This window comes from Melanaphis sacchari, unplaced genomic scaffold, assembly GCF_002803265.2.
Source record: "Melanaphis sacchari strain LSU unplaced genomic scaffold, SCAv2.0 Contig12_pilon_pilon, whole genome shotgun sequence".
NCBI classification, from domain to species: Eukaryota; Metazoa; Arthropoda; class Insecta; order Hemiptera; family Aphididae; genus Melanaphis; species Melanaphis sacchari.
Window position 1 is genome coordinate 2,822,866 of NW_020270527.1, and position 141,223 is coordinate 2,964,088.

Here is a 141,223-nt window from a genome sequence, read left to right on the forward strand (position 1 = left end):
CAAATTTCAGTTTTTCATTTTTTCAAATGGAAACCCTCTTTTTTCACTGTAAATTATTTAATTGGTAATTTATTTTGAAAATCGTTGATGTAAGTACCTAATTCAAAATTCAAACGAGTTATTTCGAAGTAGAGACCGATCGAAAAGAAACACTACTGCCATAGTTATAGTATTTTCAATAATATACTGTATGAAAGTCTAAGTTATACTATCCCTATTATCCCGGTACAACAGAAATGGACAATCGGCGGCCTGCATACCTTTTTTAACTGACTCGTGCTACGCTTTCAAATTATCAAATTATCAATTAGGTATAAGTATAAATAATAAAATAGTGTAAGTACAAAAGTTTTAAATCATATTGACCTTTGCTTTCTATGCTATCCGAGCCTCTCCGTCAATGTGTAAGATAACTCGAAAACTATTTGTTCAAATTCTGATGAATCAAAATGTTCAAAAATATATGTCCGCTAAATAATTTACAGTAGAAAAAAATGGTCATCATTTGAAAAACAAAAGTTTATTTTCTCCACAGAATACTCCTTAGTAGTAGGTATTTGATAATACAAGTATATCTTAAAAGTAACAAATTTAGATTTTGAATAAATCCATTATCCAAGAGAAGAAAAAAAAGGTGTAAGAATGCTTGAATGAATCACGCTGTATAAATACACGAACGATTATGACTACTCCTGAGGAAAACATGATGCTTGCGTGTAAAACACTTTCGTTCACACCTTAATAATTCACACAGACTATAGCAATTCCGTATATATATATATATATATGCAATATGAGTACCTACTGATGTCGTTATTGCGATTTCATAACATTATCATGCTCATTACATTATTGGTTTGATGCGAAAAATTATATGGCTTTATCTGTACAACACATTTCCCCGTTGCGCCGTAATCATTCTTACTATATATTGTATCGTATAATAAATTAATAAATATATATATATCACTTTTTAAACGTCACTATTTTATTACGAATTTTATGAGTAAATGATTTTATGACACATTGTGGTCTTACAACTCTGTGTATTTACCACATTTATTATGTGTACTTTGCTTTTACAATATTAGTTGTACGATTCTATTATTCGTTTACACGGGCAAACGTTAAAACAATATTAACTTACGAAAAAATAATCCACGCCCTCAACTAACCTGAAATATCGATATTTGACAGAGTGTCGAGTGTCTGTTGTTGATAATAAACGTTTTGTAATTGTAGTCCATTTATGAAAGAACCTTTTTATTTAAAGAGTATAATGTCCTTACGGATTACGTCAGAGTTTGGTTTTAATAGGTTAAAACAAGAAATAATTATATCCAAGATTAAAATTTTAAACTGTTTATATACCTACCTACATGATTAATAGATAATGATCGTCCACGTGGATACAAAATATAAACTTAAATTTCTATTATTTTGATAAAATAATAAATATTAAAACTGTCTGCCATTTACATTTTATTACTATTTGAAATAATACAAAGTGTTCGATTTTTCATTTTTTCGATATGACTTTACAAAATTTCCTAAAAGTTACAACTAATTTATTGTATTGTAATTTATTTACAAAATAATCAAGTTACAGTTTAATATTTATTAAAATTTATAGCGTCAATTAATTTATATCATAAAAAAAAACAATAAAACAATAAAAATGTACACTATTACGGTAAAGCAATTTCTAATGCAGAATGGACTCAAAATATCTAAATTTTTTATATCTATTTTTGAGTCTATTTTATATAATTTTTTTGAAAATTTCAAATGCAAATATAATCAGTTTGAACAAAAAAAAATAAAAAATCTGGAACACAGTCATCTAGAACAACTTCTCAAGTTTATTTTGGTAAAAAAATCATGTTTCTATGTCTCTCGAGAGTTGAGGAAAATGGGAAGTATAAAAGTATGTTTTTACAGTCAAATTTTGTTATCAGAACGGCCTCTTAATACTCTTAATACAATAAGAATACTTAAATATTCTAAAATAATAAACATAAAATTCGGTAATATACCTAGGATAATAAAATACTTAAAAAACTAAAAAAAGTTCGTTGAGCGATCAATTATCTTGGCGACCAATAATTGTATTCGCGATCAATTCGCCCGCGATTAATTCACCGGATACCCGTACCAACACTATAAAAAGTATAGAATAATTATAATATTTAAAATCTTTAATAAATCTAATCAATTTTAAAAAGTATAAATAACATATTTATTTTAATAAACTATATATAATGTATACAGGTATAAACATATGCAATAATAAGAATAATAAGAATAATAGTAATAATTTATTCGAAATTTTAATAATTTATACTATTTTATAATGACCATGTGAACAAATGTGTGCCACAGTTAGGTAGAACGTGTCACTTGTCGTCCGATCTATTTAAGGTTAATTTCATCGTTTTGACTGTGATAACTTGATGCTTAAACGATCAAATTGACATTTTCTCTCTAACGAGGTATATGGGTCGTAAGGCTGTAGTTGTGGTGGTGGTGGTAATTGTTACAAAATTGTTGTCGACTTGGCGTTCCGATGCATGCGCATGATTTGTTGTGCACAATCCACCGCTATCAGTTTACCCATGTGTGAGTAAACTCCTCATCACGATAGTCTGAATCTGAGCCCCTCTTGCTGCCCTGGTCGTTTTCGTCGTTGTGAGCAAACACCGTTTGTAGTCGAATGTCAGGTGATTCCTGATCACGTGGCCTCTAATCTCTTTGGCGCGGATGGTGACGGCGCGTCGACAACCACTTCGCAACGACCACCACCACTTTAACAGCCTTATGACCCATATACCCGTAAGTACTACAAATTTGTACATGGTACTACCATCGGTTTCGTCCTTAATCTTTTCGGGATTCTATATAACGCGCCAACGTGTAACATCCATGATCCTCGTTGGTAGATTAGATGTATCCGTACAACTTATCAAATTTGAACTGTCCTGCAGGCTGTAAGTCACGGTAAAAGTCATCCATAGACACGTGATACAGCAACGAATATGTTTAAATAATTTTGTACAGTTTTATATATTAATTATATTTTATATATAATATATAAAATAATAATGTGTGAGGACACATACCTAGATGTATCGATATACAACAGTTTTATTCGAGTTCCGTCATAGTATAACATGACGTTATAATAATAAATTAAAATCATACATCAGTGTCTTGCTTCGTTTGAGAACTGCAAGCCGTATGTAAATGGGCTTGCAGAAATCGATCACTTTATTGTGCAACGACACCGCCGCAAGATTAAACAGTAAATTGTTTGGAGTTAAAATACATTAGTCGTTTAGAAAATTGGACGTTTGGAAAATTAGTCGTTTTCAAATATTATGTAAAAATAATATTTTATCGTAATTTTTCTTAAAATATGATGTGTACAGAATTATCTTTGCAAGCTCCTTTAAATTTCCCATTGTTCTTTTAGCTTCGATTTTTATAATATCGGGCAAATGAACATGTAACATTTTATATTAAATTAATTAAAATTGAATATTCATCTGAATGTATTCTGATTTTTTTATATATATATTTTTTTAATTTTCAACACATTTTCCTATAGCTTTTCCATTATTTTTACTTTCAAAACGTTATAAATAGCCATCATGCACGAGCATATTTTTTCCTCTTTCACATTTTATAAAATCTAAAGGTATATTATTTATTTTTTTTGTATTTTTTTATTAAGTGTACGATTAGCACTAGACTACATCATCAATTACAGTCATCTGAAATGTGTGCACACAGTTCAGACATAGACTATAGAGGGAACAATTTATTAGGATCCCAGACAAATTACATCCAACAATATTTATTATCGTAATGCTCGTATAATATAATCGTATTTGTGTAATAATGTTGGTTGTACATTTTTACATGCTGTTATTCAACTTTTAATTGTAAAATGTGTACCTATAGATACTTATATATAAATATATAATGTATTATAATAATTAATAATGATTATTTTCCATTTATACGTGTACCTATACATAATGTTATTAAAACTGTATTCACGTCTCGCAAGGAAAACATATCACGACCAATTTTCCAAATGACCTATTGCAGACGACCAATCTTACTACAACCAATTACTGTATTCGCCGAGAGTCTGACAACCAAAGCGATCCATACACGAATGTCATGTTCGAGATCCACATCGCTTACATAGTTACTCGGTCAACGTGCTATAATAGAACTTATCTACGAATTCGGAGCCGCGAAATATGATCAGAATCCGCGTATGTCAAACCGTTAGAGCAACTCTACCAGCACACCGTCCGCGGCAACTACTCTAATATTAGGAAAAGAAGTTCCAGGAAAAAGAGTATCAAATAAATTAATATAAACTATTATAAGCATAATTTCTCATATTATATTATGTATATCTACGTAAAATAATATGTATAAAAATTAATGTTACTATTATTCTTATATACCTACTTTTATAAAAAAAAATTGTTAAAACTTATTTTAAATTATTCAAATGATTAAAAATAATAAAAATTATAAATAAAATATAAAAATTAATTTTGCTATAATATTGTTTTAAACTAAGTACTATTAAAAAATTAAAATTAATTAAATGATATTTTTCTAATATAATGTCCTACATTTATAATAGAATCTCGTGCGATGTAATTTCTTTTTAATTTAATCATTCCCATGTTTTCAATCAACGTTGCATTTTTCAATAAATTTTTGAATTTTTTATGATTTTCATGATTTTTGAAAAAATTATACTATTTAGTGTAATAAACTAAATAGACTTCAATATTATCACACGTACATACTACGCAAACTACACATATACCAAGGCATAAACTACAAGTCTACAAATTATATAACTATATGAATAAGATAAGACAGATAAGCTCGATAATAATCACGAACAATAATCGTAAATAATAATACTAACCTACCTCCTCCCATACTTTGCACGATACGCTCCAAACCTATGTTAATATTTGCAACTTATTTATCACTATTAATTGTAACATGCTTTTTGAAATTTGCATTTTCAACACAAAAAGGTTCATAGTTGTTAAAGTATGGAGTTGCGAATTTCAAAAAGCATGTTGCAAATAGTCGCAAATTAGTTGCAAAATATTGGCATAGATTTAAAGTGTATTGGGCAAAATCGGAAGGCTAACGGTAGTGCGATTAAGCAATGAATCGATCTCAATAAAGCTGAGCGTATTCACCGATTGCATACCAGTCTTTTTCCACCTAATATTTTTACCGCTGTACTCTGTAAATGCACGCGTTGTTGTGGTTATGGAAGTGGCGAGCTCGTGTTATCGTGAAAAGATGTTTGATTAGATCCGCCCGAGATAGCTGTGATAACCGGCGTATCGTTGACAAGTCGGGTCACGGAGACGTGATATGGGCCAGTGCCCAGTTGCATGCACGCTCTGATTTGTGATAGCATTGGTCGCTGAAGACGATACAACTGGTCGAGAGTGAAATTCATTAGTATGTCGAGCGATTAAAGTGAATATTCTATGTACATATTGTGCAAATTCTTTGAATGTTTGGTTAGATTGTTATTTTGAGTGAAAACCTTCGTACATAAATCGTTACGAAATCGTTGATTCATCATGGATTTTTACATTCCTGTTCAGATCACGCTTCTGAATGTAAATTTTTCCGCAGGCAATGCAGGTAATGCAGCTGAACATTTTTACGAGATTTAACAAGCACAGAGTTTAAAAAATAAACGTTAGAAAAAATAACGGGAACGTTGAACACTCTTTGACAACTGTTTGATCCGTGAAACATTGACAGATTCAGTGGATAACCGATTTCTGAATATATCATATTTAATATAATCTCTAGCGCTGTTTAATGCTATGTTATACGACATGCGGACATATTCCTGCTAGTTGTGTGGGATAAAGAGGAATTTGAGATTATTCACACATTCCAATGATATAATTATATAGCCATATAATAGGTATATGTTATATAGTATTATATACTATATAAATAAATATATACATGTGGATCCCGTGTAAAAATGCCATGCGACGACTATTCATTAAGAATGTTCGGGTTATATATTTATTAATTTTTTCATTATTATTGAACTTTGTAAACGAATTGTTCAGTAAAAGGATCGCCAATAAAAATGAATCAATTGTAATTAACGTTTTAAATGAAACGTGTGAACCCGGCTTTATATGTACCAAACTAATACATTGAATATTGATATTGAATTTTGTATATTTGAATTTTGAACTACTGAAAACAATCTTTAACTTAACATTAAACTCGTATGGGTAATTGAGAACAAAAATTGACGTTGTACAGTAGTTAGTAATACATTTAAAAAACGAATACATAATACATATTGTTATATTGTAGATTTGTAGCGTGTTACTTTATATTTATAAAGTAATAAGGGGATTGCAAACGTACAGTTTCTAAGGAGTTTAATATAGGCGATAATATAAAGGCGTGCGTGCAAGCTTACAAGTGTGTGCGTAGTAAATGATTATTAGTTTAGTGACACCGTCTCACAGGTATGGAACGGTGAGGGCGGAGATTCTGAGAACACATTATTTTATTATGTGGGTTATTAGCAAGAATAACATACCCGTTGTTGTATACAATGTTGCTATATTTTTTTTTTTTTTAAATAAAAAATCTATCTATAATTCATAGATATTATATTATATTGTCAAACATTCATACTTAAAAATGTAATAAAAAATAAAGTCCATTTAAATTTTAACTATATTTAATTGAGGGTCAATTAATTCTGGTAACAAATAATTTAGGTAAAACTCCGACCACATAACTTCTATTTTGTTTTTCCAAAATTCATCGTCACGTTCTATTTTATCAACACATATCCTTATAATAGTAGAAATCCATAATATTATATAATATAATAATATACATTATAAATAATAATATATGAAAATAAAATATATATATTTATTTTACCTTTTGGTGTTCACACAATAAAGTAACAGAATTGTCTATTAGTTATCTGAAGTTGGCCTTGTACTTGGAAGTAGTATATATGTGTTTTTTTTTAAATTAAATTATTTAATTGTATTTCTATAAACTTTATTTTTTTTTCATTATATGCTTCCATAGGTGTGAAATCATTAATAGAAAAAGGACATTTGATTTCTGTAATTGAATCGTCTCCAACTAGTCCATCTGGGGAAGCTGCTAAGTATGATAGACCGAAGTCAACAAATAATCCTGCCAGTTTCACACTGCATGCATAAAGCTTCTTAAATTCTTGTCTGGCTATAAGTTCGAATTGTATTCCGTAACTAAATTCAAATTATTAAATTAATTTACGAAAAATATTTTCAAAATTAAAAAAAAAATAGTTTAAATTTACTTGGTTGCAGAAGTACCATGAAAATAATCCGATTGATATAAAATTGAAATTATACTGTTTTCTTTAGGAGTTGTTTTGCGCATTTTGCAGATTTTACCAAAATTTGAAGCAGCCAATCTTTTATTTCTTTCGTTTTTTCATTCTTCACAATTCGATTGTTCAACTGTTCGACTTTGTAATTTTTCAATCTCGTGTTTGCTTAATTTTAAACTGGCTAATAAATTCAATTTTTTTTCTTCGAACTCTTCACAGGATATGGGTAATGGATGACAATCTAGTTCTTCATTTACTGCTCCATAATCGACATCAGGTCCATAAATAATTATTTTTCTTGATTTTGGTCTTAAACAAATTAAAAAATAAATAATATTCAAAATAAAATTGTTAGGTAAATAAATACTATTATATAAACAGGTGTATTACTTAGTTTGAACTAACGCATTGTTTGCAATTCGACATTTTGATTTAGTTTTTTTAACGATATATTTCTTTTTTTATTTAACAGGACTAAAATTAGTTACTTTTTTATGAAATTTTCTAAAATACTGAGGTCCGTAATTATACGCTATAACTGCATTAAGACAACGAACATTATAAGAACCTGAATAATATTTAGAAGAAAATTATAATACAAAATAGTAATTTCAAACCGAAACTTATAATTATTATAGGTACATAACATGTAAGTATATTAAATAAAATATTTACCTTTAAACAAATAGTTGATGCATTTACCCCCGACATATTTTGCAACTATACTATTGTAGTCTTCGACATAATTGTTATTTACATGATGTATCAAACTGTTAGCATGATATGTCACTAAATTTACAGCTGATATCAAATTATTCCATACACCACAATTTTGTAATTAGGAAACTAAATTAATCTCGTTAGATTTACTACCCGTACAAAAATACCTAGATACAAATTAAAGTTGCAATATATGATACAAAATATCTATTAATTGTTATACCCGTCGCATTTGTCATGAAATTCAAATACATGAAAAGGTCCATTCAATATATCAGTCTTCAATTGTTTGACTTTTTCATCGTGTGGTATATTCATCTGTTTTCTATAAATTATCGCCTTTGAAACAGCAAAACTATGCAAAATACATATAAGGTACAATATAATATAGGTATATCATAAATATTATTGTCTATTTTACAAATTAGTAAAGCATATATATTTCGTGTTATAATGTTATAAATTATAATGTATATTCAAATATAAAATAGGTATCAAAATTATTTACTTACCGTAATCTCAATAAGTTTTCTTTTAGTTTCGTTCTGATAAAGCCGGGTACAATATTTCCAGATAAATTTTTCCTTTTAGTAAAAAAATCCCAAAGACGAGTCGAGTAATTTTGCAAAATGTGGTTCGTGCATTCAATTTTTTTTACTAAAAGATCAGTTCCGTATGGTTTTATCATTCTTAATTTTTTAATAACGCTGCAGTTATTGTCTCCTATCAAATGTCTATCAATTAAATTGTGCGTCTTTATACTCTGGCTGAATCCTTCTACAATTATGTCCGACTTCATAGCTGTAGAAGTCCCTGTCCAATTTTTATAGCATAAATGGAAAGTGGTTGGTTTATTCTGTGATTCTGCTTTTTGACATATTGAACAATATTTGTTTCGAATTCCAATGAATAAAACCTTTTTAGTTCTATAACCAATTATGCATACCTATTTAAAATAATTTGATAAATAATTAATTCATTATACATTTCTTTACATATAAAATAAAATAAAACTATGAAAAAAAAAAAAAAATTGAAAAAGTATAAAAACATTTTTTTATTTACTATCAAAGTTCAAATAAAATATTCCACTATTATTAATTACACTATTATTATGATGTAGATACTTACTACTCTATTTAAAGCATTATAGTTAGATTTATACGATCTTTTAGACCAAGCTCCATCGACTACAACGCTTATCATAGGAATCCCATCATTACTTATATCTCCGTTATCGTATGTAAGTTGTGCTTCTTCTTTGGCAACTTCTTCGGTGGCTTCCCAAGAAATACCTTTTATCTGATTTCCTACTTCTTCGTGAAGTTTTTGGTATGTAGGATTAGATATACAGGGCATATTTAATGTTGCAGCAAACAGTTCTAAACTTGAGAACCCCTAACCAGTATTTATAGTAGATGTCACTATAGCAAAATTTATTGGTAGAGGGTTATTTGAGCATTCAGATGATATAATTTCTTGTTTATTACATACTTTATATTTAAAAATAAATCTACTATAAAAAAGCCTGATCGACATTCTTTTATGAAATGTAAGTTCGAAAAATTACATCCAAATGGTTCATATTTTATGTTAGAAATTGTTTCAAAAATATATTTTATATCTACTATTCGTCTGTCATAAATGCCGTCCACTCTATAAATAATGGTAAAATATATCCCTCTTATTTTATTTTTATTATTTATTAATAATGAATAAATTAAAAATTGATAATTACTCAGAATCTAAAGATAATGTGTCATAAGCTATTATTGTAAACTGTTTATTATGTTTGTTGGAGAAAGACTCTCATTAACTACATTAGTATTTTCAATATTACTGTTTAAAATAGGTCTGCAATATAGAAATTAAATTAAGTTTTTGGAAGTAAAATATAATGATAACATTTTAAAATGTTAATTGTAGATCATAAAATATATTTACGAACAATTCAATAACTTTCTGATGCTGTATGTTATTGTTGTTTTGATGTATACCCAAAGATGACAAAGAATTAGTATTTTCCTATGAAATAAAATTACAATACTAGGATAATATATACCTAATAAATTCAAAACTATGTAAATATCGATTTTTGAAGTGAACACATTTTAAAATTATATATTTTGACTTACCGTGTTTTTATTCGATTTTTTGCTATTTTTGTATTAATAAAACATTTCCTTTATGTGTATGGTTTTTTATTCGAGATAATCTTGTTTTTTTCTTCTTCATTTTACAAATATTATTATCCATTTTTTTAAATAAAAAATACACTAGGTATTTAAAAATGTTGTTGGATAAGAAAAAAATAAACTGAACCAGATTAACAAAAGAGAGCAAAAATTATGCATAAAATAGCGTTGCAAAGCTCAATGAACAATTTTATTTTATGACTAAATGCATACGGCAGTAAATTGCTAGTTGTACACATAATATTATATTTTAGTATTTAAAATTATTATCAATAATATAATTTATATTATAAATTCAATATAATTATCGTGTATACACTAGACATCATAATATATAATATTATTCATACAAATGACTATTATAAACCGACGTTGTAGACAAATTATATATTATAGTATAGGGCAGTGGTTTTCAACCTTTTTAACAATGTAGCACACTTTTTCTTCTACAAAATTTTTGCGGCACACCAATTCATATAATACGTGAAGCATAATATATTTTTATATATAATACATATACATATATACAAAATTAATTCCATTAATAGATTTATCGCGGCACATTTCAAAGGCGCTCGTGGTACACCAGTGTGCTGCGACACATCGGTTGAAAATCACTGATATATGGGTTCATTATCCATAGAGATTCCTAGAACCAAGTTAGGAGGTGTAGTGGAAAAACGCTTTCGCACGCATAGCGCGCGTACAAGTCGTCTGAACGACGTCCCGCGTCTGACCAGAAAATGATGTATGCTAATTTGTATGTACTTTTTGTCAATCCTAGCGACAAACCTAAAAAAGCGATTAAACTTCTGAAAATTGATTTGAATTAGTTAATTTATATATACTTGAGATCGATCAGTCCACATTTTAAGTTTTTAAATCTCAATACGAAATAATCATCATTTAAAATTTTGTATATTTTTAAATATTTAAGCCAAATTTATAGGAGTTGGGGAACGAAATTTGAAAAAGTGGACTGATCGATCTCAAATAGACATAACACAAAATTCAAATCAGTTTTCAAAAGTATAATCGTATTTCTAGGTCCATCGGTATGATTGACAATAGATTGGTATATTTTCATTGAAATCACGGACATTTGCAATCCCCATAAGATTGAATTCCCTCACTGGATGTGTATTATGTTGCTTCGACAATGTCAACCTATGATTGTTGTGGTCTGGAGATATGTGAGCAGTTGCTCGGCATTGTCCCTCTAGTTTTTTTTTATAACCTGTCAAGTAGCTAAAAATTATGTATTTAATTTATAAAACTTTTTTAATAAGCTATTTTACGGTTAATACTAACATTTTATTCTCTGTTTCTTTGTTCTTGTAGTACATAAATCACAGATTATTTCTTATTATTTCTGTGCTTCTTTAAACACCTAGCACCGTGTATAATTCTGAAACAACTGGAAGCAGAGGATCTAGTATTAACAATTAAAAATTAAATATTATCTTAAAAGCATACTAAATAGCCATCTAGATTGTGAACCGATTTTAAAACATCTCTATCTGCAATATAAACTAATTAAGTGAAACACAATTATAGGTAATGATAATCAAAATTAATACATAAACTAATACCTACATCTAGACTTTCAAATTAAGTAGGATGTAAATTTACAGTTAAACATATCATTATGTTCGAAATTAGATTCATTTTGCATACCATAATTATAATCATGATTGATTACGTCTAAATAGTGGGCGAGACCGTTTTCGACCAAAAGCGTGCCCTTTCCTTTTCGGCCAATTCACTTTTCGACCAAATTTAAAAAAACACCGATTTCCTTTTTGACCAAAATCGTACTCTACCCTTTTCGGCCAAAACAAAATTGTATGTGAAAGTAGAGCAATTGTATAATTATATAATTTTGAAAATGATTAAAAGTATAAGTTGCATAAAATGTTGTGAAATAAAATGTGGACAATCATTTAAAATATAAGAATATATAATTCTTATATTTTAAATAATTTTCTACATTTTATTTTACAAAATTTTATGCATTTTAAACTTTTCATCATTTTCAAAATTATATAATTATTTAATTGCCTTAATTTTACAAAAAATATAAGCCAATTATTTTATTTTTTATATATATTGTATAAGATTTTGTTTTGGTCAAAAAGCGAATCGGCCTAAAAGAGGAGGGTACGTTTTTGGTCGAAAACGGCCATGCCCTGAATAGTTAAAAGATATAATTTTATAATTATAATTTATAATATTTTGCTATAAAACTATTTTGAAGACATATTGAACTCTTGGAAGCTAAGCTTCTATTTTTATGGTTTGGTATCCAATAATTAATAAATAATTGTCAACCATTTATCTAAATCAAATAGTAGATTGTAGTTAATAATAATTAACAAGGAGATTTTAGGAAAACCATCAAATAACTATTGGTAAAATTGTATTTGGTTATTGTTAAAACTGTTGAATATTATATTTTTATTTTATAGCGTAAAACTATTTAGAAAAGTGGTGGTTTAGTTGACAAACACATTATTTTTATGTTTTTAATCTTAGAACTGTAATGTAATAAAATAAATTATAAATACTTACCATGTTCCGGATTGATAACATAATAATTATGATCATGCAAAATATCAAAAATATCATAATCTAAACAAATATGTAAGTAATTTATTAGATTTAAAACAACAAATTATACTTTGAACTTGTATATGATAAAGGTAATACTGCCTATTTATATAATTTGTTAATTTTTGGTGTTTTTAAATTTCTTAGTACAATTTTAAAACTTGCTATTTAAGAAGATTTGAGAAGAAAATCACAACTTACCACAACTACATCTATCTTAATATATTAGATAATTATTTATTTATTTAGTATTCAAATAAAACTAAATCGGTAGATTTGTGTCAGTGATCAAAAAATAAATGTTATTTATTATGTGAAAAAAAAAATGTTCTTTTAATTCTTTTATTGAATCAAAAAATTAATAAGAAATACATTTTCTGTGGTGGTTAGTTCAATTTAAAAAATGGTTTTAAAAAGAATTTAAGTTAAAAATGTTAAACTATGTCCACTATAATATAATATTTTTTAGACAATAAAAAAATGATATTTTTATTAATAATTATTGTATTTGTACATATAGTTGTGATAATTTATAATTTACAACAATGTGTATAAAAATAAAAACAATAATTTGGGGAAATAGTATTCAAAAAGCATTAAGAATACTTAAATACTGTATTCGAGTACAGTAGAAATCACTATAACAAACATCACTTGGGACGAGATACTGCATACAACGAGCAAAACATCAAGTCCTAACACGAACCTATATGATTGTATGTTAAAATATACGTTTATAACGATAATATATTATAATATAATAGTAGACACTAGACAACTTTAGCGACAAGTATGATGAATGATGATACTACTGATAATAAGATACGATAATTAGTATTACAGCATACTAAACACAACCTGGTTGACAGCCACTGTTTCCCACGAGAACCACTAACATACTCCGTCTATGAGTATAAGGTCTATGCTAAAACTATACTGTAAGTTATATATATGTATAAAGGTGGTCTGTTCTGATAACGTGTGATGACGGACTGATAACGCGCGCATCCCGTATAGATAGAGGAGAGGTGGGAATATAAATACTTAGTGACTTAGTGACGTAGGGAGTCGAAGAGAACCGCAGTATAGGTGTGGGGATTCATGCTTAATTACTACTTTACTGTAGGGATCTGTAGAAGGCTAAATCGCTGGGGAGGGGATCAAGAACCAGCTATTTCGTACTTATACGAAATTGTATTATACATAATGCAATTTTAAATGTAGAAATGATAACAACAATCGCGCCACTGAATACTAATGTACGTGTGTGTGACTATGGACGATAAATAAAATTTTCATCGTCATAGTTTTATCAATACATGTTACTCGAACGACAGCCCGATGCCCACTCCGTAGTTGTCCACCGAGTGATTGAGGAACGAGCTCAGCGACACGGTCAGCCGATCCTCCCGCAGCCGCTTTTCCCATAAGCTGCTGACAATGCCTTTCGTGTCGATAGCGGCCCTGAACACGGACGTATCCGAAATGATGCGAAAGGCTAATCGAGAAATGACCTCTGAACAGGCCGGGTCCAGGTTGATTGTGGTGCCCGTTTGCAGCCAATCAGTGCAATGACGATAGTACGCCAGTTTGGTTGCCCCACTTGCCATATTTAACCTACCACTGACCAGGTAAGAGGGCCCTGCGTACTTGGCTACCAGTTTTGGCTGTAAATGAGATTTGTCTAAATCGCACGGAGTGTTCCTTTTGAACGCCAAAATCAAACCCAACGAAAGCTCATTTGTCACGGACTGTTGACATACACAGACGAGATAGGTAGGTAAGTGCAATACATGATAACCGTAAAAATATAAAAGAATACAATTTATTATTAGCTAGGAATTGGTCAGTTTCTATTTTTAACTTGCAATTCACTAAAGCTCATCCAAATATATTTTTGTTTTCACATGTATTTAATTTAAAAATATACACTGTTTCTTGTATCATAATAAAGGAAATGTGCATTGAACACAAATACAGTCAGTAAAAAAAAAAATTTTAAAACGAAAAAGAAATATATAACAAAATTTATTAACAGTTATGTAAATAAAAATATCCAGATATAGTTGGTATACTTCTAAATATTATTTATTTTATTATTATTTAAAAAAAGAAAGTAATAATATGTATGAAATAAGTAAAAAATAATAACTAATTATAATATAGTATAGGCATATAATTTCACAAAATATAATTATTAATACAAATTATACTGTACAATAGGTACATCTTTTACATATTTATATTATTTACGTTAAGTGTTTTAATTTTTATTCCATTTTTCCAATAAATGCTGATTACTATTATATTATACTAAAATTAAATAAATTTAATAGTAAAAACCAAATAATTATTATATAATATACTATAATAATATTCTGATTTATGACATTAAATTGTATGCATTGTTTCTTGCTCATGTTGGCACTAATAAATTAAAATCATGGATGTGGTGGATTTATCATATTATATATTATTATTAATGTATGAAATATAAATGATATAAAATTTAAAAAATAAATACTTTTACTTGTATTCAAATACTTTGTGGGTATTCATAAAATACATTTTTAAAGTATTTTTAATACTTTTTTATCCGAATAGTAGTAATAACTCAATATTTTTTCAAAAATATTTTTTACAAGCCTGATAATATTATAGAGTAACTTGAAGTTTAATGGCGCACTTTTTATTTAACAATAGTTATGTGGTAATATATACAAGTGTTTGTCATATTGTGATGTTATTATTCTATAATACATATACCGTAAATTACAATTTTCGAGTCAAAAGTTGATTTTACCAAAACAAATACCAAAAATTCTAAACAATTAGAAATTTTAATTAATGAGTCTTTTTAACTCGTGGATGGGGTAAAAGTGCCCACCTAGTGTGGTGCAAAGGCGCATGCTAAATTAATTCATAAAAATCTATTTTATTTATCTAAAATTGATTATGATTTTATTTGTTATTATCAAATTAAATAAATGTAGGTAGAACAAATAAAATTAAAACAACTTTTTAATTTAGGTATAGCATAATATCACTTCAAAAAAATAAAATTAATACAATAACAACTTTATATATATATATATAATATATATTATATATCAAGCAGAAAATAAACAACTGTCAACTAGTAAATATAATAAACATCTTGTAATGAAAAATATAATTAAACAATGTAGATATTCATTTTGAAGCTATAAAAATAAAATGTTTATAAAATTATACTTTTATTATTACCTATAGGTATCGGATAAGAAATACTGCAAACTTTTACCATATTCAATAAGCCATTTAACTCCAATATGATTTTTTGCATAAATAAAAATGTAGTAAATTAAGTTGTTATTATATCAATATTTTACAAGTATTGACGTATAGTCTCCTAATTTTACTATACGAAAATAAATAAAAGCAATACCTAACGTGTCGTTAATTAGTAGATATTTATTACTACTTCTATTCTATTAAAATTTAACATCAATACTCTAACCTCATATTGACGTCAAAACTTCACTAACTGTTGAAGAAAATGTTTTATCATGTTTATCTATGATAGTTAAATCATAATAACAAAATAGCTTAACCAGATGGCAAATATTAAATTATTTATACGTAATAGTTCATTTTGCCTCATGCGCCATTATACTCCAGGTTACTCTACTTGTCTATTGAGTTTTCCTTCCGTGAACTAAAGTACTAGACAAATCACATTCATTTAAATAGAAATGTTTAAAAAATGATAGGTTCCTGTCTTAAAGTTTTAAGTTCTCTTGCTTTTGCTAATAAAGCCAATCAAAATAAAAAAATTGTATTTTTATTTATTTTTATTATTCACTACTCGTGCAGACAAGTCATGTAACAAACTAAGTCTATATGCATTCAAGTCCTTAAAAATACGATATGTTTATCCACGGACTTAAATTTAATGTCGGAGTATAAATAGATTTGTACAGTAAACATTTACCAAAACATATAATATTACAATATGTTAACTTTACTTGTAAAATTTGAAAGGAACAGTCTTTCAATACTGGATCGATTGACAAGGACAGAGTACGGTCCGGAAACCAGTAGTCTAAATTGATTGCACATTTGATCGGACTACACCATCTGCACACCTGTCCGGCCAAGGACACGTCCAACCAGTTTTTATAAATTTCCATTCGACTGATCGCTTCAAAACTCCATTTACCCGACTTGGGGTTGAAGTCAGTCATGACGGACGCGTCCAGACCCTGCCATTCCGTTACTTTGTAAAAACTCGAAATCCACATGCCACTTGGCTTGGGGCCGCCGGTGTTTACTTTAAACATCGACGTGATTGGTAACCCCAGTCCAATCGTCTTAGCCAGCAGGTGAATCCTACATCCAATAAATGGGGTAGGCATTAAGCAGTTCACCGACCGGAATATGTCTCTTATCAATCCAGTCGGTGGTGAAAAAATGGACTGGCAATCGTCATTATTATCCATCATATTCGCTGTGGTATGTTATTATGAATGTCGCTGAACTACGGGAACACGTCACGAGATGCTGCGGTATGGTATTTAAGTACGTATTAATAAATAATAATAAGTTAAATAAAACTTATGTAACTGTGTCTTGAAAATTTTGATTGGTTTGTGCTGTAGGCTCTACTCTATTTCTGTTCCGACATCTATTGATGAACTGAAAGAAAATCTAACTGTAATTATTACAATTTTGTCTTATTAAACTAAAATATGTAACCATGACAATGTATATTGGCTAACAAGTTTGTTAATTTCACAAAACATACACACATAGAAAAATGTAGTCGTTAAAACCATAGATTAAATATATTTAATATACTTAATATTAAGAATATTAAGAATATTTTATCCTTTATAGATGCTATTAGAAAAATATTTACATTTCAAAATGTCCCAGAACAAGAAATAATCAACTCAATAAAATTACATTTGGCACAAGCAAAGGCCCGTTCTTGAAAAAAAAAAAAATAATTATAAAAAAAAGAGATTAAATTTAATCTCATTATTATAATAGTTATATTAATATTATATATCTTATGATATAATATTGTAATTATTTATTATCAATTATATTCAAATATTTTATAATATATTAGTATAATATTACCTATAATATACATATATTATTTTTCTCTTTCTATTAAATAAAACACTAATTTTAGGTACGTATTATTATACGTAGTTATTGTGTACATATTTTGTAAATTTTAGTATTTTACCTAATACTTATTGATAATATAATGTTATTTACCTATGTACTTCTTTATTATTAAAATTTAAATGTTAATTGATATTCAGAATCTTTTATATTTGATATTTTTTTTTATACCTATATAATTTACTTAGAACTCGATAGAACTCTCAAATTTAGAATTCCAATATTTTACATAGGAAAAATATCTAAGGTACTTTTAAAAATTAATTTTTTTCCCAAAACTTTAATAAATCGAATAAATTAAATTAAACATAGCTTGTTTGTCATTGAAGTATTTGTAAATTTCCATACTGCACTATGATAATATTAAAACACCTAATCTTAGTGCTTGGTAACTGCTTCATGCACTGATCAGTAAATATTAAATACGGCAACTACCAGTTGGCATTGAATTATTTAACATTAATAGCTAACATGACAAATTAATGAGCTTTAATAGTTTATTAAAAAACATTGAAACATTCATATTATGAACCTCCCTATTGGCTATTACATGTATAAACATATAATAAATTAGCTGGTAGGTATAATATATGTTGTACAGTAAGTTATAGTATACTGCATATATGATACCTTGTAAGTTGTAACCTATAATTAATATAAGCAATATTTATAAAATTTATCCTAGTAATAAATTTATAATATTTTAGAAAAATGTATTATACCAGCATCATTTAAAAGAAAAATGTTTTTTAAATATATTTAAAAAAAAATATTGTTAAAAACATTATTTTGCTGGCCAAAAAATGTTTTAAAAATGTTTTGTAAGACATTTAAAGACGTCTTGACAACGTAATAAAAACCATTTATAAATATTTTCGTTTCTTAAAAAACGTTTTGAAAATATATTAAAAATAATAATTTGCTGTATAGGCCAACGCTCCATCCTATATCTCTAATTAATTTTTTAAGCAAGTGAACGACACTAATGTCACCCGATAAAAGTGTTTTGTTAGCTAGTCGGCTGTATTTTTAAAGACTGGGGGACACAAAATTTATAAAAGAATTTTTATTCTATGTAAAAAAAAAAAAAATTAGGTATAATAAATATGTATAATAAAATGTTCATATTGTCGTCTATCGATATTAAATACGAAACGCATTTATTATTGTATAGAATATGAAAAAATAAGATACCTAAAGAGAAAAAAGCTTTAAGTAGTCGCTTACACATACATTTGAGGTTAAATATAGTGAAAATATTTCAGTATTAATGTTAATATATTGTTTTGCAAATATTGTAAAACGACAAACGATTTGGAAAGAAGATCCGGTGTAATACAGTACTTGAAAACAATAAAACATATGCGTTCTATTAAACGAAAAGAAGATCAAAACAATACCAAGTGCTAACAACTATTAACACATGAGCTCTCGCTTAAAAAACCAAAGTTTAACATGGATTTATGTAAAGCTTTATTCTCGGCTATTATACCACTTAATAAACTATCGAACTTAGTTTCCGAAATTTTTAAAAGTTTACTGTGGAAAAGATATTTCTACAGAGTACTTTGAAAATTCTATTTAGATCACTGTTACAACCGAATGATGGAAAAAATTAGACGACGAGTTTTTGACCAAAGAATCTGGGTGTTACTTGATGAAATTACCGATGCAGTTGGTGCAGAAGGTCGGTACCTATATAGCAAATGTAATAATGATTTTGGAAGAAAATGCTGGAAAGTTTTTTTACTGATTACTGAAGCACTAGAAAAGACCAATATCTCTACGCGTTAGTACATTTTTTGACAAATCTTTATGCATTTTATGGCCTAATGGGATAAGAGTGATAAGACACAACAACGTTTTATTATTTTTATCAAACACAGCGCATTATGTGATAAAAATTGAGAAATATTTAAATGCATTGTACCTACTCTAAAATGTTATACGTGATTTGTACTGCTCGTAGCCTTCGTAGAGTTCCGGAAAAAGTACGAGTTCAATTTGGTATTATTGATGAAATCGTAGCTAATATAAAAAAATTATTCAAAAAGCACCATCGCGTGTACAGATTTTCAAAAATTACGCACTAAATATAATTTTACCTCTAGAATCTATTATTAATCCGTTGGGTACTTGGATTCACGCAGTGCTTAACTATTGTAGATACTATGAACAAATTCATGGTATTGTGAACATGTTAAATCCTAGTGATGCTTTATGTATTAAACTTTCAAAAATAAATTTGGTGAAACAAATTTCCAAAATAATTTAAACTTTAAAATACTTTTTGAATCAATTTTGAATTTACATACTAAAAACATGCTATTATAGTATAATCTTTAAGTATCATGGACAACATTAAAACACAGTTAAAATCCGTTCAAGGTGTTGCAGGAAAAAAAGTATATAAAAAATATTGGAAAATGTCTTTCCAAAAAATATAGGTTTAAAAACATTAACACAAACCTCATCTATACTAAACGAATCTATCACCAACATGTATAATCTTCCCGAATATATGACAACAAATTATTTTACTTTCTAAGTAAACACCTATTACGTCGATAGACGTTGAAAGATCTTTTTCTATTCATAAAAATCTCTTGAGCTACAACAGACGGTTATTTAAACTTTAAAACATAAAAAATACATCTAATGTAATTCAGGTAAATATATAATAACATGATTTAATACATATAAATTTTTTACATTTAAGATTCTGAATAATTTAAAAATATTTTAAAATCTAAAAGTCGGGTATAAGAAATTATACCTAAATTTGTTCCTAATTTATTTACCAATTTTTTTTTAAAGTAATTATTCATTTTTTAAGATTATTTATTTAAAAAAATAAATACTGCATAATATTATATATTTAAGCTTTTTTAATGTATATTCATTATTTTTTAGAACATAAAGTTCCGAGCTCTGGACTTATGATCTTCGAACAAGATTAACTGTTGAATATATTTCGATACTGTTCAAGTGTACAAAAAAAACGACGTAAGCAAATCACTATTTTCATAGTAGGTACATACTACATATTATATTATATAAATTAAACCAAATATTGTTTTAAACAGATAAAATTATTCTATAGTACATAATAGAAGAGTAGAGAGAATAAATCTGTTTACATTTTCAACTATTTTACATAACAAAAACTATTTAATTTCAAAAGTATACTTTTTGTTTTTACTAATAAATTTATACCCATCATTAGATCTTTTATCGTATTTCAATAAAAAAAATTGCGTATCTTATGTCTAACTTAAATATAACTATAACCAATTCAGATAAAATTTGTATCCTTTAAGTGATTATTTACTGTACTTACCTTATGATTATCCCAATGGATGAACGTACGGGTAAACATTAAAAGACTATTTCATAGTTTCAATCTATTTAAATTATTATTATTTGTAATATTTATTAGTTATAAAAATATTTAGTACATTTCGTGAACATTTTTAAAAATTAGCAGATTTGCAAAAAAAAATGTTTCTTTAAAACGCTTGTTATATTGTGAACTTTAAATAAACTCACTGACGTTTCTTAGTTATTATTTATATAGTAGTACTACCAAAAAGGAATAGATGAATAAAATCTAGTATAAAGTTTATATTTTGTTGTTAAAATTAAAATGTGTTTGATAAAGAAGCCAAAATTGGAGAGTGACTGTAATTAAATTTTACTTTAAAAATAACCAAAAGTCAAAACCCTTACAAGTATACACCATGTGAAAATATCAATAAAAATATACATTCTTTTATCAACAAAATAAATATGTAAAACTTATATGCACACAATAACTTTTTTCAATAATTGAGGATGACTGCAGTAGAAGTAAAAAAGTATTTCAGTAATTTTCAATTGGGAAATTCACCAAAAACATGGCAACAATAAAAATCGGGCCAAGAACGTTTTATTGACTTGCTCTTCTACCGATTTAAAACACTTTAGCTTCAAAAATTACATTTTATGATGGTGTCATCACTGAGTTATCTGTATTCAAATCACAAATAATAACATTTTAAATTATATACAAACTACTTAAACAAATTATTATTATAAATACGTTTATTTTATTTTACTACGTCATATAATATTCGTCAGTATGTATATCTAAACATAATAACAAACTGATGTTTATAGTAAAACAAGACGTTTTTCATAATATAAAAAATCTTAAGCTATTACTTGTATTTTCAGATAGATTTGAATTTACATTGAATGTTTTTATTTCTCGTATTTTCGTAGTATATCTTTCTTAAATGTCTTCGCAGCCAATAAAAAAAAAATAGCTCGAGAACGTAAACTTTTGCAAGACAACTGTCGATAAGTTGCACAGAAGAAAAATAACTTTTCTGAAAATATGGTGCTTTGGACCGTAACATAAACATATGTGTGTGTGTGTGTGTGTACTGTATACTGAAGGATTGCTACGAATTGTTTTGTCTGAACAAAGAAAACCGAAATGTTATTCATTTGAACAAATAAAAAAATGTCCCGTATATTGTAATTTTACTTTTGTAAATAAAGCTTATATTTTCTTACACTCGAACAGCAGTGGATATATCCTACTGTAAACATTCATGTTATTATCCATCCCAACTTAGTTCAATTGCTTTGGCGAATATTTAATGATTTACATGGTATATTATCGAAATATTATTTTTAATAGAAAAACTTTAATGAAAATTGTTTAAAAAAAGAATTTCACAAGAGGTTCAGACGTAGCAAATTAAATAGGTATTTGTGAATTGTGGGCGTTTACATGTTTATCATGTAGGGACGTTGGTTATGAAAAAAGTGGTCAAAATTATTTTTCAAACTCGGTATTCAAATATAGATGAAGTGAATGGAATTCTTGACCTAATAATTATTTGATAATAGTTAATTATTGTTATTATTTTTTTTTTTTTACTTATACGTATATACTTAAATTTTAAATGTGTGTCAACATGATAATGGCATTAACATAATTTTAGCTTACAGAAAAAAAACAGAACGATAATAACTACACTATCATTTAGAGTAAAACTAATAGGTGATATCGAGAAAAAAATACGTTTTTCACATAGCCGAAAAAACTTCATTTATACATTAATAAATAATACAACGAAATGTAATCAATGTTTTCAAGCATAATAACTTTTGTTGTTTATTTTTTTTATTTAATTTAACACAATTATAATACACTTATTTTTTTTTATGCATGAGTACATTATCAACATGGCGTACGATTAAGCTTGGTCCTCTACAAATGTTTGTTTTCCATTAATGTGAAAACAACAGTAAAGCAACCTACTCTCCGCGACACTAATTTCAACTACATATTAATTAACGTTTATTAATTAATATTAATTGTTCGATCGCGTCTTTACTTTAATAGAATAATATAATGTTAAAAATTAAATAGTTAAGAGTAAAAACAATATAAAACATATAAGATAAAAAAAAAAATAATACGTTAAATAGGGTAAAAAAAAAATATAATATTAACTGTCATATCCGTGTACAATCAGCTCGAATAACCACAAGTAGTCAACTACATAATAATATTATAATATAGTAGTAATCTTCGATAGATTATTAAAATTATTGTTTGAAATTGAATATTCCCTTGTGGAATGATAGGAATTAAAAACCCTTTAATTGAAAAAATTAAGTATGACTAGTGAATGTCATGAGCGATTTTTTTTTAAGAAAAAAAAAATGTTAAATTTACATAAAAAAAATAATCAAGAAAATTGTCCTGTTCTGAACACTTTTTGATGTCTACAGGTTACGGATTTCGAATATATGGTCTGCACTTCAGCGCCGTTGTGCGATAATTGGCTGTCTCGCTGTTTAGATAAACGATCGTTAAACATCTAAATCAAATCGAGAGCTCAACTGTCAAAATGTAGTAACTCTCCGGAGCTTTAAGCTAAGGTTGGATCTTCTCTTGGGCTTGTTTTTTTGCAAAAGACTATCAGTGGACTGGTAGTCGTCCAACGGATAGTCCACAAATCCACTTTCCGGTCTGAACAACGGTAACGCATCTGAATCGGGTTGTAACTCGAACCATCTAGACAACTTGGAACCAGGACTTAACTGTAAGGGAGAAACAAAAATAAATCAAATAAATAAACATATTATATAAGAAACTTTATGTTCAAAAATACGATTATACAAGGAAACATCAAACAACTTTGTTTAAATTTAAAGCGCAATGCATGGAGGTTGCGTATGATTTGTGTAGCAGGGGACCCATAGTCGCGAGCTATACTCGACATGTTAATCAAAAAGCGTTTTATAATTGTACGTAATTTTTGAAATAAAAATGAACACTGCACACTGCAGTGCGAGGAACAGTTCGTGTGCGTATGCATAAAATAAATACAGGAATGAGCATACTTGAAAATAGCCATTAGATTTATCTCTATTATAACGTATACGAAACCATAAAATGCCAATGAATGGCTTCAAAATCAATATTATAAATTATGGCTGTTTAATAAGATAACGATAATGAGAAAATACAATTATATGTTTATACACATTTATGGAAAGAGTGGTATTTAATTAAATGCAATTTAAACTGTTTTGAAAACCAAAAATACTAAATTTGTAGATTTGAAATTGATTTTTTTTTTTTAATAAAACACACACACACATACAACTCTATTTATATTTATGAGCTTACCTCAAGTTAAATAAACATAAACAATTTAAAAGGTAACTAGAAAGATGTCCGCAATCAAACAAATATCTATATTGTACCTGTGTTTTCATTCAAAAAATGTTTATACAAAGTACAATTATTCAAATAACAAAAAAAAAATAAAAATACAACAATACAAATATTAAATTTATTTAAAAAATAATATACTCTTCAATTCATATTTATAATCATATACATGGCTTAACATAGATAATAACAACAATACATTTCCATTAGGATTAAAACATTAATAAAATAGTCAGTCTGTTGTAGAGTGCATATGACTTCATTTGATTATAGTTCGTACAAACATTGACGATACATTAAATTGTACCAATTATATTAAAAAGGCGCAATTGCTGTTAACTGATGAATAAAACGTTTATTGCAATATATTTCGTAAACTATCACACATTATATAGATACCCAATTCTTCGGTGTAATGCATTCCAATCGTTATTTTCGATTTCGCACTACACGTAAGGCGTAAGTAAATGTGCCATACGTTTTTTTCATAGTATAATATTATAATGCTATGACATCAAATATCGATTGAATCGAATTTGTCGATAAGCATTCGTTATACGGAATAAAAAAATTATGGAAATAGACACTGATCAGAACCCAGACGTCCCGAAAGTAATATTATGGTATGGTGGGTATAGCAAAATAAAACAATTTAATTTCAACATAACATAACCAAGACAAACAATTGATAATTCATTTTTATATCAAAATTTTTATTTTATGTTTTATTATAAAAATTCAACAGTCACGAATTGGCGGTAGACATAGCGGGAAATAGTAATAATAATATATTATAATACATGACAAAAACGTTATATCGGTTTCGTCGGAATAACAATAATAATATGATATCGTCGATGACATTACAAAACATTTTCGCGACCGGATAAATACTACATTGTAATGTTGCGTGTGAAGTCTTATGACCGTGATAATAACAATATTATAATTATATTATTATACTGCCCCGCGAAAATCGACGTTGCCAATACCCCGTTCACATTCATATATTATGTAAAAATTTAACATCTACATTCGCAAATAAATATATATATATATATAAATATACATGTAGGGTGATTTTTTGATCATTCATTATTTAAAAACTAAAAATGTTCGTAAAAATTATATTTTTTACTACTTTTGAAGTTTTTGTACGATAACATACATTTTTAATTTCACATAGAAGAATATTATTCGGTGTACATTTATATCTAGAGATCAAAATGTTGATCCATTACTTCGCCCGTCTAAACTGATAAATTACTACTCATATATGCATAATATATTATTATTACTCGCCCAAAATCCGTTTCTTACACACCGAAATACTCTGAATAATATTTTGCTTTGGAATACGAAATTAAAAATGGTATGTCGTTGCACAAAACTATAACGATAAAAAATAGTAAAAAAATAACTATTTTTCACGACATTTTTGTCTTTTTACACAGTCGCGTAAGATAAATATTTTCATAAACGTTCTTTATTGTTTTTGAAATAACGAGTGGTTCGACGATAAAAAAAATCGCCCCTGGAGAGAGGGAGGGTGAAACACATATACGCACTTACACAACGGCTTACGCGACAAACGGTAAAATCTGACCTAAGCTCGACATGATTCATTGTATTGTTGTACGCTTCGTAAGGATAGAAGTGCATATGCACTCACACACGAGTGTGTATATATATATATAGATTATTATTGTATCGCACTCGGCCGGCGAACAAAACACATTTACAACGTGCACGGATTTCCCGGACGGATCTATTTCGTGGTGTGCCGGGCCCAGGTCGTCCGGTGCACTTGGCTCATCAGATTGCTCTTGTTGGGCACCTTTTCACTGGTCGACCTCGTTATCGGGCCGTTGCCCACCGCGGACGCTGTCTTTTTGGAGGCCGCTCGATTGGCACCACTGCTCGGCGACGGCGACGCCGACGACGACGACACCTTCAGCAACGATTTTTGCTGCTTGCCGGGCGGTGGCGGCGACAGCACCGTCGACGGTTCCGGCGGTTCCGGGTGGTGCGGCGATGGCGGCGACGGTTCGCCGGCGGTCCGGTCGTCGACCACCACCACGGTCACCTGCCGGTCGTCCGACAGCGGTTTGATGATGCCGTCGTTCGCGGCACCGCAACAGTCGACGGTGGACGCGGACCGGCCGGCCACCGGCGACGCCGAGTACGACGACTGCGGTAGAGGTCTGCAGTTGATGTGCGTCGGCGACGTGGACGGCTGCTGCTGGTGCGCGGACGGGGCGTACAGCTGGTGCGATTGGTACGCCGCGGGTCGCTGCTGTTGGTACGGGCCCGCGGCGGACGCGCTGTTCGCCGCTATCGTACCGGTCAGCGACTGGAGCCGCTGCAGCAGCTGGGCTTGAAACTGTTGGTCGACCGTCGGCGCGGGCTGACTGAAGTTGAAGTCGAAGTTCATGGGCATGTGGTACGCCGGGGCCCTGTGCCGGGGCGACGGCGGCGGCAATTCCGGCAGGTACGACGCCGGCGCGGACGACGGCGTCGGCAAGTCACACATCATGGGATGCTGTGGATAGCACCAAACAACAAAAACAAAAATTACGACTTGTCACGCACGTCTGTGTAAAACTAATAATAATAATAAATGGTCTACAATTAACTACCTAACTTATAATGACAAAATACTAAACTATTATTATATCAATAAAATGCGTTAAAATACAAAACTCAACGTACCGGGCGTTCAGGATATCCTGGACAGGTTATTTATTATATTTGTCAATTTATCGGAAAAACGGTTAAGTACGTCAAACGGTGTATAGTAGTCGGCTGCGTTAGAATAAAAAAAAAATTTAAAAAAAAACATCAAACCGTGTAAAAAACACAACAGCAACAAATAACAATAACAACAACAACAACAACAAAACACCTGCAACGCGTTATAAGTTTGCGCGTATTATATTATACAGGTAGGCAAAACTACACGAGATTCACTATAATATTAATATACTGTTAGTCGAAAAACGCGCCGCGTGACTGCACGCGTTATGTTACGTTATACACACCCACACAAATCATACGCACGCGCGTCCAATCATGTTAGTAGCGTCCAACTGCAAAAATGAATGATTTTTAACGGCACCGATAACACGGTTAGGTGTATATTGGCTAACCGAGGCGGGAACATGGCCAAACGCATCGAAGTCGCGCGGGCGCACTTACCGGGGGAAGCGAATGGTGTTGCATTTCACTTCTGATCCTTTCCTGGTCGTGCAGCAACGACACCAACGAGGCGATGTGATCCAGCAGTTCCTTGTTGTGCACCAAAAGCTGGTGTGTTCTCGCCTGCGAAAAAAAACGCAAATCGAGTTACAGAGAGTGATTTTTTACTATTTTCGTTATTATTAATTGTAGAATAGAAATAATAGTAGTAGTAGTAGTAATAGAAATAGTAGTAGTGGCGGCTGCACTTCTGCAGGCGAAATAGGACTCAAAACGATAAGCAAATATTGTAAACGACAGTGCCTTTGAAGCTGATGGCATCAGGAACGGAACGAAGTAATCATCAAAGGCGAGTGAACGAACGTTGCGGAGTCAACCGAAAAAACTTATTACGCTTATGACAGCGCATGGAATTAAAATTGAAATCGTGTGTAATACAGAGACACGATAAATGGTGCAGAACATACTTTCTTCGGATACAGCCGATTTTGAAAGTAAATTTATGGAATTGGAGCCGTGTTAATAAAATTGTAAGTCTTTGAAATGAATGTTGATAAACGATGACAGTCCAGCGGGAAAGCAAAGCAAAGTTCTCCCACAGGTCGACGATTTCACGATTAAAAAATAATAATAATAAAGTAGAAGTAGTTGTATCATCGTTGAAGCGACGTACGGTGGACCACGTTGGCCGACGTCTAGTCACGTTAATTATAGCACAGTTGGTTCACGCTAATAATGCATTATTATTATTATAGCCGAGACGAGACCGTCGTACGGAATTACAAATTAACGAATTTTCTCTATATTCTATAGACTATAGACCATATCCACAGTACAAGATTAATATTTGATTATTATACATACACAGTCGAGATTTACCTAGCAGTTTTATGAATAATATTTGATTTCCACGTGAATCAAGATGCGTATCGAATAGATAATAAATTATTATTATTATTATTATTATTATTATTATTATCATTAAGAAATAACAATCAAGATCAGCAATTAAATAATTTAATAATGTATTTAGTACCTTTATAGTTAACAAAAAAAATGACATATCATTTTTTCCTAGTGAATTTTGCTTAGCAATGAAATAATATTAGCTCGTTTCGTCGCAAATACGGTATTATTGTTTATAATATAAAGCAAAATGTGTTTTAAATTTGGCGTGTGATCAGATAATAAGAAATTTTGCGAAGTTTATTACGATCGTTTGAAACGAGTGCCAAAATATTAACCGTGCATTCAACAACTATTTATGGCGTGAAATCATTTGATTTCGTTATGTTGTGTGATGGGTCAATTTTAACATAATGACTGATGTACCTGAGCTTCCATCCTGGCGGTTGTTTCGGCCGCCAACTGGTCCCTGAGCATGTGCACTTGAGCCACTGCAGCTTGTGTCTGATGCGTTTGCTGGTCTAGTTGCTGGCGCAATAATTGCATTTCATGTTGTACGCTCAAAGAGGACAACGGGACACCGTCGCTTTTTGACGTTTCAGTCATTGGGGAGCTAAATACTTCACTGCCGTTCTGTGCAAAATAATAATAAAAAAAAAAAAAAATGATAAATTAATAAAATGAATCACGTGTACTGTTAATATCAATAGAGTACCATTGGCGAGGAACGTCTGTGGTTGACTGACGAAGCCGATGGAGGTGGAATGATATCTAGTCGTAAAGGTCGTTGTGTTTCATTGGGGCCTCCGTCCCTTCTAGCTCCGTCCAATGATGAAACAGAATCGTTTCCGACAGATGTTTCCAGTCTACCTTGGTTTTCGAATGTGTCTAAAATTATAAAAACAGTATAATTTAATTATATAACACAGATTTCTAACAAGAAAATCCAGTTTAACTAAAACTATTCATATAGTTTAATATTATGGAAATAATACTTATTAACATTTAACACTTATTACTTTATCAAGTAAATTTATTTTTACATTTTTTTCTTGTGTTTCAAGTACAATATAATATGTGATAAAAAATTAAAAATTATTTATCGATTTAAGTCTCAATGACTGAAAACAATCAAGTAATCTTATAAAACTCCGCAATAATAACTAGTCATAAAAAATTAAAAAGTAATTTTACCGAGTGCCAATATAATAATAATAATATATTTTGTCACAATGGCAGTAAAATTTGTTCCAAAAAATAAAAAATAATAATAACCCAGTCTGTCCCACGGTTTGTCGAACGAAGTATAGTTATACATTCGGATTGCAAGGCGTAAATTTAAAATATTGCACAACTGAAGTAGATTTTATGTCACAACGATGACGTCGAGTCATATGTGCGAGGCAAAGAGCCAATTAGTTTGACGTCAAATATTCAGGGACTAGAATAGAACAGTATGCTGCCCACGTGCCATTCGGACGGGGAGGGGGGGAAGAAAAAAATCAGATCCCATACAACTGGCACGGGGCTAAAGAAAAATAAAGAATAGTAAAAAGTATAATGATGTATACATATACGTTTGTGTACTGAATTTTTTACACCACTGCAGTGTGCGCACTACCGTTTCACTGTTATCCGTTTGTTAATCGGCGCCATAGAAGTTTGTTTCTTCCCGTCTTTTCCGGTTCACGGTCTCGAAATGACATATTAGAAATATATCGTTGTTTAAACAACGACTTACTGATAGTTATGACAATGAAGTATGAACACGATATTATGTAACATTGTAAAAGAGAATTATCGCGACAATGAATTACGAATTTTCATGGGCGAGGAGGAGGAAGGGAGACTTTTTCTGATACCGCGTGTTTACTTGAGTGTTGATACAATTATATAGATACACGATTCAATATAGTTTTGAGAGTGGGTGTGTGTTTTTAACGACGTGAACAATTTTACGATAAGAACTTATCGATGTTGTAGTTTGAGCTTATCAACCTCGTTACTCGAACCGTTTAGTGACAGTAGTAGTTTCAGTATCTAAGATTAATTCCAAAACAAATTTGCACGTCAATCTTGATTACAGTAAACCGTCTAATGATGTACGCCATAATGTACAGTCAGCAAAGACATAAACTGATAGGAGGCATTGATCCACCCTCTACCACCATGACCATACACACAAACATAAACCTCCATTTTTTCTAAGAAACTGATATTAATTTGAAAATTGAACTAGTGATTTTACCGAGAATTGTAACAAATAAGTAATCTATTAAAATAAAATAAAATATTTAATAATATGTGATACCTAATAATCATTAAAAATATACGATAAAAATATTTTCATGATTTATTGATGTATATATATATATATATACTTTTAATTTTTAAATGAATAGCCGCCCCTCACTTAGTTCATTCTGGGCTATTGCGTAACTATATCTAAATATGAAATTATGTAAATTATATTATTAACTTTGTATTACATTATTATACGTCTAATATTGATATCGCTACAAGTAATATAATATATAACTTTGTGAACATCACAGGCGCTAAGTTAAAAATCAAACGACCCAAAATTATTATTTCAAGTCCTTGCCAATAAGATGTGAGCGTGCGTCTAGAAAGGGTGAATTATATAGTATATATATATATATGTATATATATATATATCGTTTTACGAGATATAACGATAGCACAAGTCATCGCCAATCTGACCGAGTGAGTCAACTCGTTATTTTTCAGATTTTTAATTTCCCCAGACGACGCGCGACGCGGCCGATAGTCGACGATACATCTTTTTTTTTAACAGTGTTTTTCGTATATGAACGATCTACGACTGATTTGATTTACACAAAATTCGAAATAAAAATTGTATAGTTTTATGACTTGATACCTCTTCCGCCAGAATGAACACTACCGCTCCCCGACAATACAAACGTAGTAACAAAACTAAGGCTCGTGGGAGGGGGGGTGTGGATTTAAGCAATCATACTCTCTCCCCTGGAAATATTCTCTAAAATGAGTACTTATCCACACTTCATTATTTCATTCGAATTGAAATTTATTCAATATTAGTAAGTAGCTCGTGTTACTAATAAAATATTGGATGTGTAGATACATCAAAAGACACGGCACGATGCTGTACAATTGTACAATATCATACGGTATATAATTCGTTGAATATAGATTGTGGATTTGGGACGAAATTACAATTATAAGGGAATAAGTAAAATTGACCGCTTTTCAATTATAAGGCTGTTCTGCAAGAAAAATGTAATATGTAGTATTTGTTATTAAAACATTTAATTTTTGTATTTTTTCTTATCAAATTAGAACCAATACAGAAATGAGAGGTTTTTTGTCGAAAAACATCATTTTGACTTATTAACCAATTCACACCAGTACACCCACCTAAATAAATTATAATATTATTAATCAATAGAGATACATATTTCATATTGAAGTTGTGTTATAATATTGTGCTGAGCTTTTTCGCCGCCGAATCAAGCACAAAAGCCATATATGACAATAATTTTATTAATCGCGATCGCATACAGGTGATTTATTGAGGAAACTTGTCCTTTATCCTAGGTCAAAAGCTTCAAATTCTGTTTTCATATACGTGTACTTATCTTAATTCTCTTGAAACTATTGATGTCTCTAAATCGAAATTTGGACGATGAGTAGGTATATAATACTGTTTTTGAGTTACTTTAACATTTAATCGTATCAAGGATGATACCTATATGACATGGAAAGCACGGTTGGTCAATTACCCTATGTAAAATAATAAAAATTACAATAATAATAATAATAGAAATATATCATTTTACCGGGGCCGCCACCGCGTAGGTATTCATGAAAAGTGTGTGAAAAATCCTACACACACAGCAGACCGCGTTGCGCTTGTAATTATCATTATTATTATCATCATTGTTGTTGCGTGTACTATTATAGATAGTAATAATATAACGTATAATAACGGCCGCCGTTGTGTACCGTACTCGTGTTTTACCAGGGCCAATTGTTTTCGTTGACCGGGGAACAAAAGAGCCATCGGTAGGCACGTTGTAATAAATTAGACGGATCCGTCGTGCACAAAAGTCACCATTGTGTCTTCGTCGGATGCTACCTAAAGCCGGTTTTGTAGGAGTCACTTATTATTATTTTATACGCTGTCGTCGTTGCTGTAGCCTAGCGAACCCGTCACCGCCACCACCGAGAGTGCGGCAGTGCGATCGCACGATTTATCATTATCATTTTAATGTTATTACTTATTACCGTTGAGCGGGGCGAGAGAAGAAAAACGTCGACGACAAATCGTCCGTGTTCCGCCGGGTCGTGGCCCGAGACCGCCGAATATAGCGGCGCGGGAAAAATGAAGGCCCGCCGAGGAAACACGCGCGTTTGGCAACCGTCACGAGAATGTGATTCTTTTATACCTCGTCGGCCCGTGACAGACGTCAACTTTTATGAAGGATTTGCGTGTGTATGCGTGTGTCCCTAAGTCCGGCAGGTCGGGCTGGTGCTAGGCCAAAATACATTCGATTCCCGCGAAGGCTACGGTATATGCGTTGATATCACGCACCGTTTTTTTGGTATTTTTTTTTTTTCGAAAATCCGAGACCCAATATGGCGATCGACATTTTACCGATTCGCATTCAAAAATAGCCCGCCGGTCACTCGCTTTTGCGGGTGGGCACAAACTGTGTGCGTGGCGTTCGTATCACTGCTCTTTGCGATGGTGCATTACCTACTACGTGAGATGATTAATATCCCATCCTCGTCTTGATGATGGGTCTAACGGTCCGCGAGTTAACGATAATCGCCATTCTTTTTTTCCCGTTTCAATGGCCCGCGGTAATAACGTCTAAACAAGGTCGTCGAGTAATTATTATTGAAATAATTGTTATCAAAAAGATTCTTGGCATCAAGTCGTGTGTTCAATTTAAACCCGAAACGGTTTAAGAAATATTTTCTCGTTAAAAACATAAGATTGACGAGTAATTTTCGACTTTTTGAGAAATGACATGTTTTCTACGAAAAAATGCATAAACATACAATTTCTCGATAAACGTCGAGACGTAGAACTTTCAAATTGATTTTTCTTGTAACTCTTTTCTTTTATTTATAAATAGTTTCAATACAAACCGTCTATTCAGAGAAAATAGAAATATTTTCAGTATACTTAAACATCATTCTACGTTTCCACTTAAGCTCCAAATATTTTTATACTAACACAACCAATATATTGTATAAAAGAATTGTTTCCAAGAATATTTTAAAACAAGATTCCCAACCACAGTACCACGAAATTATTCAGGTGTGCCGTATAATTTTCGTCTTATATGTGCACTAAATATAATATAATCAAAATTATAATTTATATTTATTATAGCATTGACTTCGAAATTCCCTTGAAAATAAAAATTGATAAAATGTCTCAATAAAACAGCTTTAATATTATTTATTGGATAATTTTCGATACGGGTATTACAAGCAATTGCTTTGTCTATTGCCACATACTATGATAATTAGGGCTAGGGACTTCATGCCCTAAAAAACCTTAAAATATGCATGCATTTATGCTCTAAAGAATCATTAAATATGCCATTAAAATATGCATTTAAAAAAAATATATTTATATATTATGTTATATAAATAGAATTATGTAGACTAATTTGATTAATTTTCTGGGATAATTATTTTCCTTTTTTTAGATTTGTTTTCATCTTACATCGAGTTTTAGTCTAAAACAAATTTTTTTAAACAAAACTAATCAAACTTAATCTACGAGTATATAAAATTAAGTTTTTTTTGAGCCTGATTCATATAGGTTTCAACTGTTACACCCCAAATAGAGGAATTATGTAAAAAATACCAGTCTCAAATATATCACATTAAATGTTTAGCATTTAATAAAAAAATATATTATTTATAAATATCATATCATATATAGTTATAGTGTGCCGTGAATTTTTTTAAAATGATCAAGTATGCCGTTAAGTAAAAAAAGTTGAGGATCCCTGTTCTAAAATGTATTTTATTGTATAATTCTATAATGTTATTCAATTTTAATTTATACCTAATATAATATTGCGTTGCCTGTTTGTCCAAATATTTGAAACTATACAAACAAGACAGTTTTGTATTCATAATTTATTCTACTTCACGAAAGATAACACACACAAGCACACTACACACAAAGTATCTCTAATTATTACACCTTGTAAGTGCAATTTTTTTTTAAAAATTAATTAATAAATTACAATTTATTTTATTGAATTTATAAGCAGCATTAGTACAAACATATGTTACTTGAAAATTTTCATTGATGTACTTTGTAGTTGAACTATGTTAATAACATTAAATAATACACTATTAAACTTTATTCTAAAATATATTTCGTTACATCTCCCATTATATTATAATCATATAAATATCATATTACTTAATGTTAAAATAAAAGCAATTTGCCCGTTAAGGACTCGTCTATAAAGATAAAGAGTAATGAAATATTAGATTTAAAATATTTTTCACGATTTAATCGTTTGCACATCTTGATATTAAATTGTGTTTTTTAAAGACTTGCACGTTTGATAATTAACTTAATGTCGGAGGTAATAGGAATACAACATATATATATCTAAAATTTTATCTACGTCCGTTTTTAATGATGTTTTCTCTTTAATGATTATAACTATCTCGACACAATAAAAAAAAAGAAAATTCATATGACTACAGTGAAACTTCCGAATACCATACACTCTCGATGACCAATAAATTTTATCCACATTTCGGAGGTAATTACTATTCAAAGGTAATAAATGTTTAAAATGTATAAAGAATAAATGTATACGATGATACATATTAAGTTAAATAAAATAAAATAAAATTTTATTTTTAAATGTAATTACAAGTTATTTAAAATTAATTGCATTTAAAAATGTTGATAGTCATTAATGTCAAAAAAAAAATTAACCTGTGCATACACAAATATTCAATTCCGTGAGAAAATATAAGTCAATTTGGTCTGCTTATAATGTTACTGTCTTCGAAGAATCTCGTGAGTAAGTTCATTTGCCAAGGTTACAGTATAAGAGAAAATAGAATTATCTTTACTAACGAAATTTAACCTACGAAATGTTCAGTACGTTCTATGCAGTAGATAGTGAATCTCGTAAAGTTGTAATGTGAAATTTTGAAACTTCTACTTACTTGAGCCAGTTTAGTTTCATTAATGTATAGTCTGCAACCAGTTTATTTCCATTATATCTAGTACGAGTGCATTTTACTGATACCGTTTTTTATTTATTTTTAAATTAAAATTTATATATAAATGTCCATTTACTCGGAAAGTCCACCATTAGAAGGTTCCCCTATTGAAAAAATATAAAAATGTACTCGTTTTCAAAAAAAAAACCGTAGTTATTAAGAGAAATATGATGATTCATCATTGATAACACTACTGATTTGAAATTAAATAGCTGGTATTTTTTTATTTTTTTTATTTCTTAGTTAAAATAAATATTTACAATAGATACACATTTGACTATATTGTATCGAATAGTATTATACAATTAGAATTTTAAACTTGTCGGAGAATTACTCGAAATAGATATGGACAATTTATTTTTAAAAACTTGATTAGAATAATACTAATAGAGACGAAGTAGTCTAGTATCAACTATGGAAAGTAATGTCTTGTAAGACCATTAACTTTTCCGTGCACCTACTGTCGTTTGATATCATCCTGAGATCATTATGAATTGTGTAGTTGTTAAACATTAAACATTACGAACTCGTGAAGCTAAACACAAATATATTTCTATGCTCATGGTGTAAATAATTCATGTTCGATAAATTTTAACTTGGTACACAAATAAAAAACATAAAACAACTCAAATCATAAATATAACTTTATTATACTCGCTTATATAAAGTGTTTATTAAAAAATAAAAACGACATAGGTAGGTACTAATAAAATCGTTCTACGCACATACATTTATTTACTTTTCAATACGTTCATAATATGGGCACTTATACGTGCATCATATTATACTATCGTCTATCAACCGGAAAAAAAGGTATAGGTAGTACCATTATGGCATTATGAACTACCATCTGCTTCAATGAATATTGCGAACGGAAATAAACAGAACGGTCGTATTTATAGACATTTTTTAACCCATTCGAGGAAATACATATAACAATATTGAAAACTGTACATTATACATGCTCAATACTTACGAGTATCGTACATAGTTTAAGGATCGGGTGTTCCGATCATTGTGTATATAAATAAAATGTGTACGCACAGCAGTAAACGGAGTAGAAAGAATACGATGGCGGGGAAGAGAGAGAGAGAGGGGGGAGGAGGGAACAAAGATGTTTGATAAAGAGAACCTATGCTGGAATTGTTTAGGCGATAAATTAACGTATTTCAAGCGCATAGGTCACGTTAAAAATATGTTAAAGGGTAACCAATACGCATTGCCAAGACGTGTGTTCGTGGCGCACCAGTAACACGCATAATATACTCGGTACATTGTATACAAGCGCGCGGCTAGGTGCGGATAAGTCGCTCGATTTACAATTATTATTATTATTATTATTATTATTTTAAACAGTATCGTTAAATACGGTCCTAGTCGCGTGCGCGCATGTGTGTGTGTATGTGTATTGTAAAGCCGTTCGTTTAAAAACGAATAACGAACGGACGAAGAGTGAAAAAAAAAGCAGTAACAGACCCGGTAAAACATTTTTGGACGTAATCCCAGAAGCGGAGATCCGGACGTCTAAATTTAACGTGGTGACAATGACAGTTTTCTTGCAAAACGCCGACAAACCCGTCTCCGCACAGTTTTTCCGCCGTCTCGTAACGATTTGTGCTTTTACGTTATTTTGTTATTTATTTTTATTTTCATCGTAATACGCGTAGTCTAAGACGAATGTATAACATTATTCGCAATGATCGCTTGTTCTTACCTCGTTTCGACGCGGAACCGTCGTCCACCTCGTCGTCTTCGTCGCCCGAATCGTCTCCTCGGTGATCGTCGTCGTCGTCGTCGTCGTCGTCGCAGTCGTCGTCGTCATCGTCGTCGTCGCGACGTCTGAACGACGTCGACCCGTCCTCGTCGTCCCTGTCACCGCCGTCTTCGGACGGGTTGACTCTGTGGCACACTTCGAACGCTTGGCCCACCGTCCGCACCACTCGCATCGCTTGGCTCTGAAACACGCACAAGCACGGCGTATAATGGATTTTCTAAAAACGACGAGATAAACGAAAACCCCACCGAAAAAAAAAAACAAAAAAACAGAATGATGTAATGAAAGCAATAATAATCGTGACGACGGTAACAGTGGTAAAGGGATTGAACGAGAGGTGGTGGTCGTCGCCGTTACCTGCAGTTCTTCGTCCAGTTCGAATTCGTCTGCCTTGTTCAGTACCACCCGTGGCTTGCCCCGGGGCACCACTTCGGGCTCCCGAAACGACAATTTCTTCCGGGGCGCTTGCCGCGGGTGTTCCGGTTTCGGCGGCGACGGCGCGTTCGCAGTCTTCCTCATGCTAACCATGTAATACGCGCAACGGGCGAGATTTTTTTCCGCGCCACACGTTTGATATTGCTGCTGTCGCGGTGGTGCGCGCTTCGGCGAGGACAGCCGAGAATAAAATCCGATGGCGCGAATTACGCGCGCGCCAGCAATTTTATAATTTTATGATTTTTTTTTTATTTCTCGTCGTAAGCGTTCGTGTTATGATGGCGAGCGCGCGCACGCTCGTGTCCACGTATATACTGCTATAGGGTGGTGCGCGTGACACAGCGCGCGTGTATGCGTCTTACGCGCGCGTGTGAACGTGTAGGTCGGTCGGCCGGCCGTCGCGTCCCGACGCTATCTGACGACACACCGGGGGGGGCCCCAGACGGATTCCTCCCCACCCCGCCGAATCGAGACGCGCTCGTCGGATCCTTGGCGCCGTGCCTAATTACGCGTCCCCCCGTCCAGCTCGCGGCGTACCTATTTGTCAATGTATAATACTATAATAATAATAATAATAAAGTATTATAACATTTATTATAATATGTGTTTTATGTATACCCCCTCATAAACGGATAACGCTCGATGACGTGGAGGAAGGGAGAGGGATAGCGATGCACCGGGGCCTCAAGGTTGAGATTGTTTTTAGACGCTTTGGGTCCGTGTCCTCCGTGTTTTCTAACTTTGAGAGGAAATAAATCATTAACAATATTAAATATTGATCGATAAAAAAAAAAAGTTAAAAAATAACCAGCATCTGTTAATGCGAGACTTTATTACATGGACTTGGTTTAATCCTGTGCTCTTGTGACTCGATTTACGAGATACCTAATTGAAATGTTCTCGTTTTCAATAAGCCTCGAAAAACATATATAATTAACGTATGTATATGCACATTTATAACGAGCAATTTATACTCCTCTCAGGACTGTAATCCGCGGCACAGATCGCGTGTTTAGTATTATTTAATATTATGTCGGCTTTAGACGAGTAACAAAAGTGTGTATATGTGTGTGTGTGTAGGGGCGGATTGGCAAAGTTTTCCTGCCCGGGAAATAAGAATCAAACCGGCTTATATATCGCGAATGTAATACCCCCTCTATATTTCTCCTCACCAAAAATACATTATTTTGCTTAAATTTCAAAATTTGTTTAGTTCCCTCTCTAAATTAGTAAAATATATTATAACATTTTGTATGATATTTAAACTTCAATCTAATTTTTTAAATCTTTTGTCAAAATACATTTTATTTCTCTAACTGCATATGTGTTATATTGTCTTTATTGTATAAAAACAATTGATAATTTCCTTCACATTCTTCAATTTTTAGTTTTTTAATTTTCAAAAATGAAGATTTAAAAAAAAAATAGGTATACACTACACTATCTAGATACTACAAATGCCAATTTCCCATATATATTTAATATGCGAATTGATATACAGTATAGAAGGAGGAACGTTACTTATATAAATGCTAAAAATAATTAATTTCATTTTATAGATAGTTTTTAACATCACATTTTTTTGAGTATGATTTAATTTTACATGAATTTAAATGTATAACTAACTGAATTCTACCCACAATGCGATTCTTTGAGCAATATCAGCAGTACTTCACACCACACCAGTATAATCATATTCTAGAAATTAAAATATTTTACAAAACATTAGTAAACAAGTTGATATTAACTAGTATAAATAACAAAATAATACCTACATATTTATTATTTTTAATATTTTATGCTTCTTTATGAAGATATAACTTTGTTTTGTAATTATATAATAATATAGCGTGACCCATTCAATAACTGGCCTATCGGGAAGATTCCTGAATACCCCATAGATCAATCCACCCCTGAATAAATAAATAAATAGGGTATGTGTGTAAGTGTATTAATAAATTATTCGAGAAGTTAATGTTTTGTTTTGCATACAAATAAAATGACGATAATACAGTTCTAGATGAATTATTGAAAAGTGGAATCTGAGCTTGTGTTTTTTCTTATATTTCTTATTCATGCCAAAAATACTTTATACACTAACGCGTTAATTTTAATATTTTACATCCAAATCTAAAGATCTTCGATATTCAAGAAGCTATACCTAGCTAAAGATTGATTTGCAAGCTATAATAGGTATTTAGCAATATAAAAAATATAGGATATCAAGTTGTCTCATAATGAGTTATTTTATGATCAGTTTAAAGTGAATTCGTTTTGTATGTATAAAAATATCAAATATGAAAAGGAAAATTGACTACATCAATCAAGATATCTTAAAATTATATTCAAATGACTTTTCAAATATACTTTACATGACTAGAGTGTGTGAGTGTTGATATATATATATTTATATACTATTAATAAATTAATTAGTTATTATATGGAGTGTGAAGTTGCGTCAGATAAAATTGATTTAATTTATATAATTTAATTATATTTCACTGAAAAAATTATAAACATTGATGATGCGGCGAAGAAAATTTATTATTTTTTGTATTTTTCCTAGCGATTTTCTGCCAAAATATATTTTGCACGTAAAACACAAAAAAAATAATGAGAAATTATACAAAACATATCGAAATCTGTGAGTTTACTTCACCCTTTGTCCACTAACCTTTAAGTGACCATAAAAAATGAATGGCGTTTTTTAAACATAATGTCCTTTATCCCGGCAAAATCCGAACGGGACGCTTTTTGTCCATTTTTAATCCATATCATTAATACTAATAGATATTTGTGTGAATGTAAAACTACCTGTACACGAATTCACTGTTTTTTATTGAGTTGTTATTAAAACTTAAGTTAAAAGATTTAGTTTATAAGCTATAGTTTTTGTGTAACGAACATGGAATGACATACAGTCGTCATCAATAATTATGAAACATGTATTTTATTGGAGTATTGCACAGTATAATATTTTGAACCCCAGCAACAAGGGTGATCTTTACCATAAAAAAAAAAAAAAACCACTAAAATATAATTAAAAACAAAAATTCTTATATTTTGGAGTTCTTTTTTAAGTTGAGCCAAAATCGTTTGTCCCGTTATTTTAAAATAGTATGGTCATTGGTCGGTCACCCCATACTACGCCCGCGTAGTTTGAACGTATAATGAAAATACCTACTGTTTAATATTAATAAGTGCATAATAATATGATGAATATCTCAATTTATTCTCCTCAAAAATTTATTCAACTCATTATATTATAATATATAATAGTATAATAGTAGTATACTACTGTAGAACGATAATTATATCTGAATGGAATTAAAGATATATCGGTGAAAAATTATACAAAAAAATATATTTTTATGCTCCGACCTATTAATTGTTTTTTTCATAACTTAATTTAAATATAATAAAAATGTATAATATAATACAATCATAATTCATATTATTTGACAAAAAATATTAATAGTCATATTATAAAACCCCTTTCCTCTAGATTAGTTTGATTTTTACTCAATAGTACCTATATTATTTTACATGGATTCTATCTTCCATGAAATATGGTTAACAAATAAATTGAGATCAGAATTTTAAAAATTAAATTTATTTTTAAATATTATAATAAATAAGTATTACTTGTAAATAGTATTTACCTATGTAAATATGATAAATTAAATATAAATATTTCATTTATAACACAATTTTATTATTTAGGTAATTTTTACACTAGTATATGAGAAAATTTAACATCGCATGGTTTTATACTTTACCAAAGATTTAGTTTGCTTAAGATAATTTAAAAGAGGTTTTTAGTCTATTCATAATTTACGTGGGTTTGCTTAGTTTCAAAGACGAGACGAGACAAGACAAGACAAGAAACTATAAGATGAATAATTTATTACAATAACATAAGATATAGGTACGCCAAGTTAAATATACATATATACTATATAAATGATAATATTATATTTACTTTACTTTATCTTTTTAATTAATAAATAAACACCCAACAATTTGGGCTCAGAATAGTTTTTTTTTCCAATTAGTATAAACATTATATAATACATAACAACACATGCTCATTTAAATAACAATAATTAATAAATTTAAAATTTAATATTTTAAAATTCAATAGTTAATATTACCGTTTACAGTTAAATTAATGATTTTAACCTAGCTAGCTAAGTTGTCATCGAAAAAATAAAAATTATCTATTATATTATAGCTGACAATAGCATTTTGTTGATAAATGCGAATTTAATGTAATTTTGGCACTAAATGAGTAAATAGAACATTTACTATATGATGAATAATATTTCTCTACCATATATTTCAATTCATAACAAATTTACAAAATCTTTTTTTGTGTTCTTAGATTGAATATGATTTCAAAAAATTCCTATCTATATAATACAATGTTGATAGTACTTATTATAGAATTACTTATAACATTTGAATTGGATATCAAAATAATATTTATATTATATGAAATATAAAATAAATAATGTAAGATAATATTTTTTACATGGTTATTTTTCAAAACAAAAATTAAATATTAAAAGAACAGTTAAACATTAAATTTCTTATTTTACTCATTCAACCTTATCATCTACGTATACAATAAAACCAAAACAACAAGTTTTGATTTTTAGTCAATTTATCACGAAAACGCCTAAACTGTTAAGTGATTTTTGACATACGTGATGTAGTTAGTATGACAAAGAGAAAAAGTGCACAACGATGCATCAATCAGCAATTGTCATGAAGGTTTTATTTCCTTAGGGAAAAAATACATATATTACTGAACTATTTTTAACCATCTGTGTTTTGATTTCAACCATTTTTTACCAGTTTATGTCCTTGTATTACAAATTTAAACTTGAATCCTTCACTCTAAAAAAAAAATGTGTAAATAGATTTTATTTTTATTAAGAAATGGAGTCCTATTTAAATATTTTTGATTTTTAATTCAGTAAAATGCCTAAATAATATTTAAATATTATAAATACACTATAGAAAATCAGAATATAGAGCTTTTTTTACTTAAAGATTGAACTTAATACGATAATATAATGTAGAACAAACATATTGAATCTTAATACAATAAATCTATTTTTGGCCAGTAAAAAATATGTTTTTGATTCAAAATGAAAATTTTAATTGTCTATGTATAATATTTTTCTATTATAAATGACAATAATTGAAAAAATTCAAATCATCAAAATATTAATCTAAACATTTAGTTATTTATTTTTTTTTTTTTTACAGTAGTCTAATTGAACTCTAAATTGGTTGCTAACCCACGAATTTATCTATTGTTAAGAGATGACGAATACGAGCCGTCAACTATGAAGGCGCAAGTGATAGATACGTAAAGATAAGTATATATTTTTTATTCATATAATGCACAAGTATTGTGCGTGTATTAGAGTATGTAAACAAAAATTAACGATTATGCCTTAGTTCAATAGTAATTATGAAAGGATTAACACTATAAATCTCTTTGATCGTCAATCATTCACGTAAAGTACACAACATTTGGCAACGTATGTTATAAGTACGCGTAGAGAGAACCCTGCATCATAATTATTAATTTAAAAAATATGTATTTTCAAAATATTTTAACAAAAATAAATTTTAATTCTTCGTGTATTAATAACGAAAATAAATTCTGAAATACTTCGATGACATAATAGCTGAGAAAAGTTGTTTTCTCGAGTATAACATATAAAAATTAAAAAGTATCAATGTCAAATTTTTTTTTCTATATTTTATCGTATTGCAATTGCGCATTAGAAAAACTGTCACATTTTTACTTTAAGATAATATCAACGCCTACGAATTATAGAAAAACGTCGCGAAAAAATAGCATGCTTTAACGCATGCGCTAAGTAGATTTCATCGGATTTTTCTATAGTACGAGGGTGGATGAAATAAATGGTTTTCGGAATTAACTACATGATATGTAAATACGATATGATGCATATCATATTATATCATATTATTTTTTTTCCTTATTCATTTTCATTACAACTTGTCTCAAAAATAAATCCATATAAACCTTATTCGATTTTATCCATATTTTTTTGGTTTGATATTTATTTAATTTTTTTTTATAATAGTATAATTGAATATATCTTTGTAAAATCAATATTAGGTACGCACCTTTTTATTTGCCTTGAACACATTACACTTGAACACGTTAGTGGAACCATCTCTAGCTATGTAACTGAATATTTTCATGTCTTGAGAATCGTGAGAAACGTAAAATATTCTAAAATTCAAAACAACGTCATATTATAAACATAATTTAACAAAATCGGTAATAAATAAACAATTTGGTAAAAAAAAATTGAAAATTAAAAATAAGTTCAAATTAGCTGTTTAAGAGTGAACAAACAGTTTTTATCTGAGACTTTAAAACCCACCGCATACTTTGATGTATGACAGACTTAACAGCTTACCTATAAATAGGATGTTGCATTAGAAGCAGGTTATTCTCGTCCGTCCATTGTTTTTTCTATAATAACACCACAAAAATATTATTTAACTATTGGAATTTTGTAAAAAAAAGAAAATAAACATAATTTTTATGATATTAATATTGAAAGATTAGCATAAACAGTTGTTTTCAAAAACATCTCTGAGTTCAGTTTATTTGTATTTTCTCCTTAACATTGTAATATAAACAAAATGTTTAAAATGTGTACAAAATAATCAAATTGATTATAGACCGTTTAATTTAAATTTTTGTTATTTTAAACTCAATAATAATTAATATTCAAAATGCGTTTTTTTTTATTATTATTATTCAAACACGTTTGCATATTAATTGATTTAATTTATAATTTAATTAATGGCATAAAATAATTTAAATTATTTGTTTTTCTACTAATAACATTATTGTCTAAAAAACAAGTATCTATTGTTATCTACTGTTTCACGTTTAAAGCTGTAATATTAGTAAAATATTATTTTACTCTGAATACCTACGTGAAGTTAAAATATTTAATGAATACCTGAACTTAAGAAGTATAAATTAAAGTATCATAATTATTACAGTTAAATAAATCAGTTTAAAAAAACAATAATTTTAAACAAAATATTTTTAAATTATAAATTAACTATAATAGTAGATACAACAAATTTCAAATCAATTTAAATTTGTAACTAAAAATTTAAAAACAATATGTTATAAATTATACTATCAAGTTGTATTATAATACCATACATATTCTAAGATTCTGTTGCAATAAAAGTAACAGTATGTTAAAGCAATATATAATAAACTTCATAGTTTACATGTTAAAAGGTTTTAACCGAAATAAATATAAATTATAATAAAGGAACTTGGTATACCTAAAGAAAAAATTATTTTGTATAAACTATATATTGAATAATATCATTTAAAATTACTCTCTTTTTAAGTAAAGCAATTTATAGTCAAAAAACCACGATGAATAATTTTCAAAATAATAGACCATAATGTACATTTTTATACTTTTTTTTTTTTAATGTAATAAATTCAATTTATATATGAATTGATCACTAAACAAAACGTATTTTATAAAAATTAATTTGAAACACTCATTATATGACAAATTATATTTATTACTCATTCTAAAAAAATATTATTTAGGTACTAAGATTTTTCTACACTTAAATTCAAAGTTATGTGTCTTGTGATTCAATAATAGATAACAAAACGAAATTTAAAATTTTATTCGATTGTTTTTAAATAATCGTAAAGTAAAAAGTTATGAACTGGAAAAGTGATGTTTTAAATATACATATAATTAAATATACTTTTGAATAATTCATATGATAAATAAAAAATGAATAATAGATAAAAACCATTTCACTCACCTTTTTTTTCTTCCTTAAAGTAATACGGACCCCTTCAACAGAAACTTCTATGGATACTTTTTTCTTCTTTATGCCTTTAGCTTTAAATTCATACTATAGATATAAAATAATAAAATTTAATTAGGTCAATCAATCAATTGTTATGTTAATGGATACTAATAATAAATCAATGGTAAAAATGTAAAATAAAATGGCATTAATTTATACCATAGAAAAACAAATAAAAAGTTTCAACATAAAATACAATTTCTGGTAAGCATATTTTAATGAAAATTTAGAATTACTGGAAGTGCCTAAGTCTTTAGAGGGAAACATCTATAAAACACTTACTCTAATCCGCCTCATGGCTGCCACTATTTCGACCCGATTCACTGGCCTGGGAACATCCAGAGATCCAATGAACTGTAACATATACAAATACGAATTTATTATACATTAATAAATTAATGAATTTCTTTATCTAATTGAAAGTTAGAAACATATAACTTCGTAACACATATAAATAATTAAATTTTTAAACTATAATTAATTACTTGTTAAAATATACATTATATACTCCCATTGAATAAAAATATATTCGACGATTATCAGCACAATTAACCAGTAACTAAAGTAAAAAAAAAAAAATAACTAGAGTAATATGTAATAATAATAAACTCTTAAATATACAGGATTGGAATAAATTTTTTATAAATTATTGAAAAATTAAGCTATTATAAGCTATTGTCATCCTAAATCTCATACCTACATATAGCATTATAGAAAACAAAAATATCATCATTCTTATTACTGATACCACTAATAACTCAAAATATTAAAATAGGTAATAAAAATCATTGTACTAAATAAAATTTTGCTTACAAATGATTTTTATCTATTATCTGGAATAGGTAAATATAATACTTAGCCTACCATTACCCAATAGCTTAATGAAACGAAATGAGTAAAAATAAAATATTATTTTATAAATTACCAAAAGTGTAGAAATTTAAATATAAATATTAAATATAGTCTGTAAGCTGTTAGATAATTTTTCGGAAGTTAGATCAAAATTTTGTAATAAATAATAAAGTTAAATATTCATTGGTAATTAGGTATATAATAATTTTATCATAATAGGCCGTAATCTGTATTTTTTAATCGAAAAACGAATCAGTGGAACGTTAGCTACAAAACTACACTAAAAGTATAGTACTACAATTATAAGTATTTTATACATTGAAAATTATAATTTATTATAGTTTAAATAAAACACTTTAAATACAAAGCACTATAACATAATTTACATAATGTTTATATTGATTTTATTACATTTATATATTAAAATATGATCTAATTCAGATAATGCAAACTTACAAAGTATACAAAATGTACTTTCTGTTAAATGAAAACTATAGGAAATAATATAAGTTAATACAATGTAGCACTATTGTCTATTTTAATGCATAAATTGATTTTAATTTGTATTAATTATTAGCAAATACTTTTACGCTATTTTCTTTCTTTTAAAGTGATTGTAATTTTAACTATTATAGTTTATTGTCTTACACAATAAATAAAATAAAATCTATTATTATAATAGACATTAATAGCGTAATATTACCGCTTATTTCAATACTAAAAGATCAAAATGAATAATTATTTACCATACAATTTTAATTTAATTATGAAGTTAAAATATTACACATATTTACGCCATTATATATTTACTAGTTACTTGTTAATTATAGGTTCATGAATAAACGTGAATTTGTCGTTGATGTAGAAAGTTTATTATTAAAATCTATTATAAGTAAAATCTGATGATAAAAGAAAATGTAGTTTAAATATGTTTGGAAGTGGGTAGCTATAGTTAAGAATTTAAGATACATAAACTGTGTGTTACGTACCCGTCTCGCTTCGCTTATCTAAACTATTATTATAATAATAACAAAAAAGATAAATCTTTACATTCGAAAAACGATTTTAAATAACTTCGCTAACACGAGCAGACATATTTTTTTTTTAACTGTAGGTAATATTAACATTTTTTTTTCCGTTTCTCATAATAAATTAAACTACTAGAAAAATAAAAAACGACCTCATTAAACTACAATCAATGTAACATTTTTAGTTGATTGACAGAACTGTATAAAACATTTAGAATAATTTCACTATCTCAGAGTCATCTAACAGTTGATTTTTTTTTTTTTTTTTAAGAACACTATACCATAAAAATTTAGACTAATGACCTCATTTTAATTAGAATCTAAATCTATCAATTTATTAGCTTATATCATAACTATCAATGTCAAAAACTAATAATTTAAATTATGCTTAAATAGATTGTATTATTAATCATATCGTACGAGAATGAGTTTGAAAAAACTCATTGATAGATATTAGTTGTGAAAATGTTATTTTATTATTTCCATGTGGCAAAATATAAAAAAAAATATATTGAATACAATGTATTAGGATTTTATATGAGTATATTGATTTTACTAAAAACATTATTTCGGTTTATCTACATAAAAAATTAATCATCGATAGCTTTAAATGTAATACGTTATATATTATAATTTTTACATTCCTATAAAATTTGAAAATAAATAACTTTAGCTTTATTATTAATATGAAAGGTAGTTTTTATTCATATTGTACCATATTTTTAAATCTATATGAAGTTTAAAAGTTATGTAATAGTTTTTTTATAAAGATTAACGACATACATGTTTTATTTAATAATATAAATAATACGTGGTTTATGGTTTATCATTATATATGCAACTCAATAATAAATAAAAGTTAAAAATAAAAAATAAATGAAAATATATTTACCTAGTCTTGTTGTGTAAAATAAATAATAATTATTACTTATAAATTATAATATAAACCGACATGCCAACTCCATTACCTTTCTCGAAATGTTAAATATTAATAATTATATCTAGTAGAAAACATATAAGGACGACGATTTATAATGAAAATTACAAACATTTATTATACACCGTATATACTCGTAATATTATAATCGATAACTTTAAAAATCAGTTATATTATTATAACATTTCCATAATAGACACTTAGATTAAATATTTATAACATTGAAAACAAAATTATGAATAGATATAAAAACAATATTTTTGTTCAAATAACACCCGAAATAAACTTTAAACTTCGAATGGTATCATAATTGTTATTATTATATTATAGCCTTATGCAATATGGTCAATATGTCACAGACTATAACGTTATATTACTTTCAAATGGTGCTCTCTATTCAAGTCTGAAAATGTAAGCAAAATATGTAATTTCACACATTGTAACAGAAAAGAGAAAAATATTTTCTTATACCGTTGAGATGTAATATATATATACATAAAAAATATGATGACTGAAGTAACTTAACAAGAAATGATAACTTATAATGTATTGTATTGATATTGTTAAAGCACCTGATTATGATTTAATGTGAAAACATATACATACTCACGGTTCACCTACAAATCACAATATAAAGTTATACACCAATTCGAGAACGATAATAATCAGAGCACGTTATTTGAAAGTCATTTTTTCTACCCCAGAATGCACACTGCCTGGTATTACGTGATATGTGATATTTTAGACAACTTGATCTATGTAATTTATGGTTAATGTTTTATTTTCTTCAACTGTAAAGTACTTAATAAAAGTCCAATAAATCATTATCACATCAAAATTCCTCCAGAATCTAACTAAAAAAAATTTCACATATAGCACTATAGAAATATATTTATAAAAAAAATCGACAAAATTCAATAGTTTTTTGAAAACAGTTCATTAATTATGTTAATGTTTTGTTACTCAATAAAACAGTGAAATTTTTATAACTAATGCGTGTGAATGGGTACACACCACAATTTAAAAACTTCCGATTTAATACTTTGTGTATATATTTTTAGATAGGTATGGATAAATACCTATACTTAATTTAATTAAGACCAAAACGTATAAATATTTTTATAATTACGTTTTTAAATCTGTTTTATGTCTTAACTTTTTGATAGGTAGTAGATACAGTAATTCACAGCTTTTTCACGTTATACACTAACAACGTTGGTCGATTAGATTTAAATCGTACAAAAACGTTTTTCAAATAAATTCTATTGGCAAACAATTGCGAACGTTTTGACTATTATGCGTTACAATTATATTGTAAAATCTAAACGACTTTTTAGATACTACAAAAATGCATAAAAAATGTTCGTACAAAAGTTTAAGGCAATCGAGCGTCGCAACACTGATGTAACAGCCATCATCACAACGACGTCGATGAAATGCATACATTGATGTCGTGGATTTCCGCTGAACTACAATTATACTATAATACAATTGTAGATTAAATTTAGGGGGAGACGCTTAAGGGTGATTAGCACCCTCATAATTTAAGCTATGTGTGGACAAACTGTAAAAATGATGGGTTTCAATACTTCTTTTTTTTCTTTAAAATTGCACCACTGAATAAAACCACCGCATTAAATCTTATATTATTTTATTATGACGAATCGTAAGTGACAATAATATCGTTAACCTTTATGCGACGACGTACAAAAAAACAGTGCGCGGGTGCGGGGTCGCGGTCGTTTTCCCCACCGTCTGCGAACACGCGGGCCGGAGCTAACCGACGCTGCCGCCGCCGCCGCCGCCGCTATAATTAATCTAGTGCTGATGAGGCCCGATAGGCTATTTATGGGTCGGTGCACAGCTGCTTCTCCGGTGGTACACGACGACCGTCGGTCGCCGTCTCGGCGTCTCCTCTATATAATTTAATATCCTGTCCGACCGTATTAGACAGCCAAGACGCATAGCAATCCGTGCACGACGTCGTTCAGCGTACGCGATCTCGTAGACGTTTTCCGGAAGGAAAAGATTCGTTACCTACCCCACAATCCACCTCAGTGGTTGACGATTGGATGACCAACCCCAAGGCCTTCTTTTTGAGTAGACATGGGTAGAGTTTATGCAGAAATCCCGATGTCCCGAAAATCATCATCGGAACTTTGATATGCCCCGTGACTAGTTCGTTATCGTGTATATTATAATTATTATTTGTATTGCAAATATACCTAATTTCAAGTTTGATGATTTATAGTATATTTCTGTTATCTCCCGTTTTCTTCAAATTTACTGTCAATTTTTAAGTTATAGTCTTTATTATTTTTTTTTTTTTTTAATCAGCTTTAAGTTTTTACATAAAAAAATAATAGGGCTTTTTATTATAAAAATTTGATAAAATTTTGATAGCTATGAACTGTAAGTATTCTGAATACTTAACCTTTGTCAACTTATGTTTGCTATTCCAGCTCATAATACAAATGATTTCAATGCACAATTAATAATCAATTTAAAAATTTTAATGTCTTGAATTTAAGTAGATACCCAATACATTAACATAACTATAACAATAATACTAGATATTTTATATTTTTATACGGTATGTACATTTCTTATTTGTTCCAGTTTTATTATTAATAATCTGGTCACCATAACCTTGAAACTTAATTTATATGTAAACATATTATTTATAAATTATAATCATATCTATGATAATAAAATTATGAAACTTTAAATAAATTAAAAAAATATGTTTAAGAAGTTGATTAATGTTAGGAGAATTTTTGCATAAAAGAGTTGCTTTAACATTTTTATGCCCCCTCCACTTCGTCAAGTTTCAAATACGACAATTTCCTATACACCATTTAAGATAGAAAATCATGTTCTTCCGTTCCAGTAAATAAACCGACGATGACCAGTGAAAAAGGTAACAACGTGACCAAGTACCTATATTGCTATTTTCTGCAGCTAGTATAATAAGTGTATTTAACGGTATAATATAACCCTTTTCACGCCTGTAAACGATGATTTCCGATGAAACGCCGCGAACAGCTGTCTTCGGCCGAAAGTAGAAGCTGCAAATATTCGAAATGTATTGAATACGGAAAAATAAAAAACATAAAAAGATTCCGTTTTGGATATTTTTATATTAAATCATCATGACGCTTGTTTGACATGTTCGAGATATGAGCGGTACTAATGTCGATTACTTGTATTTATATCACAGTTTTCTTTCATTATTATTTTATTTTTCGTTATCCTTATAAACTGCAAAATCCGAATATTGTCTAATCTCACACGTCCAAACACTTATTCATCCTGCACTACTCTTACTGAGGATCGCATGCCGTTGACAAAATTGAGCATTATCGCCTCCGCGTGGTATTTTATACCCGACTATGGTTATTTACACAGTTTGAAGTTCGCGGGCTAATCACTTAACAAAGAACCAATAATTAGAAGAACTATAATAGCACTGCCTATACTTGGCCCTAATGGCTAAAACGGATTTTAAAAACAAACATATAATCTATTCTATTCAATCTATTTAACTATATTATGTATTAGATTCAAAGCGGAGTGATAAATGATTTTACAATAATGTATTTTTTTTTTACATATAAATATATATAGAATATTATATAGATAAATATATGATATTAGTTCAAAAATGCTTCGATTTTCAACTTTTAAAGTGGTTTCTGATAGTGAATTGGATCTAGTTTATACTTTTAAGAGGTTAGAATTAAAAATTACCAATATTTTACGCCAGGTATTTTGATGTAATTAAAAACAAATAAGCATACTAGGTTCTTGAAATTCTCACCAAATATTTATACCAGTATTTTATATAAATGACAAAACTTTCTTAATAATAAAATAAATTACTTCAATAGTAATATCAAAAAATGATCATAAAGTATACTTAGTGATATAAGCTGACAGATCGTCTCCGCTTAGAATTCTTTTTCGTATACAATGATATATTAATTAAATTTAATTAATATAATTCAAATTTAACATATTTACACATTCAAAAAATAGCGACTACTCTACACTTAACTTACAGTACAACGATACCCACTCGCTCGCCTTTTTTCAAAAATAGTTTTGATATATAGGTACAATAAGATAAAGTTGACTTACTTCTTTCTCTAAAATACTTAGTGCTTTGCTATTGTAAATATCCAATACACAATATCATTTGATTAATTATTATGGATAGTATTTTCAAATCATTTAATTATTATTTATACTTTAATAAATATATATTATTATCAGATGATCTTAAATACTTCATCACATTGGTATAGTAACAAGAAAATTGTTTAGTACAAATAAAAGTAAAATGTAATTACTATACGTCTATACTCGTATACCATTGAATTCAAATACAATACATCCATTAACAGTAACTCACTACGACACTTAACACTGTGTATAATTGTCTACCCTTTTTGTTTTTACTTAAATAGCAACTATATTATACAAAAAAAGACTACTTTTTTTGGTTATTAAGTTTTTATTATTTTATTATAATTATAACATTAATAGCGGTAGCATATCAGGAATTTTTCAACTTGGTCATCTTAATAATTATTATCAAGACAAGCGGCGAAGTCACAAAAACAAAGCATAAGAATCATCTTAGCTAAACAGTTTTGGATTTTTTTTTTTAGAACCCGCATGATTGTTGTGATTGTTGAGTGTTCTTTAAATTGGATTTGTTTTTTTTTTTTTTGGCAATTCAGCAAAAGCCGGTGACGACGGTCAGTACTTTGAAATTACTGTCGAATTCCCGTCGTCCTGTTTTAGTGAAATCACTTGTTTCGTGGACCAACCTGTGACTTCATGCCAAGTATTACCAAATATGGATTTTTAAGGGACCTTAATTAACGGTAGGCTAGCACACATTTCTCGCTACTTTTTTTCGAACGTGCGATTCTACAACTGAGGTCGTTTATGGAATATTAACTCCATATCTACGTTACTAATAATAGATTTTATTAAAATATTGAAATATTTCACGACATTTTTAAACACTATGTGTACTTATAGTACTATAGTACCCACACTAAATCCGTGCAAATGTTCACAATTTCTTCGGAAATTCGATTGTTATTAAGAGCTTACAAATGATTTATAATACTATTCACCCACAATCCTTATATTAACTTGCGAACCGTTGAATTGTATTATAGTGTTCTTGCTGTATATTATTTCTTATTCTTTCTCTTCCTTTTTCTATAATTATGATACAATATACCTAATGATAATATCATTTTTGCTCTAAAACATTTCATGTTATTTCACCGAGGACAAAAACGATCAGTGAATACAAATTCAATTAAAATAAAATATTCTGCTTTCAAACACTATATAATCAAGTGTCCGACGGTCTATTCAACATTTATATTATGATGTCTTAACAGTTTTATTTTATATTACATTTCTATTAAAATATTACAATTTCTATGAAATATTTTATCCATTACTTATCTAATAATTATCTGGATTATTATTGTAACATTGTATAATGATATTTAATACATCTGGAAAATCGCAAACTATCCGTGGACCGTGAAAACAGTGAAATGAAAACCGTTAAGTACAGTTAGAGGTTAAACAGATGAAACGTATAAAACATATTATATGAGTATCAAGATTGTCTTGATTCGATCCTCGGATATGAACTAACCTCGTTACTATAGGAACGCTATTGTTGTATAGTTATACATTATCATATTATTATATTCCATTAAGTCTGCCAAAAGAGTTGAAGTCCCATCAGTAGAGGATATAAACTTTCCCTTAAAGGAAAACAACTATGAATACCATAGTTGCTTTACTATCACCTTATACTTTTATTTTTTCTTAAAAATTTTTAACTATAAATAAAAACATATAATACTCCTTTTTAAACTAAATTTTTTTGTTAATAAAAAACATTTAAAATATAGTTATTAATATTAATGTATTTCAATTTTATTTCAATCATGTTAAATAAAAAGTAAAGAAAACTCTTTTTATAAGATTAACGTCATAAAGATTTAGACGACAATTTTCTTTTCTACTCAATTCCGACCTTATCAAAATATCATATTAAAACTTGTATGTTGATAATGAACAAATCAATTTAAAATAATTAATAAAAAAAAATTATAATTTTTTTTTTTGTGTGTTAATGTTTGGTAAGTTCATAATTAAATGTATAATATAATTTATTTTAATTTTAATTTAACACTTTATTTTAAATAGATATAATAATCATAGGTAACAATCTTTATAGGTTATTTAAGTAAATAAGTAATAAGTAAAATATAGAAATATTATTTTTTATGCTAATGGAATTTATGCAAGTGTTTACCTGATAATACAATTTTAATCAATCTAATTATAACCATCACGCAATCACAAATATTTTTCAAACGTTAATTAATAATACATATACATAACTTCCATGGTACAATAAAATTAATGGTTTTTCTTCATCAGTTCCAACTATATAAGTAATAATAACATAAAAATGTTATGAAAAACAAAACACTTTTCATACCAATGACAGATTCGAGGTGATAATCTAGGGGAGGACGCTTTCATATAAATATACAACACACAAAGATTTATCTTGTACATTTTTGAATATATTTAAAGATAATTTATAAATATAATAGATAAAAGTATCACCATAATTTTACTAATCTAATTGAGTAGAGGGGGAAGCTTATCCACTCGACTTTTCTACCATAGATCCGTTCCTGTTTTACACACTAATAGGTAATGAGTAATGACTGATTCTGTGCAAATAATTTTGTTTTTGCATAGAAACAAGTATGGAACTGAATCATACTTTTCAAAAATACTTGGCACTGCAAATTATGTAGGCAATGCTTTTTTTTTACTTCGTCTAGGACAATTTTTAAAAATAGTTTGCTATTTATTATATAGTCTGAAATGTCAATGAATGCACTTTCAACAGTTATTCGGTATTGTTATCTTCGTCCTCTAACAACAAATTACACTTTAAAATTATTATTAACTACGGAGTGAACAATACATTCATTGTTTTAGTCAAGCACATTTTTCAGTTATTTTATTTTTAAATGTAACGTTTACTTATATTATACATATATTGATATATACTATATAGATAACATTATAAGTATACTTCAAAGTCTCTATTCGTCTACATAAAATTACAATATTTTATTCTGGTAAAATTAATTTTAACTTAGATAAAAATCCATATAAATATACATGGTAAGTAAGTAGCCAGAGGCTGCTAAAAGTTAAGAGAACTTAAAGTTATTGCAAACTAATCAACATTTTTCTGTCAAGTTAATCTTCAATACTTGTTCATTAATAAACTTTGAGTTTGTAGAATAAAATCGAAATCTTAGGAATAATGCATACCTATATACATATATACAAAAGTTGTAACTCCATGTTTGTCTTCGTGAATACCTGTTCACTTACTATATTACATATTACATTCTTCTCTATGTGCCTTTTACTTAAACTTTAAAACTTACTATTTAAATATTTAGTACTACAAAGAAGTTAATAATCAACTTTTCAAAATACTTACACTGATAAGCCAGAATACTAAAGATTATAATTATTGTAAATGTCTTTAAAATAATTATTTTCAAAATTAAATTTACAATGAGACTTCTTATTTATATTAAATAAATACCACGTGTCAATCATGTATGCAAGAATTAAAGTTAAGTATATTTAATATTTTATACAAAAATTAGGTAAGTTCTGAATAACTTATAAATAAGCAAATGTATTGTGTGTTTAATATAATATCATTTAAACTTATCAAAATGAAAATACATATACTTAAATTTTAAAGTATTTTAAAATGTTACTTTAAATATTCCATGAAATATAACATAACCTACCTAATAATATTTAATTTATTAAAAATAACTCGTTGAATAACTTCAAAACTCGTTTAAATTAATGACTATTTATATTTCTACAAATAACATTGTTTGTCTTGGAAAAATCGTGTATCATTAATTATTGCTTAACAGCTTTTAGCCCTTCATTCTATGCGTTAAGGAAAAATAATATCTCATATATAAGTTTAAATTTATATTCTCCATTTTTTACAATTACTTAGACTTCAACTCGCAAAAAAAAAAAATTAATGATATTTATTCTTCCAGGCTAATTGAATAAAAGTGTTTTTTCAAGTCCAATCCACAGTAAAAGAAAATAGCTATTTTTTAATTTCAATATTTCAACACACTATTATTATAATATGTAGTAATAATATACTTTATTACATTATGAATAATAGACAATAGTATACCAACAATGTAAATATATTTTTAAGTATATAACTCAAAATACATAATTATATATATATTATAAAGAAAATAAACATTAAACCAGATTTATAATTTTTTTTTTTAAATTATATATAATATCTAATTAATTTAAGAAAAAAATTAAATGGACAGAGAAGTTTTTTTTATGATTATTATTTGTATATCAGTGTTTTTTTAGTAATTTGTGAATATATTTAACAATAAAATACCCTAGCAGTGGTAGTGTAGCAATAGAACTTATCAAAAATAATTCGATTTTTTTCTAAAAAAATGTTTGATAATTTTGAACTTTTGTTTTGAAACATATTAGAGAAATTTTTTTCAATGATGGTTTTTTTTACTTTTATTTTTTGACATAATTTTCAGCCAATAATTAATTTTTATATAATAATTTGATTTATAATTAAAATTGACTTGAAACATTTTTCGCTCATTAGTCATTATTAAAGTATATAGCAACAAATGTTACTTAAAGTAAATAATTATTGGTCGTTAGTTTCCTAATTTGAATTCAAATAATTAACCACATAGTTAGATTTTTAAAGAATAATAGATCCTAAAGAAATCACGATTTTACTTTCAAAAAAACATACGATCATTTTGGGGTAAAATAATCACTTTTTATTTTTAAAGAATAACGTATAGAGTGTTGAATATTTTAGAGGCCCGCATATCGAGTGCAAAACTACAACTGTTGCATACTTTAAACACAATTTTACGAAAAGTTAAATTTTTAAATAGCACCGTGATGACTATTACTTATTAATTGCATATGAACTTAAAACTTTTAAAAAGCTATAAATTTAGTTATTTAAGTTCAACAATCATGTACAATTTTCGTGAATACATGTGCGCATTGCCATCATAAGATTGTTTAGAACAATGAGATACATGATGTCATGAATTAATAATATAACGCCTTAATTTAATATTTTATTTAATGTGTTATATGAAATAATTGAGTATTATGGATGCGAAAAATAATGAGTAGAGAACTTATTCAAATAAAATTATCTTCAAATCTCTAATTAAATAACATATATTATACATTTACAAACCTCTCAAACTCAAAACTTACGTATTATTGTATATGTACATTAATTGAAATCTTACGAGCATGATATTTGAACAGTTTAACATTTATAATAGAATAACTACGATATTTGAATATAAATAGTTAAGAAAAAGCACAATTTACCATAGTACGCTAATTGTCTGATTTCAAATCGTGGCTAAATGGATTCATAATTATTATTATTATTATTATTATTATTATTATTATAAGTCTGTAAAACGGATATTAATAAAAAATAAACAATATCAAATGTAACATTATATTCAAAATTTCTATAATGGGAACTATTTCTAAGCAACATACATAAATAGTGAATGCTTCATGAATTGTATAATTATATTATAGCAGATAGTAAATTAAGTATCAGTAGAAGTTAAAATTAATTGGATACCAATAAAATACAATGTCTTCTGTGATTATTAAAATGATATGTGTGGATAAAAAAATGTCCTTAAATAATATTGTTTTTATTTAATTTAAAAAATCAACAATATTTTTAACTTTTGGTAAATGCCGAATCATGAAAATTGAAAGCCACAACAGAACATAATGTGTATTACTTTTTACCCTTGTATACACTATACGTATATGTCATATTAAAAACTAAAATTATAAACCTGCCTATGACCACAGCAACTATCAATAAATAAGTTAATAATGATAGTAATAATTGTAACGTTTACTGTTCGTTTATTTTACACGAGTACCTAGGTATGTTAATCCTTTTTAAGGTATACTCAAAGTCAGTGAAATAAATATAACATTTTATTATGCTACATTTTATAAAAGTTCTCGTAATTCCAATAAATTACATTTTAAAGTTCAAACAATTTTTACATATTTTATTCTAACAAAATTAATGATTTAAAAATACAAATACCTAGCTGATAGATCTACATTATAACAATTCAGTTTGAAATATGAATAATAATACATTAATACCCAATTGTTAGAAAATAAAAAATTATCAAACAATAACATTGTGTAACTGAGACTTATGAGTGTATTTTATTTTTATTCTCTAAGACTACACGTCGGATGGCCATTGTATAATGCATAATATAACGGAGGTATTCTCAATATAGTTATAAATATTTATCGTGAAAACTTAGTATAAAGCGTTGTAAGTTTTTACATTATAAAAATACGATTATACTTGAAAAATATGTATAATGATGAATTCATAAAATAAATTACCTCCAACCAAATACATAGATTGAAAAATGAATAACTTATTACAGACATTTTTTCATAAAAGCGTTATTATAAAATATGATATTATGATCGAGAAAAATTTTTGCAGAGGTAATTGTATTCTTATTATTTTGAAATTTGATGAAATTTCAAAAAGTTAACGTCTTTTTAATAGAGACAAAGTTATCTTTTAGTTAATCAAATTTAAAATTTAATCACTTGGTTGTTTTTTCAGGACAAAAATTTAAACACTAAATAAAAATAGTAGTAAGAACTTCGTAAGACATTTAATCATATTTCGAAAAGATGTGATAAAAAAAATGTCTCATTTTCATATATATCTTTTAGCTTTTTCCAAAGAAATATTAAATAATAAAGGTAATAAAATCTCTTCGTCTTAATCTGGTCCGGACACATAAATCAAATTTATTTACGTCGTATAATTCAATAAGTATCAGTCTTAATGACATGAAATGTCAATTTTTTATAATTACCAAGAAATTTGATAACTGTACAAAAAATGTTGTAAACATTTAAAATAACATAGAAAACGGTAAAATTTCTAAGAAAAATCATCACTAATATAAACATTTCAGTGTAAAATTTTATCATGAATAACAAATATAATCTCATATACAATTGTTTAACATATTATATAAAAATTATTATACACTATTCATTATATGTATAGGATTATACATTTAATAATACAAATACAAGAAATATTATTTAACTTTTTAAAATTCATTGAATTTTTTATTCGTTGTTGTAATAATTAAAATCATAAATATTATTCAAATAAATAATTTTAAAAAATAATGATAATAAACTCATTCAATTTCTTATTCTGAATATTATTTAATTCAAGTAGTGCTGAAACTTTACACCCCACTCATAAATATTTGATTTTAAATCAATTATATGTTTTCACTTATTAAAACATTTATCTCACAACTGCAACAGAATACGATTGGGTGAAACTAAAATAAACATAGCAAGAGCCATTTTTTCATTCAATAATAATAAAACAGATTATTACATTGTTTTATCATTTCTATACAGATAATTTTTTTATAATTTTTATGGTATTTTAAAATCATGTATAAAAAAATTAAACAATTGAATTTAGAGATAAGTATAGAACATTCTAAAGATAAATTAAGAACACACAATAATAACAATGATAAAAAAAAAGATTGAACCTACTGTTTTAACTAACCACGCATTTTCTAATGTGTACTAAAACGAATAGTTATATGTTGAAATTATTTAATATTATAGGTAGCCTGCAGCCGTCTGAAAATGAAAATTCGGAGTTTAAGGCGAGGAATGAGAATGTTCAATAATCAAAGTGTATCTGACACCGGATTGCGTGTGGGTGCGGTGTACAAACCGGAAAATCGAACTGAAAAAAACGAACCTAGTGTCGAATTTGCACCTGCTCAACACTCAGTTTGTTTTATTCTTGATAAACTATCAATAAATATTCAAATTTTGGTTTTATTAAACTCTCTTTCAAGTTATCTTAAATGCAGAGCACGAAAAATGTGTTTTACGACAACAATAGCATATATTTTAATATATATATATATTTATATAAGTAAAGCAGTGGTTATAATAAAAAATTAAAAAACGCCCATGAATAATACATTTCCATGCGATGGCTATTAACTGATTATTATGGGAAGGGCATAATGCGGTATTGTGCGAGGGAAGGCCCCGGACATTGCACTAAACGAATTTCCGGTCAACAGTCCCTACCCGTTCTACCCGTTCTTTGGAGGGTCACCTATCATAAATGGAATACGTGTTTACATACATCCATACATCGAGATCCATGTGATACTGTATAAAGGATATATTGATAGTGAAAAAAGTTAAGCTTTTATTTTCTACCTTATTTTTTCTGATCATTCTATAACGACGTATGTCTGAATTGGGACATAAGAAAAATTGGCATCGACGTACCAAATTAACACGTTGTTTATATAACAATTTTCATAGAACATATGCATGTATATATATATTATATATTTAACCTTAAAGCAATAGATTAAAATATTAATTTTACGCTACAAAAATTATTCGATATTTTAAATGCTAAGATCCTTCTTTTTTTTAAATTACTTCGTAAGTAATTGGACAAACAACAATTTAATTTAATTTTCAATCTTTCAGAAATATAGTATGAAAATATACAGCAATAAAAATTATTTAATGAAACAGAATATTTTCGGGAATAAAAAATCTATAATAATAAACCTACTAATATAAATATATACTGCAATACTCATTTAAAATACAAATATTGTTTTCTATTCAAACTGGAGTACTTTTTTTTGATATTAGTACAATAATTGTAACATTTGTTTTTACATCAAAAATAAAAATAAAATTATGTAATTACTAAACGTTCCTTATATTTGTACATGTCATAATACATAAGGTAACTAAGTAAGTGTACATTTTAAATTAAACTATCGTATCAAACTCCATCATCCATACATTTTCAAATAATTTCCTGAAATAATATTCCGATGATCAAATCAATACACTAATTTAAAGAACTGTATTCTCGTTCAAGTATGTACAATGTACACGCAACATGTAAACATTTTCCTCTTTCCAACCTTGTAATAAAACACTCAATCCAGTACTAATTACTAGTTTGACATATTTTATCAATGAATTTCTTAGCTATAATATACATAGAATATTATAATATTATATTGCATTTTTCCCTTATTGGTGTTACCTATATATTTTTTATAAAAATAATCATTCTGACTTGTGTATTGTAAATTTTCTGTCTTCATAATTCGCATGTACATTTATACAATATAGGTACTATATTGTTCCATTAAGGTACTCCGGGTTATTGTAAGCAAACATTTTTATTAGTCACTGAGTAATTCGTTGGATTGATTAAATGTCTTATCAAACTGTTAGAACTACCTAACTAATTAGTGATTTAGAGCTTATTTTCTATTTCAATATCAAAATACAACGTATATCTATGATATGGAATATATAACGCCTCAAATGTGACAAATTAATTAAAAGTAATAATAATAAATAATAGGAACAGTATTTAGTTTTATAAATAAATTTACACCAAACTGCTTAGTTAAAAATAAATAAATAAATGTTCAATACTAAATTTGAAAAACAACGGTTTCTTTAAAATATAAACAATTATAAATATTTCAACATCAAATATCTATGTGCCATAATTTTAAGTACTAATGAGTAATGACACACCCAGGTGAAAATAATAAATAGTAATGGATAATAATTTATTATATTATAGTATAAATGAGTATACCTAATACTAAACATTTAATTTGTTGGGATTGCAATAGATGTATTAAATTATAAACTCACAAAATATTTAAAAATATTATACAAGTTTATAAATTATAATGTAATGGTTTTAATTATATGATTTTTTTTTTTATGTAATTGTTAATTATGATTAATAACCAACACACATTTACAGAATACAAAGATTTAATGATTGAGTTTCAAAATTCACGTGAATCAACAAAACTCGGTTTACAAACAATCTTTATATTGAATTAGTTATTCATAAAAAAAAAATTGGTATGATTTTTGAGTTGTATTAAACTGTTAGAATAAAGCAGATAGCAATTTATTTTTCAAATATCATTGAAGAATAATACGTAGATTATTTAAACAATATTAAAAATAAAACTTATAACCTAATAAAATATTATCTAGTAATACGCACTAATAATAATACATAAAAGGATGATTCGTAAAATATAATTTAAGATGTATTAAAACCATACATGTGACCTGACCTACAAAATTTTAAAATGTTGCAGATTTAATTCCGTTCTTTATTTAAGCACAAAACAATATAAGACATTTTCCAGAGTGAAAAATTGAAGCAATGGCATTATAATCCTGTTTATTTTATTACTAAAAAGTGAAAATAATACGAACTTCAAAACAAGTAAAGTATCAATAACTGTATTCTTACCATATTCTATGATAATTTATAATTTATATTTATTATTATCTCCTAATTTATCTTACAGACAACGATTTGCTTGTTAATGAATTTAAAAGCGTTATTATATGAAAACTTGAAATCGTACCCACTATATTAAACAGGGTGTAGTTTTTAATTATATATTTTGTTTAATTGAATAAAATAAACGTATTATTGAAAACATAATTTTATTTTTTATAATTCGTACACATTAAATTTTTAATTAATGAGAATAGTTTTGATACTTTTTTTTTGTATATTTTAAATTGCAAGTTTATATTGTTTTTTATTTAAATCTGTTTGATTACAAAAAACTTTTACTTGCTTTAACAAACTTACAAATATATTTGTATTATACATAACAATTAAAAACGTACAAATAATTGTGAAATGTTTTATACCATGGAGCATTGGTTCAAATATCATTTTTTTTTTTTTTTTTTTTATGACATCGTGTGAGAAAAAAAGTTTTTGGTTATTTTTCATTTGAAATTATATCCACGCCATTGATCCGAACACAACACACATAACGTCCACATTTCATGAAAGATGAAACATTTAATTTTATTGAAATTTATACAACTTGGAGACATTAATCAAAGTGTATTTTTTTTTATTTTTTTTTTAGGATAGGTATAATAACTACATATTTTATTTTATCTGTCTAGAAAAGACCCATTGGTGCTGTCAACAACTGTGGTGATAAAGAACCGTTCACACGGAAATTGGTAGGAAAATTGATATTTTAGAGGTCCTCATGTCATCAAACTTCGCTGTTCTACACTTCACTGTGGGGCGTATAATTTCAACTAGCAAAACTTTGGACAATTTCGCTGAGAACTGGGAAGTTGGCAACCAAACACTTGAATAATTTTCTCCGACACTTTGATCATTAGTCAAATTGTCTTTAACAAACTCATCGGTTAACCTACAAGAACCTTTAAGTTGAAAGGCAGTTCAACTAGAAATATACAATATACATAGCTTTATGATAATTATTCACAGACATAAGATTAATAAATGATAAAACAACATTCAGTAAAGATTATTCATTAAAACCGACTTAATTAATCGATCTCTGCACAATAATCTGTTCTACATGCATACTTCCAAATATTAATGATTATAAATTATCTAATATAAAATCTCAATTATTTTAATACAAGTGTTTTAAGCTTTTGAAGTCTATTAATATCATAAATCAGGTATATTTATACATGGTTTCACACATATTAATAAGGAGATGTTGGAACGGTTAAAATATAAATATTAAATATCTTAAAGAATCAAAACCAGATTTACATAAAATGCATGGAAAAATATATAATATTTAGTATATTAAAATCATTATTTCTTATTTTTTATGAGCATCAATAGATTCAAAGGAATATAACTGGATAAAACAATTTAATTGTAATGACTGTTCTAATGAATTATTCAAAGTATTTTCTTTTCATTTAAAGTATCAACTTCAAAGTTTTTTCGTCAAATTTTCAATTAAGTTTTATTACTCAGATTTAAATAGTCATATATAATAACATAATATAATATAAATAAAAATATTAACATATAATATCAAACTAACAATTTATTTTTAAGAAAACGAATCGCAGACATATTATTTTTCTCAGTCTCTGTCTATTCTTTGCAAAACTAATAAAACGCGTATATAGTATATACGTTCTGTCGGTTCGTTATACACTAAAAATAGCTACAAAAATAAAAAGGAAACCATTTTTAATATAGAACCATTGAGATTATCATAAGATTTATAACATAACTTAAAAAAAACGAATTCACTTTTAAAATTTAAAATAATATATAAGGTTTGCACTCAACTTCAGTATAAATAAATACCATTAATAGTACTATTGGTTTTAATTTATTATTTATGCACAATTAATTGGATAAAAATGATACAATAATTACTGAGCTTTACAATACTTGAATAAAGGTCTATAATGATAGAATAATTTATTAAATTAATGCATTACAATCGTTGTATAAAAACTAAATTTATGAATCAGAATATATAGTGACGGAAAATATTATCAATCGTAAGATATGTAATATAGAAATGATTTTGCATTGTATAATAAATACAAACAGGAAATATTAAGTCAAGTTTCGCAAATAAACACGTACCTACCTATTGTGTAGTTATATACCTATATTATGTTTTTTATTATTATTATCATTATTATTGCCACAACAGTAGTTTAAAATTACACACTCGCAAGTGATTCGGCCCAGTAAGGATTTGCTGTTGTCGAATCCTTCAACATAGTAATTAATTAAAAGTCTTTGTTCGTAATTTTTTCAATTTATTGTCAATTAACTAGATTTTCTTTAACTTAGTATTTTGACAAGTACCTACGACTGTTCGCGTTTTACTGAGATCGACACGTGTGCATAAGTTTTTTTACATAATACACTTCTACTAATACCAAATATCAAATTATACGTATATAATGTATATACTGTTTGATACCCATGTCCTATATTATACCAACATCATATTATAATATACGAGTAATGATTTTTTTTTACCTTACCTAGTCGAGGGTAATGCGTTTTTCGGATTTACTATTATTATTTATAGTCCTTCAACCCGCTTTCCTGGGTATAATGATTGTGTACAATGAACCGTTCTGCTGTTATGAAAAACGCCCGGTGAACAATGAAAGAATTGTACATGATGGTGTTCAAGTAAGTAGAAAAATATTGTGGTGAAAATGTAAATGCATAAATAGAAGGTATAGGAAATAATATTACAATATCTTATTTGACGTAAAAGTTGACAACAAAAATAAAATAAAATAAGGTGCAGGGTATACGTTACGCTCTCGAGTTTATTATACGCATAAGTAATATGATAATACCTTCCTTTCATCCGGTAACGCATTTGAAAGTATATCAACGAGAATCTATAAAATCGATTTAGTAGTTTCAAAAAGATTAAAAAACATGTGAATTTTCGAACATATCCCATTTAATAAGATTTCATATAATTTTCCTCATTTTGTTTCATTAAAGAAAAAAAAATGAATTAAAATCTGTAAAAATAATTTTTCATATAATATATGAGTAAATTTTATTTAAATTTGGTCGTAAAAGATACAACCTGAACCGATATTTAATTTTTTTTTTTTAAACTTACATTTTAGAAAACATCTATTGTTATCAATTTATACTCGCATACTAAAATATCTAATGTTGTATTCAATTTATGTAAGCCATTATGAAAAAAAAATTCAATAGGTACTTTATCAATCATAATAATAGTAATAATAATAAAATAATCTAAGTTTAAATATGTTCGTTATTTTAATCTTTAGAATCTAAGAAACATAAAATATCAAGATTATATCGATGTTTATAAAAATTAACAATAGGTAGCAATAAACAAATAAATCAAAAAATAATTACATAACATAGATATTTTATGAAAAAAAAGTACAAACAATAATTTAAAAAGATATTAGAAACATTACCCATTGGACAATCATATTAAGTTACCAACTAATGATACCTAACTACTGTTGTTTTGACAAATATAATATATATAAAAACAATTATTCAATTAAACTTATAACAAACTGACATCACACGATTAAAATGTTTAACTTAAGTTACTTCGATTCGATTTTTTTAACCATGAAGTTTGAATTTACTTTGAACTATGTAAGTGAAATTAAACGGTTAGGTATTTTGACAATATAGACGTTATCCGTTTACTACTGAGTCGTCTAAAGCGTAATTTTATATTTTTAACCTTATTTTGATCAGATTACTGAAACGAATTGCCAAATAAAAATAGCCATGGACAATATATCAAATTGTCCACAGATTTATTTTCTAACCTTCGTGTTCTAGTGTCAAACTTTATGTCTGTGCAATCAATGTTACAGACGTAATAACTGTAGATACGTAATATTTAAAACAGTTTATTGAAATGTCTCCAATGTCATGAAAATTATGACAGAAAACAAACGATATATTATATACGATACATAAATACTTAATATATAGTACTTACATGATTTAATAAACACATCTACGTTTATCTTTAATAAACGGAAAATATTATTTGAATTGTTATCATTTCTAAGATAATACATTTTATCTCTTTATAATTTAAAGAATCTTATTAACATACTAGATAAATTTGAACGATAAAATAAAATATACCTACAGCATAAGATCTACTATCAATTTACCCTAACTCAACTTAATTCATTTAAAATTAATCTATAAATCAAATAAAAGTCATACTAAAATTAATACGTATATTTATTTTGAGAGTACACATTTAACCATAAATATAACTGGGTTGTCGCCACTGATCAACTTCTCTCCCTCCTCCCACTCACATCTCTTAATCGCTAATCTCAAACAAATTTGCTTATTTTACAAATTGCAAATTGTCATATATTAAATAAATAAATTTAAAAAAATATATAAATATTAAATGACAATGCGTGTAAGAAATATATTATACGTCTAACCATATGGCATATACCTAGTACCTACCTAATTATTGTTCTACGTCATTATTTAGTTTATTTTAGTATTTATAAAAATGCGTTTCTTTAATCACAATAACATTATTTAAAAACTAAATTAGAAGATTTATAAATAGGGAAAAGACTCATTCATAAAATTAAATTATAAAATTTAAACAGGAAAATAATATATTTACGAAATAAGATGTTTAATGTATAAAAATATCATTGAATAAGCTTGTATTTAATTTTAGTATACTTAAAAACACCGAAATATATAATATAATTATATGTTGATCATAATAAGAGTTAATTTTTATTGTAATTAATATAGACATTAATTTAAATCAATTATACTATCATATTATATACTCAAATACAATCTATAAACTTCATTCATGAAATTTTTCGAACAAAATGCTTCTTCTAACAAAATTGGTAAGTTTCATTATTGGCTAATATTTTATTCGAATATACAAATCATATTTAATTATTACGCAGAAATACCAAGTAAAACGCTTTTATTCTTTATGATATAAAATATAATAATATGTTTCACATATATTAGGTATGTCGTATTATGAAAATCTTAAAATATCAGTAAATGTGTGAAAAACTGAAAAAGTGAAGAGTACATTGTTACATTATATTACATTGTTAAAACAAAACTTATTAAGTCCATAGTAATATATCTAATGATAAAAAACAATAAAAAATAATGCCTATTTACCATTATTAATTAATTACTAACCATCATGATTCATACATTTTATAAATGTTAAATACTTTTTTCCGAGGAATTAAAATTCCGCGTCAATACCTATTTAGTTGGGGTAATTTTTACTATAGTTTTTTTTCTAATTTATTATTTAATCAAGAACAACTTTTTTTTATTTAAAATATACTTGAAAATCTTATATAATTTAATATTTTTAATTTAAAGTAATGTAGTTGATATTTGATATTATGCCGAAAAAAATAGTATTATTAAATAATTCATCAAAATCTAAAAACCTAGTATTGCCAAACTAGACTTTCATAAAAAGTTTTTTAATTAAGTATAAAAACTTATTTTATTTAATCATTATAGATAGATAAATTGTTTCCAATAACTTAATTATATCACCTTATAAAGTTTTTCACTGTGTACCCTATATCACTTAATGTTTCTGAAAGTTAAAAGCATGAATCGATCTTTAAACATCGACTTTTGCTATTAGTTATTTTTATTTTTTAATCGTTATAATACCACAAGACAACTTGTCTTTGCGTATATTATCGAATGGCTCTTATTTATTTAGAATTCCAAATCAAACAACACAAAAATACCATTATTACTAGGGCCCGGATTTAAATGCTCTAAAAAACCTCAGAAATATGCACTATAAAATATGCATTTATGCTCTTATTTTATATAGAAATAAAAAATATGCAAAAAAATCGATTAAAAAAAGTCTTTTATTTTCATTCAATATAAATAAATAAAATCGAATGAAAGTTACGGCGTCACGCACACTCGGATCATGACAAACACGACTAATGTATGATTCACTAAACTTACTCAATAACATATAACTATACTTGTCCCAATAGATCTGAAATATGATAAGAAAACGACTTCTTCAAATTACACGGACTATAAATATAACTATAAATACGTTATTTTAATTAAAATAAGCAAAATATTACATATTATACATTTAAAACCGTATACATATATGCAATAAAAAATCGTAAAATACAGTAATATGAAGCAATGTCAAAAATGACAAAATATTCAAAAATATGCAAAATAAAACTATATGTTTCGGATCTATTAACTACAAATCAAACTTGAAGCTTATCTAGCTATTTTTTAAACTATTTAGAAAAAACATGCAAATGCATATAAATCCAGTCTCTAATTATTACAATTTTTTTGTTATACAACGATATTATTATTTTCTTTTTAAACTTATATTGCATAAGAAGTCTTATTATATATTTTTACAACCTGCCACCATCATTTTTCTACAGGATTATTGATAATTTTTGTTTTTATTTTACAATACTTGGGTAGTTGATTAAACTCGCACAATTTACCGCTAATCTTTATTTTATTTGTGGATACTAATTATTAAGTTAATTTTACAGATATAAAATAAATTATTTGTATAATTAACAAAAACAAAATTAAAAGTTAATTTTTTAATTTTTTACTGTAGTAATTATACACATTGTACACATTTTGTATTTATAAAACGTAAAATAACTTCTTATGCATTCGTTTAAAGTGTAAAGTTTTATACAAAGGATTAATTTATACACAAAAATGTATATTTATTTTAATTTAATAGTCTTAGGTATAATATACATAAGTGTACAATAATATAAATTCATTTAATACATTTTATTAAAATATGGTTTCTGTGATAGTTATAAACTATAATATTGCATAATTTATAAGTACTCAATGGTTAGGTATATACAGTATATGTATATAAGTTTTAAATTAATAAAATAATTTAAGAAGAACGGTTCCTCGCACACCACCCCCAAAAATCCTAACAGACGGTTAAAAATATGCTGGCCATAGAACTTACTACATTGAAATGCCCACGAATGTAAAACTGTGTATTAAAATTTGGTAACTGTAATCTGCATATCTAATCAGGTATAGAATGAAGAACTGAGTAATTTGAACAAACAAGTTTTAAAACATTCAAACGATACTTTTTGATAAAACATCAAATAGTTTTTGAATTCATTGTGTTTGTACATCGTAACTAATCAAGAATATTAAAATTAGTCGGAGAATAATGTAAAAAATACGCTTGGATTAATATTATAACTGCATACTTTAAATACGTAGATAGGTAATTATGATGTGCTCTTTCAATGTAGTGTTCGTTGTATTATTACCGTTTTCGTTTAACACGGTTTAATAGTCTATAATATTAAAAAATTATCGTTCCACGAAGGAGGAAACAAAACAACCATATTATTATTATTTGTTATGTACCTTCTTACTCAGGAGTCGGAAGACAATTTCTCTGACAGTAGACGGCGTCAGTACTATATCGGCGTGTTATTAATTTCAAATGAATATTATTAGTAAACGCACACTATTGCACGTGTGCATTTAATACTGGCAGTATTACACAAGCACCGGGTGGATCTAAGTAGTTATATTGTCGTAATATTATTATTATTATTATTATTATTATTGTTATTGTTATTGTTATCATACGCATATGGTATGCTGCATGCTTACATCTGTGAAATATACAAAGGAGCTACACGATAAACGATAAAAGGAAATATGATGAAAGGGTTGGCTGTCACCAACTAAAACTTCGTCCAAACAGAAATCTTAGGGTGGGTTTTCAAAAACAAAATTTATTACAATTATTATTTAAAAACAAAATATTGTACGACTGTTCGAATCGTATAAAGCATATGGAAACACGATATGTTGCAAAAAAAAAATCATAGCGAGTATTGTGCTTATAATACGACAATAGTTTTAATATATTTTATATAATATACCCAATGTGCTTGTCCAAACATATAATTTGATCAAAATATGTAACTATAAATAATATATAATAGTAAGTAGAAGATAAATTTGTACAAAAAAACGTAAATTGGAGATGTAACAATGTACAATGTCGATAGTCGACAATCATTAAACTGAAAAAGTAGGATATATTATAATATATTATTAAGTAACTACTACCTACTTACTATAAATTATAATATAATACATGAAAATGTGAAAAAAATTTCACAATCCCTCATCCTTAAAAGACCACAAAAATCGTATTGGAAAACCAATCCCTATTGTAACGTTTGCCTGCCGGACCGTTTCCTAGAAAACTAGCACTGAAGAACAGTACACTGACCTGCTATACCGGATTAAAACACAAGTTGTAGGATTTTACTACGAATAAAATTTGGATGACCCGATGCACATGGATTAAAATAATAATAATAATATTATGTAGGAGTTATTTAACCTTAAATAATAACCAGTAGGTATATTATAAAAACGGGTTGCGCATGCCTCTCTCTCCCTTTAACTCGCTCGTTGTCTCTTTCTAGATTTTTCGGTGCAACGATGCCGTCGATGCACACGCGCTTGCCCTGCACCGACGGTATTATATATTATTATTATATCCCACACCGACGATGACGACGACTCACTCTCTCGGTCGGGAGAGTGTCGGCGACTCGAACGTGGTTGTAACAACGATATTATACATAATATTACACACAAACACACACACACGTGTTACACGTGCAGTGGTGGTGCCCGGGCGTTTACTGTATTATAATGCGTCCTCCAGCTCCGGGGAATGTGAAATGACCTTGAATCGTCCACCGCTTTCGATATATACTGTATAAGTACTAACGCACACCGAACATTATAATGTCATACCATACGTCCATACTATACATAACATACGTTTTACTAACCGCTAAGACTACGACGACGGTAAATTATGATAAAAAAAATATATGTGATAAGTACGCGTTGTTATTAAGGAAAACACAACGAAACCATTCATGCACAGACTGCAGCTGCCGTCTGCATCGTATCATCGTATATGTATATTATATATACTACCATAACACTGTACAGAAACAATACAATGCCGCCATTGCGTCGGTGTCACAACGTTTTTTAGTTATGTACGGGCCCCGATCGACGTCACCTCCAAAGACGACATAAACTTTCCCAGCGGTGTTGTAAATAAAAAAAAAAAGAAGAGGAAAGGCATTCCTTTTTGCCGCCGACACCACCGACACGTCATTGCGTTATTCGACGACTTCCTAATCGTTTCAGCCTTTTCAGAAGAGGTTAGGTCGTCTTTTGCGTACGAACGAATAACATTTTATTCGACACTCAACATACCGGAACGAATTAATTATTATTTAGTATTACTCAGTGTTCTCGGAGGACGCCGGGTATTTAATAATATTATGAGTATCAGCTGGTCGTTTTTTGTCGTCACCACTCCCGCGCGATCGTTCGTGTTCATTCGCATGCGTATAATCGTATAACTATTATATCCGTGTGATTCATGTGCTACCGTTATATTTGCGATGATATTCAATGTACCTATAGGTATGTGTAATTTGTTTTTTTTTTGTCCTGCGACAATCGCTTTTTTTACGTACATACAGAAAAACCGTCGTCCACGGATATCGGAACTCGAACGAAACCCATTAATTTTATTTACGGCAAAATACCGCACGGGACGACGACGTCCGTTCGAACGATGTACATCCATTCCACGTGTGTGTGTTTGTGTGTGCCAGCCGTTCGACCGTGTGTACCGCCTCCCCACACACGCTTGATGGATTTCGATTACCTCGATACGGATAGAAACACCGCCTGGAATTTCGAGTTCAGACCGGAATCCGTTTGTTTATTACTTGTAAACACAATTTTTAATCGACGAATTTTAGACGCATGTCTTAATGATGTTTTAATAGCATTATTATACGATGGAAAAGTGGTCTACTACGTACCTATCAAATTCATTATCAAATTTCACTTACAACAACAGGTAATATACAATTGTAACAAAGGATAAGTATTTGTAGAAAAACATTGTATTTACACGTTACACGCAATGTTGGTTATACATAAATATACGTAATATTATCGTAGGTATACACGCGTTCGGCGTAAAACAAGTTTCAGGGTATTATGATTCCTGGCAGATCATTTAAACAAATATAAATTATTATTTTTATAAATCAATTTTAATACTAGAAGTAACGATTTAATTTACTTAACACAGTTTAATAATATATTTAATTTAATTGTTTCTTAATGTTATTGGATACCTAAAGCATAAAACGTAATGAAAGAAATATTAAATTTCATATACGAAATAAATGTTAGGTAAAAAACTTTAGTTAAAATTTTGAGATTATCTATTTCTAGAATATACTTGAACTTTATTCAATTATTATTGTTACAAACAAAGATTTCTTTTAAAAGTTTTTACTTTTTGACTTCAACGAATGTCAAAATATAAACTTTTTGATACTTAAAATAATAATATTTTATTCTACTTCTTATTACTATATAAAAACGTTATTTACTTGTATGATATAAAGCACAAATAATACTAGAATTATATTCTACAATCTCAAAAAATATTCACCCACACAACATTTAAATAATATTTCCAGAAGTATTTTAAATTTTTACAGTAAAAATATTCGATTGATACAATTTTTAGATTTAGAGTGGAGTGATGAATGTATAATGATTTTTAAAATGATGTGTGATTTTTTTAATTACTATTTTTCTACCTATCATCACCTTTTGGAGCAGTAAAAATTTTAAAATATTTAACATAATTTTTTATAGAAAATTAGGTTTATAGTTGGTAACTAGATTGTAGTCAAGAGAAAAGTAAAAAATTCTCAACATTTTTCAAAATAACCCGCAAAAAAAAAAAAAACAAAAATAAAGAAAATACAAACTAAAGAAAAATGTAAGATTTTACAAAAAACTTTTTTTTTAATTTTTTTATTTTTTGTAATAAAAATGAATAAATCTAAACCTAAAATATTTTGACTCATTTATATTAAATATAGGTTTTTTAATTGTCGACTTTTTCAATTTATGTGATACGAAATTTTTAAGGGGTAAAAAATCTTAAAAATGTAATATAAAATGTTCATATTCCAATTAAAAAATATCTAAAATACAATATAGTCACAATACTAAATCTCAAGAATTTCAAAATTATTCTATATTATGAAATGCATCATATATTTACATTACTTTTCCTAAAGTTTGAAAAATTAATACAAAATGACTTATAAGTTTTTTTTATAGAAATTAAAAAATAAAATTTAACATGATTCTAGGTTCACATATTTTTTTTATCGTCTGAAATTTAAATTTTTACAAAATTGGATATCCATCCATAAATTAACGACTTATCAAACAATTTATTTTTTTAGCTATAACTTAAAGTATTGATTGTAAAATTTGAAACATTCCATTGTTAACATAATTTTAATTTTCTAACATTAATGAAATTTTCAAAATATTTATAGAACTTTTAAACTATTTCCTATTATACCAAGAACCTATTCACACCGTTCGACGGTAAGCCAATATTACATCATAATATAAATAATATATACTGTTTTAATTATTAAATTTTAACAATACTCGTATAATAAATGTTCAACGTAATCTATTTTATCTATTTGGATAAAAATTAAAATTAATTAAGCCTAATCCATTACTACTGATAAAATAAATTACTATAATAGCAATAAAAATAAATATATCACAAAATATACTTGGTAATATTATAGACTGACAGATCGTCTTCGCTTAGAAACATTTGTAAATACAAAAGTTTATTATTGAATTTAAATTCAATAAATTTAATAGGTACAATGATTTATTCAGTTTGAATTTCGGATTATTATCGAAACCTATTTTACAATAGAGCGGTTACTTTGTCACATACTTGTCTGCTTTTTTTCATATATATTAATAATAAAATATCAACCACTGATTAACCTCGTTTTTAAAATTATCCAAAAAGAAATAAAATTATTCAATTTTCTGACAATTAAATAATAAAATACTTAAAATATACAATAGCTCCTTCTTTAATCACTATAGACCTACGCAATAAGATTCGGTGAATCCAATAAAACGAATTAAAAAAACTCAAAAAAATCCTATCTAAAATCCTCAGACAAATCAGCCTAATTTATATCATATTATACTCTATAAAAAGACCTCAATATCTTTATTGTCACTGGTATAACAATTATAATGCATTATAATACAGACGCTTACACTCAAAACTTGCTATACCGCTTACATCTACTCAAATCCACTAGTTAAAGGACTAGTAGCTGATACTCTGTCAGTAACTAGGTGAACCCCGAATATAACTAAGACGATTTTGTAGTTTCAAAAATACCACATAAATAAAATCTAAATCGCTATAAATCCGTGTCATATAAAATTATCAATGAATAATTCCTATACCCACGCGTTTTCAAGTCATACATTAATAATGACTAATATTCTGTTTATTGTAAACGAATTACGAATGGTAACAATTATAAATAAAGAAAAATAATTGTCTGCCAAATTTTCCAATTGAAAATAAATTTAAATATTCCATACTGGAATAGAATGTAAGTCTTTATTTTTTTTCTCCCGCAGTTCAAGTCATAAGCATATAGTGGGTTACTCGAACATATTACGTTGTACATCACCGAGTAATAATAATAAGAAATCTTTGTCCCGTGTTATTGACCTTCAGCAACCCCGTTCTGCGTACATAAACGGCAGTCACGTACGTGAGATGTACCAAGAATAAAAGACTGGTATGGAAGAGAGGAAAAGAACACTTGGTAATCAGTAATCACGTGTACAGTACGGCATTCCGGTCGGTCATTTCGTAATCCTAAATCGAAAAACAACCACGCGTGGTTTCATCAAAATCAATGTCTTTGTCTCAGATACTTGTACATTATTCATGCTATATAGTGTAGTTCAACGTCCCGGACGATTTTTTTCCCCTTCGAGTTCAATATACATACACAAACTTGATTCGCATCGGTACTTTTCGATTCAGCATCTTTATGCTCATGCTACGGTTTATTGCCGATTTTTTCCAAACGTAGAAAGAGGAAAAAAACGGAAGTCACACATGTCTGAAAGTAGTGCGTAAAAAAGGGGTAATGTTTGTGGTTGAAAATAGATGATACGTAATAGGGTTGAGTCATTACTGTAGTCTACTATTATAAAGTAATATTATACGAGTATTAAAAGAAGGTCAATCACTTATTTGATCAAAAAAATCAATTTTCATTTATGACTCAATTGATCGATATAATTGATTCCGATTATATTTTCCTCGCTTATTTAAAGCGAGTTATGGCCAAATGCATTCTGGTAAGAGACACGATTTTAATAGTAGTTATAACAATAACAATATACATGTAAAAAAATTAAAAGCAAAAGAATGTTGCGATATCTGTGCATTTCGTTTTACTATATTTGACATTTGTTTGATAATTAATTTATAATTATATAATGAAATTTTTATTATTTTTTTTTATTTAAAATTTTTTTTCAAACCATGTTTTATTAAGTGAAACATTAAAATCAGATAATAACATTTTTTTAGGGATGACTTTACATTATAACTTACGACTGTATACAATATCGTTATAATTTACAATAATCCAATTAAAGTAAATTTTAGCGTTCAATGGAAATGAAACGTAATATGATTGAGCAGCACACCGAAACCTCACTAACACGGTTTAGAAATGTGATATAGGCATTTGTATGGGGCATTTTTCATCATACCAATGTAATAATAATAGTAAAAAACATAATGACACGCCTTTAATGCAAGTGTACTAATACTTATAAATAATAAAAATGAGACTACGCGCACTCATTTACATCTAAGTGACATCATCGATTGAATGAATCATATATAATTATAATAGGTACCTGAGTGGATTTTCGAAATTTACGACATAAATAATAATGATATTAAAAGTTGATAAACGAATAATGTATACACGATTTACCTTGAAAACAAAACCAGTTACTCAGATAACTGACCAATTTATTTATTTTTCTATAACTCCCGTTCTTTGCAATAATATTATATTTTAAAAAATATTTTAGATCTCACGTTTTGCGATTAAAAGCGCGCTATTCAACGTACTTTCTCTCGTCACTCTTCGTAGCTATATAAGTTATTTCCATCCACTCCATATTTTGTGACTCCTTTGGCGGCGTTTCATGAATGGTGAAAATTTTCACTCGGAAAAATCCGTATCTAATTGTAGAAAAATACTTTGTTTGATTTTAGTTTTTTTATCATCTTATTTTTATTAGAATCTTTCATTTCGACCACATCTAATTGACTCGTTCCAATTTCCTTACAGAATAATGGCAAAAGATATTTATCAAACATATAACATAGTTGATTTTTTTTAATTTTTTGCTTTTATAGACAAATTTTCTAATTCGTTTATTTAAGACAAAAAAAAAAAAAAACTTCTTAAGTATTTATGAAATTTTTCAAAAAAACTCTATAAACATTAATTCAGTATACATACAATATCTATAATTTTTAAATCAAACAGTTAAATTATAAGAAAATATCATTTTTATAAATAATACTAGATTATATTATTAATTAAAATAATTAAAATATTTTATCCAATTTATAAGTATAATATGATTATCAAGAAAATTATTTTGTATGCCTACAGATGCTCAAGACAAGTTAAAACTAAAGCAACGCGTATATAATATAATATAATAAAGTTTTTGATATAAGTAACTTTAAGTTAATTTTATTTCTACCAAAGAAAACTTAAATCTTAAATTGTTCTTTTTGTAATTTAAATCAGTTAAAGCGTTATTTTCGAATTGTTTTAGCTTTAATTTAAATCCAATGCCTTTTAAGTATAAATATCGTCACATTTTAATAACAAATTATTTTTTGGAATTTATAACTTCTCGTTACCCAAGTACCTACTTACTAATTATTTTTCGAAAGTTATCACAAATATAAGATTTCAAACAATTTTCTTAAAAGTATAATAATTTTAATTTTTTTAATTTATATTTTACTTAAATAATTGGTAAAATTCTATGGCTTAGCTTTATTTACTTTTAACTGAGTTATAAATTGATGATGAAGTGCTATTAACTCAGTGTTAATGGCTTTTTAATTAATACGTCCAAGTTTCCATTTATCGTGTAAAATATTTCCAAGTGTCGTGTTGTTTAAGACTTTTCTTTAAATTATTTTTGTAATATGATAACAGTTTTGGTTTCTAACCAGTAACCATGTTATTAAACATATATTATGTAATATAAAATATAAATAATAATATTTATTAAATGTATATTTGAAAAAAGAAAGATTTTAATGAAATAAAAATTTTTAATATTCATTTTATACAAAATTAAAATGTGGGTAATATTATAAACGTACACGTTTTTTCATTACATGTAATAAATACATATTGAAATACTGGTTTTTTCAAATCAATTGCATAATTTTATAATCGAGTAAATGAGTAATTCTATGGAAATAATATTTTTACATAAAATCAATTTTTAATTCGAATATTTAGGTATACCTTGATATTTATGTTAACATCAAACACATTTTTTTAAGTCAAATACTTCTCATTATTCTAAACTGGGAAAGTTAATTAGGTATGTGTAAAATATTTTATTGAGTCACTCGTTCCTTTCCAAACGTATCGTGTTAATGATGCAATTTAAATACGTACATGTCTTGTTTGAATGTTTCATTAATTGAAGGGTTTCAATTAGTCAAGAACAGATAAATTTATATATTAAGTTATACACAAGTCTCACAAAATATTACATTAAAAATATTAAATAACTGTGTGAATATTTAGAAATTTAGATTCTTTAAATTTTCAATTAATAATATTAACAAGTAGACAGTATATATGATTAAAAACAAATCTAAAATTATTTAAAATTATTATCATAAAGATGATATTCATATTGTTAAACTATTGAAGTATTAAATCAAATTAAAGACTTTGTGATCTAATAAGACGCATGTTGTAATTATTTTAATATAACAGATCCGGTAAAAAAATTGGTCACAATACCTACCAACATAATAATATGATGTACTATACAGGTGTTCAGTGCCTAAACCCGCTCCAAAACCTTAACATTATAATCTTTGTTCTTTAAGAGAACGCTTCTCGACTGTATTACACACACACTAACGTATAAAACATACGTAGGTACTTCTTTATACCTACAATAGGTAAATTTTGGTTACAGATTGTGTTTAAGTACATTTACGTTAAATTAATACATGAACGAGATTGTTAACTATAACTGGCCGAACTATTTTCGTCCAAAATCTATTAAAAGTACCTATATACATTTTTCTTTTCGACGAATTATTTAAAATGATATTATGAGAAATACGGAAGAACGGTGGCGACGATCATGTATTCCACCTTTTATTACGTCTATAACTAGCTAATTAAACAATTGCAGTATAAATACACGTCAGGTGGTCAATATTAAAAAGACCCAATAGCACGTTATTACTATACATAATATTATACTACATATAATCAGCTAGATTCATCAGTTCAAGTTTTGTTGTTTTGCTATGCAAAATAATTGAGGTACCGATGGAATAACAAAATAAAATTTATAAAAAATCGTCGTCTTACCTTGGCATGGAATGTAATACCGTGCTCGAACGCCTCTTCCGGATGCATAGGTATTCTAGTGTCGTAATCATCGTTGGGCACGAGGTTGTACTGCTTTTTGGACGGCATGTTTCTGGTTAACGTATCCATGCATCAGATTCGCTGAATTTCGATTCAAACGACTGTTATAAGCAGTGTTGTAGTGTTAGTAGTAGCAATAATTGCACTCGCGTTACAATTTAAAGACAGCTCCAATAACCGAACACACGATTTCGTTTTTAATATATTATTATTAAACTTTTATCAGAAAATAAAATTATATTCAACGTCCGGGTAGCTTGTCGGCGATTCGGATGTATATATAATATAATGATAGATATATGCGAATAAACTTATATTATATTTATATATATATATACCGTAGTTGTAGGTGTATCGGGTACAATATACCGCAGTCTACGTATATATACGTAATTCGTATATTTTATTTTTATTTATTTATTTTAAACGAAAATCTAGATATTGTGTTATGATAAATACGAAAACAACGGTGGCGGCTTCACGTTGGAGCTGTGCCCAAGGGACATTCTCGGCCTATTATTAATACGAAACACTGGGACCAGACGACCATGTCGTTTAACCGTATTTTCTTCAATTTTTTTTTTTGTCTTTTATTATTATTTTCTTTTTTTCTTTTGTTTTTGATCTATAGCACGAAACACGAAAACAAAACGTGAAAAAAATATATATATACCTTTAAGATAAACAATTTCGATTTGAAAATATTAATGCGACGGCGTGTAACGTGTTCGAGTGGATGGTAAACGGAACAGTAGGGAACCGGCGAAACGATTCGAGCGCTGGTCTGCACTGACTGACGATTTCTCGTCGCCCATGGACTAACCACATGACTAATGCACTGCAATCGCCATCTGTACGACGAGACGCGTATTTTATTCGTTCGATTGTCTTGTATATTATTATTATTATTATTGTTTTATTTTTTCCCACCGGTATTTTACGTATGAAACTGTAAACAATAATAATTGTATGTATTAAACCTTGATGACTAACGTTGAAGCTTTTGACCTTAGCTCACCAACGATAATTTTATTTTATTATTTATAAAAGCATGCAGTTTAATGAAAAATAATAAATATCCATAGGATCCAATTGATTATTTATAATAATAATAATAATAATAATAATCGTAAATATATATTACACAAAATATCATAGGTATAGTATTTTTATTTTTAGTTGATCATGGTTTAATTTACAAAATAATTTCGACTATCGTAATTTTTCATAGTTCAAGTGTAATATACAATATTGTTTTGGTTATAATCGAATAGTTTATGCCATAAAGTATTTATTTACCAAAAGTGTACCCAGGTAACTGTACTAAAGACTTAAAATAATTGAATATTAATTTAAAAAAACGACAAATTTTTATTTATCATCTATAGGAATTGAGTTCAGGCAACTAATGTTAAATATATTAAAATTAACTTATACATTTCGATGATATTATAAATAATTATTAATTTATAAAAAATTGACATTTTTCAAACAAAATAAACTACTCCAGTTGAAAAGTAAGTGTATCAACGGATATAGTATAAAACCAGAAAAAATATTTATACGTATTTTAAACTGACTTTTCAAGGTTCAGTTGTCATAAAACGTTTCAACTTTTAAAATCTGGTTCTAAATACCAATTAATAATTATTACTGAACAACAAAAATATTATTTCATCAATATTTTGAAAAAAAAAAATGTAATTGTGTTTAATATATCTTTAACTATTGTTAAATTATCATGCATGCTTCAAATACAATTATTACAAATAAAATAAATAAATAAAGAAGAAGAAGAATTTATAAAAATATCAACAAAAACCAAATTAGTATATTCAATTTATTGAGGGAAAATATGTTTTTATTTAGATTTATTTGCATAATATCTATTCGTTTGAAAATTTATCAAGTTAATAATATAAACCATGGAACCTTAAACGACCGAAGGCTATTTAATTTTAAAGGATATGCTATATTAATATGCTGCTTAAAATTCAACAAGTAGAAAACAAATTACATTCGATAAACAGTTAAGGAGTATAATAATATCATCATTGATGATATTTCCAATATCCTCACTAAATTGAGAAATCAAATGCATTTACATTATTTTAATTTTTTTTTTTTTACAACTAAATAATTACAACATAAGAATAAACAAACACTGAGCATATCAAATATAAATTTGTTCTCAATTTTTTTTTTTTTTTTTTTTACAAAAAAAATAATAATAATTTATATAATTGCAATACAATTATTTTATTTTTAATCAATGTCACATTTTACTATAGATAGTAGATCAATAATATTTATTTTATACAGCATTATTAAACATATTATTAAAACGTTAATATTTAATATTCCATGATATTGAATTTAAACGAGATTAATTAATACTGCACAATTATGACTTTAGAAAAAAATCCAAAATGTTAAATAGGTACTATTTTTTAATTTGCCTTAATTTAAATAGCATAATCAACACAATTTTAAACCGTTGTATTTTTATACATTTTATACATTTATCTAATCTAACTATATTTAAATATTTTGTTTACTCCCATATTTCACACAAAATGTTTGTGCAATGATGTATCAGAAAGTTCAATGATTATATAGTAAACATTAACGCATATGGTCCATCAACAAATTCCAGAAGTTTTAAAATCTGAATGGTGTTTTTTATTCATAGTTAATTTTCTTTGGATAGAGTTCATCACTGATCGCTAATTATATAATAGATGAAACGTTTTGCAAATTATTTTGGCCTTGATGTAGCTAACGTTATTTAACATACCTAAATAACTAATAATATTAATCTTTTATACTTTGCAATTTTATTTATTTTTTTATTTTTTTGTTGATAAAGTTGGAAATACCTCTAGACACTGAGGTTATTATTAAAAAAATCATACAATGTACAAATTTGAAATTAACAATTATAAATTTATAAATTTAAATGACATATTCTTTGATGGTATACATAAACATGTCTAAGGTCCCGTCATTGGATGTTATCTACCATTTTAAATTAAATCATAATAGATATGTGCATTTTAAATTTGGTATAAAATATAAATATCTAGAATGATATTAAATATTATTTTTAAAATCAAAACAATATTTTTCCTCATAATAATTCTCATCTGCGGTAATGTGCAATAAAAGTTAAATAAACGTATAAAATTTCTTCAAATTAGATTTCAAATATACTGTTTAGTAAATACAGAAATTTATATTTAACATTTATCTAATAATAAACATCATAACTTCAAAAGAACGATTTTACAATTAATATCTAAACTTATGTTTTTCCTCGTGGGAATACCTTGGGAAGTATACCTGGTTTCATTTATAAAGAATATTGGGGATAATGGGATCAGAATAAACTCTCTATATATAGTTTTCACAGAAACCTATGTATGTATAAATGTGTTTATCATATAGTAATGTTTGTCTCTGTCAAGAGAGTTTCGAGTAATAAAGTACGAATACCGGATTGCTGCGAAAATTCGGGAAATATGATTAATAATTGTAGAACAATATTTAAAAAATACTTTAAACATAGACTACATTGTTAATAAAATAATGTAAATAAATGTCAGAGAATAACAATTTGTATAAAAACATACTGTACTACATTTTGTTAATTTATATAAAAAAATATAATACTGATTAAAATTAAAAATCTATAAGATCGTTTACATTTACTTTACATTATATGTTTAGTCAACATTAAGTTTGACTAAGAATGTAATTTAGTATTTTTTATTACTTTTTTTTTTCAAAAGTACACTCATTAAAATTATTATAAAATGAAGAGGGTAAATACAGGTAGTCCTATTCGGTGATATTAAATTGAGTCCATGTTACTTTTATGTGTTTGAATTGAGTCCATCTTATTATCGACTTATGTATAATATCTTTAAATTAAGTCCATTTAGATAAGATGTCATAACTACCTATATAGCCGGTGACACACAATTAGTTAGTACTTACTTAATTATCAAATTATTATGAGTGAAAAATGGAGTGTATGTATAATGTATATATTATGTTCAGATGGGCAAATGTAAACTCCCCTAAAAGATGAAAAAGTAAATTCCTTAAAAATATTTTGCTACCATGTATTACACTTCCATAAATGTTTGCATTTTTATTTCGATTTTTTCATTATTTATTTAAATTTTATTAATTAATTGATATTTTAGTTATCATTAAATTATTAAATCATTATCGTTATTATTAAACTAATTATATTTTAGTTATATTCAATATAATAACAATTTTGTTAAAATAATTTTATTTTTGTAAATTTAAAATATATATACGTTAATTTAATAATATATTTGATAAAATTAACAAAGTTCTAAGTTATTTTAATAAAATTTCGATAAAATATATTAGTTGAACTAAATAAAAAAATTATTAAACCAAATAATTTTTAATTTTTATTTTAACAAATATCTCATCTTAATATCAATAAGCATTTTATTGACTTAATATTAACAATGATATTATTATTAATTAGATAAAACTACCTCCACGTGGTGTCCTCTGGGTTACGCTAAATGGTTCTAATTTTTTTTAGGGGAATTTATGTAAGTGTAATACAGTAACAAAATGTTTTTAGAGGAGTTTACATTTGCCAGTTCAGATATTCACCGGTAAAATAATTATTTCTCTTCAAACAATTTTTAATATTTTGTTATATTTCTAAAAATAATAAGATAAGTATGTACTTAAAATTTCCAAATTATTATTTTCAGTACCTATATTATGATGAAATTCTCAATAAATTTTAACTCTTTTTGAAATATTTATAGGTATGACAGATTTTCAATTTTTTTAGTATTTTTCAATAATTATCGATAAAAATTATTATCTAAGAAAAAATAGGCACCTTTATTTATTACTATTTTTAATATTTTTTAATTAATTGACTCTTTATACTTATTATTACAATTAAAGAAGGACTCAACTCAAATAACCTAACAATATTGATTGGACTCAACTCTCAACTCCGATAACCCAAAAGTATTTGAGGAACTCAACTCAATATTTGGGACTTAATTCAATGTTATCTGCCCTATTGCGGTCCAATTAAAAATATGCCTATTGCGTCCTAATAAATAATGATTCACAAAATAACGTTTATAATCGTTAATTTTTTTTTATACTTAATTACACAAAAAATTAACTTTTAAATATTAAAAGTCCTGTAAAATTACAAACAAATCTAATAACAAATAATATTAAAACAGTTAACTCTAAATTCATAATAGTGTAATAATAATATATTGATCGATAATTTTTGAAAGCTTAAAAATGCATTTTATATGAAACAAAATAATAATATAATTTATATATTATTATTATTAGTTTATATAAATTATTTTATATTAAATATATATATAAAGGTACCTATTAAATAAGTAAAAATCGCGAATTGTACAACTGTACAAGAATATAATAAAAAAAATTAATGTATATTTTATCAAAAGACTGATTTATGTGACTATTTTTTTTATATATACCTATCTACAATACACCTGTGCCCCACTAACTTTGTTATCTAGAAGTTCATCTGCTTTCTTATCTTTTTTGGAATGGAAAGCTTCATTTGCGCTGAATACTGTCTTCTCTTCTAAATTCCATGTAGTAAATGTATGTAAAAATACGAGAAACAAAATAATTGAGATATTTATATAGTGTTGCGATAACTGCTAAAAATCAGTATTTTTTACTTAATTTGTACGGGCTATAATTGGAAAAAGAAAAAATGAGAAAAGATCTAAAAAGGCCACAATCGAGTGATCCCTGAATAAAATAATAAACACCATCATAATAAAAAAAATATTATTAAATGTAACTTGCATTGATTATAATATTATACGAATAAAATATATGCATATAATATTAAATATATTGATCCGATTTTGTTTTCCTATATTAAACCTAACATTTGAATATTTCACTCCTAACTACGAATTGAGTACATTAAAATAAATTATTGCAAATTCATATTATTATATTCAAAAATATTCAACCGTAGCTAATTATATACAGTATACACATATAATGTTTCCCTATAGTAAAATACTTATAATTGTAGTCATATACACATTTTAGTAACAATTTTTTAATTTTTATTCGATAAAATTTTAATATTTTTTGAACTGTAGATAAATTGAATATATTATAATACATTATTAAAACTATATTATTGTATTATTTACGTACTATATAAACGATTTACCATAATTTTTATTATAAGATCATTGGCACTATGAGATAGTGTGGGCAGTGGGCACCACGTAAAAGATGAGTATTTGTAATATAGTTGTATTATATACCTATATGATGATACAAAAAACAAAATTTCATTTTAATACACCCACCTACATAAAAATTTTCTAACATTTTTGTACAAAATTTAATGGTGTTTAAATTATTGAACTAAAATCAACAAGAAAAGCATAGATTATAATAAATTAATTGTTTACCCAAGCACTAAATCATATTTTGAAATGCTCACTATTTTTAAACTATTTGTATATAAATGTATCTAAGGATTGTTATTTATTAGTTATTACAACTGGTTTAGTGTTCTAATACAGTTCGTAGGGCATACAATTATTTACTTCATTACAAAACGTAATTCCACGGTGTTTAAATGTTTTTATTTTATAAATTATTGGCGAAGATTGAATAGTGTAGGTATGTTGGTTTTAAAATCAAAAAATCGTTAATGAAAGTATTTTTACGAGTATAAATTGAAACTCAAAATTACTTTTTTTTTTTTAATTAATTGTTTGAATAATGGCTATACTAAACCAGCAATACGTAATAATTTAATATCGTCAACCTGATGAACTAAACTACATTGCTTTAAGAAAACTCATACTCGTATTAATAACACGTTATTATAAAATATATTACACCTTTCGCTATTTATTACCCATATTCAGCAGTCTTTTTTCGATCATTTGTTATCAAAGATACTCACCCAACGTGGTCTTAATTAAAAAGAATTAACACTTACAAACCTATGTATATATTTTAAACACTTTATTTTGAAATGTTTTAAGTTAATCTCAAATTGACTTACTGGAATTATTTATACTAGTACAGATCAAAAACTTTTGATAAAATTAACCAAATACTAATAATTAATTATCTTAAAGCTTATGAGTTCGTTTAACTATACTTATTTCATAAATTTCTGTTCGTGTATCAGGTAGTGTGAAGTATACAGATAGTAAAATAAATATTTCTCTAATCAAATCTATTATGTTATTACTCTAGGTGTTTACAAGAAGATCATTTATCTCTTTCGTTATTCGTCTCTTTATTAACAACATTTCAAAAATTATTTCACGCTTGAACATTTTATTATTAGTCAATATAGCCAATAATGCAATTTAACAACAACTTAATTTAAATAATAATATTTGAAAATGGTATGTAAGTGCGTAAGACAATGGTGTATATTTGTTTAAATACATTTTCTGTAAAAAAAAAAAATGCCTAGTAAATTTAATCATTTATTGATAAATATTAATTTGTCAAGAGTATACATGATATTGGATTTTAAATTTAATATCAAACCTTTTTTTATTTTCTAAAACGTACTTATAAAGTACGTTTTAAATGTATATGTAACTCATATTAGTCTGATCTCATTTTTATTATGAATTTCTTACTTGGCATCCATATTTAGTATTCACTAATACAAAAGCAAAATCTAAACAGAATTCAAAATCATTGTATTAGTTCTCGTATTTTTAATGTTACGTTTAAAGTTCTTAATTCTGTGTAAAACTTTACAATCAAATTTTTTTAAACACGCAAACAATAATTCAGCATTTAATATAATTTAAATTAAAATTTTTGATTAAAATATTAAATGTTTTGATTGATTATACTAAAATTAGTTTAAAAAATGTTCACGAAAAAAAAAAGGAATTTAAATAATCTACCCCACATATGCATGTTATATAATATACTAAGCTCACCGTCTAGTCTAGTGGCTCTCAATCTTTTTATGTTCATGGCGCATTTCTTATAAGTTATAAGTTATAACTATACAATTTGACGGAACACTATAGTAATAAAACAATAAAAAACAAATAAAAAAAGCATTTTTTATTTTTTATTATTAATATATTATATTATAATTAAAAATGTAATACCTAATAACACTATACACATGTACTACGATCGCGGCACACTTGTGTGCTACGGAACACCAATTGAAAAACCCTGGTCTAGTCTATTGATGGCTAATAGAAATTCTGTACAAGATATTAATCTTATTAATAATTCTTTAAGTTTCTATAATTCACATCTTAAAAAATATTTAGTACATGATGTATTTAAGTTATAAAAAAATTGTTATTTGATTATTTATATCCATGTATGTTGTCTTTTACATTTTATTTTTTTCTCTGTTAAATAAACTATTAATTTGTTATTATACATGTATCTTATATTTTACTGGTACCAAATCAAATAAATAACATATATATTATAATATAATATACCTAATTTAATAATGTTATGCTTTATTATATATGTACAAAAGATAAAATATGTAATCGAAATATTTTTTCTAAGAATTTATTACTATAGTCATTTTAAATGTTCGACTTGTATGTAATACAATTTTTGTGAATTATTTAAAAATAAAACAATTTTTAATAACACTAGATACCTCATATTTGTTTTACAGAAATTTAAAAAAAAAAAATGTTTAATTTAAAGACCCACAGGGCTTTTTATGAGAATCGGTAATTCAAATTGTATTACTTATTGTTTCTTTTAATAGAAAATGAAAAGGAAGAGGTATAAAAAAATTCAGCATCGAACAGCAGATTTTCGTAATAACTTACCTGGTCGACTTTCAGGATACAATATATTTAATGATAATCCAATAAAGTCAATTAATCAAATAGACATTAAAAGAGTTACAGGTACACCATACCTAGTAGTATCACTGATTAAACACACTTTTAGTTTTCATAAGTTTTTAACGAACTATATAAAAAAAAATATAAACATAAGATTTTCGCACCTAAACACAAAGCTTTCAGAAAATCGATCCGTAATATTAAAATATAAGTCCACCCACCATTAAAATAATATTGATCTGAATAACCGTACTTTAGTTAAAGGACCCATTACGTTTATTTTTTATTATTTAAATATTTATTTGAAGTAAGTAAGTAACTAAGCAATTGTTATTATACACTTTTTTGAAAATAACGTTTTAAATATTTTAAAATTCAACATTAACAATATTTTGGTTCAGGTTTGATCATGTTATAAACTATAAGCTGCTTATTCCTTTTATAACGATTCATAATTTTATTTTATTATTTTAACTTCAACTTTAGAAGTTGAATTAACTACAATTACAACTAAAATGTTTTGGGTTTTTTTTTCTGTTGGTTTCAATTATACTCGTATATAATAAGTATACATTCATTTGTACAAATCAGTTGTATTTTTAAAGTATTACAGTAATACATTATCTTGTGTATTTTATTTTTTACTAATACTTTAGAAAAATATACTTTATGACCATATAAAAATATTGAAGTATTAATTGTTTTTGTATACCTTCTAGATACCCTTCTTAATTCAGAATTTGTATTGAACATTGATTTCCTAAGGATTAGTAAATTGAGTTCAGCAAAAAAAAGATATTAAGTAAGTTGAATCCCGAAAAAAAAATGTTAATACGTGCATGCTATTTTTTAATATCTAATAATCTTAATTAGAAATCAAATTATATAATTATGACATTAATTGTATAATAATGGTATAAATTAAAATATATGTATTTTTTGTAATATTATATTCTTGATAAAAATTTAAATTATAAGAATTTGACAAATTCGAATAGGGTTATCGTATTAATATGTATTTTTTATTTGTTTCCCCAATGTTGTTCTTTATTTAGTGTACTTTTGTATTTTTTTTTATTTTGTACTATGTAATTTTACGTGCGTCTCTAATTGTACTTCTAATAGTTCGTCAACAAAACTAAAAATTTTAAGATAAAGGGTGAAAAATGTCGGTTCAATCGAGAATGATATGATTTGCAACCATTTGTTGTATGCACGGCGATAGCTGCAAATTTAGACCAAATATTTGGGGAGAAATGTAGCATTAGGTGAGATATAACTTATATGTTATATATAACTCATATGCTGTGAATTTAATGCACTAAAAACCCTTAAAAAATGCATTAAAAATGCCAACAAAATGCAATAAAATATGCACTTAAAATGCAAAAAAAAGGAATATAAAATGCCAAAAATTATAGTATAAAATTCATTTAAAATGGTTTTTAATTTAATTTTTATATTTATATTAATATTAGGTACAGGATATTAAATATTAGTACAAAAAAGTGTTTATTTAATAAAAAAGTTAAAAAATTTGACATAATATATATAGCCTGTGTAAAATAAAAAAAAGTTTTCAAACAAGTTAATTGACAAAATTTGGTTAAAAATACTAGAAAATAAACTAAAAAAAGCAAAATATGACCTAAAAATGTGAAATATGACCTAAAAATGCGAAAAAATGACCTAAAAAATTAAAAACGTCAAAAAATGCAAAAATATGCAATATAAAAGTTTCATAGATGGATTCGTAATTACATAATTCAAATTATGTACTCACAAAGCTATGTTTTATAATCACCAAAAAAAAATGCACTTTCCTATAAATTCACAGCCCTGGATATAAGTGTCTAGTTTATAATCGCAAAATAACTGTGTTTGTTTTTCATTACATATATCATTAAGTCTTCTAAAAACCATTCGCCAACTTCTTTAGGTCTTAGAAATAGCAAACTAAAATAATATTTAAAAAAATTGCATTTTTCTATGTTTAAACTTTTATATGAGTCTACTAAATCAAAAGCTTGAATCTTTATTCACCAATTTTGTCCTAAATGAAAGCGGTATCCTTTTATATCGATTTTAGACCAAATAAGCTTTACGATCGTACAGCAATCTCAAAGTCTATAAATACATCAGAAGAAAATGTTAATTGATACTGCGCACAACTATTTACAGTATGTTCAAATAAACGTAGGTATGTTTTTGTTTCTTTATTAGGCAATAAAAAAATACAAACGGAATAAATGATTTTCCAATAAGGCCGTAAATAATGAAAAACTGATAAAAATATTTTAGACAACTTTTAAAAATGCTAGCGACAAATATTGTTCTGATTTCGCATTACACATCTAAATTAAATTTTGTTAAAAACCCAATGATACCATTATTGTTATCATTAATTAATAAAAATGAATCATTTTTATTAGTAACTATAATGTCATTTAATTTATAGCAACATGCGTTTCTGTTATGTTTTTTAGTGAGTTAAGATGAATAGATATATCTACGCGTATTTCTTTCATTTCTTTTTACTAAAGAAGTATCATTTAAAGTTAAACTATTTATACTAAAGGTTTTTAACTCTCTGCAAATAAGTTTCAATGGCAATACCAATATCTTTTTATTGCTTTTCTCTTAAAATTATTGCTTATAGTTTTTGCCGGTTAATGTTTTGTTACTATAAGTTTATTGTGATTATGATCACTAAAAATTTCAGTACCATTATGTGTTTTTAAAAAACTTTTACATGTACTTATACAGAAAGTCCATCTTTGTACTTTATTATTCAATATTTTATGAAACCTAATTTTATGACTATATTTTACAATCACAGTTTTGTTTTTTTCGTTAACTATTATTTCCATTTTCCAAAATTAAAAAAAATAAACACAATATTTATAAAACTGTATTACTATATTATAACTGTATGACAATATAATCATAACTCATAAATCAACACACAGCATGCTACTAAAAATATAGTGAAATAATACAGATATTATACGTGTGTCTTTGTGTAATTATTATCAAAATAGATGATAACTTATACACTAAACAAATATACGATAAACGACTTGTACGCGTATAAACGCTCGTATATGCTATATACGTATCTCAATTACGCTTAATCAAAGTTACGACGTTATGGTATTTTGGTATTTTATTTTAGAGAAAAGTGGCTACGGCCAGTGCAATGAAATTTTTGATAAGAATAGCTTGGTAGGCAAATGGATTTATAGCTAGGACCATACTTACCTACCACCTTTTTATTCCTAGGAATCAATTAACCGCTTTCAAAATTTACACACATATTTGTAGATCCAATTTATTTAGCCCTGATTTCCTTTTTTCAAACATCATTGAAGTTTTTTAAAAAATTAAAACAATGAGTAACCCAAAATAATGTCAAAATTCTAAACGAAAAATATATTTTAGAAATTAAGTTTAAATCATTAATGCCCTACTACTCCCACTGCCAATTGGAACTATAGAATACGAACAAAGTGATATAAATTCCTACTAAAGAATGTCATCATAGTGAAAATAAGTAATAGTCAAGTACCTACTTAAGGGATATTAACATATTATATTTTCCACTGCATACTTTAATAATATGTATCTAACCTCAAAGTACATTTAAAAATATTTACCATTTTATGGTCTTGAGTAAAATTTTTAACTATTAAAAACAATTTTAGTTATTTTTAATAAATTTAAATTATTAATATTTTAAATGTTTAAATAGTTTTATTTAATAATATTTATAAATACCAAATACACACAATCGTTGAAAAAATGTATGTTAATTGAAATTTTTTATATACAAATAAAAATTAATTCTTGCTATAAAGATTTTTAGAATATGACATTAACATAATAAAGTAATATACATTTTGTTATGGTACCATTCACAAAAAATTTGAATTAATTTTTTAAACATTGTAATACATAGATAGGTATGAGTACCTACTTGTATAACAACATTTACTGGACGCTGACCTAAATATAATAAATAAACATAATACAAATTATTAGGTAAATAATTATAGTAAGATTTATATTTTATATTCAATTTGATACATTTCAAGTGAAATAAGAAAATAAATAATTGCTTAATTATTTAAATAAACTGATAGTTTCAACTTTCTAATATAGTTATATTACAATTTACTGAATAAGAAAAAAGTAGGTATATTAATAAAATTATTATTTATATTATTTTGAATTATTTGATTTATCATAATATTATTCTGTACAATATGGCCTGAATAGTATATTTTATATGTAAATAACGCCAAAAAAATTGCAAAATCATGGATAAATACCTAACTACCTAACTATTCTACTTATGATGTTTAGAGCTTTGATAAATTAAGTATATTCAACAAAAATATTAAGTTTTTATTATAACTATTCAGATTTCTTTAGATTTTCAGTAATATTTTACTAGATATTATTGATTTAGAGAGTTAGGTGAATCAAATCATTAACCTTTATTCGTGTAACAACACTATTTTATTAAATATAATACAAATATACTATTGACTAATAATTAAAATTACATCTTCTCATTAATTGTATAGTTTGCAATCATAAAAAAACACATTTAATAGGAAGACTTTGCTCCTCGACTAATTTATACAACTGTTAGACTTATCTATAATTTTCATTTGATATTATCGTGTTGTTTTTATCAATTATTAATAATATGATAATGATGCAATTTTAAAGAACATAATATTTTACATTGAAGCAAACACGAACATTGTAGTGTTATATATACGTAAAAGTGAATACCTACACAATATTTATTTTTTTTATATATATTTTATTGAATTATGCTACGAAGTTTTAAGTATTATAGTGGCTTTACCCTAGCTCGAAAAAAAACATGTAAAGAATATAATAATAAAATTGAATACAACGTATTCAAAAATTATACATGTTTAATGTTTTTTTCTAAAACAGTGTATTTAAAACGGTTTACATACCGGGAAAGTGATAGCCATACGAAGAGAAGATCAATCAGTATGGGAAAGAAGAGCCCCGTTCGCACCAGCCAACGTGGCCGAATTAACCAGAAACGGAGTCAAAGTAATCGTCCAACCGGCAAATAGAAGAGCTTATCCCGTTCAAGTATAAATATATATATATATAATGTTTTAATATAGAACATAAATGAAACGGAAAATGTGCTATTTCACGGCACATGTTATTTATAAATAATATATTTATATTTTATGATATATATATATATAATATATATATTATGTTATGAATGTTTAATGATGCGAATGATCCATGATATTGTAAATTTAACCGTCCGCGAGAAAAAAATCTTTATAACTTTAATATGTTAATGAAATGTAAGAAAACACATAATATTCTTTGTTTGGATTACTTATGTTCATGATCGATTGTTAAAATGCACAATTTAAACCTTTTATTAGCCTTATAATATAATAACTTATCATGTAATATGTAGCTACTCAATAATAATAAAGTGACTACATATACAGCCATAATATAGGTAAGATTTGACAGTTTTTGGTTTTCACTTAACGTAAAAGCGTACAATATTATCGTACACGCTAAATGCGATGACTGGCCTTGACCTTAATATTATTCAACTAAAAATTTTTGCAGACAGTAACTTGCATCAGATTACTTTAACCAATAATTGAATGTTACATAATATAAAAACAGGCATATGTAAACGCCGGAGCAGTGATACAAGAAGATATATCCGAGGCGTCTGTGGTGTTTGGCGTAAAACAAGTCCCTATCGATTTGTTGCTGCCGAACAAAACGTACTGCATGTTCTCACACACAATCAAAGCACAAGAGGCTAACATGCCCCTGCTGGACGCAATTTTAGAAAAAGTACATCCTTAATAATTTAAAATTCGAAAACCTCTATATTATTCTAACGTTGTATAACGACACACGTGTGTGTTTTGTGTTGTTGCGCTTTGAAGAACATACGACTAATAGATTACGAAAAGCTCATGGATTCTTCTGGGAACAGAGTAGTGGCTTTTGGGAAATATGCTGGGATTGCTGGTATCATAAATATCTTACACGGTCTGGGATTACGGTTGCTAGCTCTTGGACACCACACACCACTAATGGTAAATTGATAAATTCCACCATGACCGTTCGTAAATCGTTATTACATTCACAGCACATCGGGCCCGCCCACAATTACCGAAATTCGATGATGGCCAGACAAGCGCTAAGAGACGCCGGGTACGAGATTGCGTTGGGAATGATGCCTAAATCAATAGGTCCAATTACATTTGTCTTTACTGGGTATTGTATGAGTGTGTTTATAACTTTAAAAAAATTAATAATTGAAAAACTACTATTATTTTTAACACAATCAACTTTGTAGATCGGGAAACGTATCGCAAGGAGCACAAGAAATATTCCAAGAGCTACCACACGAATATGTGCCACCGTCTATGCTCCAAAAAGTTGCAGAACATGGAGGTAGTAATGGTAGTATAGTTGTTATGTAGAGTAAAATAATTTATTATGATACACTGTTAAAAAAATGTACATAAATATTATATATAATCATCCAATTCAAATTATGTGCGAACATTAATTGTTGTTGATATTCTATAGGCAGTACAAAGTTTTACGCGTGTGTAGTAACACGTAAAGATTATTTGGAAAGAATTGATGGCGGAGGATATGACCAAGAAGAATATGAACAACATCCGTCCAAATACAGATCAACGTTCAACAAAAAAGTATAATTTTTCCTGTTGCTCTAAGTCTAAATTACGTATTTATTTATTTGATAATTCAAAATATAATTCATAACATTAAATTATACATATTTAATATTTTAAATATGTGTGCAAACACTTACTCCTCTATTCAATTTATAATTATTTATAATAATAATAATAAAACATTACATAATATACGCATTACCCATTCAACGTAGATCGCTCCGTACGCTTCGGTCATCATCAACTGCATATACTGGGCTCCGGATTGTTCCAAACTGTTGACAGTACCAGACGCAAAATCACTGCTCACTCCTTCTCAACTCCCGTGGATACCAATATCCGAAGGCGCACCAGGACTTCCGCACAGGTTACTGGGCATCTGTGATATATCTGCAGATCCGGGTGGTTCTATAGAGTTCATGAACGAGTGCACGACCATTGACAATCCGTTTTGTCTTTACGACGCACATTTACATAAAGACACTAAGAGGTATGCGGATATGCATGTATGAAATTTAAAAACCGACAAGTGGCGAATATGATATTATAAATAATTAATTATACGCACGCGCTTGGTATGTATAACAGTTTTAGAGGCTCTGGAGTTTTGGTGTGTTCGATAGATAATATGCCGACGCAACTGCCAATGGAATCCACCGACTTATTTGGAAACTTGGTACTTCCATATGCCATGAATATACTTCAATCGGACGCCACTAAACCACTGGAAGAGGAAACTTTTTCTCCAACAGTTCTAGGAGTGAGTCCTTGACACTATTTACGGTATATTATTTATTATATTATACTGCTAAACATTGTCATCGTCCGTAGGCTATCATCGCCAGCAATGGATCGCTGACCGAACGGTTTGAATACATCAAAGAGTTACGGCTAGCCAATAAATTCGCTTCCTCTAAGTCCTCCAATGTTGATCACACTGGCAAAAGAGTATTGGTACTCGGTTCCGGCCATGTGTGTGGACCATTAATCGAATATCTTTTAAAAGACGAATCGTTAATAATCATACTCGGTAAAATTATAATGACCTAAAAATACACAAAAATGCATTTAACACAAAAAATACAAAATAAAAATTACATATTCTAAATTATTATACAACGAAAAAAATTTAATTTTTGGTTAGAACTATATAACACTCAAAGAAAAAAAAAATGCAAAATTCATCAAAGTCCTAACTTAAGTCAATAGCCATTACTATAAAAAAAACTGGTCTACGCTCGTATTTAATGAATATACTTGATGTATAGGTTCTGTGGACATGAGTGGAGCCAATAGCTTGGCAAACAAGTTCAATAGAGTTCAGCCAACTCAAATAAATATTTTGGAGGACTTGAGTTACTTGAAAGAACTCGTTGGACAGTCGGATTTGGTTGTGTCGCTTCTACCTAGTCAATTCCACCACTTAGTGGCTGAACAATGTATAGAATTTAAAAAAAATATGGTGACGGCTTCATACTGTTCAAATAAAATGTCACAGCTGCATGATAAGTACGTACCAACAAATAACGCGGAGTCGAATAAATTTAGTTTAAAATTTCTATTCACATACCTATTATAGAGCCGTCGAAGCCGGTATAACCATTGTCAATGAAGTTGGATTGGATCCGGGCATCGATCATCTGTTGGCCATGGAATGTATTGATCAGATACACGAAGAGGGTGGTAAGATCGATTCGTTCGTATCATATTGCGGGGGCTTACCGGCTCCCGAATATTCCAACAATCCGCTGAGATATAAGTTCTCGTGGTTTCCTCGCGGAGCGCTTGTAAATACCGTAGCTGAAGCCAAATACCTAAAAAATCACGAAGTAAGTATACAGAATAATGGATCTTAACACATCGCTCATCATTTATTTTACATTTTTTTTCCAATATTTAACCGAATGATTTAGATCATCGATATCCCTGCTGGTGGCGCTCTAATGAACAGTACGACAGAATTAGATTTCTTACCTGGATTTTCGTTTGAGGGATTTCCAAATCGAGACAGCACCCGATATGCCAAACTATACGGCATAGCAGCAGAAGTACAGACCATGCTCAGGGGTACGATACGATATAAAGGTAAGATCATCAATATTCTGAAATACGTATATTTATAATTTTCAATTATTGTAGATAACCTATATTTTCTTATGTAAATTTCATAAATATCACGAATTTAGGTTTTTCTGAGATGATGAAGATACTACAAAAACTGCGTCTTATCGATTCTAAGGACCACGCTGTCCTCCATCCAAATGGGCCTGATATCACATGGGTAAGCATTTATACTTTTATAGCTAATTATAATATTAGTATTATGATGATATGGTTGTAAACTTATAACTTATAATTAAAATGTTACTAAAACTAATAACCGATATTATAGTATCGACAAAACGATTTATATTGGCACTTTGAGTTTTTCGGATACCAACCAGAAAATTTTAAACACCTATAAAAAAGTCAAAACATAAAAACTGCGTTGCATATAAATTAATTTATGTTTTACTATTTTTTATAAACAAGTAACAATATACTCTTCTTATATTATTTCTACTTAATAAAATATAATCTACATAATTTGATCGGTTTTATATCGGCTAAAGATCGGTTTATTGAATATTGGAAAAGAATGTCAACCCACCTCTAGTTAGATTAAGGATAATTAAACATTTCTATTATCGGATAACTATATTATTATATACAGTAAGTATGTGTATCAAATTAAATATTATAAATACGTTCATTTTGGCACAGTGTCAGTTGATTTGCACGCTATTAGAGATCAATGACATTGACATGTTCTACGAAAATTTGTTGTCGAAAGTAGCCGATAAAATCGGACCATCGGTTCTAGACAAAGTCATGGATCTAGGACTGCTAACAGAGGAACCAGTCTTAAAACTCGGCTCACCATTAGACACGTTTTCACAATTCATCGCTTCAAAATTGTCTTTAAGTACGTACATATTAATATTATTATAATCACTATAGTATGTATATAGTATTAATGTATATTATATATTTATATTACCTATACTTGTATATATTATTAGTATATATAGTCAATACATTAATTATAAATAAATTTAAAAACTTTTATAATATCAAATTAATGAAAAATGGCTACAATTTTTTTAACTAAAGTATTATTAGATTGCATGATGGACGTATGTAATTATTGTAATAATAGTAATATTTTATACCGCACCGAAAACGTGCAATCGTTTTTGCTTACGCAGATAAAGACGAAAGAGACCTGGTGGTATTGTACCACGACATAGGAGTTTTGTGGCCAGGCAATCGATACGAAAAAAAATTGGTAACGCTTGTGTCTTACGGCGAGACCAATGGATACACAGCAATGGCGAAAACGGTTGGGATACCAACGGCAATAGCAGCTACTATGGTCCTCCAAGGTGAATAATAATTTGCAAAATTATTAGTATTGTTTTTACTTGTTAAGTGACGCTAATCTTCATAGAATGATAAAATATTAGATTTTTTGCAAACTATAACTTTAATGCTTTAACGAAACAAGAATAGTATCCTGTTCTGAATTTGTTTCAGTCATACGTCAATACATTTTTATTTTCTACGCATAATTTAAATGAATAATTATTTGATTTCGAAAAAAAAAATGTATCACTTCTGTTGTATGGAAACAGTTATTCGGTATAAAAATATTGTCAAATTTGTTGGATAGAGGTTTTTAAACAAATTTAAATTTAAATTCTTAATGCTTGTGCTTAGAATTCATTTTTAATTATACTATAAAAACTAATAAGCAATAATAAAATTCTTTATTCGTTGGTTTCGTTGGTTGTTATCAAAAAAGGTTAATTTAAGTTTATTTTCTTATACTATATATGAATATATAAATACAAAACACAAATTAAGAGTATACATAAAATATGTAACAGACAAGCTAAATATTTCTTTGTCGCAACAAAAAAATAAAAACAAATATGACCTTCCAATATAATAGTTAACACTTAACAGTATATCATTTAAAAAATATGAATTGGAACGAAGGCAATTGGGCAGTATGTAAAATATAAAAGAAATCATTAGGATACCTATATATATTTATTGGGTAGTAATTTATTCCACTAAGAATAACTTACATATTGAATCTTCTACAGCATCATAGCCTACCATAATAATTATTTAGATAGTTTAAAATTGTAAATGCATCACCTCGGATATTTGCGGGGCACTGATTATATATTATTTTTATTTTAAATGAATGCTTGAATTACTACGATTATTGGTATTTTAATTATAAATGTTTGAGGCAATATATACTTAACTTTTAAAATTTTTATTTTAGGAGAAATACAAGCCAAGGGCATGGTGTTACCATTCACCCCAGATATTTACAGACCCATGTTAACAAGATTAAGGCTCGAGGGGATATCTGCGCAAACCACGAATGTTCGGTCATGATTTCATGATTTAATTATATTTTTCGTCTCAAATAAAATGTTTCATTGTATTGTTTTTTTTTTTTTTTAAAAAAACGTCGTTATGATATAATATTAGTCATGTTAGTTCGTATTGCATAGCTTATTTTTATACGTAAATAATACATAATCAATATTCATTATTATATATTATGACCATTAATCAACCATATAAATACTTTTAACAGGTATAAGTAATTACGACTAATTTCATGATGATAGTTTTTCTGAGGATGCAAAAAAGGAGTAATTTCGCATTATTTTAATTTTAAAATTTGTGTTTTATAATTTTAATTTAAAACTAAGAAAATTGAATGATATCCAGTTCTGTGCTAGATTTTAAAATAAAAATGTAGTTTTTAAATAATAGGTATGATATGGAGTATTAGAGTCTGGCTGGTCTGAGAGTCTCGCGTCTATAATCTAAATGGCCGATGGATTTTTAGTTATATATTGCCTCTTTAAAAATTGAATGCTAATAGATTAATAGAACCGTTAATGATCTCCTATGATAATTTATTAAGCAACTAAACGAGTTTATTAATAAATTATTTCATAGTATATTATACTATACTATACTTTTTTTTTTTTATTTAAAAATAATGATATTTACAATCTGTGTTTACATCACAATAAGTAAATTTGATAATTTATGTACAATATTTGACTTGAATAATTTGAAGAGGGAGGCCAACCAGTGCTGGAACCCAGCGTGCATTTACTTTAGATTAACAAATCTCTGCAATATTTTCTTTTGAGCCTATGGATGGGGTTAATGGGTTAGGTAGATAAGATTTGTGATATTAATGGGTTGGTATGGGAAGGTAGTTTGAAGTAGAAGGATCTGTAATGTTTGGTAGCTAATTGGTCAACTGACTCAATTTTTAGGTCAGAGTGTAGTGAAGAGTTGGAAACAAACAGCAGACGTTATCATACGGAGGGTAATGGACTGGAATGCTTGTATCGTGCGAATTTGGGACTTATATAATATTATACTTACAATTATTTTATACTTTTACACGGTTTACCTAATATCCATACTAACTTTATTACAGAAAATAAATTATTATTGAACCAATAAAAATCGCTTCTGTGAAATAAATTTTATTTAATTTTACGTTATTATCGAAAACAATGTAGTTACGCGACGACATTATTTAAACGTCAAAACAATTCACAGAAGTGTTATAGTTGATTAGTTTTATCGTCTTTGGTCTATCGATCATCTTACCTACTTGTCCAGTACTATTGTACAATACAATAACTCAAACTTATACGTCTATAATTTGTTTATTAAATATTGCACAGATAAGTTTTCTTCTTTTTATGATAAAAAATTGGTTTCTTAATTATAGCTTTCTAGGTTTTATCATGCAAAAAAATGATTGTTTTTATAATATAATATTGTAATTATGCAAAATTTGACAATAATTCACTGATATAGTTACACGAGACTACTTTTAAACTACTTTAAATTATTATTTAAGATTTAAAATTTTAATTTTTCTTATAGTTATTAAAATTGCCTAAATTAAACCCCTTAAAAGTGAATGTGTGTTTTCACGCTAGTTGAACGGACGTCATACACTCATACCTGCATGTGCTGCTTTCGTATTACTAACGTAAGTACACCGTAACAAATTTGAGTTAGCAGAATCCATTTTATGCTGTTTGCTTTAATAGTAGAGTAAATTAATTTATTATTCAATTTAAAGGTAAAAATATTATCTAAGGCATCACGTATGCTTTTATTGATATTTTCATTTTAAACTGAGTTATATATAAATGTGTAAAATATTAAAACTTTAAAAAATTCATAATTCGCTTCAAAATTAAATATCAATAAAAGCTTACGTGATAATAAAAATATTTTCTGCTAAACACGAATTAGCTATACTGTATGTTAGTAAGACGGAGACAACACATACGAATACAATGTCTTCTAAAATCATACAAATATTTTAGTTGTACTATTTGTACAAAAAAAAGCTTAAACATTTGTAAATAACATTTTCAATTATTTATTATACTAATAATTATTTACTGTCGACCCCGAAACATAAAACCGATTAGTAAATAGTGGCTACTGTACCATAAGTAATATGTTATTTTTTCCATTTATATCTATAAGAAGAAATTTATTGTTTATTATCAATTTAAGAGCTATACACAATATTAGTTTAATTACACGAACGCCTCTACAAAATAGAGCCTTTAAAAAAGTTTATACAAATATAAATGTATTTATACTTACCAAAGTATATACATAATACATTAAAAGGTACCAGTTATACGAAAACCATTTCGTATTCGTAATAAAGTATTAAAAAACATTATAAATTTATAATACAATCGAACTCGTATGATTTGTACCTACTTAGATATATTACACTTTTTTTCCACTAAGTGAATTTAATTTTTAGGAAACAAATTATTGTACTTTTTGTAATTAAAACTTTTATACAATAATTTTCACGTCATTATATATTAACATTAAAAAAAATAAAAATAAATACTTTTATTTAAAATGTATACATCGTTGTATATAAGTATTATTATGTCAGCATTGTAATTTATCAATGTCGCACGGTACCTTTTTTTACCCGTCATATAAAAAAAAACAAACACTTTTTTCATCGCCGTACAAAGGATTAAAAAAATATTGATCTAAAATACATTTATTGCTGAGATTCATATTGAATGATAATGAACATACTACACAGTACATGAGTAATTTAATGAGAAAATTTCAAATGTAATTTGGTAGTTTGCTATCATGGAAAAATAAACGCAACCAACTGGCAACTTATGTGCCACCAAATACCAATAGTAACTAAGTAGTATCTATTATATTATATACAGAGCGGCGGAGCAAAAACAACCACACTTAAGATAAGCGTAACTTTGAGAGGGGATATCGCATAATATTAGCGAACATCTCATTGTTTAGTATGTGACGGGAAATTAAGTTTCAATGGCGCAGTGCAATATTCAATATCGCTAGTTTGCCGTAAAGACATTTTTCCGAAACAATGAATCAATTGTGGCTACACAACGCGCAATCCGCACGCAATCAATCTCCATCCGCGTACAGATGTTACCAACCGCAGACCTATTTTAAAATGGGTTAAGGATTTTTGGGAATATGGTAAGGTGGCCCTAAAGATTCCTAGATGGATGGTCTGGGTCGGTGGTTGGGAATAACTGTACGCAGAAAGAGACCAAATCGCGTGCGGATTGTACGTTGTGTAGCTACGATTGAAACATTGTTTCGGAAAAATGTCTACAGCGAACGAGCGATGTTGAATATTCCTCTGCACCATTGCAACTAAACTTCTCGTCACTTACTAAACAATGCGAGACGTTTGGTAATATTATGCGATGTTTCTTCCCAAAATTACGCTTATCTCAAATGTGGTCGTTTTTGCTCCGCCACTCTGTATATAATATTTATTATATGGTTTAATATTATAAAAGATAATAGCTGCGGGCTCAACTGATATAATGTATGTGTCTTTAGACTAGGGTGGCCATACGTTCCGTTTCAAACAGGATTGTCCCATTTTTTGATCATCATGTTCCGTTGTCCTGACAAACTCCAAACGGGACGCATTTTATCCCGTTTTTAAAAGATGGAATCGTTTTAATCTCGTTATTTCCAAATTATTAAATAATATTTGTAAAAAAAATATCAATATATCAAAAAAATATAAAATAATTTTAAAAAGAGCAACATATTACAATTATTATTTTATCATTTTAATAAATCGTAACTTAAATGTAATTAGAAAAAATAAAAAATTATTATATTAATAAAAAAATATTTGTCTCGTTTTTTATTTTTATAAAATTGGTCACCCCACCTTAGACCTAACCTTCCAGTGTCTAAATTCTGTAAAATTATTATATTTACCACATGATAAGTATACCTACAATAAAAATTAAATATAATAATAATACAGTTAAAATTAATTCAATCTACCATATTAGGTACCTATAATAGTAAAACAAATTACTAAAGTGGCGATATAAATAATAAATACGTCATGAAATATACTTATTAAAATAGGCTGATTGTTGACAGGCCGTTTTTACTTAGAATTGTATTTCATAAGCACTAATTTATCATTAAATTCAAATTTAAATATCCATTATAGAGACTACTCACAAGGTATTCATTAACGAGGCAAACTCGATCTACAGTACAACAAAGTAGTTAATAGAGGCGAATTTAACTTTTTTACGGCTATAAGCATCAAAAATTTGCCGCCCCTATAATAGGTGAACAACTGAACAAATTACCGCAACCGTATACGGTATACCAGATACGATATGCAAAAATATTAAATAAATAACGCACATTACCTATTGATTATTTTTCGTAAATATAAAGTAATTAATTTTTCACTTTTTTTTTATGTTTGATGTTTTTTAATAAAACACTACAAAATTTTCCACACCCTCAAATTTTGCCACTCTAAGCAACTGCCTACAATGCATAATGAAAAATTCGCCTCTGGTGGTTATCTATTAATTTTGAACTTATATAGTCAATAAAATGTTAAAATTAGATATAATTTCAAAAATATGCTTTTAATGTGTTTATCTAAATTCCTAATAAATGAAATATTAACAAATAACATTGCTTACATTTTCAACATTAAAACAATATAAGAAATCAATTATAGAAGTTACTTTGATAAAGTATTGCTATAAGTAGGATAAGTACCTACTTACTTAGGTGTTAGGTATATCAAATTAATAAAATATTAAACAATTCAACTAATAAATTAAAATTATTAAAAATGTAAAGTCTACAGTTTATGTAATTTTTAAGACAGGTAAGGTGAATTATTTCGGCTAAATCACTACATACTTTTCGAGATTTTACCATAAGAATATTATAAACCTACGCATAAAATATATACATTAATAATTGATATTTAACTCATTTAATCTGCGTATGCGTAGTAAAATAAGTTTCTTGAATAGTAGCGGCTCCCATTTTTATAAATAACTTTAAAATCAAGTGATTAAAAAAAACAAATATTCAAATTCGATTTTAAAAATGAGGGTCCTTATTTAAGGAAATATTATTTTACTACGCATGAGCAAAATACGCCAGATAACATGAAGAATTTACAATTATTTTTTATTAAATTATAGTACCTATTTGTTTAAAAATCAGAATAATAGAAAAGTCCCAAATAAAATGCTCATTATAGTCATTCAGCAAAAATACTGTTACCAAATGCCATATCCACGTGTGTTGTCTTATAAACGTACCTATACCACGTACGAAAATACGACGTAACAAATTTGTATTCAACCGCGCTACCACTACAAATGTATGTAATATCGTTTAATAATAAAGAAATAAAATGAAATAAAGTGAATTAGGATATTATCAAACTTAAATATAAAAACATTACCTAGCTATATTTATACATAATTATATGGATATCTATGTAAAATATTAAATATTATAATTTCAAAATCCTCATGATTTGCTTAAAAAATAAATAATAATATAATATAAAAAGCACAAACGAAAACGTGGAAAATATTCTTACTTTTAAATTTAATTACTGCGACTTTAAGTAAATACAAAAAAATCTAATATGAACGAAATATACAAACTTTAAAAATATAGCATTACGTAAATTCCTAATGACCCCCTTCCATACGTCGCTATACATATTATCCACTAGACATTCAAATTTCAAATACCTTTAGTGTTTGATGTAACTAAATCATATTCCAAACTTTTCCTCCTTCACGTGTTATCTCATCCATTTAAAACCACTTGCTAGAAATCTAGCTGCTCCAATAATTTCCGGTAACTCCCTCAAGAAGGTCAAAACGTATGTCGTGACTCGTGACCTGCTTGACATCTAAAAAAAAATTTCCTCCAGACGATAACGTAGTAAATGGGTAATTGCTTTCCACAAATTATTCATGTATTACTTTCGAGATTACCTAATTATACATTTTTTTTTTTTTTTTTTGTACCACTAGACACAAATTGAAAATCACATTTAAAAAAAACTAAAGAGTTTAATTCAATCTGACAACTAGGTACACAAAATTAAAGCGACTGAAAAAAAATTGTCCGGGTTGAAAGTTTGTAAGACAAATGACAAAATATGTGAGGGTGATTTTCTTATAAGTTATTAAGTTGAACACAGAATAATATATTTTTTTAACCCTGATAATATATTTCAACTGCAGAATATACCACATCCTGGATAATGACAAGGAATGTAACTGTATGTTAGCACCTTTGTCAAAATATCAATTTCACTATGCAATGTGTTGGGAGAATATGAAACTTTTAAAACAAATGAATAGGTAATAAATAATAATATACAAAAAAAGTAAAAACAAAGAACCATTAGTGTTAAACTAAATACCAATAGATTGTACAGAATATTAAATAGAAACTAACAAAATGCTTTACAGGAAAAATGATAATTAACTTAAAATTTAGTTTCAGAAATCTAATTAAACATGTAAAAAGGAAAGTATCTACATATAATATTTAATTGTTAAATTCCTTCAAAATAAAAATAAGTTGTATCATTTATTTTTATTGTAATAGTTTGAATTATAAATTATTTTGTGTATAGTAAAATAGGTACAACACAATTATTTACATCTAAAGTGTCAAATTAACATAAAATATTGCAATAAATAAATGTTTTATGTAAATAACATAATCAATTTTATAATATTTGTTTGATTTGTGAATATCCTATAGACTTCATAGGTGACATAAACATGAGTAAATTGTGTATAATAATGCTAACTGACAAAACAAAATTGTTCACTATATCAGGTAAAGCATAATAAATACAAAAAATAATACTGAAAATATAAATCAATTAAGCACTGCTGTGTATGAATATTTTAAGACAAAATAAAAAATGTACACTAATGCTCAATGATTAACTATAACGTCATTACAATAAGTATTACAGTAATAAATATTAAATAATTTTTATACTACATACATTAAGTACCTTTTGTATGATAAGAACCATTTGTCAGATACAATATAGTAAATAATAATAGAAGAGTTCAATCATTGTGAACACGTCTTATCACATTGTATAGTAAACCTACATACCATGTATCAACATTATATTCATTATAGTATAAAATATCTTTGTATTAGATATACAACAAATTTTCTTGATTAAGACAAAATAAATTTTGATTAATGTATATTGTTAAATGCCTATGTAAAAAAAAAAAACTATTATTGCCTTCCAACATTCATAAATAATTATAACGGGGAATCGTCTAAATAGATATTTTTTACAAATATTATAAAACAAATGATTTTTATAACAAATAATTTGGTAAATTAAAATAAAATATTACTATTATTTTTTATTTTTTAATAAAAGTGCACAATGTTAATTTTAATACCAAATTAAAAAATTAACAACTGTTATTGGAATTAAATTCAACAGTTACAAACAAAAAACAATACAACATTTTTTTTTTTTATATATATAATAGTTTTAATTAAAAATGAAATTTAAGTATAATTTTAAAAAGAAATACATAATTAATTTAGGTACCTATAAAAAATAAGAAAAAAATTATACATGTAATTCAGTTGGACAAAAATGATTTTCTATGAAAAAAAATTAATACATACATACAAATAAATTGTTAGTTGTATACAGCAGATGATGTTTAGGAGACGAAAGATGGGATTTTCGAGAAAATATATCAAATATTTGATACATGGAATACAAAAAAAAAACACATCAATATATTATTGTGTTTTTTTTTAAATCTATTTCACGGATCACGTAGATTTTGTTTTCTTGAATACACTATCCCAAAAAGATTGCAAAGAATCTTGCACATTTTTAGCATATTGCTGTACAGTTGGATTTGTTTTAACCCAATTGTATGATTTAATAGATGCCTCAATACTTGTGTGGACTGCACGATCAAAAGAAGTCCCAGCTTGTAGCAGATAATAGTTGACTTTAGAAGCTACTTTCGGATCTAAATTTGATGTAGCTGATCCCCAAACAGGCAAAAGTTTAGCCTTGACATTACCATATGCTTTCTTGTCATAGTATGACAAGGCATACAAAGATAAGCCAATCAACACCGCGAACAAAAGAGTGTATGAAATGAGCATGCCAAAGAATCCAAAAACTAAATAAATACATACAATTATACTTGGTATGTAAAAATATATAGAATTATGAAATAATAAAAAAAATACCTTTAGATACAAAACCAGCAGGTTTCTTTTTGGGCTTGGTTTTATTTTTTGACTTATCGTTTTGTACACCATTTGGCGAGGCTTTACTATTTTTCTTATCCTTCTTTTTATTTTGTTTGTCATCTACACAAAAAGAAAGTTTTCAAATTTGCATGTATGTTAAACTAACAAAAGTTTAATATTGAAAACAATTACCTTGTTTTTTGGAATCACCCTTCAAATATTGTATAGCATTGACAGCTGCTGACTGGCATTGTGCATTATTTTGTGATGGTCCAACGGCTTCAATCAGTTCTGGTTTCAATGGGTTGTTGCTCAAGTTCAAATGTTTCAATTGTTTAAGCTTACTCAAGCCCTTGGGTAAATCTTTGATTTTATTGTTGGCTAACGACAGGTAAGCAAGTTTTTGCAACGAACCAATATCACCAGCCACACTCTTAATTTGATTGCTGGATAGATCGAGCTTTACTAGACCAGGTAATGAAGAAAAAACATTCTGAAAACATTTGATTATAAAGGTATAAAATATGGCATACAAATAAAACTAATATTGACAAAGAACTAGGTGAGAACACTTACATCTGTTGATGTGATTTTATTGTTGGATAAGTCCAGATGAGAAACTTTCAATGGAGCCTAGAAAAAGATAGCACAATGATTTTGGTAGGTATATAGATTTGCCTAGTTGGCCAAAATAAGTTAGTTTGTAGGTTAAAGACGGCGGTGTTGGCATATTGTCTAGATACTCAACACTCATCTAGCCGGACAAACCCGTTTGCTAGGTTAATACTTACGATTTCCTTAGTGGGTATCTCCGTTAGATTGAGACCACTTAAGTTCAGCTTGTTGTTTTTCACCCTGTCCTTAATGTTGACCACGGTCATTTTTTTATTTTCGTTGCGATTAATGGGTAGTTGTTAATAAACGCGAATGCGATGTGTAGATATGTCTGTTAGCGGTTTTTCCGTAAGTGAACTGTAGTATTAATTGAATGTGATTAAGGCCAGTGAAATTCGCACAGTTACCGTTACAGCGATCGTGTGGCACTAAAAAAAACGAACGAGCACAAAACCGTCGCGAAGCCGCAGCGCGTGTGGTTTGTGAGTTAGACGGTCGCAGCGGTAAGCCGTAAAGTGGAGAAGAAAAAATCAAATTGTAAACACACTGAATTTCCGATACACGTATATCAGAGTTGGTTTGACACGTGTCAAGAGTGCCAACATTGCGAGTTCTCACCGGTGTTCGCCGGGTTGGTGTCGTTGGCTCGATTGGTGGTGAAGGGTTGTGGTGGGGAAGATAGCAGCGCACTACTACCACGTCGGCGTCTCGGTAGAGAACGGACGTTATTACTTATTTAATTTTCCTGCTAGCCTACAGTATCGACACGCGTACAATCTTTTTTTCTCCCATCATCGTCTATAGGATTATCAAATTATGACTTGCTTCTTAAACGTCTATTCTAAAATGTAGATACCAAAACGATTTATAGGCTATAGCTTATAGTTTATGAGTTTGAGTTATGACTGTACAAATATTTCACCGTAAAGTCGAATAAAAAACAAAAATATTCGAGTTGATTATGAGATTTTCTTTAAGTTTTTTGACAGTAAACCTAGGTAGGTACCGTATTTCTCAATTTAGGGTCATCGCAGACTGGACAGCAGCCTACACTCCGCAGTTCGCACTCAGTCAGCAATCCAGCAGAACAGCTGCTGATCGTTAAACATAAATAAAAATTATTGAATTAATTATTACTCGTATTATTTATTGTATAAAAATTATGACCGATTGTTTATTATTGTTTTTGTCTATAACAGAGGTTTTACTTGACCAACGACATTATGATAATATCTAATAATTTAATAATAAAATATTTATTGTGATCGTGGCGTAAAAATAATTACGTAATACATATTCAATAATAATTAATGTGAATACTTTTAAGGTATCGGTATGTTATATTACATAAATTTTAAATTAATATGATAGGCTTCAACCATTATCTGTCTAGCGTCTAGCCTTGCAAATAATTTTGTTGTCTCCGAGGCTCTTGCTAATATTTTTTTTTTAGATTAAATCACTAATTTATTTGTTTAAAATTTATAAGCGTGATAAAATTAAATTGGTAGTAATAACTAATAACATTTAGCAAATAAAAAGGTAATAACATAAATGTAAATCAAGTAATGTAAATAATAGCAGATTGCTATATTTTATAGAAATTAGTTTTATAAATACCTAATCTTGTCGATTCAAAGTTTACAAACTCAAACTTATTTTACATTCTAAACAATACTGAAAAGTGCCATACAAAAGAGTTTTTAAATACAAAAGATTATTAAAAAAAGCTTAAGATCAACCATAAAACAAAAATATTTGAATTCGTTAATTTATTTTTATTTTTCGTATGTCAATCGTTTATATTATTGTCAACTGGCTAGTATTAGACTAATAGTAAAAATAAAAAATAGCAATAGCAGCGATAATAATAATATTATTACATAACACAACCATGTAAAACAATAGTATTAATTTTAAGGTAATGATACAATTAATAAAAATACCATTTTAATATGGAATAATACAATATAATATACTAAATGATAACAGGTAACACAGTAGTTTAAACTTTAAAATATGTTCAGATATTGGTCATAGCCCATAATACCCATATCCGTGTATCTATATGTGGAAATTGAGGATGATTAACCGCCAAAAATTAATGAACATTTCTCAAAGTATTAAATAAGTACCTATTTTACATTAATGCAAAGAAAGTTTTAAACCCCTCCCCTCCCCCTAAAAAACTCAATCAAATAACCACCTATATGCATGAATCCACCATCCGCGACACTGCATTTTCTTTGACTCTGTATAATCGTTCAATTCTGTCTTTAAACTTAGTATTTGGCTATGTTTCGATAACTGTTCGTCTCCTCCACACGAGCAGATAGAGAAGCTTTCATCATTTTATATTTGTATATAAAAGCAGATTTAACAATTTGCCGTTTCTATGTCAAATTAAATTCACTGCTTTTATCCTAAAAAATGACTTTTATTTTACCAAACATCGTTAAATAAAATTATTTTCTCAATAATATACAATTATTTATTTATTCAATTTAAGTAAGAAAACGTTCCGATTCAAATATAATATCTGCTATTTATATTTTACAAAGTAAAAATATTTGAAAGAAAAACTTTATAAAATCAATAATTTTTACGTACGTATACTTATTGGTGGACAGACAACTATCAACTAATTAAGTTATTAATGGATAAATCTCGAATGGTCAAAATTGATTGAATTGTCAAATAAACGTTGTAATATTAAAGTATACATGGTAAACCCATACCAATCACGATCTTCGTAAAGTGAATATTTATTTAACGTAAATCGTATTATATCTATATTCTTCTATAAACAATTAGATACCTAAACTAAAATAAAGCGCAATCGCCGTTGTAATCGACGAGTTTCTAGAAAAAAATAAATAAATATATTACTTAACTAAAAATAATCGAATATAAAATCAAAAATACCTTTCAATATATTGAAATAGTACGTTAGATTAAAAATTATGCAAGATAATTACATAAAAACAAAATAAATATCAAATGCAATTTTGGTACATCCAAAATTTGCTACCTTATGAAGCCGCATAATTCGCAGTGCCTTAAATCCACCTCTGTTTGTATACGAAGCTTCTGAATCAGCCTTATTCAATTTTTGTTCTATTTAAGTCTCCTCATAATCCGTGGGAAGTTAAAACTGGAAACTTTTGCCACAAGATGGTTGACACCAGTTTGACGATTCAAACACTAGACTCTTTCCAACAGATTTTTTACACGTCTAACACAGAATCTGTTGAAATATTTATATCCCATATGGGATTCCTCAACCTAAGTTTTTTCTGCGAGTGTGATATTATGTCTTTATGCAATGACAGATTTGAATGACTTTAAAATTTCTTCAATAGTTTTATTTTTCTGTGTATATTAGTCTACGTAAATCTAATTATATTTTCAAGTATACCCGTAATTTTTGTACTTAGATTGTTCTCACATAGTCTGATTAAGCTTTTTTACAATATATAATCGTGACCCATACTTGGACTCATAATATTTAACTACGTTGTAAGACAAATACTAATATCTCGTTTGTAGAACTAATGCATTGCTATACAATGTTACTCCATCCTGTGCCTGTTAACTTAGTTTTAATATTATTTCGCTTCTTAATTCTTATAATCATTTTTTACGGTCTCTTAGTGCTATTTGAAAGTCGAAGTTCTGTCAATTTTTATTTACAGTTTTATCTGAATTCAAAGTATACTGTATAAGTATAAGGTGCCACTTGTTGAAGTATTCTTATAATTTGATTAAATCTTGACTTAATATAATGTTCTCCATAGTTCATGTAGTAAAGGACTTAGTTTTGGATACTATTAGAGTATTTTTAGAGAGTTATATTATCGGCATACTTACATTTTTTCAGTTCTGTTTCTACGATATCAGCTATGTATATATTAAGGCCCAGTTTCACCATGTACGAGTTAAAGTGCGAATTAGTTAATCCTGAGTTACCGTCTAACTTTGAGTTAGCATTGTTTCAGTTTCACCATAGGTTTTTTGGTAGGAGTTAGTTAATCCGAATTAACCTCGTTCCAACAGTATTTCTTCCAGGTTTTTGGAGATAACGTTGATAACAATTCCGCATTTTCGCGTATCTATTATCTAATATCTACTATTTTTTCGCATGATCATAAATTCATAACTTTACTGCGGTATTTTGTTGTATTCTGTTTTCTGTACTTTTTAATGAATCATAGTTGCATAAAAAGGAATATAGTTGGTGACAGTAGTATTATATTTTATTTATACCTGGTGACTGAATTTTTATATGGGTACAGTCTATAGCTCCTATTACTCTGGGAAATCTACTTCGGCTGTAAAACCCAGTAACTACTCTTTTTGTATCAACATCATTCATTGGGAACGACAAGAATTTTTGTTTTTGCTTTGCTATGGCTCTACATGTTTGGTGAATGTAACGACAGGCTGATGATTCACTAACTCCAACAAAGTCAGAAATAGCTAACAAAAAAGAACCTGTAGCAAGATACCTGAGTACCATGTACAGCTTACAAGGTGCCAATATTGCTCTGTTTCTGAAACAAAAATAGTAATACCGTAGGTAGAAGAAAAAATCACAGCAAAAACAACTTTTACATAAAGTTGAAGGATTTTCATATTGTTGGTTATTCGACGACAACAACAATATCTTTAATAAATAAGATAAAAACTTTAAAATAATTAGTTATTATTACATATTATATTGATCTCATTGGACGACTGATTAAGCTGACCTTACAAGATAGTTGGTATACAAGTTAGGACCATCCTGTCATCATAGCAATATTATAAATTGTCAGTTAATCCCCGTCCATCCGACCCATAGTTAAAAAAAAAGTTACACACCTTGATACTCCTATGCATATCCACACTTTAGTGTAATATAACAATAGATGTTGTTGTCTCCAACAGTATCACTGTTTTTCACGCAACAACTGTTTTCAAATTGTATTAAAAGCTACTTACCTTTGAGAAGGAGGTGATATTTCATTTTCTATCAATCTCAAGACCATACTAAACGTAGCTTTTGAAATACGAAATCGATTTATAAAATCATGATCGTCATACAGTTCACAATAGTTGACTCTTTCATAAAATATCCGAGGTCGACGTTGCATATCAATAATCTCTTCATCATCGTCATCGTTATCGTATAGTATTCGACGATACATTCTATTTTATTTGAACTCTTGTTTTAAAAATGCCCTATGTAGAAACTATGAAAACGTTGAAGTAAAAAATCCGAAGAAAAAAACAGCGCCAAACTTATAAAATTCTACATGTTATCTACATGATTACAATATTGTTAATAATTTATTATCATATAAACAATCCCTCCCACGACAACGCGGCTGATATCGTGGTCGTAACTTGGAGTTAGGTCATTATTACCTAGAATAATCGAGGGTTAAAATCTGGGAGTAAAGATTTTCATTAACTTGAAGTTATCACTTAACCCTAGATGGTGAAATTACATTTTTGCGCTAACTCCGAGTTATCGATAACTCGCTTTTTAACTCTTAGTGGTGAAACCGGGCCTAAAAGGCATAATAGCGAGTAAACGGAGCCTTGGAAAGTAGTCCGTTTCGTAAGCATTTGTATCTAGTATTTTTCCCATTCATCTCGCAAGAACATTTTGTATTTTACCTTTGATAGTATACATTTCGTTAGTCAGAATGTTTTTCTGTATTTCAACATTTTAACAAGATTAATTAATAATACATTATTAATATAATGACTGTAGAAAAATGTATGAAAACTGCAGAGAAAAATTGTTTGACATTGTGTCCAACTTGTCAAATCTTTTAAAATCATTACTTTTATAAATTAAATTATCTAATAATCTACAATACTAATAATTATTTAGCATAGTTGTTTTATGGATATATTTTAAAGACAAGTATTGTATACAATTTATATAATCATTTGAACTTATCTTACTTCTATAAAAGCTGGCAAACGAAAAAAAAATGGAAAACTATTTATAATTAGCCCTTTGAATAATTTTCATAATTGCCAACATCATATTACATCTGTATACAATAAACCGCAATATAGATCACCAATTAAACATTATATCTTTAGATTATACAAATACATATTTATATCTATCACTAATACTACTGTCTTTTAATATTTTAATTTTGTCAATTAGATTATAAATAATCTTAAAATTTTGTAAGACGACACTTTAGTAATTTTAGATATTTCGGTATCACCTGTTAGTTATAATAAGTTTATTTATAGATTCTATTCGACTACATGAGTTAATCACATATATTAGAAGTTATTTAATTAACATTCCAGGCAGTTAATTTTTTGATATTTTTATTAATATAAATAATACTATTAAAATGATATTAACAGACAAAAAAACATGTTCATAGTTGTTTAATTAACTCTTATGGCATGAATATTTGGAATCACTTCATTAACCTTATAAATTATAAATGTGTTCACTTCTTTAAAAACAGTTCAATGGTCATTAACTTACCTATTTAAAACCTATTAAAAAAACACATGTAAGACACAAGACTGTGCAATGTTTTTCAAAAAAATATGTTATCTGTAATTATCAGAAGTAAAACAATAATTATTATTCAAAAATGATCTTGGTGAATGGTGATTAGATACTAATATAAGTTATTACACGTTTTATTGAAAAATTATACACAATAATTTTATTGAATTATGATTATTGAATACAAATTATTTTATATATCATATTACAGAAGCTATTTTACTAGTAATATAGTTACATTTTATTAAATAATGTTTAGTTTTATAATTTTATTACAGATAAAGAAAATATAATTAAAAACGTAGTGAACAACATCGATTTATTAGAAAATAAAATTTTTACATATTACATCAAGGTGGATGACGATACTTTAAGGGATAATATATAGGCATTTTATGTGACATAAAAGACAGTTTTTACGTATGATTGTATGAAAAGTAAAGAAAATTAGTGCGTAAACAAAATTAATTTGAAAAATAATACACCATTAAATTATTTTATGTTTCTAATAGCTATTTTAATAATTACTATGTAATATTATATTATATTAATCAATGCTGCATGTTAGTAATTTAGACTAGATAATGATATAATAGCAACGTAGTGCTAAAGTATAGTTACCGCACGTTTATTGAGTTTTTTTATTATTCAAAATGACTAGTATAGAAATTAAAATGCTAATTTTTGCGTTAACTTCTTATTAATATTTTAGATAGCTAATTAAATAGTTATTTATGTAAATATTTCAATAATGTAATAAGTAATTTCCATTAAGCATTCATACAATAATTATTTTATAATTATGGTTATTTCTTACATCTTAGAGTTTCCTAGTAGTGGCTTGTTACATAATATACGTTTTTAATTATTGAACAGAACTAAATACTTACTAGTTTAATACTACACAGTATAGTCGTAAGAGATAAAATGGGATTTTGAATATTTAAATATTAAAATTTTATTTTCTAAATTATTCGTTTTAAAGATTTCAAATAATAATAATATTAACATTTTAATAAGATTTAAGATATAAATAAATAATGTGATTTGTTTGTATACACTATAATATTGTTGCTTGATTACATTTTCTATTAGTTCTAAAGTAAAAGTATGAATTTAAAATAATTTTTAACAGCAGCTAATTAATTGTTTTTTTTAATACTTCATATGAATATAATTTATTATTTACTAGTTATTTAATATATTCAAAAAGAATCAAAAAAAAAAAAAAAACTCTTAATTTAAATAATAATATTTTTCATTTTCACTATGTATTAATACATTAAAATAAATAGGCATTAAATTAAATGTATAAGCTATTGTTCATGTATATTTTTTTAATTGTAATTTAATTGGCGACGTGGGGCACACCTGAAATAGCATAACTTTTATTAGTAAAACACTTTTACTTCCCCTCACCATAATCAAAAAAATAATTCTAAATCAAATCTTAAAAAGGCATAACACAAATATTTTATATTTTACTAAAACTTAACATTGTGTTTAACAAATTTATTTAGGTACGAGTATGCTAACTATATAGTGTAGCTAGTATGCACAATGCACATATTAAAATGTAATGCCCTTTATCATTGATTATAAATACTAATAATATAAAATCAATGGTTTAATAAAAAATAAAATTTTTATACTATTGCTGGAACTTTTGATTATCTTATTTTTTTATATACTAGATATTGTACTTGTTTTTATTCATTTGTTTATACTATATACTTTACCCTAGAGAGTACAAATACTGGCACCTCTACTCGTTTTCATTAGGGACGTTTTTTCGAGTTTTTAAATAACATAGTTTAAGGTATTATAAGTCTCTTACCGTTTTTTTTAACTAAATTGTATTTACTATTTTTGGCTTGTAGTAACGTGAGATCTCAGATTATATTATAGTACATAGTTAGGTATGGTTAATTATATTTGCTTTTGATTTTTAAACTATAAAATTAATTGCGGGAGCTCTGCTCATTTTTTTTATATTCTTCCTAAATTGTAATAAATTATTTTGCATTTTTTAAATACTTTTTCCTGTGGATAGCTCTACATATATATTTTTTATTATTCTAATATAAGAGTATAAGCTATGGCCTCTAGAACATGTTGTGGTATTGTATGTAGCTATAGCTAACATAATTTAATAAATTATATTAAGACAATTATGAAATATATATTTTTAATAGGCCAAATTAAATCAATTTGTAGACCTAATTTTAAAGAAACAACAATAATCGAGTATCGAAATGATCAAAGTCAGACTGCATACAAAAACTTAATTTATTATTGTTCACATTAACATTTACTCACATATCCATGTCCCATCATGCATATACTATATATTGGTGCAGTTCCAGTGATTACATTATTGGGATTTTTCTATAATTTTCGATGAAATCCGCAATCAATAACCTTAACAATTTAATACAAGTAAATTGTAATTAACTATTAAAAAATATCATTTAATACAGATTTAACACGTATATTAAAGTGACTAACGTACAGTTACTTACATTTGCAACTACTATATAGCAAACTACAGGCGGTTACTTACTGACTACTTCCCACATTTTTTTTTTTTATTTATAAAACGAAGACTTTATATATATCGAATTGGACATCGATATAAAAGCTCAATAGTTTACAAAAATCGCTATAGGCTATATTAATCATTAATCAATGTTTAAATAATAACAAATGAATTATTATTTAAAAATATTATTTTTCCAACACTATTTAAAAATCATTCAAAAGTCTAAGTACTATGTGACCTAAATAAAGTCATCCTAAGTCAAATAAAATGTATTATTCTACAAAGTGTGACCATCTTTACCGATGATTTATTTTTTTTATTATTTTCCTTACAGTTTGCTTTATAACTGAAGAGTGACGTAATTATAAATTTCCAAGTTAGATTTCTTGTTTCTTAATATATATATATATAATTTATGCTTTAAATTCAGTATTAAAATTTACATTTACATTTACATTAACATTTACGTTAATCAGCAATAAAAACTTTCAACTATAAATAATAATATTCATTATTTTGTTAAATTCAAAAACATTATTCACGGAGATATTTAACTTTAACATGTTATTGTTATATTTTATACACACAATAATATTTTCACAATTCATATGCAATGTTTTCAGCAAAAATTAATTCTATCTACTTTATTACTAATAGTAAAATAAATTACTTTACCTAATGGCAATATCAAAAAATATTACATGAAATATACTTAGTAATATAGGCTGATAGACCTTATCCGTTCAGAATCGTTTTTTGCGTGATATAATAATTTACTGTTGAATTTAAATTTATTACATCTTTTAAAGTTATCTACTCAACACTTACCGTACAACAGAGTACCCTTCATTGATTACCTTTTAATAATGTCTGTCTTTAAATTGTATTATTGTATTTGAATCTATTATAATAAAGAATAATTAATATATATATATATTTTATGGATCCTAGTGATTCTACCGTTTAATAGAATTAAAATGGCCTATGCTAAAGTGATTATACACAGTGAAACTCACAATTTCTTTTTATAACTTATTAGGTAAGTACCTAATTTTGTCTCATCACTTATTAAATTTGTTTTGTATAATAATTATTCATTACATTTCAATTAAAATATTTAATATCGCCCAAAATAAAACTTATAATATCTAAAAAAAACTATGTTTCTATATTTTTTAGATTTTTAGTTTTAATATGAACTAATTTTGAAAAACTTTTTATCAAATGTTTAAGCCATAACTATAAAAATTTCACATTTTATAAATGTTCGTGATTTTGACTTAAAAAGCTTATAAAAATAAATTGTGCCAATGTATTAAAAAAGCGGGCAAGTGGGTACCGCTCTGCTATACATTAGGGGGTGGGGTGAACCTCGGACTAGGGTAGGTTAAATTTGAATGCAATAATAGGTATCATTGTATACGAAAAACGATTCTGAACGGAAATGATTTGTTAGTCTAGGATATATTATATTTAAATATTGTCATATATTTTATTTTGAAACAAATATTTTATTTTTCAATTAGGTTGCATTTGCAAAATTTATGGTTAATAAATTAATTATTAATTTTTATGAATTATACCTACAAAATAGTTGGCAAATATTCATGGTTTTGACGAATTTTTGTCAATATTTGAACTTCAAATGCTAATAAAAAAAAATTGTGCCAATGTATTCTTGAAATTTTTTGATCACTATAAGAATAACTTATGAGAAACTTTGTATTAAATGTTCAAGTATTGTGATTGGGCCAAAAAAATTTTATCGACACTTCAAAAAAAATTTTCAGAAAAGTTGAAAATTTCAGTTGTCTATAAATAGCTCAAAAAAAGTCAAAATATTTTGAAAATTAAATCATGTAAAGAAATGTCCAATCTAAATAACTGGTAAAATTTTCAAGTATCTACGACTTATATTTTTTGAATATTAACAAATATTTAAAATCGTTTGAAGATAAATCGTTATCATTTCGTAAAAATTTAAAATTCAAACGCACTTAAAATTTTTTCTATAATGATGCATCGAGTTTTTACTATAGCTACTTGAAGGATTTTCAACTACTTTTTATGTAGGTATACGTGCACAAAAAAACATACACTAATCATTGGAAAATTAATACATTTATTGCTCCACACACAACCTAAAATTATATTGAAAATAATCAAGTTGATTATGTTGTGGCTTGTGGAGCGTATGGCAATTTATTTTCTTTATTAGTTTTCAATAGATACTTAGGTACATAAATTGACTCATCATTATTTACAAACATATTTAGATGACTGATATGAATTATACATTTTTTTTTCATTTCTTTGGAATTAATGCGTCAGTATATATCATGCCAATACAATTCTTTCAATTATAAATAAAATATATTATAATTTACCCCGTATTCGATGATAAAAATATTAATATACTATATTTGATTATGGAACAAGTAGGTACCTACTAAAAATTTAGGACTTTTAATTCATCTATTTAACAATAACAATATTTTTATAAAGTCATTTTAACTGATATTGTAATTTGCAAGTAAATTGAACACTTGAAATTGATATTAATTGTATGATGTAGAAGGAAATTTGAGAGACTGTATATTATGGACTGCTCACTGTACAGTATGATGTGTGCGTGTTCATTTTAAGTATTCTTATATTCTATGGATATTGATTGATTATACTGCTAATGGTAAAGTGGCAAGAAGCAAAGGCAAATTATTCACACTTTCGTCTAAGTTAGTCATTAAATATTAAATCGATTTCATTCATAAATCAATTTACGGTCTTAACTCGTAATGTTTAAAAATTGAATGAACTATGAAGTATTCAAGTGTTTAGCGCGTGATAACCAATCATTGGAACTATAAGAGCGACATCTGTTAGCAAGTAAACCCACTACGCGAGCGTGCACACGTAATCTCCTTGGTAATTCGTTGTATGACAGTTGACCGCCTGCGTCCGCTTTGTTTGCGTTCTGTTGTTTTGACGGTGTTAAACGCTATGGCGCGCGGCGTGTAGGCCGATAGAGCGTGTACGAGTGTACGAAATTGCAAATTTTTTTCATTATTTACGAATTTTTTATTATTTTTATATTCCTTCGAGTTTTTTTCTATTGATCACCGTCAGTTTTCGTGACAATTTTGCTTCCATTCGATAGTACCGTCCATCCGTGCAACACGATTCTCGAAGATCGAATAGGTGACATCGCGGGCCTGAATCTGTTTTTTATAAAATTACTCGTCCCGCGGAACACCGTTCAACCGAAACGCACTCGACAGACACGCGCGATTCGTGGACTGAGGTGGAGGCATTAACGACGAAGGAACCGATGGTGAAGAAGACGTCATAACCAGCAAGCGAGTGAGCCCTGACGACAATCGTCACGCGTGTGTCGAAAGCACAACACGCGCGCGAAAAATCCCCCCCTTGAAGCCGCCGACGGAGAGTTGCAACGGCGTATTTCGCCTGCTCCGCCATGCCCCGCCGCAGCCACCACCACAAACAACAATCGATACCGTCATCGTCGTCATCGTGATAGTAGCAAAACGTTTTCGGTTATAATAGTACGGCGCACCGTTTGTAATACGCGCATTTTTGTATATTTTCATTTTGGTTTTTGATGCCATTTTTTCGCCCTATCTTGTAATATCGTTTAAAATATTTATCATTCCGTCGCGACTTCTCCGATCGTGATCGCGTACTCACTGGATTTATACTATCTATACTCGTCTGTCCTCGACCGCTTTAACTGTTGACGACCAGTGATTATTGCCTCCGTTACGTTTTGACGCGCTGTCCATGGTTGTTTGTTCACCACATCAATCTGCAATCTGATCTGGAACATTGTTTCACCGTGCCCAGAACACAGTGCGCGCATTCATTCGCACAACATGCACCACGCTGCCGCCATGGTTTTTCAGGAGAACAAGAGGTCGCTATTCCTAGGATCATTTGTTCAAGGTAAATCCATATCCCATGCTTTATAGTTGCTCTCTTACATTCTCCAGATTTAGCTTATTTACTGTACTCAATGATACAATTAAGACATTTCATTCTCTCTTAAACTTGGTGTCATCATTTGTCTAAAAAATATTTCATTTTGACGGCAGTGTCCAATACAAACAGTTCAATTTTTCATTTGAATGCATATTATGGTTCAAATAGTGGACACTTCTTCTAACCATGCTTAAATTATGTTCTATTTAATATGGATGTACAGTTATCAAATAGTTCATTAGATTTTACTATAAATTATCATCAATGAAGTATTCAATTTATTTAATTATCTATTCATAAATATGATATACAACTTCTATATTCTATGATCAAAAATACAATTGAATTCAGTACCTACTTTAAATTTTTATATTTTTATTACTATAAATAGCTAGACGATTCAAAAAAATTACCATAGTCATAACAAATATTAAGCCATGTGGGTGAGTAGACATGTTTTTCATTTTTGGTATTTACTATTCCTAGAAAATGTTTTTGTGTTAGAGTACATTATTTTTAAAACAATAATTTTTTATTGTCTTATATACCTAGGTGTTTACTTTATAAAAGTTACGTTTACATAATATTATAAATTATATAGTAGGTATACATTACATACATTTTTGCACTCTCATCAAATGCAATAACTTAGGTACTTATATCATTAAAGTAAAGTAAATATGTCAACTAATTTTAAAACTTATTTCCTTAAATTAACCAACCTATTATTGTTTTAATAATGTTATTAATAAATTAATACTTCTATTGAGTAGGTACTATAGGAGTACTTACCAACTTCTTACATAATGATAAGAATAGTTTAAAGCTCTAAGTATATTATGTTCTATATGAATTATAAACCTTTTAGGTGCCTATTGTAACATTTTTATTTTTTGTCTTACCTATTGTGTATTTTGTTATGTTTAATAATTTGTTTTTTGTTTAAGGTACTTGATTATTTGTAAATAATGTGAACAATTAAGACACATTTTTGAATAATATATAAGAAAAAAATTAATACATAACCACCTGACCTCCAATGTTTTAACAGTTCATTAGCGTATCAAGCCTAAATATTAAAAATTAACTTATATCTAATGGCGAATGTAGGTTTTGAGGTGTTGTTATGTATGTTAGGTACTTATGTGTATTTGATATGAATTTAATTTCATTAACCTTATTTTCTATAAATATTGCATCTACATTCTTAAATAAAATATAGAGTTTAAATATTATAAATTATTATTACTTTGTTTGATAGAGTAATAAAGTACCTGTTAGAACACCTATTATCAGTTATAACTTTAATGCGGTTTAAATACTAGTAAACTATCAAATTTCTAGTTATTTTAAACTTGGTTTTAATTGTAAAGAAAGCCTTAGCATCAACAACCATCAAGTGTTTATAAAGTTAAATAATACCTATGTTATGTAAATACACATATAGTGGGTCTGTGGTATGTATACATATTAATAATCATTTTAAAACGACGCTACCCCCATCTGTCTTATCTTGATCTTACAATTATACAACATCAATTGGGTTAAGTACAACCAATTGTGTGTTCTTAGTTTTAACATTAAACTAATTGAAATATTATTAAAGTTGAGGGCTTGAACATTATTTGTGCTTAAGTTCTAGCTTTTTTTTATATTTTAATTTTTAAGTAAAATATAAGTACCAAGTATAACCATTAAAAATTAAAAATGTTCACATCTAGCTTAAAAATTAAAGTATCAAAAAAAGCCAACGCTTAAACACAAATAATTTTTTTAACTTTAATAATAGGTCAATCTACTTTAATATTAAAACTAAGAACACAATTTTGTTTTTATGTATGTACGACGGAGGCAGTATATGTGAGAGTAATGTACTTTTAAGTAATATATTTTATTACATAAGTTAGCTGCAAAAAATAATAAAATCAGTTTTTTTTAATACGTACAAACAGGTTTGAAACATTTTAACTTATTTAATTAAATTTTTGGGCTACTTAAATAAAAATTTGATAAAAATGTTTAAGATTTAACTTTCACCTCATAAATTGTCCTGTATTATTTAGGTGTTCTTGTAGTATCACATATAATAAATAATTTATACAAGAACATTAGAATGTAGAATACTAAGATTATATTTTTTCAAAGCTTATTTAGTAAAACAAAAGGTATGTTGTTAATTTCAACATTTTTGTTAGATATTTATAATTTATACAAATGTAAAATTTCATCATATGTTATAGATTTATTGTTTTTGTTAGCAATTACAAGATTTTCCAAAAGTTTTTATTTGTGCTGGTTAGTTAGATCTAGTATAAGTTAAGATAAATAATAAAAATATAAAATATTGTATACGTCATAGATTATTAGTTTAATAAGTATAGTTTTCAATATTAATTAAATGATTACTTGATAATTTGTAACTATTTAAGTTTTAACAATAAGTAGATGTTTTTATTCTTTACAAATAACTTAGATAATATCTAAAGACAATAATTATTTATAACATTATACCGTATAATGTATTGGTAAAATTTACGTGTTTTATTGTTATATTTCACATGCAACAAATCAAAGTTCAATGATATAATATTATAGGAAAAATATCTCATATAAATTTAAATCGTATTTTTTCTTATAATTAGTGCATTACCTAAATTCCCATGTTCAAGCTAACTAATTATCTGACGTAATTATTTTTTGTTCAATTCTGAATAATTGAGTCATACCAGTTTCTATTATTCACTACACATACACACTCTTCCATTGGCACGTTTTATTGGTTCACTTCTCCAAAGCATTTTTTTTTTTAAAAGTATTTTTAAGCTTATATCATTATTTTTTATCTTAAAAGGATTTCATTTAATATTTTTATTCACTTTTTCACTATTTTTTAAAAACGTATTGGAATTTTTAAATTTTTAATAAGTAACTGCTAAAAATATTTTATGAAGTATTATATTATTTTAAATAGTTAACTAAACTCTAAAAATAGCACTTAAGTATGATTAAACAATTAAAAAAACATGTTGCTACATGCATTAGATAGATGTTTAATTTAAATACGTATGCTTAAAAAACACTTAATGTGCATTGCAATTAATTAAATTGTTTTTTTTTTTTTAATAACTATCTATTTTCACAGTATAGGTAATTAGTTGAATCCTGAGTGTGAAAAATGTATTTCGATTTAATCTATATTTTATATTTTCATTTATATAAATTACTTATAGCTAATTATTAACATTTATTCTTAAGTTTTTTCCTCCGAAATAGGTTATTATGTTTTTAATTATTTTTATAAATACTGTAGACAAATAATTTTGTATCAAAACTTTGTTAAATATTAGTCAAAAACCAAGTAAAATGTACAAAAATAAATTTAAAATAAACTCTTGGAGTGATGTAGATCATTTGTGTTTAGGGTATCTCTTAGCTGTATAAAAACTATGATAATACGAAAAAATCTTCGAAAATGCCTGGAAATAACCAACGATCGGAGGAGTCTCTAGACGGAGGTTCGCGTATTACGCATTTGATTTCGTTTTGAATCGTCGGTTTCAATTCTCAATGCAAGGAGTGTGTATGTTGTTTTTTCAAACTTGGTACTTGTTCTGGGCCAGGGAAATGTAAAAATAAATAAAAACAAACGTTCGATATTATATTTATGTTTGTGCGTGCAGCTTGAGACCATAATAATAATATAGTGTGTGTGTATGTACTGTGTATACAAACATAAAAAAATATGTATATATAACGCGCGACGAGCATTGTTTACATCGCGAGATTCGTGCAAGGTAGGCATAACGCGTCCCCCCCCCCCGTTTGGACTGATTCGGTCCCCATTCTCGACGCACGTCGCACACACATCGGATCGTCGCCGCCGCCGCCGCCGCATTGTATTTTTATTACATTACACGATAATATTATATTTATATACTAACAGTAATCGAAACCGGTTTTCCGTCGAACAAATTCTTGGCATTCATTTCCCTTGTTTACCCGCCGTAGATGCTGTGCTTCTGGTCCTCAATTGGGGTGTCGGTGGTGCGTGTGTGTCTTCGATAACTTTATTATTATTATCGTTGGCTGAAAAAAATGTGTCCCCGAAAATATGTTTATATTATTATTATTGTATATGGGAGGATAATGTGTTTCGAGTCGGGTTATATTTTTTCCTCTTAGGTAGGGTTTATTCCAAACTTCTTGGGTTCGTCGCCGAGTGCCGACGACGCCCTTAGCGACAACGGTTGGACGAGGCGGCAGCGGCTCCATGTGAATGACACGTGGTGCGGTTGTGCGTCTTCGATGTACAAGCGCCGCCGCCGCCGTAGTTGCATTGCGCGCGCTCGTAGCTTCCTCGGCGATCAATGAACCATGCAGACATCGCTCGGCTAGCCAGCCACCTCTCTTTGCCATCGTCTGGTTCCACCGCGCGCCATACTCATCATCACACCGCAAACTTGTTTGACCACCCAAATGCTGTTGTGTTGATCGTACACAAACCATGGTGTGATGTATGTGTGTGTACATATGCAATAACGTATACGGGGGTTTTTAAAAATAATAAAAACAAAAAATTAAATTAAAAACAATTGGCCATTAGGTAATTCCTGAATCTCGAGACAGAAAAGTTACCGTAAAAAATTCGACTTTTTATGTTTTAGTTGATAAAAAAAAATAAACATTGTTATTATCCCACATATCATTAATATTATATTTGATTCATTTTATTTCGTTATAGTCGGAGCCGGTATAGAGAGATTGATGATCCAAAATAGCGACGGAGCCGGTGAAGACGAGTCGATGGAAATATTCGATCTCGCAGGTAATCAACACAGTGATAACATGCCCAGCGAAACCGTCAAGCAAATGTACAACGCGTCTGCAGAAGAAATCAGGTAACACATCACATTATCACAACCGACGCCTATACATCGGAATCGCTCTGTATTCCGTTGGAATGTATTAAATTGGCGGGGCAATGAGAGAGGGAGTTAGTCCTGTGAGTCCTCCTAACCACCTGGCTTTTTTTCATCGAGGGTTGTTACTATTCTTGGAAACAGACATATACGAGAATGCAGCTGTTTGCGCCCCTCGAGTTAAAAACAAACATTGCTTTTTCGACCCTATAATTCCTCTCGGCTCTCGTGCTGCAACACGTTCATACAATTACGTAGTTTCTAGACATTTTCTTCCATTTGATGATATCGTTTGAGTAGTTGTACACGAAGAATAATCATGGGGGTCTTTGTAGCCGTGGTCTAAATTTAAACTCTTTTATTCGTGCCAACTGGCTACTGTTATTGCCAGACAGTCAAATATACCATACCTTTATAACGGGCTAAAATAAAATCATAGAATTTCGCCCGTTGCCAATGGTCGAGACTCGAAGTCAGATGAGAAATTTTGCTAATTAAAAATTTCAAAATTTCCACTCGTGATTAATATGCATCTAGAATTTAACTTCTTCGCGATAATTCCCATGGCATGTGGTTGTTAGCATATTGTAATTATTTGAATGAGTGTGTTGGTCATGTGGTACCTTATTCCAAACTGCACAGTGTGTGCCTGCCGCCTGGCCATTCTATAAATAACTAGACGCATCAACTCTTACTTCCTGTCTGGTATTAAAACCGCTGCTTTGTTCCTTTGCACAGTTAACGTCTGCCACATTACGATTTAAATCAATAAAATTCAAGATAATATTATACTTAGTTTTTAAATTAAACAAAATTCATATTAAATAGTGTTACTCCTTTTCCAGTTGTATTTTATTTAAGCTAAATATTAAGCAAATGTAGTCTTAGTAGTTAAGCGCATAATTTGCAATTTTAGATGCAAAATAAAATTATAACAGTAAATTATTGTGAATATTTTGTTAATGTCGGTGTTTCTTAAATTAATTCAATCAAAACTATAATTATTAACAATTGACAATAAACACTTGAATCTTTGATTGTGTACCATCATTCTTCTACATATCAATAAGTATATATGACTAATAAAAGTATCTAGTATTTAATATCTATACGTCTATCGACTATTACAACTATTATTACGTAGCGTGGATGATTGGTATTGACCATGCAGGTGCGTCGAGCGAATTCGGGGAATTAAAAACTTTGTTTGACCAGTGTGTCAGTAGTCTTAGCATCGTTTGGCATATAAATAAAGTAGGTCAATACGTCATAGCATAACAGCTAAACAGAAATAAAATTTCTGCAGAGTCTGTAATGAACTTATTTTTCCTTTTAAAAATAACTATTGTTTAAATTTGCGACCTCATGATAGATATTAGATACGAAATAAATAAAAAATTTTGGTACATGTCAATTGCTAATATATTATATTGTGTTTAAAAAAAAAAAAAAAAATAAATTTAATGGTTTATTTATCCAAGAACTTGTGTGTATAATACCGCAAAATAAATTAATTACCAATAGAAAAATAATATAAATAAAAGTCGCGCCTATTCATTAATCTTAAAACCAATAACTGGTTGTTGAATCCGGATTTTAATGTTATATTTTTTTTCAATCGTGTTTCAGTTCTTGTTCAAAATATTCTTGTAGTCGGGTAGGTCGATTTTAAAATAATATCTCCACTTGTCTTTCCAATACCTCCGTGCATTGTTCACAAACTAATTTATTTTGCGTACTGAATGTCGTCTGTGTAAAGCATTCTTAAGTTTCTTAACCTATCATTGAAATCTTGCAAAATAAAAACTATATACTATCTATACACTTTTTAAATTTGTGATACATTTAAAAAAATCTTTTTAGTATTTATGAATTTTTTAAGACCACATGATTTTTATCAAGTCAAGTACTATATGCGTTATTGTTTATTTCAAAATATTTGAGTTTTTTTATTTTTACGTTTATCAATATTTATGTCCTTGTTTGTAAAAATTCCCATCAATTTATATTCTTCAACAAAGAAATAGGTGTTTTTTATTTATTTAAATTTTTTTTTTTTAATATATGGATAAGGACAAAACCATGCTTACATTTAATTTAAGCATGTTGCCATACGATAAATAAATAAATAAATTTAAACAAGTATTTAATTTTAAGTGTGAACGAGGATAAATCTGTTTTAATTTAAATTAATTGCTGTTTTTAAAACAATCAGTATTGGATTTTACTGTATTTACTTTTATTAGTATTATTTTTAATATGTAATCCATAAGAGGTTGTTTTCAAAAATCCCTCAATATTCTTTGATAAAAAAAAAGATCTGCCAAATTGTTGCTACATGGGGTTAACAGGCAGATAAAAATTAACTAAATCATAATCATTATTCAATATTTAAATAGTTATTCATTTTTAATCATCAACATTTGTGTACTGTTTAAAAACCGTACACAAATTTACTATATGTCTATTCATAGCATTTATTTAATAAAATCTTTCTTAAATAATCAAACAATACTAGTAGTGATCGTTTTTTAATGAAAAGTCGGAAACTCATCTACGTTCTTCCTTGATTTATTGTTTACTCGTAATTTTTTAAAACCTTATACCATATAGTACGAGATATGACGTACATATCATGAATATATGCCTATTGTACATTTATACTGGTTATCATAATGTAATACCCACAACAATTTGCGTACATAAGGTTTTTTTTAATATTCAAATTCTAGTTGCCTGCCACGCGTGCCGGCGTTGAATGCGTTTTTGATTCGTAACGAATAAAAAAAAAAAATGCGTCGTCAACCGATTTTGGACGTCTGCCAAAACGAGGCGCCTCACGTTCTATACACGCAAAAGCCCCGCGTGCGTGACTCGTTTTTAACGTCGTTGTGCCTCCGATCAAAAGGAGACCGACCTGACCATAACGACGGACGTCGACGACGACGAAAAAAAATATAAATAAAATAACATACGAAATTAAATGAATGAAAAAAATTTCGATTCGGCCGTGTGGTGGTGGCGGTGGCGGTGCTGGTCTTTACTACGCGTACGATCGGCGTGTGTCGTACTCACAGCGTGGTGGTGTGTAGTACGGACGATAATAATATGAAAGAATGATGTCAGCTTTGGCGCGCACGAATGATTCGTCGCTGGGCCGGACGAGGAAAACGCGACTACCTACTGGGGCGCGGCGCGGCTCGAGTCCCTCCGGAGTGAACGCAGACACGCGCATCCCGTCCGCGGTGGTGTGTATTATTCTTCACGGTCGTCGTGTGCGCCAATAATCGATTTCCCCCAGTGCGTCCCTCGGCGGTGAAAGCGCGTTGGGCGACGGGGCCGCCCTTATTTTTCCGGGCGTTTTCGCACGCACGTCGTTTATCATTGACCGTCGGCCGTAAAGGGCGGCCCCGCCCAGCACGTACGCGATATCGGTGTTTATTTTGACGTCGTCGGGTACACGGCGACTACTCGGTTTTTTCGTAGAGTCGCCGCCGCCACCGGTCTCTATTTTACGCGCGCGTGCTTAGTCGCCCTCCCGACCGAGGCACGTTGGCGGCACTGCGATTGCACCGGATACCCGGCCGTTGGTCCCACTGGACCCGGTCCCCGTTTATATTTTTATTTCGTTTGGTTCGGTTTTTTTTTCATTCTCTCCCCCTACCACCACCCCTTCCCATTACCACCGCCAAGCTCACGCACGCACACGTACGGCCGGCCATAGGAGCGTCGCACAGTTATTTTTTTTTTATTTGTACACGTTCACGTGAGCGCGCGCGCATTCCACCGCGAGTGTGTGTGCGTCAGTCGCTTTCTCATTTCTCTTTCTGGCGGTACGCTCCGCCGCCGCCGGCCTTCGTTGTTCACACGACCACCGCCATATAGCGTCGTCGTAGTAGTAGTAGTAGTAGTAGTAATAGTAGTAATAGTAGTGTAGTGTAGTGTGTGCCGTACGCGCGGACCGTGTGTGCGTGCCGTTTCGTTGCGCCGCCTTTTCGCTTTCTCTGCGCGCGCGCGCGCGCTCGAAACCTCCGTGTGCTGCAGTACACGCGTGTTTTTCCGACCAAGAAATCGTCCGTGTGTTTACTACGAGCAGTTTTTGATTTTATGATTAAAAAAAATTTTTTTCATTAAAATTATGAATTCGTATTGCCGCACTGTGACTACTTTTCGTGTTCACGATACCGTTCTGTGTGTTATTATGTCGTTATTCGATTATCCCTTCGCAGGTGAAGTGCATCAGGACCAGTTGCTGAGTGCGATGTGCGATCGCGCGGTAATCAACACGGTCGCGTCCGGCAAGGTAAGGAGGCGTTGTTTTTATTCACACGCTCTAAGGACCGCGTTTCCCGCGTTTTTCTCCTCGCCCCACTCCAGATTTTTGGCGATGTGCGTCTCGCTACTATTATAGTAGTAGACCGTTGCGATACGATTTACGAGTGCGCACGAGGCTTTCGCGTAAGCTTGTTACCATCGTCTTACTATTTCCGTTACGGGTTTCAACAGAACGTGTGTTGTTGGGGTACGACGCGGCCGAGTGACTGTTAACTTTTTTCTACGCAGTAACTAACTTGACCGGCCGACAATGAACCCGCTCGTTTGTTGTGACGGTGCGACGCAGCCAGTAACCAAACGGCGGCGGCGGCGTTCCTGACCCCTTCTAAAACACACTTCATCGTTCGTCCTCATGAATGAATCGCCGTTTGTGTATGTATATACGTGCGTGTCTGTGTGCAATGTGTATGCATGTGCGTGCGTGCTCACTCTATGCACACATGAAAACAGTGACGTGTGGAAGGGGGACTAACTCGCACACATGTGTTACATGCCGTGGCCACAGACGGATTTGACCTTTTTGTCGCTTACCGCCACCATTTAAGGGGAAAACAATAATTATATTATAATGCAATCGTCGTTTGTCATGTGCGTCGCGCAGAACCGGATGGAAAATCGTCCGAATGCTCAGACTGCCGCCGGAAGTGTGTTGCTGGAGGCAGGCGGATTAATTCTTATAACAAAACATTTTTTTTTTTTTATCCTCTTGGCGCGTCGCGCAGATGGCCAGTCGCACTCGAACACAACATTCCTGCAGTGTTCCGCGGCTTCACCACTATCACTCGGACGGCGTCTGAGGCGTAGTAAAACGGCGCCGTCTCACCACGTGGTTTGATTTGTACGCGGTGAGCTTAAAAGAATTGATAAATGTTCGGAAAAAAAATAAAAAAAAATTCGCAAATAGATTTGTAATTCTTAAATTGAAGTGTACCCGCTACTTTGCCGTCCGTTGGATTAAAGTCGCGGAGCGGCGCATAAGTCTGAGATGGCGAGTTGCCCACGTTGAAAGCTCGTGTACTACGACGGTCTCGCACGGTCATGGTTGTAATGCGTTCGGGTTGTCGATGGCGGGTACCAGGGGCAACGGCGTCGACTTACTATTGGAGGGAGAAAAATAACTATCGATCGCGCAGGGATTCCATGTGTCAGTGTCATCCCGTCACTAGTGTGTACTACCGCCGACCACTATTATTATCGACGGGGACGTTTTACGACAACGCCCGACGACTTTATTATTATTATTATCATCATCATCATCATCATCATCATCATCATCGTCACATCGGCACTCGTTTCTTTGACCTCTGAAATCCACCCTTGTACTTATTCGCCGTAAAGACGGACGGACAGACAAACATTTTATCGTCGTGTTCCGGACTCGTAAATACGCGTACTACTACGTACTACGTAGTAACTCGTGTATATACCACTTAGAAAACGATAATGTAATTTTACGATTGAAACGTTTTGTTTTTGCCAATGTGCGCGCGCAGCAGATCACAGTCGCCAATGTCTAACAGCCGCGCGCGAACATGAATAGCACTGCGATTTTGAACTTGAAAATCATGTTTGCGTGTGTGGTCGCGTAGACGGCGCGCGTGTAGACTGTGTACATTGTGTATACGCACACGTCGAATTTTGTCGTGTGCGCCCTTCCATTTCAGTATCACAAACTAAACGTCTCTCCACGTCTATAATAATAATAATATGTGCGCGTGGGACAATACTATTTATCGTCTACGTTCGATGATGATGCTGATGCTGATTATTATTATACAAAATAAATAAACCACGTGCGCATTTTTTCCGTTTAAACTATTATCGTTTGTTACGTTGTCGGCGCGCGTTCCCCGACGATGACTTGGAAATAATAATAATAATCGTATCATCCGTGTTTAATTTAGAGCCGTTGACCTTGAACCAGCCCGTCGGCGGCACGTCCTCTTTACGCCTCTCTTCTGTCTCCCCGCATAGGCTTATAGTGGGCATCGTTGCCGTCGAGGTGCTGCCCTTTTGTTGATGTAATTCGGTTCAAATGTACATCGCGTTGCGCTCGCTCGTTGGCTGTCTGCTAACTCGCGGGCTCGCTCTTCCCCTTTCCTTTGCGGGTTGGTTGGTAGTCCTGTGTGTGTGTGTGTGTGCTGCGTATGTTTGGACCGAATGTGTGTTGTGTAGTCGTCGTGAGAGAATTATTACGATCGGGAACGTACCGTTCACACACACATTTATCTCAACCCCTGTTACTACGCGTTATTATTATAATGTTTAGAACGCCCACCACACCCTAAAAATGTAAACGTTACCGCCGTGACGTTATATTATTATATTTTTTTTCCCTTTTACTTGCGGATCCCTCCTGGTCCGTCATATGCCCCGAAATATACTCGGATGAACAATCCAGTCAATGTATTATAATATTTAAACATTTGATACAGCTTTAATTTTCTATGTCATTATTAATATTTTTTTTTTTTATTCCGCCTTTCCATTTTTTTATGCAACCTAAAATTATTGTTGCGGGTAGTGTATATATATATATATATATATGAGTATCGGAATCAATTATATCTTGTTTTATTTTTTAAACAAATTTGAATAAAAAAATGTAATTTGTTATGCATTAGCTGATTTATGTTTAAATTATCACACTGCCTTATTTGATAATTAATATACCGTGTAGTATTTGATGTAAACAACGTACGTCGTTGTTTATACCTGACATTCTTGATCGATGAAAATCTTATAGTATTATAGTTTTGACCTTAACACTCGGGGTGGCGTCAATATTTGGATACCATGACTCATATTTTATCAATCAATGGTCGTCGTTACTCATTTTAAACATTTTCATACGTGACATTTATTTTATTTATATCGACCATACGTAATTTTATGATTTGGCCATCAACAACGCCCACCCGTTCAAATGACGTGTTAAAAATGAAATCGAAAATGTATTTCCGCCTCAATTGACCGAAATGTTGACAGAAGTTTTGAAATATCCGCTTTGGAATTGATATAATAGATATTTTACAATTCTTTTGCTTACAACCAAATGCCTTTAGTTGTGTTTTTATTTATATTATTTGTCGAAAAATTTAAATTGTCATTTGTGCAATTCAAAATGGTTTTTAATGTAAATAGTTTTGTGAATGAACCAAAATAAAAGAATCACATTTGAGTGAACTTATTATTTTATGTTATCATTTTATTACTTTATAATTCAATATTTATTGTTAACATACATAAGTTATATCTTATATATTCAAATAGACTCTTTAATGATTAAAAAAATATATATTCCAATAAGTATCTATATTTTTAATTCTAATTAAATTAATTTATTTAAAATGTGAGTGCTACAAATAATATAAATAACAATGTTTTATGAAATATTTACTTTTTTTCCTTTCAATTTTCAACAAATAATCGTCATTTTTTTTTTAATTGTTTCTTCACTTAGTTATTTTATCAATATTACTTAAAACTATTTTTACACTTAAATATTTATTTATTATTGTTATGTAATTATTATTCTGATGTAGGATTTCAAATCTTGTATTTATATTAATAAATATTAGGAGGGTTGGTACTTACACCATGTTAATTATTAAAACAAAATATTTTTAAAAGTGTTAGCCCATTTTCTACTTTTGGATATTGATCATTAAATAAATGGGTTATAGGTACTTAATATCTAGTACTTCTTACCTATTTATTAAGCTTATTTAAGGACATGTATTAATTTCATGTTCTTAGTATAATTTCAAAATAAAATTGTGGAATTCTGTATGAACCTAGAACATTTATATACTTTAATAACAATGCTTATATTATATGTTAACATTTTGAAAAATAAATTTTTAGAATTATGTGATTGGTTAAAAATGTCTTCAGTGATATATTACCTAGTTAAGCATCGATTGTCTCATCAATCTAAATTATATAGTTATATTTTTAAGTTACAATTAAGAAATTCAGTGACTCATTTGTATATAATAATTTATTATTTTGTGGGGGCCAATTTTTTTTTTTTTTAACCATAATTTTATTATTATTGTTTGTTTACAGGAATACCACTCCAAAATATATATCATGCTGTATGAAATTTGTGATAAAGGATCATATAGAAATGATTCCGGACATACTCACTGTGATAGAAAAGATGACAAAAGATGAAGGTATTTTTTTCTTTGGTGTAATGTATACCTTTTCAATTTTTATTTTAAATTTTCTAACACATATATTACAGACAAACTAATGCGGTTTGACACAGTCAGCACTGTTGGTTATTTATGCACAGTTTTTCACCAACATGAGAACCTCAGATCTTATATACATTCTTTCTTACTCCCAGCTATTATCAAAGCATTATCTGACCCAGCAGAACAGGTATATTAATATAACCCCATAAAATAATATTCTATTGAATTATATTTTAATATTTTTGTTGGAATAGGTAATAATGCGAGCTCAGATGGTTCTCACATACATTATAAGCAAAGGTGTGATCAACAACAAGACTGTTGAAGATATTGTATGTCCAGCACTTATATTAGCGGCTAATTCCACAGATGATCTCCATGTACAAAATAACATTGTTACGGTAAGTAATTGTGATTCTCTGTTTTTACCTATAAATTTATATTTAAACAATTAAGTTTTTAAATTTGAAGTTATATATATTAAGATTATGCCATTTTGAAAATGTGATCGTTGCCTGTTGAAAGACATGGGTAGTGAGATGTGGTATATTTATGATTATCTCACTATCTTGTCTTTCATGTTGCATCGATTTTAATCGACAGCAAATTTATTTGCCCTTGGAGTCGATCTGTTGCCGTCAAAGCGGGCTGTCGTAGAGTGTTCATTTTCTTTGACTATCACAGCCAGCTTTGATGAGCACCGGATCGATATTGGTCAACCGTTTTCAAATCTACCTAATGCCCAACATAGGCCGTCAAAATGGATGTGAAGTGTTTTTTTTTACTGTTCATATCACAGCCACTTTGATGAGCCGATGTGTGTGGTACAATCGACTCATCTGCCATCATTTTATCTTCGATAATTAGTATTTGGATCAAGTATATTATATTTTTTTAACATCGTTTAAAATAATTAAAGTGATTTTTTTTTTTTTTATGTAATGAATATGAATTTAGAAATTCTTTAGTAAAGCTTAAAAATAATAAATACTCTTATAATTTTATAATAAATAAATTCTGAATATTACATTTGATTATAAATTACCAGTATTTATTTTATATTGGTAGTAGGAGAATAAAATTAATGTATTATTTACTATTATGTATGTTTTTTTTTATCATTAAAAATATATTTTTAAGGCATAATGTTTCTTATTTATAATTTAATTATCATCAAAGAAACTATTGCAATAAATTTAAATGTATTGATAATTTCAGTATGATAATAATTCGAAGGCGTCCAAATGGTCAAATCGGATGTGACGTGTTGATATTTATATTCATATCACAGCCGTTTTTGACAATTTTGGCGGCTAATCGTAGTCTTCAAATCAACTACTTATTGGCTTGAGATGCTCACAAAGTAACTGTGAAATGTTGATATATTGAGTCATATCACAGCCAGCTTTGATGAGCGTTACGAGTTGAGATTTCTTCATGGAGCAGCCATCATTTCATTGATAACTGAGGAATTGTGGTTCTCGTCAAAGTGGTTGTGACACGTTCTGGTTTTCGTTTTAAATTCAATTAACATCGTATCACAGCCAGCTTTGTATGAGCGCTGCAGTTTCTACAATCTATATCTTTTTTTGTTTAGAATTATTATAATTTTATTAATGTTTATATAAAAATAATTTTCATAATTATTTATTTGTAATTTAAAATTTAAAAACTATTATTATTAATATTTTTGTTTATATAATTTATATATATATATTTTTTTTTTTTTTTTTTATCAGTTAGTAGGAAAAATTGTCCTTAAAATAAGTGACTATGTGCTGTGCAAAACTGTATTACCATTCCTAATCAACAAAAGCCATAGTGATTGTATATATGTCAGACTTGCTGCTTTATTGAGTTTTCCTGAACTTGGCCATGCATTGAACATAGAACATAAAACCAAAGTATTGGTAAGCTAACTTGTTTTTAGATTTTATCATTATAAAAGTATTTATTTATTTCGTTTTATAGATGCCTCGTTATTTAGAAATGTGTAATGATCGTGTGGGTACTATTCGGAAAACATGTGCCGATATTATTACACCATTATCAGTATGTTGTGATGATACTCTGAGGCGAGGGCCTATAACTGATGCAGCTGGACGATTACTTAGTGACAATTGTAAATTTGTGAGACAGACAGCTTTAGAAAATTTAGGTCCATTGATTACAACGTATGCAAGTCCTGCTGTTACGTCATTGGTTACTACTCGTACTTTTATTCTTATGATGGTCAGCAATTTCACTGATGATTTACATTATATTACGTAAGTTCAATTTTATATTTAAATAATTTATATACACATATGCATAGCTCTATTCCTGGCTTTAGATAGGTCCCCATCTGGTATTCAGTACATAAAAACAGTACTGTTAGTAAATTATAAATTTTAATAAGATGAATGGTGTTATCCATGGTTCATGTTTCATCTGAAACATAGTGATGGTTAATCATCCAAATTTATCTGATTCGACTACTCATTGATTATAACCACTTCATATATGGAAATGTTTCAGGTATGTATTGAGTATGCACGGAGTGGTTGAATAATAATTTTAGTTTTGAATAGATAACCACACAGTTTATAAAAGTATACAATGAATTAATTTTTATGATATATCCTATCAACAAACTACTTGTGTCTTATAAATTCCATTCAAATTTTAAAATATACCTATTCATATTTAACTGCACAATCAAGTAATTTGGTAACTTAAATTCCTTTTATCCGTATTCATAAATATGTTGCGTCTGTAACCTTACTCAAGTTGAGAAGAATGATACATTATATACAGACCCTATCTTCATTCCTTCTCTAAGTGACTAAACCATTATTATTGCTGATAAAAAAATATTATCTTTACTCATGATAAGAGCATGCACCATATAAATTCCATGAACATTATGGAAAGGATGCAGTTGGCTATAGACACTTGTCATAATGCGTTTTGAATTAAAATAATTAAAGATCTTAAATTTAATGTATGGAACATTCTTAGTTGTTTCATAATTATTTTTGAAAAATTACAATTTATAGATAATGGTAATATAAAAACCAACAAATATCTTATATTGTACATAAAAAAAATCAACTTAATTAAAATTTTTGTTCCTGACCTAAACTAATTTTTGTTATAAGCCATACAATTTCCTATACAAATGTTTAGGATCTGAATCACAACTGACATTCTAGAATTCTGATATTACTTATTCAACCATTACAATGTTTGAATATCAGTCATATTTATGGCACTTAATATGTTGTCCAGATAATAATATTTAATGGAATTATTGAAGATGATATGTGTATAAAACAAATGTAAAGCCTCATAATACAATTTACAGTGAGTAAATTTAATGATAAATACCATTTATGTGTGCTTAGCACGCAACTTAGACTTTGGCAAATCTATATTATGTGATATACTTTAAAGCTTAACACATTCACTGCAGGTGGTACCAAATGATGATGCCAATTAACAAAGTTAATTTATGCTGAATGATGCTTAATTTTTATTATATGCATTACAATTAAACTATTTTTTATTTATTTTATTTTTTTGCATCTTCTACAAGTTTTTATTTTTACGTGTATGCTAGTCGTTTTCGATATTTTAATGTTTCAATTTTTAAGGTATTTTATTTAAACAACATTTTTTACTCTCACAACTAATATATTCAAACATGATGATTAGCAGTTAATGTGTTAATATATATGAGATAATGTGATCCCAGCTTCAATTGATTGTATTTATTTTTGATAGGTTAAGAAAATAATTATTTTTCGAACCATCCTTATTTATTGATAGGACCAGAAGATAAGGGTCTGGTCCCTAATGTATTGTTCTCATACGTAGCTTAGATCAAGGATAATACACATTTGGTTAAAATTTATTGTTTAAAATAATATTAGAATCACAGTGATATTTTCATATTATTTGATATTATTAATGATTAAGACCCTGACTCAAAGATTTATATAGCATGTTTTATTTCATATGATTATAAGTTTTTACTATCTTTTTACTTCTACTTAAATTAAATCGATTTTAAATATTAAATCAAATAATTACTTTGGCTTGAATGCTTTCACAAATCACAATATTTTATGTTATTATTTCATTTAATACATTTTTGTTTTGCTAGGATTAATTTTTTTATAAATATTCAAACCAACTATGTCTTCTTTTTTTAAATATTCTATTCACTGCCTGTTTCTTAAAGCCTAACTCTTAAATATACTTCTATTTTAAATGTGCTGTTTTATGTTATTGTTTTTTTATTATTATTATTATTGAATATGTCTAATTGTCAATAACTTTTCCAGTATGAAATGTCAAACAAGTCAAGAATATTTTAAAGCAACAGAACTGTTAATGGATCGAGAAAAGCCTTGGTCAAATGAAACAACAATGAAAAATGATAATAAGTAATATATTAATAATATTTTAGATAGCTTGCTAATAATAGTTGCTTTTTGATTTTTACAATACCTGACATGGTTTGAGTCTTATTTTTTATTGATGCAAGTTACTATTTATACTTTTTTTTTTAAATTCTAATACATTTGTTTAATTTTTTTTATAAAATATTAATTATCAATGAATAGTGAATTAAAACCAAATCGATATACCTAATTAAATTATATTCAAAGAGAATAATTCTATTTAATATATTTAAGTACTTCATTATAAATTTTAGCCTATTTGCTTGTCTTGGTGCCTTAATGATTAGGTAGTGCAAGTTTTCTAATAGGCTTATACTAAATATTAAATCAGTATTATTCACAATTACTTTTCATCTATGAAAAGTGAATTGAAACCATATTGATATATAAATAATGTTTTTAGAATATTAATTGTATCTATTATATTTAATATGCATTTTAGCCTATTTGCTTGTCTTGGTACCTTAATGATTAGGTAGTGCAAGTTTTCTAATAGGCTTATACTAAATATTAAATCAGTATTATTCACAATTACTTTTCATCTATGAGAAGTGAATTGAAACCAT

At 28.1% G+C, this 141,223-nt stretch overlaps 6 protein-coding genes across 11 annotated transcripts in view; 2 read left to right on the top strand and 4 right to left on the bottom strand.

Moving 5' to 3' along the window:
* Positions 1-14,288: 14,288 nt before the first annotated feature.
* Positions 14,289-17,522, bottom strand: LOC112591204. Its single transcript, XM_025334948.1, has 2 exons — positions 16,974-17,522; positions 14,289-14,717 (listed from the first exon to the last, which is right to left on the bottom strand). The coding sequence occupies exons 1-2, from the start codon at positions 17,448-17,450 to the stop codon at positions 14,289-14,291; spliced, it is 906 nt and encodes a 301-aa protein (XP_025190733.1). The 5' UTR covers positions 17,451-17,522.
* Positions 17,523-26,341: 8,819 nt separating this feature from the next.
* On the bottom strand, positions 26,342-81,446 carry LOC112591198 (carboxyl-terminal PDZ ligand of neuronal nitric oxide synthase protein). Of its 4 annotated transcripts, XM_025334936.1 has the most exons (10): positions 80,610-81,446; positions 46,686-46,757; positions 46,356-46,448; positions 44,954-45,009; positions 44,655-44,763; positions 37,986-38,226; positions 29,703-29,875; positions 29,414-29,620; positions 28,082-28,204; positions 26,342-27,425 (listed from the first exon to the last, which is right to left on the bottom strand). In XM_025334936.1, the coding sequence occupies exons 1-10, from the start codon at positions 80,736-80,738 to the stop codon at positions 26,652-26,654; spliced, it is 1,977 nt and encodes a 658-aa protein (XP_025190721.1). In that variant the 5' UTR covers positions 80,739-81,446; the 3' UTR covers positions 26,342-26,651. The 4 variants fall into 4 exon arrangements, with proteins under 4 accessions (XP_025190721.1, XP_025190724.1, XP_025190722.1 ...); XM_025334939.1 differs by lacking the exons at positions 46,686-46,757; positions 80,610-81,446 and having other exon boundaries at positions 44,954-45,011; positions 46,357-46,439; XM_025334937.1 differs by lacking the exons at positions 44,655-44,763; positions 44,954-45,009; positions 46,356-46,448; positions 46,686-46,757; positions 80,610-81,446 and adding an exon at positions 38,403-38,958 and having other exon boundaries at positions 37,986-38,262.
* A 12,964-nt stretch (positions 81,447-94,410) lies between these two features.
* LOC112591195 (alpha-aminoadipic semialdehyde synthase, mitochondrial) lies at positions 94,411-100,836 on the top strand. Its single transcript, XM_025334929.1, has 17 exons — positions 94,411-94,475; positions 94,573-94,723; positions 95,294-95,470; positions 95,566-95,718; positions 95,772-95,899; positions 95,982-96,079; positions 96,218-96,345; positions 96,546-96,820; positions 96,919-97,090; positions 97,162-97,360; positions 97,599-97,839; positions 97,910-98,159; positions 98,244-98,415; positions 98,517-98,611; positions 99,094-99,295; positions 99,579-99,755; positions 100,670-100,836. Exons 1-17 carry the CDS (start codon positions 94,426-94,428, stop codon positions 100,783-100,785), a joined length of 2,784 nt encoding a protein of 927 aa, XP_025190714.1. The 5' UTR covers positions 94,411-94,425; the 3' UTR covers positions 100,786-100,836.
* Positions 100,837-108,413: 7,577 nt separating this feature from the next.
* On the bottom strand, positions 108,414-110,239 carry LOC112591202 (leucine-rich repeat-containing protein 59). The gene is made up of 5 exons (XM_025334945.1): positions 109,851-110,239; positions 109,636-109,692; positions 109,252-109,552; positions 109,057-109,179; positions 108,414-108,986 (listed from the first exon to the last, which is right to left on the bottom strand). Exons 1-5 carry the CDS (start codon positions 109,938-109,940, stop codon positions 108,625-108,627), a joined length of 933 nt encoding a protein of 310 aa, XP_025190730.1. The 5' UTR covers positions 109,941-110,239; the 3' UTR covers positions 108,414-108,624.
* Positions 110,240-113,923: 3,684 nt separating this feature from the next.
* Positions 113,924-115,188, bottom strand: LOC112591247 (putative nuclease HARBI1). The gene is made up of 2 exons (XM_025335003.1): positions 114,658-115,188; positions 113,924-114,227 (listed from the first exon to the last, which is right to left on the bottom strand). Exons 1-2 carry the CDS (start codon positions 114,861-114,863, stop codon positions 113,924-113,926), a joined length of 510 nt encoding a protein of 169 aa, XP_025190788.1. The 5' UTR covers positions 114,864-115,188.
* A 6,535-nt stretch (positions 115,189-121,723) lies between these two features.
* The window catches only part of LOC112591197 (serine/threonine-protein phosphatase 4 regulatory subunit 1-like), a 24,658-nt gene continuing 5,158 nt past the window's right edge, over positions 121,724-141,223 (top strand). The window contains exons 1-7 of one of the 3 annotated variants that reach the window (XM_025334933.1): positions 121,724-122,714; positions 127,492-127,648; positions 136,076-136,185; positions 136,257-136,396; positions 136,464-136,610; positions 137,949-138,119; positions 138,181-138,411. In XM_025334933.1, the coding sequence (XP_025190718.1) occupies positions 122,645-122,714; positions 127,492-127,648; positions 136,076-136,185; positions 136,257-136,396; positions 136,464-136,610; positions 137,949-138,119; positions 138,181-138,411 (1,026 nt within the window). In that variant the 5' untranslated portion in view covers positions 121,724-122,644. Of the gene's footprint in view, positions 122,715-127,491; positions 127,649-131,433; positions 131,973-136,075; positions 136,186-136,256; positions 136,397-136,463; positions 136,611-137,948; positions 138,120-138,180; positions 138,467-141,223 lie in introns of those variants that run through there. The other 2 variants (XM_025334935.1, XM_025334934.1) reach the window with 2 other exon arrangements.

Bases quoted from the DNA above. Each gene is read 5' to 3' on its own strand.
- LOC112591198 (XM_025334936.1), bottom strand. From the start codon at position 80,738: ATGGATACGTTAACCAGAAACATGCCGTCCAAAAAGCAGTACAACCTC. The intron at 46,758-80,609 runs GTAAGACGACGA...TATATGTTACAG, and splicing joins GTATTACATTCCATGCCAAG to TTCATTGGATCTCTGGATGT. The intron at 46,449-46,685 runs GTAAGTGTTTTA...TTATATCTATAG, and splicing joins CAGCCATGAGGCGGATTAGA to TATGAATTTAAAGCTAAAGG.
- LOC112591202 (XM_025334945.1), bottom strand. From the start codon at position 109,940: ATGACCGTGGTCAACATTAAGGACAGGGTGAAAAACAACAAGCTGAAC. The intron at 109,693-109,850 runs GTAAGTATTAAC...ATCTTTTTCTAG, and splicing joins AGATACCCACTAAGGAAATC to GCTCCATTGAAAGTTTCTCA. The intron at 109,553-109,635 runs GTAAGTGTTCTC...AAATGTTTTCAG, and splicing joins ATAAAATCACATCAACAGAT to AATGTTTTTTCTTCATTACC.
- LOC112591247 (XM_025335003.1), bottom strand. From the start codon at position 114,863: ATGTATCGTCGAATACTATACGATAACGATGACGATGATGAAGAGATT. The intron at 114,228-114,657 runs GTAAGTAGCTTT...TTTTTGTTTCAG, and splicing joins ATATCACCTCCTTCTCAAAG to AAACAGAGCAATATTGGCAC.
- LOC112591204 (XM_025334948.1), bottom strand. From the start codon at position 17,450: ATGATGGATAATAATGACGATTGCCAGTCCATTTTTTCACCACCGACT. The intron at 14,718-16,973 runs GTAAAGTTAACA...GTATGTCAACAG, and splicing joins GTTCCTTTCAAATTTTACAA to TCCGTGACAAATGAGCTTTC.
- LOC112591195 (XM_025334929.1), top strand. From the start codon at position 94,426: ATGCTACGAAGTTTTAAGTATTATAGTGGCTTTACCCTAGCTCGAAAA. The intron at 95,719-95,771 runs GTAAATTGATAA...TTACATTCACAG, and splicing joins GACACCACACACCACTAATG to CACATCGGGCCCGCCCACAA. The intron at 98,416-98,516 runs GTAAGATCATCA...TCACGAATTTAG, and splicing joins GGGTACGATACGATATAAAG to GTTTTTCTGAGATGATGAAG.